Source organism: Furipterus horrens, unplaced genomic scaffold (assembly GCF_987537825.1).
Source record: "Furipterus horrens unplaced genomic scaffold, mFurHor1.1.pri manual_scaffold_5, whole genome shotgun sequence".
In the NCBI taxonomy this organism is placed as follows: domain Eukaryota; kingdom Metazoa; phylum Chordata; class Mammalia; order Chiroptera; family Furipteridae; genus Furipterus; species Furipterus horrens.
This window is the reverse complement of record NW_028327175.1, coordinates 159,689,527-159,833,705: the sequence shown is the minus strand read 5'-3', so window position 1 is coordinate 159,833,705 and position 144,179 is coordinate 159,689,527. Positions and strand designations below refer to the sequence as shown.

Here is a 144,179-nt window from a genome sequence, read left to right as displayed (position 1 = left end):
TCAACTGTAGTGCACACTAACCTAGAACTCTGCAGGGAAGGGAATTCCAGGAAACATAGTTCAGTTTAGCCAATTTAACCCAATACAAATCCACCACACTAGGACACTAATTTATTATTCTGAGAACCAGTAAATAAGAAATGAGTTAAGCATTTAGACTTCCTTTCCCATACAAGTTTTATTTCAGGGTAACCCACTAGTTGATGAGGGAAATTTTTCATTCTTTTGCTAACTCATATCTCCGGCAGTTTGCAGGCAGCCAGCCAGGAAGCTTTGGCTCTGCTGGACGTGAACTCTCCAGCAGGCTAGCTCAGGCCCATTCACTTCATGGCCTCAGGATTTGAAGTTCAGCAGAAAGAGAAAGTCTTAATAAATGCATGCTTTTCAAACTTCTGTTTGCAGTATGTTTGCTAGTGTCCTATTGGTCAATGCACACAAAAATGGACTCTTCATACCAGTTGCAAAGGACAGAAAAATAGACCCCCATCTCTCCATGGCAGAAGCAGCACTGTCTCCATGCAGAAGGGTGTTTATGGAACAAATCTAGTCATCTCACAAGCTTCCATAACTACCCTGCTATGACCTCAGTAAATTCAAGCAGATGTTGCTGTTTATTTTAATTAAACTTTGTATTTTAAGATAACTGTCAAGTCTCATAGTGTTGTAAAAAATAGTGTAAAGAGATCTCTTATACTCTTCATTCAGTTTCCTCCAATGGGAACACTTTGCAGAACTCTAGTACCATATGGTGTGATACCGGGATACTGACGCTGACACAGTCAAGACACCGAACATTTCCATCACCACAGGATTTCTTGTGTTGCCCTTTTATGCCTCCTCCTTAATGCTTGGCAACCACTAATCTGGTTTCCATTTTCATAATTGTGTCATTTCAAGAATGTTATATATGGAATCATACATTATGTAATCTTTTAGGGTTGGCTTTTTTCACTCCAGATAGCTATCTGGAGGTTCATCTAGGTTGTTGTATCTAACAATAGTTCGTTCCTTTTCGTAGCTGAGTAGTATTTCATGGTGTGGCTATATCACAGTTTCCATAATCATTCATCATTGAAGGACAATTGGGTTGTTTCCAGTTTTTCATTATGAGAAATAAAGCTACTTGTGATATTGTGATTTAAAATAATAAATCGGTATTTGGTCTTTATACTCTTTTCTCACACAGAGCGCCTAAAAGCCTTGGAATTTCCTAAGTGATAAAAGAGTTAAAGGTGTCTTTTGTTAATCATAACAAGCCCCTTTCAACCACACCTGAGTTTATGTTAAGGGGTGACTTTTGGATAGCCCCTGACAATGAGGGCTAGTTGCCAGGTGAACCAATTACATGATTAGGAGGCTGGAACTTTTCACATTGCTCTATTTAGCTGAATCCCACATATTTTAATATGTTATATTTTCATTTTCATCCAGTTCTACATATTTTATTTCCTTTGCTACTTCTTCTTTAACCCACAGGTTATTTATAAGTGTGTTGTTAAAAGTTTAGAGATTTTCTTACGGATCTGTGTTGCTCAGATCCTTGCTGATTTTCTGTCTAGTATTTCTAGCTGCTGCTGAGAGTGGAGTGTTGAAATCCCGACTCTAAACATGAATTTGTCATTTCTCCTCTCAGCTCTATCAATTCTTCATGATTTTTGAGGTTCTGCTGTTTGGTACATTCACATTTAGGATCATTATGTCTTTCTGGTAGATTGATGTTTTTATCATTAGGTGATACATATCTTTGTTGCAAGTAATTTTTATTACAATAAAGTCTACTTTATTTGATATATTAACTACTCATTCTTTTTAAAACTAATGTTTGCATGCCATATCTCTTCCCATCAGTTTACTTTTAACCTACTTATGTTGTTGAATAGTGAGTTTTTTTGTAAGCAGCATGTAGTTGGGTAGCATATTTATTGTCTACCCTCCCAGCATCTGCCTTTTAATGAGTATATTAGCTCCTTTACATTTAAGGTATTTGCTAGTAATTGTTAGGTTACTCTGCCATTTAAATTTTTGTTTGTTTCTTTGGTCTCTTGCTTCTCTCTTTTTAAAATGTTTGTTTTATTTATTTAACAGATATTTTTGAGCCTCAACTCTGTGCTAAGTAATTCGAGTTTTAAAAATACATGATGTAATACCAAACAGTTGCCTTGGAAGAAGTGTTCTCCTGTGGATCCGTACTGTTCAGATCCTTGCTGATTTTCTGTCTAGTACTCTAGCTGCTGCTGAGAGGGAAGCAGCTCTTCCATCAGGCAGGCAGCCAGAAATTTACAAAGACAGCTCTGTTTCTCTTTTCTTGCCTCCCTTGCATATTTTTAGGACTCCAACTTTACTTATTTATCATGTTTTTGAGTGTATCATTTTGTATATTTTTCTTAGTGGTTTCTCTAGAATTATAATATACAGAGTGGGTCAAAAGTGGGTTTACAGTTGCTCTTATGAAAAATAATATAATAAGTATTAAATAATAATATAATAATAAACTGTGTTTTGCATACTCATAACTGTAAACCTACTTTTGCCCCTCCCATATACATGTGACTTAACATAGTCCACTGGTATCGACACTCTCTCACTTCAAGTAAAGTATGGAAACCTTACTTCCATTTAGGTATCTTTACTTTCCCCATTTTTAAATACTACTGTCTTGAATATCAGATGGTGTTATGATTTTTGTTTCATCATTATAATATGAATTCATAAGGCTCATGGGAAGGATAGTCCATGTTTCTGCTCTTTCTCTTGTTTTCCTCTTTTTTCCAAATCCCCCAAGAGACTTTCTTTTATCATTTTCTTCGTGTTTAAAATCCTTTAGGCCTGCTAATGATAAATTATTCTAGAGAGTGTTATTTTTTTTTCTGTCCTTCATTTCTGAAGGATACTTTTGCCAGACATGTAAATTGTATTTAAGTTTTTCCTTTTAGCACTTGAAAAATGTGTGCCTCTTTTCTCTGGCCTTCATGTTTCAGATAGGAAATCTGGTTTCATTGGAACTGATATTCTTCTTCAGGTTAATGTGTTATTTCTCTCTGGCTGCTTTCAAGATTTTTTTTTTTTTTTTTTTTGCCTTTAGTTTTCAGAAGTTTAATTATGATGTATCTTGGCATAGATTTGTTTAGGTTTATCCTATTTGGGATCAGCCCAACTTCTTGGACCTATATGTTAATGTCTTTAACCAAATTTGAGGGGGTTTTCAGCCATTATTTCTTTGAATTCTGTTTCAACCCCACTCTCTTTCTCTTCTCCTCTGCAGTCATACAGATGTTAAATCTTTTGTTATTATCACACAGGTTCAGGTTGGGTAAATTCTATTGAATTGTCCTCAAGTTCACTGGTTCCATTCTCTATCCTCCCTGTCCACCAATAAACCTATCCAGTGATTTTTAAATATTTTTATTGCATTTTCTATAATTTCTATTTGTTTCTTCTTCTTTGGTGAGATCTTTCTAATTTGTTCCAAGAGAATTTATAATTCTTTGTTGAATCATTTTTATGATTGTTACTTTAAAAATCCTTGTCAGGTAATTCCAACATCTGCTTCATCTTGATGTTGTCATCAGTTGATTTTTTTTTTCTCATTCAAGTTATTATATTTTTTATTTTGGGTATGGTTTGTGATTGTCAATTTTATCCTGGATTCTTTTACTATTATTTTAGGGGAGATTTTGGGTCCTATTTATTTTAACTTGCAGTCACTCTGTTTAGATTTAGCATTCAGGTCATGGTCTACTTTTGGGGGTTGTGTTTCTAATAACAATCTGATTTTCAGAAAAACTTGGGTGAAGAGACATTCTACTAAATATCTGACCAGTACCCTTCAAAATTGTCAAAGTCATCAAAAACAAGGGAACTTTGAGAAGCTGTCCCAGACCAGAGGAGCATAAGGAAACATAATGATTAAATATAATATGATATCCTGAATGGTATACTGTGACAGAAAATAGGCATTAAGAAAAAAACTAATAAAATCTGAGTAAACTATGGAGTTTAGTTAATAATATATTAATACTAATTGTGACAAATATACCATAATAAAGTCCAGTGGGTACAGAGTATATAGGAACTCTTTGCACTGTCTTTGCAACTTTTCTCTAATTCTAAAACTATTGTAAAATTTAAAGGTTATTTTTTAAAATCAAATGGAAATCTTGGGACTAAAAAGTACAATAGCTGGAATGAAAATCTTACTAGATGGGCTTAATTCAGAAAAATTAGTCAATCTGAAGAACAGAGGGAGAAAATCATATTGAAGAAAATAAAACAAAACTTGCAAGACAATAAATAACAAGTTATCCGACATGCATATAATGAGAGCCCCAAGCAAATGAGAGTTAAATTGAGGCAGAAAAAAATTATTCAAAGAAATAACAACCTAAAATTTTTTCAGATTTGATGTACATTGACTCACAGATCCAAGAATCTCAGCCAACTCCAAGTAAAGTAAATATAAAGAAAAACATGCTGAGGTACATCAAACTGCTGAAAATAAAAAGAAAGTGAAAATGCTAAAAGCAACCAGAGAAGCATTATGTATAAAGAATCAGTTACATGAATGCCATGTGACTTTTCATCAGAAGAAAATGCATGCAAACAACAAACAGAATGACATTATTTAGGTACTTAAAAATAAAATGTCAATCAAAAATTCTGTATCCACCAAAAACATCCTTCAAATTGAGTGCAAAGTAAAGACCGTATAAGGTAAATAACATTTGAGATTATAATCGTAGGCCTGAGCTATAAGAAATGCTAAAGGAGGTTCTTCAAGCTGAAGGAAAATGATATCTAATGAGAACTCAGATCTATAGGAAGAAATAAAGAACCAAATGTGGTAAATAAGGGTAAAAATAAAAAGCTATGTAATTTTGTAATTTTCTCAAGAGAATAGACTGTTTAAAACAAAAATAATAACAAAGAAAGCAAAAATGATAATAATATAAGATAGGTTTATAACATGTGTGGAATTAAACATAGAAAAAAGGATGGAGGGGACAGGTAAACATCATCGTATCGGCAGAAGAAAATAAAAATAATAAAAGGTATAGAATTAAGAAGCCAATAGAGAAAATGAAATGAAATACTAAAAAATGTCAATGCAAAAGACAGCACAAAAGGAGCAATGGAAGAACAATAAATTGAAGATATAAATGAAAAACAAGTAGCAAAATGGTAAACTTACATCCAACCACATCAATAATTATATCAAAGGTAAATGTATTACACACTCCAGTTAAAAGGCAAAGATTGTTAGAAGAGACTGGATTAAAAAACAAAACCCAACTATATGTTGTCTACAAAAAAGATAGTTTAACTATAAAAACACAAATAGGTAGAAAGTAAATTGAAGTAAATTGATGGAAAAAAATATACAACGCAAACACCAAACATAGGGAACCTGGTATGACTATATTAAAGTCAGACGATGCAGATTTCAAGACAGAGCTTATTGCAAAAGATATAGACTGTTATTTCATAAAGTTAAAAAGGACAACTAATAAATAACAATTCTTAAAATGTATGAACTTGACAACAGAATTTCAGCATTTATGAAGCCAAACTGACAGAACAAAAGAAATAGACAAATCCACAATTATAGCTGGAGATTTTAACACTCCTCTCTCAGTAATTCATAAAGTCAATTTAGAAAAAGGTAAAAAGAGATCCCGGAAGTGACGCGCTTGTTGGGGGGAAAGGCAGGGATGAGGGGGGTGGTGTAAAAAAAAAAAAAAAAAAAGGTAAAGATATAGAAGAACTGAATAATATTATTAACCAATTTGATCTAACTGACATTTGCAGAATGCCGCACCCAACAATCACAAAATATAAATTAATTTCAAGTGCATATAGAACATTCAAGAAAGACCATATTTTAGACTATAAGTTTTAATATATTTCAAAAAGTGAAAAATTCATAGAATATTCTCCAATCACAAAGGAATTAAATTATAAACCAATACACAATAAGATACCTAGGGGAAAAACAAATAATTGGAAATTAAGTAACATACTTTTATATAACCCATGGGTCAAAGAAAAAATTACAAGAGAAACAGGAAAATATTTTGAACTGAGTGAAAATGAAAACCAAACATATCAAAATCTGTGGTATGCAAACAAATAAAGCAGTGTCTAGAGGAAAATGGATCACTTAAATGCCTGTGTCATAAAATAATACATTACATAGGTTTTTACCTTAAGAAACTGGAAAAAGAAGTAAATAGAAGAAATTCAACCTAAGTAAATAGGAAAATAATAATCAAGAGCAAGTTCAATGAAATAGAAAGAGAAAATGAATAAAGACAAAAGTTGATTCTTTAAAAAAATTAATAAAATTGATAAACCTCCCACTAGACTTATCAAGAAGAAAATACACATTATCAGGAGAGTACACAGTATCAGGAATGAAATGGATGGTATCCTAGAGCTCTTACAGACTTTAAAAGAATAATAAAGAAATACAATGAACAAATTTTAAGGTTAAAAGTATTTCAGTCTTAAACACTTTCAGAACATAGAATAGGATGGAGAACTTGTATATCATTCAGGGTCCAATCAGGAGACAGAAACCACACAGTATGTTAAACAGTAATTTGAAGTTTACTATAAAGAAGTATTATCAGGAGCTTGGAAAAGGAAAATTGTCTAGTTAGAATTAGAAAGAGCCCTAAAGAATATATAGGAGTAGCAAATGTAAGGAACAGTGACTATCCCTGATACTGAGATATCTATCAGATCACTGGGGAAGAGGTTGTCTGAGGCAATGGTGAACAACCTAGGATAGGACTGGCTAAGAAGTTGACTGCCTCCAGAGCACATGGAATTATGGGCAAGAAGATCTGAAATAAAAGAAGGGCTCTCGGACAGGTGGGCTTGGGTTCTCTCTGGTTCTCAGGCCTCGATAATTGTGCTGCAGCTGCCTGTGTTTCCCTATAGCTGGCATTTTGGATGGGAAGGAACTCCTGACACAGCCCAGGATTCAGCTGGCCTGGCAGAGGGTGGCAGGTTTATTCTTCTTTGGGTGTTCTAGAGGGGATGACCTCTGAGGCAGAAGCCTGCCATTCTTTCAAAATTGTGTAGCATTTGTATCTTATGTTTTTCTAGTTTATAAACAAACCCTATAGAAACAAGATAATTAAAACTAACAGGGGGAATGATAGGTGAACTCAGATGTTAAAGAATTTAGCCTTAATTGATAGGCTTAAGTGACTAATGCATATGGAAAGCTGTTATACCAAAATTGTGCAGCTTTTGAATAGAGACTTCTTTCCTTGATCACCAAAGCTTTGCCTCTGGAATTTGCCTTGAGGGTGGCAGAGGGCAGCAGGGCCCCAATTACTGTTTGGTAACATCCTTAGGGGACATATTAGAGGAACCATAAAGACCCCCTCCCTGGGCTGAGAACCAGACCTCATTGAAGGGAACATGGCATGGCTCACTGGATGACCGGGACGTCCTGAGTTGCTTGAGGTGCCATGCTGGTGTGCTTGATGGAAGCCCGCTCTCTGGGATGCAGAGGGAAGTCACCCACAGGGAGGTGCTGGGCCTCAGAACTTGCTGTGTGGGTTGTTGTGGTGGCCATTCATGGGAAGGGGCCTTGGCAGCAGCATTCCATTGCAAAGCCACCAAGGAGGTACCCAGGAAAGCTGCTGGCTGTCCTGTGCTGCAGAAACAGGACACTGGAGGAGCCACTTTGCTGAACCAGCTAAGCGCTGGAGAAAGCTCACTGCAGGAAGAGAAAGCCGGGTACTCCTCCAGTGTCCCTCCAGCACCCCCTGCTGACAAAGCTTAACACGGTGCCGGCTGGCAAAGGAGAAATACTTACATGGCCATCTCCTTTATCACGGAGCAGGCAAAGGAAGATGGATTTGGAGTTGAGAGGCAATAAATTTGATAACTGGCATAGTCTCCCAATTTATTTTTATGTGGCCAGAAAAACTCTGATAACAAATCCTGGCAAAGACTACACAAGAAAATGACAGACTAATATCCTTCATGAACTTAGACATAAAAGTCCTTAACAAAATGTTAGCAAATCAATTACAGCAATGTATAAAAAGAATAATGCTGCCATGTGCTACTTACCAACAGGGATAGATTCTGAAAAATGCATCATTAGGCTATTTTGTCCTCGTGTGCACATCATAGACTGCACTTAACAAACCTCTGATGGAATAGCCTCTATCACTCCGAGACTATATGATATGATTTATTGCTCTAGGCTGCAAACCTGTACTGCATGATACTGTACAAAACAATACAAGATTAAATCAAGCACAAGAGAAAATGAGAAGAGGTACACACGAAATGTAGGAAGCTGTGCAGATATAACACAACATACTGTTTACTGCAAACCTTTTTTATAAGTAGAAAGAGCACATTCTAAAATAATGATAAAAAGTATAGTATAGTAAATACATGAACCAGTAATATAGCCATTTATTATTATTACCAAGTATTCGTCGTCGGCAGCCGTCCGTCTCGAGAGACGATGGTGTAGCTTCTTCAGAGTCTATCTGCACCGCCAAGAATGGCTGTGCAGTCCGACTCGGGAGTGACATGGTATCTGTCTCCTCCCGTGTTGAATCGACATCTTGCGATGACGCTGAAGCTACAGAGCCTGGGCAGGGTAATATGGAGGGTCTGCTGTTGCCCATGCAGCAGACCCCCCCTCTCTTCGCAGCTGAAGGGTCCAAGGGAAAGACGGAGTCGATACAGCTTGGGTTCAGGTGCGCCGCAGGAGTTGCCGGTGTTGACTACAACGTCAAACCGCCTTAGGGACTCCGGCTCCGGATTTTCTGTCGGGGTTTACTCCCTTAGCCTTTCCCCTGAAGAGGTATGCCGCAAGGCAGCGGAGGTTTTTTGGAGTCAGAGTTTTCCTTCTCTGATGTACCCTGACTGGAAGATCGAACCAGCGACACTTAGCTCGCAGGCCGACGCTCAATCCACTGAGCTAAACCAGCCAGGGCAAATTACCAAGTATTATGTACTTGATAACTGTACGTGCTCTGCTTTGATACACCTGGCAGTGCAGCAGGTTGTCTACAGCAGCATCACCGCAAACATGAGTCATACATTGCTTTACGGCTTTATGACAGCTACAGTGCCACTAAGCAACAGGAATTCTTCAGCTCCATTGTAATCTTAGGGGACCATCTGCTATGTGGCCCATCACTGACCAAAATGTCTTATGCAGCATATGACTGTACATCATGACCAAGTGGAATTTATCCCAGCAACACAAACTTGGTTTAACATTTTGTTTTATTTTTTTAATCCTCACCCAAGGATATATTCATTGATTTGAGAGAGAGAGAGAGAGAGAGAGAGAGAGAGAGAAACATCAACGTGAAAGAGAAAGATCCATCACTTACCTCCCTCATGTACCCCCACTGGGGATTGAACCCACAACCTAGGTATGTGCCCCGACCAGGGATATCAAACCTGCAAACTTTCTGGTGTATAGGACAATTCTCCAACCAACTGAACCACCAGCCAGGGCAGGTTTAACATTTTAAAAAATGTATTCCACGTTTGAGAATAAAGGAGGAAAATTATGCAATCATCTCAATAGTGCATGAAAAGTATTTGATAAAATTCAATACCAGCTCATGATTAAAACTCTAAGTGAATTAGAAATAGAAGAAAATTTTTTCAATCTGATAAAGGACATTGATGAAAAACCTACCTGATAACATCATGCATAGTGGTGAAAGACTAGACCCATGGAAAATAAGTAAAAAAAATTAACTTGTAAACTTGCTGTTAGGGTTGCCACCTTAGATAGATAGGAAAGGTAAGAAATAGCCTGGTTTCTCCTCTTCCCATCCTTTAATCTCCCATCAATGTCCCCATTGGCTGATCCCAGGCAGAAGCCAGTTCTCCTGAGAGCCTAGGAAACACAGCCCATGGGGGCCATCTCCCTGCAACTCAGAGTTCAGCCAGAGAAAAGCGAGGAAGGGACCTGAGGGGAAACGGGGACTGTTTCGGGATGTTGCAGCCTACTGGGAAATCGCATGTCTCTTGGCAGAGGAGAAGGGATCTTGGCCCAGCACAGCCAGGGCCAACTCATGGTAGTCCAGCATATCTACCTCAACTCTGGAAGGCCTCCTGCTGCTAGTCTGGATCCTCTTCCTCATCCTATAATCCCTCTTCACACAGCCACCTGTTGAATCACCCAGTCTGACGTCTGGGTTCCAGGCCAGTGTTCCTTCTCCTGTACCATAATAAGGTCCCACCTTTCCACAAAGTTATTCTGAAGACTGGGATCCTGTCCTGACCCTCCAACCCAGGCTCCATTCCCAACTCCAGTCTCTGCCAGCCCTCCCCCCCACACACACACACTTGGTAACTTAGCCCCACCCCAACCTACCCTCCCCACTTCTTGCCTGACATTAAGATCACCCCATCGCCCACCCTACCACGTGAGTCTATCTGAACTCTGGGTCCCACCCGGCGCATCTGAACTTTCCAGTCAAGTCCTGTAATAACCCACATGTTGCCAATAGAACTTATGATCTGAGCTGTCTTTCCAGCCCGGAGACAAATAATCTCTGCCCACTCTGTTCTCACCACACCTCTATTCTGTTCACACCTCTATTGGGACAGTGACCGGTGCCGCTGATAAAGCACTTTGGTGGTGGTAATACTACACTGATTTGACTTTGGGGGAACTCCTCCTTCCCTATTCTGAGTCCATGTGGTTCAGGTGAAATAAACTCCTCATTTCCCCAACCCACCTTCATACACGGTGTTCCAAGGATGGAGCACATGGCCCATGATAAGCCAACCAGGGCATCTCATTCCCCTTGTCCTAGTGATTGGTTCAGAGATGGACACACAACCCAGTCAGATGAATCAGAGCTAATAAGACTCACTTTTAAAATGGATTTGACCTATGAAGGAACCAGATATTATATCTGGTAAGACCTATCCTGGAGCAGAAGAGAATGTTTCTTTACTGGGACACAGACCTGTCCCAACATGCCTCAAAGCACATGCAGGACAAGTCTATGTGGCATAGGCCTATTTCCCCTGGTACCCTACTCCTGCTTCTCCAGTGATGCCAGGCCTGGGGAGAGCTTGAGCACGTAGCTAAGTGGTGGCTCTCACATCATCCTTGCCTACGGGGCTGGTAATTGCATTTCCATTGCTCAGCCTCTTCTGTACCCTGCTGTGCTGGGACTAACTGCAAGTCACATACTGTTTTGCCTCCCGACTTCCTCTCAGGTTTTGATGACAGGAGACACTACAGAAAGACTGGGAGGCAGGAACAGGCGAGAAGGGACTTGCTCCTCCCTGTTTGCCAATGTTTCCTGTCAGCGTGATCCCAGCAATTGCCCCAACAGCAGGAACTGGCTCTAAGCAAGAAGCTGCCATCTTCCTTCAGTGATCTCAGCGCCAATCTCATCAACGCCCTCCGCCCCCCCACCACCACCACACACACACTTAGTGAGTGATATCAGCACCAGCCGATCCCCTTCCACAGACCACTGAGCTCTAGTTTCATGGAACCTTTGCTTCAGACTTGTAGGTTCTAATAACCAAACCCTTCTTTTTGTTCCTTGAGTCACAGAAGTAGTAGCTGCTTCCTGTAGTTAGTAGTCTGTGTCCTTTGGTATAACCTTTCTGCTTTTTTGCCTTCAGATATATATAAACAGAAGGTTTTTGTTTGTTTGTTTGTTTGTTTGTTTTTGCTTCCAATGCCTACTTGACATAAATTCCTTCAGTTGAAGTACCTAGAGTATTTTATTTTCTGACTGAACCTTGACTGATTCACTTGTTAGAGACTGGTCAGCAGACATTTTTGTAAAGGGCCAGTTAGAAAATATTTTAGGCGCTGTAGGCCATAAACTCTTTGGCACCTAAATGAATGAGCACAGTTGTGTTTGAATAAAGGCATAAACAGGTGGCAGGCTGTAGCTGGCTGGCCTCTGGGTTAAACCAAGACTTCAAAGGAGTCATAATAGGTCAAAGTAAGAAGACAAGCTTCAGACAACCTGGACCAAGAAGAAGGCTGGGCATTATTAGATCCAGCCTCCAACTTTGGGCTAGTCTAAGTCTTGTCTTGAACTTTGGGGGTCTTTGTTTCTAAAACAAAGTGGTTGAGTTATTACTAGATAATTCCTATGATCCCTTTCAGTTCTAAAAGTTTGATGGTGGTTCTGTTATTATCTCTAAAACACTAAATCTGCAAATCAATGTCTCAAGTCAGCTCCCCCAGGAGCTGAGATAAAGATTACTACGCAGGAAATTTATGAGGCAGTTCTCTTAAAACCAACACCTGTGGTTGGGAAAGAAAAGAGAGAAAGCAAGATTGGGAAGGTGAGGAAGTTAGGCTGAGCTGTGGTCTCAACAAAGGCCTCAGTCTACCAAGGGGAGCTATGGAGCTGGGATAGCCCTTGAGGTTATGCCAAGGTGAGGTGATAGGAATGCACTTCTATATTCCATGCTGACCAGTCATAAGAGGCAGACTGCTCCAAGAAGGGACCATGACCTTGGGTAAGGTAACTTTATTAAGCTGAGGCAATTTCTGAAAAGGGCTGACAGCTGAAGGTACACCTAGCATCTAGGACAGTAAGTCCTTCATTGCTGAAGAGTGAGCTGAATGAAGCATCACAGCACCCACCATTGTGCACCCCTTGTTCTGCTCTGACCTCAGCTTCACTTCCTTTTTAAATGCTATTTAACGTTTTTATTTATTTTTAATTAAATTTATTGGGCTGACATTGGTTAACAAGATTATATAGGTTTCAAGTGTACATTTCTATGATACTAGACTGGTATATTTCACTGTGTGCAGACCACCTACAGTCAAACCATCTTCCATCATCATATATCAGCCCCTCCTCTACTCCCCATCCCCTACCCCCTTCCCTCTGGCAATCACCACATTACTGTCCATCCATGAGTGTCAGTTTTCTATGCTACAAATGACTGATATAATATGGTCCTTAGCTTTTTCTGACTGACTTATTTCACGTAGCACAATATTCTCAAGATTTATCCATGTTGTCACAAATGGCAGTATTTTGTCTTTTCTTATGACTGACTAGTATTCCTTCATGTACATGTACCACATCTTCTTTATCCAGTCCTCTGTCAGACTCACTTCTCTGTATAAGCTCTAAGAGCAACTTCTCCAGAATTCTGGTGGTTTTAATTTTCTGGAGAAGAACTCAGAAAATGAAGGTATCAGTGAGAAGAAAATGGAGCCCACTAATGCAACTGATCTTGGGCCATAACTGATACACATAATCTCCCTCCTTTTAGGTAGAGCTCTTTCCCCCAGAGACAGCATCTCCACTGGTCCCAGAGGTTTACCTGATGGTACACCTGACTCTCGTCACTGAGAGGTTTGAGCCCCCACCATCATGCCATGTGCAGGCTGTGGCTGTTGTATTAACCCCTCTACCACCAAAATAGGTCAAGGGAGTTCCAAGATGCACCCAAGTGGACCACCCGAGTAGCACACCAATTGCTCCTTGCCTCCACTGTGCAATAACAACAGTCTTGCATCCCTTCTAAGGATTGAGATCAATTCCTCCTGCCAAGATGGTGACTCATCTTCCTGCTTCAAGGAGCTTGATATGTAGCCTTAACTTGTAATTCAGTTGCACTCTTGCTCATATTCTGACAGAGAATTCTCCCTTTGGGTTTGTCGGGTCCCTTTACCCAAAGTGGTGGGGACAGAAAGCTAAATTCCTCAAGAGGGTCATTGAGAGCAATAGAAAGTGGAGCTACTCCTATTTCCAGTCACTTGATTCCTGGAACATGTGTTCTAACCTACTAAGGATACAGCACCACGAAGAGGGTGGATTTAGGATGCATACTGTGTTCTAGAGGATGCTATCTCACTCTGCTAACTCAGCAGTGCCATTAACAGTACATTCCAAGCCTCTGCTAGGCCAGTAGTTTCTCAAAGATGCTACATATGAACTGACCAGTGGTTCCTGTGATCCTTAGTCCACTCCCTCACCTTCTTTGCTATGACATGAGCCCCTCAGTTGTTCACAACACATTGTGGGTACCCAAGACAGGAAATTCATGTTGGCGCTGGAATGCCAGAGAGGAATGGAAATGGAAACAGCTCCCCTCTCTCCCCAAAAAAATACAGCTTTAGAAAAAAATGCATATTTTAATATTTCAGGATCATCACTTCCTACTTTCTCCTAATCCTTTCCCCTGAATATCTGATCTTTTTTCTCTAGATTTTCTTTAATGTCCTTGCAGCATAGACGGGATATAAAATATGGACCAGCAAAAACTGGCAAAAAAAAAAATGATCAGGGCCCTGACTGGGTGGCTTAATTGTTTGGAGAATTATCTCATGCACCAAAAAAGGTTGCAGGTTCGGTTCCCTGTCAGGGCACATGCCTTGGTTGAGGGTTCAATCCCTGGTCAGGGCAGAAATGGGAGGCAACTAACCCATGTTTCTTTCCTATGTCAGTGTCTCTCTCTCTCTCTCTCTAAAATCAATAAACATATCCTCAGGTGAGGATTTAAAAAACAAACAAACAAACACGATCAGGGATGAATTCCATAGTGTCTCCCTGCCCTGCGCTCTAAGTTCTCACCACCAGCCTTAAGTGGGCAGTAATCTAAGTCATATGTTTGCAGAGCCCTCTGCTATTTGCAGAACACATTCACACACACTGCTTTCTTATACCTATATTAAATATTCAACTCTCACCCGGCTTGGTTCATACATGGTGTCTTACTCCAGGCAAAAGAGATCTTTCCCTCGACCTTCAGGATGGCACACCCTCCCAGTGGTCATCCCCACTCACTGGCCACTTACCCTCAATCTCCTTAGCTCCTCCTCCTCTCACCTGACCTTAAAACTTGGAGTGCCTCATTGCTTCTCATCCTTTAGGCTAAGATCAAGTGTCAAAGTTGGAGTTCCTGAGATTCATTCCTAGGACCTTCTCATTCCATGTTCTTTCCCTAAACTATATCATCTATACCCCAACACTGGTTACACTCACATGACCCACAAATGCACCTCTCCAGCACAGACTTGTACCAAGACCTGTGTGGCTGACAGTCCACTCAACATCTCTGTTCAGACATCTCCAAGGCACCAAACATGTCTGCCAGTGAACTCCATCTCACTGAAAGGCACCACCATCATTTCTATCACCCCGTCTCTAATGTCCCATACTCAAGTCTCTCGCCAGGCTCTGCCCACTCTGTCTCTCAGCTAAACCCACCCAGTTCTCGCCATGCCCTGTCCCCAGTCAAGCCCTATCTTCTCTCACCTGGACAAGGCCTGACTAGGCTTGACTTGGTTTCTCCTCTGTTTATGCCAATCTGCTTTTCACATGCACACTGATCTTTTCATAAATGTACATTATAAATAGGTGAGTTTCTAGTTCAAAACCATTCAGTAGCTTCCTATTGCTCTCAAGGTAAATACCCACAAAGCTCTACAGGGGCCCAGCCCTACCAAATGGAGCCCTGCCAGCCCTCCAGTTTCGTCTCAAACCTCTCTCCCTTGTTCTCAGAGCTTCCTCCCCAAGTGTCTGACTGCACCCAACGTGCTACACTCCTTCCTGCTTCAGGTTCTCTCTAGAACACCTTCCCTGACCCAGTCTTGTATTTCTCCCCAAAGCATGTCACTCATAGCTCTCGCCAGGGTTTTCCATCATTTATTTGTATGATTACCTTGTTATTATCTGCTTCCCCAAGTAGAATGGCAGTCGGCTCCTTAAGGGATCATGCTGTTTTGCTTCCCTGTACATCCCTATCACTAACCCAGGGGCCAGCACACAGTAACCCTTAATAAAGCACTGCCCTAGAGACCTATTAGCTCATTTAGTCCAAGAACAATCCTAGAAGTGAGTATTATTATTGCATCTATTTTATAGACAAAATAATCAAGACCAGGAACATTAAGTAAGTTTTACAACATCACAAAGAGAGTAAGATCCATGTACAGCTTAGATTCAAACCTACCTGGCTGACTCCAGAGTCTGTTCTTGATCGCTCCCTACACTGCCTCTTCATCGATGAGTAGGGATGATTCCCACCCAATGGAGGAGCGGTTTATAGGTCCACTGAGCTGGAGTTAGAAGCCAGAGCCCAGGACTCTGCCTGCCAACCTTGGTTCCTACATCTTTGCCTGCAGTGACCCCATCAATGTAAGCTTATCATCTGTGACCTGCCCCCAATTCTGGCTTCATATCAAAGGTGCTGAGGCACTTGCTAAATCTATAGACCCCTGGGCTACCAGGAGGTCTATTCTTGGATAGTAAGCACAAAGGGTTCTGTAATTCTTGGTTTAGATGCCTGTCTCACCACTAGACTCTGAGCTCTCGAGGCAAGGACTAGATTTATTCCCAGGGTTTGGCCCACTTCAGACCGCACTAAGTGTGGGCTAAATGACTGAGAGGGCTTCATTTTGTTTTGTCAAAACTTTTTTATTCACTCAAAGCCTTGGCACATCCCTTTAGAAGAGGAAAATTTTCTCAAAAAAATAAAACCAGAGAGATTACATGACTTATCCCAAATTGCTCAACAATCTTCATAAAGCTGATTCTTAATATTTGGGGGAGTCGTGGACCCTTTTAAATGATCTAATGAAACTCAAAATCTCCTCAGAAAGATGAATCTACACTTTCTGGGCTTCACAATCCTTGGGAGCCGTAGGCTGGGGTGAGGGTGGAGGGTGGACACTACATTGTGGATCACTGCTATAGTCCAAGGAAGAAAAGCTTTTATTTTCTAACGATTGAGTGTGGCAAAGATCATTGGTAATAGATTTCCAATTTATAGCTGGGCATATGGTCACCCAAACTTCAGGCTACATTTCTGCCTCACTTGCAGCTAAATGAAGCCGTGTGATCAAGTGCTAGCCAATGGAAACATGAGCAGAAATAATATATACAGCTTCCAGGTTGTGCCCTTAAAAGGAAGAATGTGCCTCCCCTTCTCCATTTCTGTTATCCCCACAGATGCGGCTCCTTAGCCTACATCAGAGTTTATAGCAGCCATATGGGTCTGATCAGCCTCTCATTAATTCCACGTCCTTCCAACCTCCTGCTGGCTTCCCAGATGCCTGAGTCTCATATAACCTTCACCTGCATGAGTCCATCAAGTCAATTGCTATTGGAGACCCACCGTTTACAATGTCCTTGCTAAATTCTCAATGTGATGCAGCACCTATTATCAAAAAGCTCACCCTCTATTGAGGGAGACACAGAACAAGGGACTTCCACATACCAGTCAGAGAATGATGACTAACAAGTGACAGCAACATAGAGCAAGGACCCATGATCATGGGATAGTGAAAAGCGACTTGAGTTCTGACTTAGCCACACTTACTGTGTGACCTTGCAAAGACATATGTCCATCCTGAGCCTCAGTTCCCAAACATTTGTCAATTTAGTGTTGGGAACCACATGCTAGCAAAGGTCTTCCTCAGCCCTAACCCTCTGGTTATTTGTATTTCTCACACATAGCACATCATGCATTTGTGCTGTTGGACTGTAATTCCTCAGAAGGGAACTGGTGTTAATTCCAATTCACTCAGGTTAAGACTTGTAGTAATAAATTCCACTCATAATCTTGAAGGGCTTCTGTGATAAATGACTTTCCAATTGTGTTCTGTACAACTTAATGTCATCCTAACTATTCATGGTGATGAAGTCATGGGAAGAGAGAGGTCTCCTGGGGTCAACCAGTCCATCTCTACCTCTAAGCAGGCTGAACAACTATACCAGGCCAAAGAGTGGGGAGTTTCTACTGAGATGACTCTATCTCATCTGAAGAGGATGCTCACCATGTTTATCTGTTAGGAAAGACAGGTTCACCAATAGCCTAAATCCCTGCTTTTCCAATTCAAGCCACTTACCCTGGGTCTAATCTCTGTGACTATGGAGAACAGCTGGCCACCACCCTCTCCTAATGACCCTTCATAAACATTTATGGAACAGAGCTAAGGTGTGCCCAAATGACCTGGACCATCTTGGTGTCTGGGCAATTGCATTGACAGAAATTTGATTTGTAGCTTCCTGTGCAGACTTGGCCCTCTGTAAAAGTGCTCTCTTCTCCACTTTCATCTATAAAATGTACCCCACCCACCAAGTAAGATCACATGCCAGGGAGCCTCCAAGCTTGCTATGGTTTCTGGTGGACAAGAGTGAATGAACCATAGGCACACACCACCATCTGGCCTCATTGATTAGTCCACACCCCTTTCTTTGGTAGTTGTTCAGCAAGATCCTGAGTTGTTTGTACAATAGCTCACAGGTGGGGCCCACAGTGTAACAGTGAGTCAGGATGGATGAGGGATAGATGGGGTCAGACCACCTAGATTCTTGTTCCCATTTGATGATACTGGTTGGGTGGCCCTGGGTGAGTTATATCACCTTTCTAAAGCCTTAGTTTCTCTATATGTAAAATGGGGTGCTGACCTCTGACCGTGCTGCCTCGTCAGTTTAATGAGAAATAATAATGGATGAGGAAGTGCTGGTCAAATATGAACCTGTGTCATAACTATTGATGATACTGTAATGGTGGCTGCTTCAGACAGCAGGTTCCAAAGCGGCTTGCCTGGAGGGGGAGTGCAAGAAGAATCACATAGTAGAACTTCTATTTATATTCATTATTATTTCCTGGGAGCAAATTTATTTGAAGGTATGTTTCATAATGTATGTATCAAGTAGTTCTCATAAATGATTGAGCATCCACTACATGCTGATCACTTTATAAGAATTAGATCATTTAAGACCCATGAGGTGGGTACTTTATTATTACCCCCATTTTATTGGTGAGAAAATGGAGATGCCTCAAAGAAGTTACAGAACTACTAGATACAGAAGTCCAAATTGGAACTCAGACTGTCTGACTCAAAATTCCATTCCCTTCTCTACTACTTATGTAGCCTGGTACAGAAAGACATCTATCTTATAATAAGTCACATTTTGCATGTGTTTATATTGTACATAATATATGAAGAATAATGCATAGCTAACGTATTTTGAAGGGTGTGCCTAACGTAGTTTTCTGGTAGTGCCACATAATCAAAACAATTGAGGCCACCTGTTTTAAGGTCTAAGAAAGGAAAATACAATGTTTAGTGCCCTCACAGCAGGGCTGGGGTTGGGCTGTAGTGAGGCAAGTGTGGGTGCCTTAGGCACAATATTCAAGGAGGCACTCACTTTCAAGGTCATGTGAGCCTGGACCTACCCCCACATTACTGACAGGGAGCTAGGGAAGGCTCACAGAAGCCATAGATCAAAAAAGACAAGAGAGAAGGAAAAGTCTCCATTATTTATTGCTCCCAAACATCGACTCCTGGACCCCCAAAGCCCTGGCTAAGACCTCCCACCTCTAAAGGGCCTCAGAGGGGACAGGATGGAGATCTGAAGTGTGGGAGGTGGGTATGGGGTGCAAGAGAGCGGCAAAATAAAGATTTCCTGCCGGCTAGCTGGAGCAGACACAAGGGTAGTGGAGTTTCAGTCTTGGCTCTGGGACCTTGAACCTCACACTGCTCATGTGTAAAATGGGAATAAGACAAATCACTTACTGGGTCCCCCAAAGGTTGTGTGAGGGGGTGATCTGCCTCCTTTAAGGTTCTATATAGATAGTAGTGTTATTAAACACTGTGTGGAATACTGCATAGCATTCTATTTCATTGCTTCTCCATAGAGTTCCTCTAGAATTAATTCTTGGCTCTCTTCAGCTTCCACCCAGCTCCCTTCCTGCCTTCCCAACTTGATAACTGGAGGGGGTGGTGGTGAACATATTACCAGCGGTGACTTAAGAAGTGAGGTGGCTAGATTTCCTCCTGCCCCTATCCCCAACTCATAGCAGTTTCAGACACCCTTTGGTTCTTACTGCTGCTGCCTAGACAGAATCCCCAATGGGCTGGGGGTTGGGGGTGGGGTGGGAAGAGGGCATCCGGACTGGAGAACAGAGAGACTACCAAGCTCCCCTGACAAAAATGCTCTAACTTATCCCAAAGGAGAGAGCCCCTGCCTGGTCCAGTGGATCACAGAAATATCAGGACCACATTCAGTCAAAAATGCACAGAAAATAAAGACAATTTAGTTTATGTAAGGTTGAAGGTGGATGCCCCTATCTTTTGGAATGAGCAGAGTTCATCCAAGCTCACAAGGAGGGTGAGAGAGGCATATTTTTCTCCAGAAACAAGCCCGGAGAGAGGAAGGGGCCCAAGAGCCAGGCACCCCCACCCAGCTTCCCAGCTCCAACCCAGCACTGGAGGAAATGAAGGTCTGAAAGCCTGGAACCATCAGGCATGCCTGGCCTGTCATGGATTGTCACAGTAGCCCAAAGGTTACCTGTGCACCAAGACTTAAAAGATGGAGGGGACAGAGATGGTTTCTTAAACCCCTCAGTGCCCATCTTTCCCCACTACCACTGCCTCCTGCCCCTTACCCCTCAACTGTTGGTGAAACTCAGATCTGGGAAACAGATGGAGGGGGGATGAGCGGCACTCTCTCTGTGTTTCCTTCACTTACAGCCTAAGGCCCACTGGTATCCAAGACTTCCAAATTTTGTAGAACTTGAGAAGAAAATTACAAAGTATTTCTTCTGCAGCTTTTCCCTTTAATATATGGGAAACAGAGAGAGGTGAGGTCCAGGTGAAATAATTTGCTCAAGGTGGCACAGTAATAGTGGCAGAGCCAGGCCCATTATCCTCCATCTATTGCTCTTTCCCATCACAGGATGTTAGCCAAGCCCAGATCCAGGAACTTGCATCTGACCCGCCAAGGAGATAAGTGGGCAGGTTCAGAAGTGTGCTAAATGGACTTCTCCAGGTATGGGTCTCAGGTTGATGCCCACTTCTGGGAATCCCAGAAAGACCCAGGCATCTTTGTTGCTGAGGGGTTTAGATGCCGAGCTCAAGCAAGAGCCAGATGTTAGGTAATGCCCAATCAGCTGGTCCAGAGCGTGTGGCCCTCTCTGCTCCTCCCTGAGGTCCCTTTCCCACCACCCTGGGATCCGAGCTCTGCGTCAGAAGCCGTGCGCTCTCCTGGCTCCCCACTAGGAGATGCGCGCCCAGCGCTGAAAGGCCAGCGCAAAGTTGGAGGCTCTGGAGGTGGCCTCCCTGCCCTTGTTTGTTTCTCCAGCTCTGAACGGGGGCAGAGTGGGGCATATGGACATGTTTCGCTCTGCATCTGTGTCATCAGTCACATTTTCTGTTGATGCCTGAGTGTGTGTGTGTGTGTGTGTGTGTGTGTGTGTGTGTGTGTGTGTGTGTGTTTGAGGCTGCTGGGCGCTGAGAACAAACGTGCATCTGTTAAATTTGACAATGAAGTCCTACTTTAAAGCTGCCAAGATTGCGCGGCGAGTGGGGGGTGGAAAGCAGAGAGGGTGGGAGGAAGTTGGAGTTTCAAAAGGCGACGCCAAAGCGCCTGGCCCAGGTATTATGTCCGGAGGAGGTGAGGAGAGCAGCTGCGCCTTCTCGCGGGGTGTGTATGGGAGCAAGGGTGCCTGCGTCCCTGTGAAGAGTACACACCGATCTGCTCAACATATGTCACCACAAATCACTGTATCTCTCCCTCCTCCCACCCCCCACTCCCCCCTGACCGAGGGCAGAGCAGAGAGAGGCGCTGAGAAGAGGCGCCGCTTCAACAGGTGTCTTGGTGCGCAATGCACCTTTTCACTCATTCACTGTCTCCGGCCGGTGGCAGGGACAATGTGGACACTTTGTTTCCAAGCACTGTGCTCCAGCTTCGGACGCCGGGGGAGGCGGCCCTGGGCAGGGAGGGGGATCTGGAAATAAAGACCTCAGGCGCTCCTGAGGTCCTGGGCCCTCTCCTCCCTTTGTTCGAGGACTCCCTGGGCTGTAGCTTCCTTGTGCGCCCTTGGGGGTGGCATATGGCACCCTCTCACCTACCCAAGAAAAAGAACCAGCCTCCCACTCAAGAGCGCACAAGGTCTCTGAGCCCCAGGAGGGGGATTCTCTGAGGAAAAGGCATCTTTCTCAAAGTGAATGAGGATCCAGCCTTATCTCTCCTCACCCCACCTCCTCAGTCCCCTCAGCTGGCGCAGGAGCAGCCGTTGGGTGGGGAGCGGTGCGCCAAGCAGCACCAACCTGCGGAAGCGCCCCTGCTCCCGGAAGATGAAATATGGAGCTGGTGAGCCCCTGGAGACCATATGTTTTCAATAAAAGAAGACAAATAGGACCGAGATAGGCCTTGCAGCCAACCTGTTATAAATGGGTGGCAATTGGGCCAATGTACACGGCCCCCGGGGGGGAGGCCTGCTCGGTGCCAAATCCATGTGTCAGCTTCTGGGACAGGTGTGCCCAGGGGCCAGGGGCCAGGTCTCCCAGCTCTGGGTTTATCACGGCAAAGGTAATATTGTGCTAACTATGAGTAAACAGTCATTGTGAAAACGAGGGAGAGTTTATCAGAGGCGAACTAGTTGGGGGGTGGCTTAACAATAAAGTTGCCCGCCTTGGGAGCAGGTGACGGCTGGCTGCGGGACTCCCGCAGTAGATGTTTTCCAAAGCACTCCACTTTACAATCTCTTGTAATTATTTATTAAACGAAATCTATTTATTATTATTTTAGCAAACACTGGAGACAGGTGGGGCTTTCTTTTCGTCGTCTCCTTTTGTTTGAAGGGCTGTTTGAAGTGGCCAGTCTCGGCTAGGGCAGCTCGCTCGCCAGATTTTTGTCTTCCTCTCTTTCAGTGCAGAGTCGTAGGCGAGAGAAAGACGCCCCCTCCTCTGGCAAGCCATTAGCTATTCAGCCTCCTATGGCCCCCTCCCTCCTTCTCCTTTCTCAAGGAGCCCCCAAGCACTGCTAAGATTCCCCCCACAGACAGGAAGGCAGAAGGGCAGACCGCAGCCTTGCTTCTTTTCCAACCAGCCGCAGTCTCCAGGAGTCAGGCTGTCTCCTCTCTTCTGGGCCCTCTCAGCCTCCAGGCAAACCAAGGCCTCAAAGAGTCGATAAGCACGCTGGTCCTGGAGGCATTAGAGGTGATGCCTGGCAGGGGTCTTCAGGAACAGGCTCTGCTCCCCCGATAGAAGAGCTGATGCACAAATACCGCCAGCGCGCACTGAGTTATCACAGCCTGCGCCTCAGCCAACAAAAGCACAGGAATTAACTTTGGAGAGGGGTCTATGCATCCCCAACAGCGGAAAGAGAGGACATAAATCCTGGTTGTCTAAACCCCTAGGACTCAACCTCCAGCCCCACCCTACTGGACAGAAGAAGGGACTCTGAGAGCTCTTGTGTGCGCAAGGTGACCGGGGCACTCCGCCGCTGCGCGCTCCTCGCCCTGCTTTTTGCGCAAAGCCAGAGTAGTGGTGTCGGCCTGCAAGCCTTGGAGAGCCCTGAGTCAAAGGCCACACCTGGGGAAGCTAGATAAGAATTCCAAGCCGGTCCTAGAATTCTCTCCCAAACAAGAAGGTTCTCAAGAATCTCCAGAATCTTCCCTGGTGCTGGAAGCTCACCCTATGGCTATCTCCAGTGCCCATGAGCCACTTGAAGCAAAGGCGAGTCCCATGTTCACTTTTCTTCTGAGAGCCACTGCTAGATGAGAGTTGTGGTTTGGGGCTGCATCTCAGGCCTCCGGAGACCCACAGAGGCTTTGATCCCTCCTGACCAGAGCTCCCTCCAGAGCCAGGCTGGGTGTTGGAGAGCTAAGGAAGCAAAGCTTCGGGTTTCCTCTCTCTGTTTCTAATTTGCAGGACAGAAATCAAGCAAGCTGGTCAGGAAAGTAAAGAGATGGAACACGAGGGGACACTGGCTCCCCTTGGCGCTGGGTGATGGGGTCACTACCTGCTTTCTACTCGGACTCTGTCATTCCTCACAGACCCAGGACTTCTACTTTCTATGTTTTGGAGTGTCTGGTTTTGCTTTGAAAGAATTTTTCCCCCAATCAAGGAGAGGCAGCAGGTGTAAAGGAGAATCCAGGACTAGGAGCCTTAGGACCTGAGTTCCATTTGGTTCTGATAGAACTTGCTCTGTGACTTTAATGAGTCACTTCTCCTTTCTGGGCCTTGATCTTTCCATCTGAAAAGGGGGGTCTCAGGTTCTCATTCTTATAACTAGTAGACAATTTGGAGCCAGTTCTGATCCGAAGGGAAACAGCAGAAAAATGTGGAACACATGAGTCTCCATTGGGTTCCTTTGTGGTCCTGAACCTGACCCTTAGCTTCGGTTCCCACACAGCAAAGGAAGGGGCCTGGGCTCACAGCGTGCCAGCTGTGGTCTGGAGGACAGCGCCCCCAGCCCCATAATGTCCTAACAGTCCCCTCACCCTGGCTCCCAAGCATACCCATCCTCTCCCTCTGCCTTGGAGGAAATTCCAAGAGGCCTGGGTTGGTGTCAGAGGCCGTCATTCGGGCAGATACACAAACTTACCTCTTTCCCTCCCCTCTCCCCTCAGTTTCCTAACCCGGTCCAGCGCCCCTCGCCAGCTTCCAAGAGGCTCGGGGTATCTGGAGATGCTAGAAAGTAAAGCCTTCGCGGCCAGCAGAGCCTTAACCCAGGACCCAGTCTTCCCAGCCTCCGCCTCCTCCTCCGGGCAGGTCACGGTCAGCAGAGAGGAACGGAAGCCGCGACCCCTCACCCTGAGTGACCGGAAGCAGAAGACCACGGGGTGTCCGAGGCGGGGACAAAAGGGAGGGGCAGGGAAGAAAGGAGGGGTGATGCGTTCAGACTCATTTTGGAAAGATTTCCAGACGGCGATTACACGGCCCTTGGAGAGTCCCGGCCCTGCGTACACCGCCTGATCGCTAATAGCGCGTCAGAAGGCTGGACCGGGTAGAGCTGGCAGCCCCCTGCCCGCCCGCGATTGCACAAGGGGACTAAGGGCAGACAGAGGTGATCTGCTTCTCTGCAACGCCAGCACACCACAGGCGTTTAAAAGACACAAAGGCTTGCAGTGAACTCCTGGCCCTCTCCTGACCCCTTCTCACCTGAACTCTTGCCCTGCAGACCCGGGACCCAGCGCTAGGGTACTGCCCATGATGGGTAGTTGTGGAATGGCCCCTGGGGAAGTTCCTCCGTAGCCACCCTTTGCCTCTGAGACACCACTGAAATGTCTTAGATTTCGGGTGGGGGGTCTCAGTAGTTTGGGCCGGCACCTCAGGGCATGGTAAGGGGAGCTCTCCATCCCCAGGCAAAGTTTTAAGTGCCAAGGACATCTGCCTCTGAAGTCGCCTTCTTCCTCCCACCCCGCAATGAAGAGGGTCAGTGAAACATTGTTCTGTGTGTGTTTCCTGACCTGACTCACAGTGCAGGAGAGCAGGGTGGCATCTGGAATTAGAGGACGCTTTTCCAAGCCGGTACTCAGGACACCCGGCTCCTTGTTCTATCTCTTGCTGTGTGTGATCTGAGGCAAGCCGCCTCCCTCTCTGAGCCTAAACTTCCCCCGTGTAACGCACGGAGATTGACCTACTCGAAAGGCTTCGAGGCCTTTCCAAGCCCCCTTTAGGGTACCAAGAGGGGCTCTGGACAGGTGCCAAGGAAGCGTAGGCGCTGGGAAAGCGGTCTGGAACCGCCAGACGCGAGCCAGACAAGGCTCTTCTCACTGGGCGAGGTTCTTTGAGGAACTGAGAGTTGCTGGGACAGAGCCCGCGGGGAGAAAGCAAACAGAGCAGCGCTCCCCTCCCCCTTAGTCCGGAATCCAGCTGTGCCCCGCGGGGGAGGAGCGGGCTCGCGTGGCGCGGCCCCCGGGTCGCGGCGCTGATAGGCCGGCGGCGCGGGCAGCAGCAGGACAGGCACGCTCCTGGCCCCGGCAGAGCAGATAAAGCGTGCCGAGGAGCACACGACTCGCAGCTCAGGAAACCCGCCTGGTCTTGCAGGCGCGCCAAGAGGGAGCAACAGAAGCCCAGGCACCCTTCGCGCTTCTCTTGTTAATGACTGTGGGAACTCCTAGGCGGCGGCGCGAGAAGCTCAGCTGAACTTGGCGTAATCGAAGGCCAGATCAGCTCACCGCAGTGCTCAAAGCCCACCGCTCTCCACTCTTTTGCGTTACAAGAACAAGGTAACACCTGGAAGCCGCAGAGCGGCATTCGAAGGGGAAAGGGGGTCCCTCTGATCAGTCGGGGGTGGCTCTTTTTCATTTTTATTTTTTTCCCACCTGGCTCCGTGATGGGGAACTGCGCCCGGGTTACCGACCCACGTTTACCCATACCTCTTACCCCTCCGCAGGATGGCACCTCATCCCTCGGGTACGCCCGCTGTGCAAGTGACCCACGAGCCGGAGCAGCCCTTCCCGGTCTCCTCCAACGAGGAACTGACCTGCATCGTGTCCGCTTCGCCGAACCCCACTCGCGTGCCAGGTGGCTGCGTCGAGGCGGAAGGAAGCGGCTGCCGAGGGGCCGCCAGGAAGCTCCGGGCGCGGCGTGGGGGACGAAGTCGGCCCAAGAGTGAATTGGCTCTGAGCAAACAGCGACGGAGCCGACGCAAGAAGGCCAACGACCGCGAGCGCAATCGGATGCACAACCTCAACTCCGCACTAGACGCGCTGCGCGGCGTCCTGCCCACCTTCCCAGATGACGCGAAGCTCACCAAGATCGAGACGTTGCGTTTCGCCCACAACTACATCTGGGCGCTGACTCAGACGCTGCGCATAGCAGACCACAGCCTCTACGGGCTGGAGCCGGCCTGCGAGGAGACGCGCAGCCTGAACGGCGGCTCCCCGAGAGACTGGGGTTCCCTCTCCTCCCCAGTCTCCCAGGCGGGCAGCCTGAGTCCTGCCGCCTCGCTGGAGGAGCGCCCCGGGCTGCAGGCTTCTGCCTCCCCTGCCTGCCTGCGCCCAGGCGCCCTGGTTTTTTCAGACTTTCTATGATGGTCCGTCGGCCGCTGGGCGGTGGGTCCTGGGAGAGAGGGAGGAGGCTGTCCAGGATGTGGCGGCGGTGGCCTTCACACGGACTTGCTCCTTCTGCCTCTCGTTCTCTGACCCATGGTGTGCCCAGGTGCCAGTGAGGGTGGCCGGTCAGTTCAGTCTCTCGTCCTCTGGGCAGCGCCAACTGCTATATTCTACCGCTGCCCGCCCAAGTGGGCATTGAAGGCTGCGCGCGTTTTAGGCCCCCTCCCGGCAGCCAGCCCAAAATCTCGTGCAAAAATGACGAGAACGGTAGCACTACACAGCGGAAGATGCTCCCCCACTGCCGCCACCCTACCCTCACTCAATTTGTCTATTAGCCTGACGATCATCTGCCTCTTAGCCCTCCTCCCACAATGTGATTTAATCCAACACTTGGTCTCTGAGCGTTTGCTCACCTCACCCAGCGTCTCTTCTCCACAGACGCTGCTGAACTCCAACTCGACTCCCTATCAAGTTCCGGGTTTGGGGCCGCTCCACTCTGCCTTAATCCACTAAGGGGATATTTTGCCTTCTCCTCTTGCACTTTTCTGAGCCATTGCCAGGCCGGAGACCCAACTGTGAACTGATCTCACAGCCCCCCTGGGAAGACACCCCCAACTTCCCCCCACCTCCACCTCCCTGTGACCTGGAGAGCCTGAGAACCCCTGTCTTTTTTTTTTAAATCAATTTGTAAATTATATGATATCTTTTGAAATGAATTTTGCTACGGTAAATTATATGGTCCCGCCCCCTGTTTTACACGTACTATTTATTGATGAGATTTCAAAGAGGGAATAGTCTATATTTTGTACATATGATTGTTTAAGGACTGGTGAATGAGCTTTTAAGCCAATAAAAAAGGAACCTCTAGAAGTCTGAGCAAGGTGTCTGGATTGTGCAGAGGGGAGAGCAGCAGCCTCTTCAGCAGGGGTTGGGGATGGGGTGTGCCTCTGTCCAAAGAGAGGAATGAGACTTTCTGGGGGTCTGGGGCCCTTCCTCTGGCCTGGGCTGAGGCTGTGTCACTGGGCTGGAACCTAGGCAGACTGAGTTTGGGAAGGCAAGCCAGGTATACATGCTTGGAAAGTAAGAGCTGGAAGGCTTTGGTCCAGAGCTCTAGTTTTATTTATGGGTCAGCAACTTGTCTTACTACAAACAGTGGTCTAGAAAAATGCCAAGCCTCCAACTAGGGCTATTCACTGGCACTGCTGGCCCTTTCCCCAATGCCACTAGTTTGAATTTAGTTGCCTTTGGGAAAAAAGAGGGACTAATAAATAACCTACCGCAGAATCAGAGCCCTCGGAAATGCCACCGGTGGACTGGGCATCCCAGGGATTTTTCCAAACTGCTTAAAGTCCTAGCGCATCTTCTCAGTGCATTGTACGCACCCAACACTGGAGAGGCAGCACAGCAACTCAGTGGACCTGAGAGGCGGGGATTAGAGAAGGTGAAGCATCTGGCTAGAATTTCTGGCACCCCCGCACATCTAGCAGCCTTGATTGCCAACTTATCAAGAGGTTATTCAAGGTTTCCAGCTACTGGTACTTGATTACCCCCAAGGCAGAATAGGATTGGTACCCGGTGGTGACTGAAATTTGTCTCCGGGGTGCTGGTGGAATGCAGCTACTTGGGTCTTGGCAATCCCAGGACCTCTGGAAAGTAGGCATGAGCTCAAAGAAGCCGCCGAGTCAGCTTGGCAAATGGCAACAAGAAAATGGAGGGCTTGCACTCTACCCTGTGAGTTGAACTCATGTCCTTCTTGGATTGGTCCTAAGTGCCTAGGGAAGAAAAGGGCCAGTGTCAGTAGGATGCAGCACGGTCAGAGGCCTCCAGACGGTAGGTTGCTTTCCTGAGCCTTAGAGTGCGCAAAGGTGGCGGCTTTGCAGGGGTTAATGGCTCTTGCATTCTCTCTCCCTCTCTCTCTCCCATCCTGCCTCTGTTTAAAACAACTTTCCCTCTCTCCTCTACTCCTAGGTCCCTAAAGGTAGCTCGCAGGAAATATGCCTCAGCTATCAAGGACTGGATTTAGGGCGCGAAGGGTGACACAGCAAACAAACTAATGGGAGGTGTTTTGTTTCACAGCTTTATCTGGGGAGAGAAGATTAATGGGTTATTGGTGACCTCTGCAGCAGCCAACTTTCCACCTGGGGCACCCTGATGTGGTGGTGGTGGGGAACAGGTGTCTGCAGCTCCAGCTGCACAGACCAGGCCAGTGCCTGCTGCTTGCTGGGATTTGGGGGAGGATTGTAGACAGACATAAAAAGCAGAAAGGTCCATCTCTGTCCTCCGGGGACAGTAGCAAGTATATTGACAAAATAATTCAAGGCCAAAAAGTATTGGTGCTGGTTGGAGGTATAAGCCACAGCCACAGTGGGACTGTGACCTGGGGCTTGATTGAAGGTTGGCCAGGGAAAGTGGTATTTGGGCCAGGACTATGGGTTTGGAGAGGAAGCCCTCAAGCAGGAAGATCACTTTTCCTGTGAAAGGCTGTGGGAAGTAGTGTTCAAATAGGCACACATGCCCTTGGTACATACTAAGCCCTGAAGCTGGAAGTGTCTATTGGCACTGTGTTCCAGCTGAAGACGCCCACTCCCCCCCTCCCTCCTATTTTTAAAGGTGCTCATTAAGGAGCTATTAGTCACCCAGTGCACACGGATTGGTCCTCCCACCAATGAATTAAAAAGAAAATAACAATTTAACCAACTCCAGTGCTGGTCTGCCACTTTGGGTTGGAGGCAGATTTGACCCCAGAGTTGCCAAGTCAGGAGGAGGCCCCGAAGTAAGGTTTAGGGATTGGTTGAATCACTGCAAAGTTTAGGGCTCCTATGCCCAAGAAGAGCTCCATCAATCGTTGATGTGAGAAACTTCCTCCAAAGGCCTCCTAAGAGCACTTCTGTGAGTTTCTCACAAAAATAACCCAGCATCACTACCACGCCCCACGCCCTGAGGGCATTTGTCGTTTAGCCGCTTTTAAAATCAGTCAGGCTGCTCCAGCACTTGTCTGCCCAGCCTCCTTCGATCTGAGGCCGTCGCCTGCGCCCCAGGTCCCTGAAACCCGGACAGGGTCCCAAGCGGGGGCAGGAAAGACGCTCGGGTGGAACAATTCTTCCCCCTCTTCTGCCTTTGTCTGAGCCCAAGCCTGGCTTTCCGAAAAACAGCACATGAATCTTGCGTCACCCCCCTCCCCGCCCCGCGTGCATCCCACCCAAAACCGCCCCGCCGTCCGCGCAAACAAGCAGGTAGATTTATGGTGCCCTTCCCCCATCCCATCCCGCCCCCAAGCCGGCCTCCGTTGGAGGACAAAGCCTCCCGGGGCCATTGGAATGCTAATGTCTGGGAGCCTAGGCGCTGGGCTGGAACAAAGGCAGGCGGGGTCCCGGGCGCACGCGACCCCACAGGCGCACTCTGCCCCTCCTCTCCCCTACAGGCCGCTCTGCCCGGCTTTGTGACCTTGGACAAGTCTCTGAACCTCATCTAATTCAGTTGAAAACTTCCGTACTGCCCTATCACTGGATTTCTGGGCACCTAAGAGAAGGTTGTGCTTGCGGTGTTCAGAGTTACAGCTCCCCACGACTCGAAGAGGTGAAAAGACCCTCTGGATCTGGCACTGGGGACAGCATGGGGAAGGTGGTCAGGGATATTTCGGCTGAGAATGTGACACAGAATAAGCACTAATTATATTATAATTACATTTTCACATTCATGTAATTAATATTCTCTGCTCTGTTTCTTCCCACCACCACCCCCTTTAAAAAATAGCTGCAGACAGTGCTCAAGAAAAGTGGTGGGGGAACAATCGCTAACCTTACCTGTCAGCTATGCCTCAAAGGAGCAAGAGAAACCTGTGGAAAACGTGAGGTTGGACGCTTCTTATTTCAGGTACCCTCTTACAGCAAGGAAAAGTGGTCACACCCATGGAAACAGAGGTTTAGAGCTCTCCTCTGTGCCGAGTCCGTCTGTAGTTGTTTGTGCTTTGTCTCGAGCCATGTCCTTAAGCTCTTGTAGAGCCAAGAGGCTCCTTTGCTCTTTGGCTGAGCCACCCACCTCCATCCCCGACCCCTGGTGAGGTTCCAGGCTCCTGTCTGTCCCCGCTGCTTCTGTGATGCGAGGGCCAAGGCAGACGGAGGGAGTGCTTGCCTGGCTAACCAGTCTGGCTGCACGGAGGTCCTGAAACAGTGCGGCGCGCCTCTGACCATGGTGCTGAAATAACTGTGTTGTCTCCGAGAGAGCCAGGAGCATAGAAATGTAACGTTCCCAATATGGAAAACCACCTATCAAGCCCCTGTAATCACACTTTTAGGCCAGAGTCCCTAGGGAGATCCCTGTGGACATGTAGACCAAGAAGACTGTCCAGTTTCCTTGGTGTGGTGGAGAAAGCATGCACTCTGTTACTACTGTGTGACCCCAGAAATGCCCCTTTCTCTCTGGTTTTTAATTGAACCCCTTTGCCTGTCTAATGCTGTTTTTATTACCTGTTAAGTTGATTAAGTGTGCTTGTTTTTAGTTCGGGTTAAGCTGCCTTAAATGGTAATTATTATCAGCATCTTCATTTGTCTCAAATTCTTCTCATTCTCCAAAATTTCTGTTAGGGGATGGGAGGAAGGGGTACTTTTGTAGGAATTTGAATCTCTCATGCACCCCTGTGCCATTCAACCTGGCACAAAGGCCAAAGGCCACCCACCCCTTCCTGGAGACCCTCCCTAGGGTTCCTGGGTTCCAGGATTATATGTCCAAATGTCCTTTAGGCACCCCAAATGAGACATGTCTAAAATGGAATTCCTTTTCCCTAACCCCAAACTAATGCTGCCTCCTGTTCCTGATCTCATTAAGCAGCATCACCTAGTCATCTGTATTAGAAATTTGAGGTTCTTCTTGACTTTCCTCTCTCACTACCCAAATCCAATGAACCCTTAAGCCTTGCTGATATGTCCTCCCTATTTCTGGAAGTTCACCTCCCCTTTACCTCCTTTCTACCACTATCCTAGTTCAGACTCTTATTGCTCTCATGGAGAGACCACCTAGATGATCTCCATACCTCTAATCTTGACACTGCTCCCTGTACTCTCCATGCTGAAGGCAGAGCACCCATCTAACATGCAAACATGCCATTGTTCCTCTACAGTTTAAAACCTTCAAGTGGTTTCCAATCATTGCCCATGTTCCAGTAGGGAAGGACGGTCTAATGTGAGCTGTCAAGTGATATGAATCTGGGTTCAATTCCTAGCTGATTCACTATTAAGTACAACCACGAACAAGTTTCTTAACCTCTCAGTTTCTTCATCTGTGAAGTGGAAATAATAATACTATTTCAAGTTTAGGTTAGAGTAAAGCCAGGCTGCTGTGACAGCCTCATCAATAATTCAATTTATGGTGAGCATCCCAGGTGGGTGGGTAGCTCTGTTCCATGACATCATTCAGGGTCCTTGTCATCCACAGGGTCAAGGCTGCAATGCCATGGGCCCTGACCAGTGGAAATGGGAAATGGAGGAGCCTCACCCTCAGTCTTAAAGCTTAGACCCAGAAGTAGCACATGTCACTTCTGCTCACATTCCACAGGAAGAGCATGATCACCTGGTCTCACCTAACAGGAAGAGGGGCTATGTGTCTAGAAAGAAGTAAAGAATGAGAAAGAAAAGGAGAGAGGCAGACATAGGAATGATGTGGCCACAATCCAAGAGACTACCTCCTGCATCCACCAGAAACTGGAATAAGCAAGGTAAGATTCTCCTCGAGAACCTTAAGAGCAAGTGTGGCCATGCTGACACCTTGATCTTGGAATTCTGGCCTCCAGAACTGTGAGAAAAATTTCTGTTGTTGTAAGCCAACAAGTTTGTGGTAAACCATTATGGCAGTCACAGGACACTCATACAATGCTTCATCACAGCATTTGGGTGCTGAAAACAAACCATATATATAGCAGAAATACAATAGATAAATGCTCTGCGGTAAAGTTATACAGTGAAACACCTACCAAAATATAAATGAATAAACTATATGTAATACAGCATGCATGAATTTTAAAGACATAATGTTGAATGAAAGAACCAAAATACAGAAGAATACATAAATTGTACTTTAATTTATATAAAGTTTAAAAACAGACTTCCAGCCAAGACGAAGGTGTAGGCAGACACACTTTGCCTCCTTCCACAACCATAAGAAGGATTACACCTACCTCAAAACAAAAAACAACCAGAACTACCAGAAAATAGAACTGCATGTAAGTCCAACAAACAAAGATATAAAGACGCAATACTTATACAGACAGGTAGGAGGGGTGGAACCAGGGCAGCTCTGACAGTGGCGGCGGTGGTGGCAGCAAGGCAGTGGCTGTGGTTGGCCATCAGAAAGAGTAGTCACACATTATAAAAGCCAAGAAAGACACCTGGGGAGTGATCCCAGGCCCAGGCCAGATCACACAGCTCACAGTTCCAGCACCAGGAAAAAAAAGCTGTGTGGCTTCTGGCTGTGAAAACCAGTGGTGGGTTGGGGTGACAGAAGAAACTGCCGGTCTCTCAAGAGAGTCTGTTTAGAGGCCGCCAGGTCCTAGAATGTCCGCAAACCCACCCACTCTGGGAACCATCACCAGGGCAACAGCTAGAAGAGTGCCAGTTGCATACAAGAAGTGGGTGAAGTGATAGGAAAAGGGATGAGTGCTGAGCAGCAGCATTGTTCACTGTCTGATCCATCCCCCATGCATAGTGCCACAAGGTGGTGAAATGGGTCACCCCACACTGATGAATACCTAAGGCTCCACTCTTTAAAACCTAACAGGTGTGACAGCTCTACTAAGACACAGAGGCAAACACAGGAGGCTGTCAAGTTGAAGACACAGAGAAGTATGGCCCAAAAGAAGGAATGAATCAAGGCACCAGTGGAAGAACTAAGCAACAAGGAGATAGTCAACCTAATATATGAAGAGTTCAAAACACTGTTGATAACAATGCTCACAGACTTGACAGACATGATCGAGTACAGTAAATGCATAAGAAGAAATGAAGGCTATACTAAGTGAAATAAAGAAAAATCCACATGAAACCAATGGTGAAGGGAAGGAAGCCATGGTTCACATCAGTGATTTGGAACATAAGAAATAAATAAACAGTTAACCAGTACAGAATGGGGAAACAAGAGTTGAAAAAAATGAAGAGAGACTTAGGAACCTCTGGGACAACTTTAAATGTACCAACATTCAAATCATAGGGGTGCCAGAAGGAGAGGAAGAAGAGCAAGAAATTGAAAATGTATTTGAAAAAAATAATGAAGGAAAAATTCCCTAATTTGGCAAAGGAAATAGACATACAAGTCCAGGAAGCACAGAGAGTCCCAAACAAGCTTGACCCAAAGAGGACCACACCAAGACACGTCATTAAAATGCTAAAGGTTAAAGATAAAGCTAGAATCTTAAAATCAGCAAGAGAAAAGAAGAGAGTTACCTACAAAGTAGTTTCCATAAGACTGTCAGCTGATTTCTCAAAAGAAGCTTTTCAGGCAAGAAAGGACCGGCAAGTAGTATTCAAAGTGATGAAAAGCAAGGGCCTACAACCAAGATTACTCTATGCATCAAAGCTATCATTTAGAATGGAAGGGAAGATAAAGTGCTTCCCAGACAAGGTAAAGCTAAAGGTGTTCATCATCACCAAGCCCTTATTATATGAAATGTTAAAGGGACACATTTAAGAAAAAGAAGAAGATCAAAACTATGAACAGCAAAATGAAAACAATCTCATAACTATGAACAAATGAATCTAAAAAACAAACTAAGCAAACAACTAGAACAGGAGCAGGATCATAGATATGGAGATCACATATAGGGTTGTCAGTGGGGAGGGGGAAGGGGGAGAATGGGAGAAAAGGTTCAGGAATCAAGAAGCATTAAGTGTTAGGTACAAAATAAACAGGAGGATGTTAAGAATAGTATAGGAAATGCAGAAGCCAAAGAACTTATATGCATGACCCATGGACATGAACTAAGGGAGGGGGAGGGAAGTGAGGTACTGAGCAGAGAGGGGCAAATGGGAAAAAATTAAGACAACTGTAATAGCATAATCAATAAAAAGTACTTTAAAATAAAATAAATAAAAACATAAAAAAAAAAGAAAGAAGTGAAGAATGGGTTCTGGTGGGTAATGAGCAGTCTCCACCAACAGATTGCTGTCAAGCTTAAATTGGATTATACATGAATCACTTATGTTTATGATGAGCATCATATTGTACAGTGCCTTGCTTGCCTTGACATGCACCCTGCAGAAATACTGATCTGAGCCCTGGCTGCTGTGGCTCAGTGGATTGAGTGTCAGCCTGCGAGCCAAGTGTCGATGGTTCGATTCCCAATCAGGGCACATGACTAGGTTGCACTTCAGGTCCCCAGTTGGGGGCACGAGTGAGAGGCAACCACACAGTGATGTTTCTCTCCCTCTCTTTCTCCTTTCCCCTCTCTCTAAAAATAAATAAATAAATAAATAAAACAAAATTAATTAATTTAAAAAAATTTTTTTAAAGAAATACTGATCTGCTTGAAGTTTTCCTCTTACACACAGTCAGGTACCCCTTTCAAGCTTTTTTTTTTTCTTTCTTTCTGAACTGTTCTCTCTGCCCAGATCCTCTTCCCCTCTTCTTTTCACCAAATATCCAGTACAACCTTGGCCAGGTGTTTCAGTTGGCTGGAGCATCGTCCCATGCATTGGAAGGTTGTGGGTTTGATTTCCAGTCAGGGAACATACCTGGATCACAGGTTCAATCCCCAGTTGAGGCACTTGGAGGGTGGTCGATCAATGTTTCTCTCTCACATTGATGTTTCTCTCTCTCTTTCTCCCTTCCTCTCTCTCTAAAACCAATTTTAAAATCTCCAATATAGACATCACCTCTTCCCAGAAGCTTCTTTGAACTATTCTTCCATCATCGCTTCTGCTCCCATAATATCCTGTCCATATGAATATCCTTGTACTTTCCAGGTAGTATTGTAAAGATCTCTTTGTTCCTCTGCACCTTCCACTCAAGGTCTGTAAGATCATCTCAAGGCAGGAACTGTGTCCATCTTCATGTCTTCCATGAGTTCCCATTCTCAACCATATGCCGCATGTTTTTAGAATGAGTTAATGAGTGAGTGAACTGACTAAATTAATGGACATTGCAATTATTTGTTTAGAAAATCCTATCCTTCCCCAGATTGGCTACCATATAAAGGCTAATGAATATTTGTTGAGTGAGTGAAGGAATGATAGAGAGGGAGACTCATTAATCTGCCTCATACCCTCCTCAGCACCCAAACAATCTGTTCTTCGTTCCTTGTGGGTCTATTTTAGAAGATGTTCCATCTGATTAGGGGAGGCTGGGTTATCACCACAGTCACCATTTCTGAGATGACTAGTAATGCCGATAGTCAGGTGTGAATGATCCTTCCCAAGATAGCATATTACCTTGGCATCTCCCTCAGCTCCAGCACTTCCTAATTCTATCATTTTGAGCAAGTTAGCCTCTCTGAGCCTCAGTTTCTCAATCTATAAAAATGGTGAAAATCACACCTACCTCCTAGTGTTTTATGAGGATTTAGATGAGGTGATAGATATGTTCATATATTTCATGTACCTGCCAGCAATTTGAAGCAGAATTCATTATGGTACCTACCCCATTTCCACTTTATTCCTACAGATGATGAGCAAACCAGGGAAGCATGATAGAATTTTCCCAAGGCCCACATCTATTAATTATGGAGACAAACTGAGGCTCCTGCTATTCTAAGATCATCACCAGCTACTAGTACCTCTGTTTTACTAGTTATCAACTGCTGCATAACAAATTACAAAACAACTTAACTACTCTAACAAGAAACATTCTCTGTGTGGGTTTTCTGTGGGTCTGGAATCCAGGTGTGGCTTAGCTGGGTGCCTCTGGCTATAAATGTCTCAGGCTGCAGTCAGGAGTCAGCCAGGATTGAGATTTCACCTGACAATTTGACTGCGCGTGGATCCTGCCAACCTCACTCAGGTGCCTGTTGGCAGGACTCACTTCCTGAGGGCCATTGGACTGAGGACCTCAGTTCCTCAGTGACTTGGAGCCAGAAGCCTTCCTCAGTTCCCTGTCATGTGGGCCTTTCCATAGGGAAGCTCATGACAGAGCAACTGGCTTGCTTCAGTGCAAACAAACAAAAGGTGGGAAGATACCCAAGACAGAAGCCAGTCTTTGTGTAATCTAATTTCAAGTGACATCCTATTACCTCGGCCACATTGTATTTACTAGAAAAAAAAAAAGACTAAATCTAACCCACAGCCAAGGGGAGGGGACTACACAAGGGCATGAATACCAGGAGGCAGCAGAGACCATGAAGGCCATCTGAGAAGCTGTCCATCATACCAGCAGCAGCAGAATCTTTGCTGCCTGCTCTCCACACACCAGAGACAAACAGACACACATGTGCACCCATGCACACACACACACCTCCCCAGGGTCAACTTTACCAGGGTTCAAAAGGAGAAAGCCCAAGTGCTCTGACTCCAGGGCTACAGCACATGCTTTTCTGTCCCCAGTGTTGGGTTGACTTCCAAGAAGGGGCCTGCTAAGTGAGCATTTGAGCCACCCCAGCTGATCTCTGACATCCATTTACTGCTTTCACAGGCTTCCCCACCCCCACACCCAGAGGCAGAGATTTAGGATGTCTGGGGTCTGTTCACCAGTACTCAGTGAAGGGAAATTTACTGCCTCTAGAGAACCAGGCCTGACTTGGGGTCTTGAATGCATCTTTTTCCCCTTTGCCTCTGCTTTATTAGGTTAATCATTGCTTGAATCGGTTGCCATGGTTTGGGCAAACCCATGGCGACTCTATAATGAAGCCTGAAAGACTAGGACCCCCATTTATCATCCCCAGTGTTTGGGAGGCCCAGAGCCTCATTTGCCTCCCCCAGAGTCTGGGCACCACCCTTCTGCCTGGGGCCCCTGGCTTCTTTTGAACAAGGAATTAACAGGTGGCGACTTGGAAGAGAAGAGGAGAAAGAGGAGACCCACACAGGTGGAATAAGCGGTGTACTGCGCACACACACAGGCAGACACACACACACGCGCGCGCGCGCACACACACACACACACACACACTCATATTTTCTACTCCAGGAGCCCAGACAAAGACCAAACACACAGGCATCTCTGCCAGGCTTTTTCTTGTGGGAGAGTGGAAGTAAGAGCATATCTTCAGTTAGAAGGGGTCTGTGGCTGTCTTAGAAATAGGGACACTTGGGTCTCAACAGGTCCAGGTATTACCACCACAGCATTTATTCCCTAGGCATATACTGAGCAGCACTGGGTTGGAAATAGATGAAGAAATGCTCAGTAGAAACACTGAGACATATAGAGGTTCAGCAACATGTTCAAGGTCACCCAGTGTGGGTACAGCTGTTTTACCCTGTAAAACCCAGGATCAGTAAAATTTTTATGGAAAATTTCAAAAATAGAAGAGCATAATGAGTTTTCATCTATCCATCACCCTGCTGTTTCAATGACCAACTCAGAGCTAATACTATTCCTTCCCCCAAAACACACACATCCCCCTGTGCCACCTCCATGGATTATTTTGAAGCAAATCCTAGATATCGCACAATTTCAACTATAAATCCTTCTTCAGTATCCTTTTTGCTCCCCATAAATTGCATAGCAGAATGTAGCAGCTGAACGCATTGACCCTCGGTCCAAATCCAAGCTCTGCCCCTTCCCGGCTGTGTGACCTAATGTCTCTGAACCTCAGTTTCCTCGACTATAAAAAGATGCAATGTCGTCTCTCTCTTGGGGTAGTTGTTAGGACTAAATGAAATAGCACAAGGCAGGTGATCAGCACCTGTGCCAGGCACAGAATACATGGAGGCTTTTTATTCTTTCCATTGTTGTTACCACTGAACCACCAGCAGCGACTGCAGCCTGGCATGAGGTCAGCTCTCGGCCTCCAGCATCCAGGTCTCTTGGTGCAGTCTCCTGGCATGGAGGCAAGTGACTTGTCTCTGCTCTCTACCTGGCACTGGACTGTGAGAACACAGATCTCAACAGTGAGCCAGGATCCCGGTGCTGACCACCCTCAGCCTCTGCTGCTCACAGCCCTGTTCAGCTCTGCACCATGAACTCCCTGACCAGCAAGACCACACCTTCCTTCTCTTCTTGCACCTTTAGGTCTTCTGACCTCTCTGCTGTGTGTCCCATTTGTGAGTAGGTGCTAATATATCTGCCTGATGTTTGCACATGTGTGTCCCTGTTTGTGCATGTGCTTCTGTGTGTATATGTGTGTTCGAGTGTGTGTGCTGTCCCTCCATGTGAACCACCATATTCTTGTGCCTCTGTGCTCTCAGTCTGTGAGGGAGACCCCAGAAGGAGATTAAGACCTGCCCTCTTGCAGTTCATGGTTGACTGACAGAGACCAGACAAAAACTGGTCAAACAAAGGCATGGGGGTACAAGCATAGTACTGAGACCTCCTGGAGGAGGTGGGGAGAAAACTAAGCCCCACCAAACACATATGATTAAGAACAGAAGAGAGAGAGGTAGGCACGGTGCTCCTTGGAGGCTGAGGGCGTGAAAGGGAAGCAGCCCATCTTGGTTCATCTTAATAGCCAAACAATCCAGGAAAGGTTTATTTCAGGAAATTTCCTATACCCCCAGTCTCAAAGCTCTGAGAGGTTTTCCTGAGCTAACAGGCCATATTCCCCTCCCCACAAATATCCCCTTTTCTAACAAGGAATTTTTATTGAGTATTTATTGTGTCTAAGAACAGTCCTAGAATTTTCTGTTAATTAGTCTATGAGATCAGAATAATTACTCCCATTTACAAACAATCGAAATGAGGGTGAGTGCAAGTAAGTAACATGTTACAATTTACCCAGTTGCAGGTGAAGTTGGACTGAACCCAGGCATCTTGACCTAGTACAGGTCCTCCTAACAACTGCCACATGGTACCACGCACATACTTTCTTCTTCCTTTTCTTCGGTTTTGGTTTTGGACATTTTCAAACATGGACAGAGTAGAGAGAATAGAGTAATGCCTCCCTGTGCACCACCACTCAGCTTCCACAGCCATCAGTTCATAGCCAGCCTTGTTTCGTCTGTTCTCCCCACCCCTGCCCACCTCAGTCCTGCACACACACTTCTGTCTTTTTGTGTGGAATATTTTAAAAGATGTCCCAGATATCTATCATCACATTTGTAAATAGTCAGTGTCTACTTCTAAATGTTTGTACATTTTAAAAAACAGAACCACCAAGCCATTTTTGTACCTAATAACATTAACATTTCTGTAATATGATCTAATATTTATTCATATTCGAATGCTCCCAGTCATCTTTTACAAAAATGTACAAACAAACAAGCAAAGAACCTCCCACTGGAGATTCTCTTCTCTCCCAGCCTGGCAAGTGAACTGGGCAGCTGGCTGGAGGCCAGGACCAAGGCCAAGACCAAGTAGGCTAGCTCTGAATCCATAGCTAGGTGGGACCGGCCATAAGCAAGTCAGTTTCCTCCCCTCGCTTCCCCACCAGTTTCATCCTAAAGTCTGGTGTGTAACCATTCTGGTTTGTCCAGGACTTTCCCAGTTATAGCACTGCAAGTCCCCAGATGGTTGGTTACCCTACAAGGAGCCAGAAACTTGGTGGTGCCCACCCCAGCCCTCCCTCTGTCTCCTAGCTGCAGCATGGTATCACCCACCCAGATCAGGGGGTGCCCACAATTGAATTTCAAAAGCCCTCAAAATAACAAGTAATTTACTGAAACTTTTGAGGGGCCCAGGCATGCCTGGCTCCAGCAAGGAGACTGTTTGAAGCCCCCCCAGCCCCCAGCAGCGAATCAGGATCTTTTCACACCCAGGGGGCCAAATTCAGCAGTCTCCTCCCTCCTTCTTTTTCCCCTCTCCAGATCTAATGACAATCCAAAGAGTTCCTGATAGGGTTTTAAAAGATGCTCTTCATTCACCATCCATGAAGCATGAAAATCCAGCTCATTTGTCTCCATTCTTTGCCCTAAAGGCCTGGCCAGCCTCAGGCCTGAAGCCTCAAACTTGTCACTCACTTTTCACTTCCTTTTGTTGGATTTGCCTTTATTTCATTCTTCTGTCTCCTCCGGGCACCCTCCTCTCCCCCTTCTCACTCCATCCTTGTTCCTCCCCTGTGCCCTCCCCCAGCAGCCCCGAGTTCCTCTGTCCACACAAAAAAAGCAACAGACCAGTCTGGGAATTTCTTTACAGTCCTGTGCACCCCGCCCCATGCCACCCACCCCTTCTTCTCACTCACTGCTTTTAAAAAGTGGGAGCAAAAAGCCAGCAGCAGCTAAAAAGGACTTGGGATCCAGGAACAGAATTGCTCATGCCCTGGCTGGAAGTGGCTTCAGGGAGCCCTGAATCCTGACCTTTGGCTTTATAGTTGTAGAAACTGAAGCCCAGAGAGAGGAAGAGACTGGCTCAAGGTCACACAGAGCTAGTAGCATAGCAGGGTCCAGAGGCAAGTGTCCCAGCTTCTCAGCCTAGAGATCTCCCCACACAGAATTGATAGCTGCTCCTCCACCCCCACAGCACTGAATTTATTGCCCTTTTATGACTCTTAGCTGTCTGGGCCAAGGGTCAGAGCTTGAAGGTGAGGGCTGTGTCCAGGTCACTGCCACGTCCCTTGACACATGGTAGGCATTTGGTGGTGGTGGTGGTGGTGGTGTTTTTCATGAAATTGAAATGAAGGAACACAGGGGCCAGACTGCTCCTTACCCTTTGGACCTATTATCAGTCACCTTCAGGGCTGTGGCTTTGCTGCCAGGCCCTGGGTATTCCCCACGCCCAGGGGAGAGGAAAGGGTGGGTAAGAAAGGAGTGTGTTTAGCAGTCAGACCCCTACCAGCCATTCCTCCTTCTAAGAAGAACTAACACTGGGAGGAAAGGAGAGAGGTATTCCCACCCTTTAGTAAGGGGCAGTGGGCATCTTCTCTGGGGCAAACAGGAGGGAGTAAGAGAAGCAGGGAAGTTTATGTGGGGACCTGGTCCCCACCCCCATCCTCAGTGTGTGTCACCAGCATGTCACTCCCTGTGTGAGTGATGGGAAAAGAGAGGCAGTTACTGACTGTGGATCTACATGGGTCTCAGAAGGAGGGGAGCACACCCCCAATGGAGCATGGCCTCTCCTCTGTGACCTGCTCCACACTTCCTCCTTGAGGCCCCACTTCTGGAAATGACACCACTAGCCACCCAGCTGCCCAAGCTGAAAACCTGGGTGCCATCCTGGCCTTGGCCTGTGGAGTCTTCCTCCACAATGTCTGTGGAACCCACCTCGGCCGCTCCCTCCCTGCTCTCTCTATTGGCCTTGGACTACACGGTCGCCCCAGACACACAGAGGTCCCTGCCTGGAACCTTCCTGTCACCTCTTCCTCCAGCCCAGCCCACACACTACAGCCTAATCTTCTCACTGCACTTCATGTCTCTCCTCTACACAGAGCTTTTCATGAAGGTGAGAGAGCCACTCACCTCTTTAGTAGGTTGTGGTGGTCAAGAGTACAGCTTAGGGGTCAGTCTCCCTGGGTTAGATTACAGATCTGCCACCTTCCAGCTTCATGACTTTAAGCAACCTCTTTAAGCCTCATTGTCATTTGTGAAATAGGAATAATTATAGTTTCTGCCTCATAGTATAGTTACCACAATTAAATATAGCATCTACGACATAACACAATATACACTACGTATACACTATATACAATGTAATAATTTATAAAAGTAGGACAGTGCATGAGACCATCAGTGAATGTTAGCTCTTGCTATTTTCATGATTATTGTGTCTTTTTGCACTTTTAAATTTTTTATCATGTTCATATATTACTTTTATTATTCTTCTAAGCCTTTTTTCTTTTTGATTATTTTAACTCTTTTAAAAATTGACCCATCTTAGAAACCATCAACAAAACAAAAAGGCAACCAACCAAATGGAAGAAGATATTTGCAAATGATACCTCCAATAAGTGGCTAATATCCAAAATATATAAAAAACTTACACAACTCAACAGCAAAAACAAACGACCCAATTAAAAAATAGTCAGAGTACCTGAATAGGTACCTTTCCAAGGAAGACATATGAAAAGATAGTCAACATCTCTAGTTACTAGGGAAATGCAAGTCAAAACTATAATGAGGCACCACCTCACACGCGTTAGAATGGTTATTACCAAAAAGATAAGGAGTAACAAGTGTTAAAGAGAATGTGGGGATACAAAGTACTGCATTCACTATGGAAAACAGTATGGAGGGCCCTCAAAAAATTAAGAATACTGTAGAACTCCCATATGATCTAACAATCTGGGTAGTTACCCAAAAAACATGAAAACACCTATTCATAAATATATGTGCACCTCTATGTTCACTGCAGCATTATTTACAATAGTCAAAACATGGAAATAACCTAACTGTCCATTGACAGCTGATTGAAATAAGAAAATGTGATGAAATACTACTCAGCCATAAAAAAGATGAACTATTGCCATTTGCAACAACATCGATGGATAGTGGGAATATCATGCTAAGTGAAATAAGTCAGACAGACAAGGACAAGAACTGTATGATTTCATTTATACAAGGGACATAAAACAAAAAAGCAACAAACAAAATTAAACATACAAGATCATTGATACAGACAACAACAGAATGATCACCAGAGGGGAACGAGTGGGGGAAGGATGGAGTGGGTAAAGAGGGTCAAATACATGGTAACAGAAGGAAACTGGACTTCAGTTGGGAAGCACACAACAGTACACAGATGCTGAATTATAATCTTCTACACTAAAAATGATATAATATTACCCCGATACATTTTTTAATTGATCCATTTTTTTGTCCCCAGTATTATCAAATGCCTTAAACTTCTAGGCCCAGAAATTTCTCTCAGAGAAATCAACAGAAATTGCATAAAAATGTGGAACAAAGGTATTCATAACACCATGTTTTATAAATAGGTAAAAAAATTAGATACAAAGCAAATGCTCAACCATTGATAGCATATTAAATTATATATATAAGATATATTACTATTAGATTATTATAAATCTCTAAAATATTAGAACAAAGGAAATGTTCAACTATAGAAAACATATTAGATTATTACACATATTAAGGGGGGGTTATATATATAAATAATATGGATGAAACTTAAACTCTACTTTTGTCATACTATGCTTATTTCATTTAATATATTACAATTATCTTTCAGTCTCAATAAAATGTAGATCTACCTTGTCATTTGTACTGCTATGTTAATTGCTTCCATTTTTCTCATTTTTAAAAAAGCTCGATCTGCCCTGGCCAGTGTGGCTTGGTTGGTTGGAGCATCATCCATTCCATAAATCAAAAGATTCTGGGTTCAATTCCCAGTCGGGGCACATGCCTAGGTTTTGGGTTTGGTCTTCTGTCGGGGCATGTACAAGTGGCAACCAATCGATGTTTCTCTCCCTCTCCCTCCTTCCTCTCTAAAAGCAATTTAAAAAAAAGTCTTTGGGGAAGGATTAAAAAAATAAAAATAAAAAAGTTAACTCTGACTTGCTATGTTCTTGGGCTTAGGGGAAGTTTAAATCAGAGAGCTTGTGGTACTGCAGATGTGAGTTGGGGTAGGTGCTGGTGTGTAGTTCCTGGACATTTGCAGATTGGACTTTATTAGCTGTCTTGCCTAGGGGACTAATGCATCAAGGTACAGCATGGGCCGGGGGAGGTGGAGTGATGGTGGCAGAACAGTGCGGCCTTCCTGCAGCTCCTCATCCATCAGCGCTGACAAACCTGGCCCCCTGCGAGGGCTCCAGCCCCAGCTGCTGAGCAACGGCAGGTATGGAGCAGGAGCCCCTCCCTGGGCCCTTGGCACCCTCCTCTTAGGTCAACAGCAGACAGAGTGGGCTCTGTTGGCCAGGTCAGGACAGCGAAGATTAATGGAGCAGGTGCAGGCTAGGTGGGAATATCACCTGGCCTGACAAGGTCTCTCCTGGAAACTGAGTGCCCAACCCAGGCCAAGAACCAAACCTGATGCCATTCCTCCTGGCTTGGACTTCACTGGAAGTGAGCTGGAGCCAGCTATACTGCCCCTGCTGCCCACACCTTCCCTCGCGTCCCCTGGCCTCCCCTGGCCTCCCTTGGCCTCATTCGGTCTCCAGTGGGGGTTGGGGGCCCCTGGAGTCCAATCTGTGGTACTCAACTTTAAAATAAATGGTTTCCTTGTTTCTTCGGTATCCTAAGTAACTCATGACAGAAAAGTGTAGATTAGCAAACTATCATAAATCATCCATTAATCTCACTACCCAGAGATAACACTGTTAACATTTGGTAGATATTATATCTCTATGTATCTATCTATATCTATCTACACACACAGCCTCACACACAAACACCCACATATATATATATGAAGAGAGAGAAAGAAATCACTCTATAAAATTTGTTTTATAATCTTATTTTTACATTTAATATATTATAAACATCTTTTGGTGCCAATGAAATATAGTAGATCTACTTCATCACTTTAATTTCTATGTATATTCTGAGCATTCGGGTATAGTATCATATATATTTAACCAAAAATTCTCTGTTGGGTATCTGAGTTATGTAAAATTTTTGCCCTTTTAAGTAACACTAAGATGAACATTTTTATACATACTTTTATTATGTTTTCAGGGAAATGTCCTAGAAGTGTTTTGTTTCTTTTAATCCTCACCCAAGGATATGTTTTATTGATTTTAGAGAGAGGAAAGGGGAGAGAGAGAAAGATCAATGTGAGAGAGAAGATTAATCGGTTGTCTCTCCCACGTGCCCTGACTGGGGATCAAACCTGCAACCCAGGCATACGCCCTGATCAGGAATCAAACCCAAAAACCTCATGGTGAATGTGACGATGCTCCAACCAACTGAGCCACCCTAGAAGTGTTAGGTCAGAGGGTATGTGCTTTTTTTTTTTAGAGTATATGCCTTCTTAAAAATATATTTTATTTATTTTTAGGGAGGGGGTAAGGAAGGGCAGAAAGAGAGGGAAAGAAACATTGATGTGCGAGAGAAATATAAGTCAGTTGTCTCTTGTACTCCCCGAGCTGGGGACCTGGCCCGGAACCTAGGCATGTGCCCTGACTGGGAATCAAACTGTCAACCCTCTGGTTCGTAGGCTGGTACTCAATCTACTGAGCCACACCAGCCAGGGCAGGGTGTGTGGTTTTTAAGGCTTTGGTACGTATTTCTAAAGGGTTATATTTGTGTTTACTGGAGCCTGTGGACTGTCCATCCTGCTTTGGCCAGGGGGAGGGGGAAAGGAAGGAGAAGGGCGCCATGGGGACAGAGGTTGGGATTGAGGCCAATCTAACATGGATCCCACCCACTAAGGGTTTGTTATCCAGCCTTCCACTCAGAGACAGAAGTTGCTGAACAGGCAGGTGAGGGACACCATGGGCATGGGAGGTGAGCACCTGGGATCAGCATGGAAGTCAGGGAGGAGGAGGAAAGAAATAATCAGGGGTGAAGTCAAAGACGACTTCCCAGAGTAGCTGGTATTCCTGTTGACCTTAAAAGGTAAAGAAGATGGACCTATTCAGCATGAGTACTTCAGGTGGGACAAGTGATCAGGAAAGAATTTTCCCACATTTTGGGGGTGGGGGGTAGAATGGGAGATGGAGGCAGCCAGAGCCTCCCCTAGCTGAGTTTTCAAGAAGACCAATCCTTGCCCCATGACCAGACCTAAACTGACAATAGAGACTGCCCCTACATGTCACGTTGTGACCTTGAGCACTTCACTGAGCCACTCCGCCTCTCAGTTTTCCCATCTCTAAATGGGGATGATAATTACACCGCCACGACTGTGGGCACTTAGGGAGACGAATGGAGTGGGCTTTTGTAAATTGTAGGTAGTCTAAGGCATTAATCATCACAAAATAGAAGCTACGTTATGGTTTTCTGTCCTAAAAGCTAAAATAGATTATGTTTCCATGCTCTCATTTCTAGGACGTTTTGTCTGCCTCTAGGACACTGAGATCCAGCAGCTGGGTGGAAAACTCCCAGGACCAGCTCCCTGGGGCCCAAGGGGAGGGAAAGAAAATGGACAGTTACTGAGAGCCTGCCAAGTGCGGCCACTCCACACTCCTTCTGTCACTGCAACCTCACCTGGAGAGGTAGCAGTTATTGTTGGCTCCACTGGAGATGAACAAACTGAGGTTCAGAGTGTTCAGTAATTGACCTTTGTGGACACAGCTGGTGAGTGGGGAGCCAGGACTCAACCCTGGGGCAGTCTGACCTCACAGTCCTTGAGCCTTCCCTGAACTGAGTGGCCACCCAGGTTACTCCTCGTCATCACTTGGGATAGAAGAAGCCCTTTGGAGTACAACTGGGGTCTCCAGGGCTGGGAGTGTGGGGTTGAGGGCTATGGAGATAGAAGGCAGGGACAGACTCCCAGAGACTCCCACCCCCTAACACCACCTCTGGCCTCCTCTGCATGGGGCGGCCATGTGCTGGCCCGACCTTGTGCTTCTGGCAATGATTTAATGGCATTAGCAGGAAGTTTGGTGGGGGGGTGGAGGGGGTCGGGAGGAGGAGATATCCGTAAAGCTGCCAGTGAGGGAGGGGCTTTAATGCCAGTCTCTTGGATCAGCCACTAGTTGGGGACAGGAGGAAGAAAACTCAAGGAGAAACCAGGGGACTTTCTGATTCTGCTTGCGTCTCCAGTATTGGGGTCCACTGTGGAACACCAGGAACCCACTGAGCCCATGAACTTCTGCATGTCTTAACTAACCCCCCCTACACCCCTACACCCCTGCAAAGTCCAGCTTCCCTTAGTGTAACCTCAGGCAGCTCTGAAATACTGTCACTCCTCTCTCCTGTCCCATCTGGGCAGAGCCCGACTGGTCACAGAATATAGCAAAAATCACACTGGCCTGGGAATCCAGAGACCTGGGTTCCCCTCCCAGCTTCCCCACTCTGTGCTGAGGCCCCAGAGCAAGCGCTGCAGGGGTAGGCAGGCAACGTGCGTGAATGGTGCTGGCCAACTGGGCACTGTGGCCACCTGGAGAGGCCACACACCCCTAAGGGAGTCAGTTGCTGCTTAATTCCAGCTTCCTATTTCTATGCAACAATGAAGACTTAAAAGTTTTTCAAGGGAAGCTGGAAATTCAGATTTATATGTGAAAACTTCCCAGTGTTAGCAACTGAAAAAAAAAAAAAAATCAAACAGTGTAGGCCAGATAAAATAAGTCTAAATGTAGCCTGAGACTGGAATCTCTGGTCTAAACACAGAAACCACATAAAGGCCAGAGAAACCACTATTAGATATTGTCTATAATAACCCTTTTGTTTTAAGTGAGGAAACCGAGGCCAGATTGGGGCAGAGAGGTCACATAGTGAGTTAGTGGCACAGCTGGAGAAGAAATCCAGGTCTTCTGCCCCACCCTGCCTTTGCCATAACTTGCCTGGCTGAGGGGGTTATGGGGAGACATTGGAGATCTGAGGAGGGCATGAGGGGAGGAAAGCTAAGGGCCTCCCTCCCTTCCAGGCTCAGCTGAAGCCCCCTCAGTCCTCTGTGAGCCCAGGGTTCCAGCACCCACGTACTCCCTTCACCTTTTCCACCATTGCTCTCTCCCTGTTCCTGGACTCCAGGCTGAAGCCCCCTGTGGTCAACTGCACAAGACAGATGGGGGAGGGGACCTAGTACCCTTGCTCTGTCAGCTGACTATGGTGTATGACAAGGGGGGGGGTGTATCTCAATAAATACTGATGTCTAAGAAATTAGATAAAGAAGCAAGTTAAGAGACCAAATATCACATTACTATGGATGAAATGGCCTTTGAAGAACATAGCTCATGGCTCTGGGTAAGTGGGCTTCCTAATGTAGAAACCTAGAATTAAACTTCAGCGACAGGATCACAGGCAACCCTGCACCATTACTAGCCTCCCCTGCTCACAAGGGCACAGCTGAAATGTGTGCTGCCTGCAGGGAGCTTGCACCCAGAGAAAAGGGTTGGGCCACCTGAGCCTGACTCACCAATCAGGTAAGCTACTCAATATTTCCTGGCGCACACTGTTGGGGCGAGAGCAGAGAGGCCAGGTGCATTCTGCTAACGCAGCTCCCTACCCACAGAAGGAAGCAGCCAGGTTCCACTTTAACTGTGCTGTTGGCTTAGAAGCTATACTTGTTATTCTCTTAGTGATTGCCCTGGAACTTACAAGATGCTTGTTTCATATCACATGTAACACAGTCTGCTGTCAAATAATATTGTGCCATTCCACACGTAATGTAAGAACATCACAACAAGGATACTTCCTTCTCCCTTTCCGTCCATTGTGCAATTGCTCTCATGCACTTTCTACATGTATTATAAACCCCAAAATACATCATTATTTTCTTGCTTTATACAGTTATATTTTTAAAATATTTTCTATATACACATATATTTATCATTTCTTGCTCTCTTCATTCCTTTGTGTAGATCCATGGTGGTGGGAAGAAAATATAAGATCTCCTATCTATGAATAGGCATTTTCCAGATGGGAAGTGTATGTCTGCGTGGCAGAAGAGCATGGGCAACAGCATGAAGACTAGACTCCTTTGTGAATACACAGCCAGGATTTCTCTCAGGTTTATCTCCCACAGCTCTGGGCACAGGGCCTCACTCATAGCTGACATCACATAAATATTTTCTGGCCTTTCTGTGCTATGCTACCTAGAGAGGGGCCCATATAACATTGTTCTGGGTTCCCACCATTACCCGGAGAGAAACTTTCATGATGTCTGGAGCCCTTGATGTCCTCTCAATGAAATAGGATGGTCTTCTCAAATTTATTGCTGCAGAAACCCTGTTAGGTGGCACCAACCTTGACTTCCAAATGGAACAATACATCTACAAAAGGAAAAGTGATCAACATCGTAAAGCTTAAAAGAACCTGGGAGAAGCTTCTGCTGGCAGCTCATGCCATGGTTGCCCTTGAAAACCTACGTGATGTCAATGTTGTATCTATAGGAACACTGAGAGTGGGCTGTGCTGAAGTTTCCTGCTGCCACTGGAGACAGTCCTATCCCTAGCCCCTTCACACCTGGAACCTTCACTAACCAAATCCAGACAGCCTTCCCCGAGCCGGGGCTTCTGGTGGTTGCTAATCCCAGGGCTGCCCACCAGCCTCCCACAGAGGCATCCTCTGTTAACCTGCCTACAATTCCTCTGTGTAACACAGACCCTCCTCTGTGCCATGTGGACACTGACATTCTATGCGACATCAAGGGAACTCATGCAGCAGGTCTGATGTGAGGGAATGGGGGCCCAGGAAGTTCTACACATGCGCAGCACCATCTCCCTGAGAGGTCACGCCTCATCTCTATTTCTACAGAAATCTTGAAGAGATTTGGGTAAAAAGAAGAGGCCGCTACGGAAAAGGCTATGACCAAGGAGGAATTTCAAGGTGAGTAGACTGCTTCACCTCCTGAACGTACTGCTACTCAGCTTGGGGTAGCAGACAGGTCTGAGTCTAGGTGGTTCCCAACGGAAGACCCACGCCCTCTGCCTGCCGCTGAAGACCCGTTCGCCGCTCCCAGGGCTCAGGCCACTGAATGGGTAGAAACAGACACCAAGTGTTCTTAAGATGTTCTTCCAATAGCCTCTTAAACAGAAAATAGAAATAAACAGTTTCTAAAATAAGTAAATATTTCTTGGACAAGTGAATGAATAAATATGAAAAGACAAGGAGTGTTTAGATAGTGCTTCTAGTGGGACATAGCATATGTAGGCAAGTGGATGCAGGGGATGAAGAGCACGTAGTGTGAATTTTGGTGAGAGAGGGACACAGATTCTTCAAGCAGGGAGAGTTCTATGCTAAGACTTGAGTTCAGAGGGCTGTCTGACTGCAGGAGAAAAACCAGGCAGTGACATGTGTTCAGAGTTTACTTAGATAGTCTAGTATGAGGGGATGGAGACCTAGGGAATGAGGGAGAGTGCTGGTGCAAGAGAGATTTAAGAGGCAGAACTACCTTGGGGGCTAGATGTTGGGGCAACATGACAGTGAGGTGTGGGGGAGGCTTTGGTCGGAAAAAGGATGAGAGGATCAGGACAGAGGTAAATCAATGAGGACTCAGGAATCTCCACTTTGGGAGCCTGGGACAGAAAATTTCATGGTGAAAAGAAACTATGGAGAAAACACAGTCCAGTTGCTGGTCTTTTGTGTGTTTCAGTTGAGATATCAACTAGGTGTGTCTTATAGGCCATTGTATTTGTCAGGGATGCAAATAAACTTGGGAGCCATCAAGGAAGAGAAGGCTAAAGCATGAACCCTAGGCACCTTCAAGGGACAGGACCACGCTGACAAATCACACTGCTCCAGAGGCACCTGTAGTCTAGAGGCTATAAATGTATATTAAACACACACACACACACACACACACAACCGTGACAGCAGAGGCCTAGATGGGACCCATAGGAAGACACCCATAGAATGCTCAAAGAAGTAGGAAGAGGCCAAGGAAAGAGTAGTGTCCCGGAAGCCAAGAAAGCCTTCATATAAAATAAATAAATAAAGCTTTCAACAGGGTCAGATGTCACATGTAGATGAAGAATTGGGACTGGATATGGGTAGATGGCAAGAAAATACAGGGTGAGCTTTGCAAAGGACTAGCTGGTGTTCTTAAGCCAGTCACCCAGCCTCAACTACCTCCGAGAGTAGTTGACAAGGTTAAAGGAGTGGATCTCGCTGATGTGCCTGGCACTGTGAAGAGCAATGCTTAGGGAATGCTGGGTCCTGCTTTAATGGCTGATAATTATTCCCTTTTTGCCTTCTCTAAGCTTTCTTGACTGTGTCAGCCTGTGCAGACTTGGACTTTCCCTTCCGTCTCATTCCCTAAGCATCTGACTAGAGACCCTCCTGAAGGCTCAGGGGTGCTCCTAGGTCTCCAGATCAAACTTGCATCTTCCTAGTCTCCTCTCCCCCACCATTCTGAGAGCAGAGATGGCCTGGGGAGGCAGAGGGGAGCAGGAAGTCCTCCAAGCCCACAGTGGTCGCTGATTGCCCAGTGATGAGTAGGTGGAGCTTAAGTGACCACACCCCCCAGCCAGCACTGCCTTGCCCTCAGCTTTCCCAATTTGCCTAAATTTCCCAGGGGTGTGGGTGCAGGTCAGTGTTGCCCTATCCTTGGGCCTAAATGCTCTTGGTGCCAAAGCTCCTCAAAAAGCTTCCATGGGAGAAAAGGTGCAAGGAATGACCCTAGTTTGGAGAGGGCACTGACAGAATGTCTCTAAAATTCTGAACCCCTCCAATGCCCCCCAGGTCCCTGTGCCTCAGAAGTCTCCCATTCTTGTGTTCTGGGCTAGAGAACTCAATTAGCTGGGGATGGGGGAAGAGAGGGGATGAGGAGTGAGGCACAAAGGGGAACCTGTGTGGCCTTCAGGCAGGCGGGCTTTTGAAGGCTGATTCGCTCTGGCTGGGCTGCAGGAAGGAAATGCTAATTTCCTACAGAAGTTAGGTCTGCTTTCCCTTCCTCCCTAGTCTGAAGGGGAGAAAGAGTGGAAGAGCACATTTTCTGGTTGCCCTGAGACCATCATCACCCTCCATCTCCCCTTGGCTCTTCACAATTTCTGGGGCCCCCGTGACCACCACAAAAAGCACAGAAAGCCAGGTCTGACCAATAATGCAGTAGATCAACACTTTGCCCCTATTTTCCCCACTAAGTAATTGGGCAACAAAGGGTAAGTGCAGCCAGGCCGAAGCTGCCATGCCCACCGTCCCAGGCTGGGAGGGCCTAGAGGTACAAACAGGAATAGCTGAACTACTGCTGGTGGAGAGAGGTGTTCCTTTTAATCCTCTTAATCCTCCTGAATTAAGCCCAAGAGAAGTCTGGGTTTGTTGCAAATACTTGCTAACAACCCCCCTCCCCTACCTTACCACCCCCCACCCCCACCCCACCCCCCGCAGAGAGCCTCAAAGCCCCAAAGAGCCTTGGCTGACCCAACATTTAGCTAAGGTTTAACAACATTGGGTTATTTGAATTAAATTTCTTTTCAGAATTAGCTTCTACTTTTTCTATATGCAGTTAAGATATAAACTTTTCTTTTTAAGTACTGTTTAAATAATATACTTTAAATTTAAAGAAGAAGGATTGTTTTCGTGGGTGTGGTGAAGCAAGAAGTGTGCAGTGGGTGCCTGATGTTTCAATCTGGGAAACCCTGGCCTGATTGCCGAGAGTGGGGTTCAGAGAGGTGGAGGCTTGGCTGAGGGGAGCTGGGGCCTCTCCTGCACCACCCACAGGCCTGGCACAGGGACCTGGAGCTTCCCAGGTGAATTCTCTGGCAAAGAGGAATGAGTTAAAAGCCCACAGTTCCATCTCTCCTGCCTCTGAGCCTATCCTCCATGGCTCCTAGGGCTGGGGGGCTGGGGGCTTTACACACACACACCCCTCTCCCCTCCCTTTCCACTTCTCCTCCCTTTCTCTCCCTAGACTGTGAGGCCCCTTTGGCAGCCCCTTTGTAAGGTAATTGGATTTCTCCCCTTGTTAGTTTGCAATGAAAATGTCATCTATTCCAGGCCACTGCCAGGGAGGGGTCAAGCGCCCATTCAGGGAGCCAGCCCAGAGCTGTGCAGCTATTCAGGCGCCCAGCCTCCGGTCGGGCAGCTGCGGAGGCTTCCCTGACAATGCTCCCCTTTGCCTCCGCCCCTACCAGTGTGCCTAGCCCAAGAGTGGCCACGACTGGGCTGGGACTGGGGTGCTGTATTCTGAGGCTACGAGGTCACCAGCACCCAGCCCCAGCAAGTAGGCGCTAGAGGAATTTGACTTTAAGAACCTTCTCTGCCCTCAAGTGTGGGCACTTGGGAGGGGGTAGGCTTCCCGGGGGGCAGGGGGAGTTCCATAAATTCTAAGACTTTAAGGCACTTGTAAAGCAGACTGAGAGAGATTGCAAAGGGCAGGCGCTGGGACAGAAGGATGGATACCTTGACCTCCTCCCTTAGGAGGTTGCTAGGAGTTATGAAGCCACCCAACCTCAGCCTGAATGGTGGACAAGTGTATGTTCCTCATCCCCAGAGTTACTAGTTGGAAGGATGGGGGACAAAATGGCTCACAATGTGTTCCGACGTCTGCCGGAGTCCTTCCCCAAGACCTTGTGGGCAAAGTGAAAAATGGGGGAAATGAGATGGAGAGGCAGTTGTATGAATCTGTAACCTTGAAAGGCACCCCCCAAAGAGAGAGAGATAAATCCCCCATCCTTACCCTCACCATTCAAGTGTGGAAACTGCAGTCCAGACTGTGTGAGTTCTTGTTAAAATTGTACAGCTGACAAGTGGCCGGGAAGAGATTCAAACCCTGGTCTTTCTCATCCCAAAGCCTGTGTTTCCTAATTTTGATGCTTAAAAGCAAAGGCAATTTATGATGGCAGGATAGTTCCACACCTGGTGCTCTGCTCACAGCCCAGCTGAAGGGCAAGGACACAGACACATGTGCCTACAGAGCGGAGGGCTCTAGAGACCTCCCTCTCCATCTGGGGATAGTTAGGTGCCACGTCCAGCAGCTATAGTCCATTCCCCCAGGGCCTCAAGGAATAGAACAGAAAGTTACCAGGAGATGGCTGAGGACTCAGCACAAGAAAAAACTTTCTGAGAAAAGATGGAATGGATTGTTTTAAGGGAAAAGAGGGGCTGTGAGTGGAGGCTGGGCTACTACGAGCTGGAATTCAAAACCCCTCTACTCCAAAGTGCCATCTGGAACTCTGGAGCCAGCTAACCCCACCTCCTGGTCCTCTTACCACTAGCTGGCAACTGCAAGCTTCTCCATCCACTTGGCCTCTCCCTTGATCTCCACCCACAATTTATCCTCCTACCCCCGCAGCCTTCCTTGATATCCTCTTCAGCATGAATTGCCCCCAGTGAGGAGCCTGCTGGGGACAAGGGGGGAGCATTGGCTCCTCTGACACCTCAGGAGCTTCCCAACCACTGTTGCCTTTCCACCTTTGTTATGACATCTTATCTTTCTTTGAGGCATGCAGTCATCACCCATGGTGATCATGCAACATTCTGGCGACTCCATGTTTACGAGGACATTGACACCTGGATCACATTGCCTCCTCACCATCAAGGTCTGCCATTATTCAGGGGAACTTCAGCACCCCTTGGGAAACTCATCTGGCACCCCTGTTCTGTGGCCCCAAGATGGTCACCTTCCATTCACTTTGGCCGCCCACACCCTGGAGCTTGGCATCACCCTAAAGTTGTAAACTCCGGCATCCTCCTTGCCAGTGTGAGCTCCTGGCCTTCCAGTGCTTCCCGTGAACTCTAGGCACAACCCAGTTGACCTCCTCTCACCTTCTCCAAGAGCCCCCTCTCTCCTGGTCACACTGCTTTCCCACAAAGCCCAGACCCCAAGGTCCATCACCGTATTTATCTCTGCCTGCATGCTTAGATTCCTAGGCCCCTTGCCCCCAGCCCACCTTGGAGAGCCTCTACCTGGAGCCAGTCATGCCCTCTGGCATGCTATGTTATGGGTTGAATTGTGACCCTCCACCCAACTTCATATGTTGAAGTCCTAACCCCTCAGTATGTCGTTGCCAATGTAATTAGTTAAGATGAGGTCGTACTGCAGCAGGTGGTTCCCTAATCCAATATGAGAGCTGTCTTTATAAAAAGGGCAAATGGACAGGGAGAACACCATGAGAAAATTAGAGTCATGCTAGCACACACCAGAAACTTCCAGAAGATAGGAAAGAGGACTGGAACAAATCCTTCCATAACACTTTAGAGGGAGCATGGCTTGGACCTCAGACTTCTAGCCTCCAGAACTGTGAAACAATAAACTTGTTTTAAGCCACCCAGGTTTGTTACCTTGTTACAGCAGTCCTGGCAAACAAATATTCTTCCTTACCGATCCTCCTGCCTCCTGTCCCATCACCCACAAGTCCACATTCTGAAGCACGTTTTAGCCCTGCTTACTGCTCCAGCCCCACCCACGAATGGCCCCTTCCTTATATCCTGTGTTTCAGCCACCAGCAAAGCTCTGCATGTGCTATGGTGTGTCATGTCTGTAGTGCTGTGTGCTTCTCCCCTGTTGTCACCCCACCTGTTCTGAAAGATGCCTGCTTGTTGGTCTAGTGTCCTTCCTTAGTGAAACTTCCCAAGACTCTCCTCTCTGGACCCTGCTATAGTACATCTGTGCCTTTACTCAACTGATTTTACATTTCTCTGTCTCAGTTTCCTCATCTGTAAAGTGGGGCTAATAATAGGAATTACCTCCAGAGCATTGTTGGAGGATCCAATAGGTTGGTGGTAGCTGGCCTCCAAAGATAGCCAGCAACGACCCCCAGTTCCAGACTGTCCCCCCCAACACTTACCCTGGGCTGGCCTGAGACCAATAGAATGTGGAAGGAGTGTTCCGGTGCCAATTCTGGGCCTACTCTTCAAGAGGATTAGCAGCTTCTGCTTTGCCATCTTGAAAGGCATGTCTCTGAGCTTCCACGAAAGTCTACCTGTCCTCCTAGATGAGGGCACCTGACTATGTCACTTGAAAAGACATCCTGAGACTACATGGGGAAGGAGCAAGGACCAGCCATCCCAACAGCTGAGTATCCCGGCTCAGCCTCCAAATGACCCCAGGTCCACCTGTTATTTGACTGCAACGCATGAGACACTCCAAGGAAGACCAGCAGAAGAACTGCCCAGCTGAACCCAGTCATCCCATGAAACAGTAAGGGATTATTAAGCCACTGAGTTGTGAGATAATTCTTACACAGCAAAGGATAACTAAAGCATAGTTAAACAAGTAATATGATTACAACTGTTTCTGGCTCATAGCAAACAGTGAATGTGTTGGCTCATTGTCACTAGTCCTAGAATCCTTCTGGCTGTCGTGTGCACCCAGCTTCATGGGGTAGAGAAAGAAAGCCAGAAGAGGAGAAATGTGGAATCAGAAAGGTTCCCTGGTGGAGGCAGCTCTGGAAATGGGCTTGACTGATGCCTTGGTACTACATGCCATGTATCCAAGGTTTACGCTCTTCTTAAGTGGAGTGAAGGTTGGTTTCAAGGTCCATTAGTGATCCCAGCCCACCATTCCCACCAAGTTACACAGTCTCCCCTGGGAACCTGTGCGTCCTGTGGGGCATGGGCCAGCCTCCCTCAGATGCTCGGGTGTCTTGGACCCAGGGCTGCTTTCTGACGGAGGCATTTTAGACAACGAGCAGACTTATGGGCAAAATGGTTGAGGAAGTGGGTGGAAACCCTAAAACTATACTAGATATTCCATTTCCATGTATTAGCTTCAATAATTTTGTAAAGCAATAGTTCCTCTTGTTTATTATTTGGTTATTCTGGGTACTAATCATATGTAGAAATGCAGAAAAAATTGATTACTTCCCTTTATCTATCAGGGTTTAAGACAACTAAGTGCTCCTCATTCACCCTCCAAAAGACAAATTAGTTTGTGGTTTTTGGAGTGTTTTTTTTTTTTCATTATTATGAACTCATAGGTTAAACTTTGACAGACTTCAATCCATTATATTATTATCCTCATTGAAGCTCAAACTGTCCCGTTTTGACCAATTAGAGCCTCTTCAAGTTGGCTCCTGGGTCCGTTTGACACAACCTTAGTAGCTTGGTAACTTCTCTATCGAGTTTGACACAATGCTCCAGACTCACATGTTTCCTGCCCAGGCCAGGAATCTTCTATTTTCCCAAACCCTGTTTCTTTCCATGGGAATTGGTATTCCATAACCACACCTGGGTCCTAGGAATATTTACTGCTGCTGGGCTGGTCATTATAATCAGGCCTTTTCAGTGATCAGAATTAGAACATGGAAATAAAATATAAATATTTTATGATGAAATACCTCAACAATTTATACTGGGTTTTCCAGTTCAAATCCAATATTACAGAGTTTTTATTTAACTCTATTATATTACATCTGTATCTCCTTTCTTTTATATTAAGATTCCCGGTCACCAATACATAGGCATTGAAAGGATTATAATATCCCATAAACATGCATTTGCTTTACCTCACTCTGCACATAAACAGCATCAAAATAGTAATACTAACAATACTACCACCAATATGATCATTGAAAATGGTTTATTTTTCATATGCTCTCCCATTCTCCTCCTTTCCCTATTATTTGTGTACTATAATTAGAGTCAGATTACACAGTCATTGCATTCTATAAATAACTATATATTTAATATTCACCATCAGTCTTTATGTTGAAGTCTCTCTGGTCATCCTCCTTGTCTGAAGCTCATCTTCTTGTAGATTCAAAATTCTGAGTAGATGAGGGGATTAAGAAGTACAAACAGGTAGTTACAGCATAGCCACAGGGATGTAAAGTACAGGATAGGAAATGGAGCAGCCAAACAACTTATACACATGACCCATGGGCATGAACAATCATGGGGGGATTGCCTGAGATGAGGGTGGGGGTGCTGGATGAAGGGGGGCAAAGAGGGAAAAATAAGGACAACTGTAATAGCATGCTCAATAAAATATAATTTTTTAAAAACGTTATTGTCTAAAAAGTCTGGTGATAATCTAATTTCCTTTTCTTTCTAAATCATATGATATTTACTTATTTATTTATTTCCTAGAGGACCAGAGAATTTCCTAGAGTATGTTTTTGGTGTTGTTTATGCTATGTTAACATTTCCAGATGTGTGGTGGGCTCTTTCCAAAACATCGCTTCTAAGACAATTTTCTTGAACAATAGTTTTGTACCTGTATTTTGGTTTTTTTTCTTCAGGAATATGTTGGATCTTCTTTGCCCATCTTCAATATTTGTCACCTGCTTTTTTTATCTGTTGTGGCTATTCAGTGTTCAGTTCCTTCTGTTTTAGCCTTAATTTATGAAGTGATGTTTTTCATTTCTAATTCCTTTCTGGAGTTTCGTCACTATATTTCAGATTTTTCTTATTCTAATTTAAGTTACTCTTTCATGTGTTTTATATCAATTTCTAGTGCATGTTTTACCACTTTGAGATAATAAGTTATAATTTTATTATTTTTGGTATAGGTTAGTCTTTCTGGTATGCTTTTGCTGTCTGTAGCAATATTATTTGTTCCTTATTCTCTTTTTTCTTATAATAAATTCAAGTAAGATTTGGCCTCAATATTTTTTCTTCTTAACCTTTAAAAAATATTTATTGATTTTAGAGAAAGAGAGAGATACCCACCTTCCACTCCACCTACCCATGCATTCATTGGTCAACTTGTGTATGTGCCCTGCCCAGAAATTGAACCTGCAAGCTTGGTTCACCAACCAGGATGATGGGCCAACCAACTTAGCCACCTGGCCAGGGCTCAATAGTTCTTGATTGCTTAGCTTTACGTGAAACAAGTTTTCCTAAATTTTTAGAAGGAGGCATACATCGTTCAAAATATATATTTTTTTTAATTGTATAACTCTCTCCTTTTACTGTGCTTAAAAATCGAGTGGCTTGCTTGCTCAGATTTCCTAGCTGTTTCCCTTGCCTCATTTTTAACTGGATCAGCTCTTTACTTCATCTCTATTATTCTTGTCCTGAACAATTTTTATTCCACTCCAAGCCTTTATTATGTCTAATAATAGTCTTTGCATTTCTTCCTTTTTAAAAATTTTAAAAATTTATTGATTTGAGAGAATGTGGGAGAGAGAGAAACCGATTTGTTGTTCCACTTATTCATGCATTCATCAGTTGATTCCTGTACATGCCCTGACCAGAGATCGAACCCACAACCTTGGCATATTGGGATGACACTCCAAGCAACTGAATTACTCAGCCAGGGCAGTCTTTGCATTTCTTATGTTAGGGTTGTAGTTAGGGATCACTGTGGAATTTATCGGTAATATTTTTAGCAATTATAGATAGAAGTATGTGATATTTGTCTTTTAAATTACTCTTAACTTATGTTGATAGATTTCATAATTTTTAACTTTGTGTCCTCAGAATTTTGCATCTGTATCTTCTTTTATTTTCATCTATATTCTTAGGTGAAATTGGTCTACAGCTTTTTGGTACCACATTCATTAAATTTTGTTATTAAGGTCATGCTTGCTTACAAAGTGGATTAGATGGGGCTTTCCATCTTTTTCAATAATCTGGAATAGTCTGAATAAGAGGAAGGTTCAGTTCTTCAAAATTTGGTTAGAACTCAACATTTCTCTTCCACACTAGACTACATTTCTCAACTCCCCTTGGTAACTGAGTTCTGGCTAATGGAATGGGGCAAAACCCTTCTAGTCCTGGGCCATGAAAACTTCCACTTTTCCATCCTCCTTGAACTTCCTTCTTTTGCAGTGACCTCAGATGCTACCTGTCAAAAATACAGACACAGGACAGAGGAACATGGATTCTAACATTACTGTTGAGAGACAGCGACCCACCAATGAGGGACACTTGTTTTGGCCTCTGTGTGTATAAAAGATAAATCTCTATCGTGCTAAGCCCCTGCAATTTCAGGAGGGAAGGTAGAGCAACTGGTACTTCCTTATTAATACTATAATCAACTATAAAGTTATCTAGACATATTTCATTTGTAAGTCATAAATTTTTTAACAGCTTTATTGAGATATAATTCACATATCATACAAGTCACTCATTGAAAGTGCACGATTTAATGGTTTTTACTCTGGTCACAGATAGGTACAACCATCATCACAATCAATTAAAAATATTTTTATCACCTCAAATAGAAACCCTGTACTGTTTAGCTATCACCCCCTAATTCCTGTACCCCCACTCCTAATCCCAAGCAGCCACTAATCTACTTGAGGCTTCTGTGGCCATCGTCCTTGTATGTTTTCAATAATGCTCTGTCCTTGTCTGTTTCCTTTGTATCTTGGGAATGTTTCTCCATCTGGTCCTTTGTACTGTTCATCTGAGTTTTACACATTCAGGTTTACTATTCATTGCATCCAATGCAAATTGTAATTTAGCTACTGTATGTTTTTATTTGTTTGTTTACCACTGTCTCTTGCCCTTATTTAATAGAAGACATATTCTCTTGTATCTTAAATAGAGCTTGAAGCACAAATATTCTAATTTCATCAGTAAAATCTATTGCTGAGGAAGGTTATACTCTGAGTTATATACTCAATAAGTATTTACTGAGCACCTACTATGTGTCTTATGAGGAGCTAGAGCTACCGTGACATAAGATATAGCCTTTGCCCTCTTGTCCTCCCTTCCCTTTGCTGCAGCTATTTCCATAGGCCCATTTTATCCTCCTGGTGACACCGCTCTAATGAAGAGTTGTTTCCATTGGGCCTTTGTTGGATGTGTGTGTTGCCCTGGCTCCATTGGACTCTGAGACTCTGGGGCAATCTTCCTCAGATCTCTAAGGTGGGAAATATGGGGTGCGTGGTACCCAGCCAGCCTTGGCCAGTACTCTCCACATGCTGGTTCCCCTTCCCAGTGGGGGACCCTGTTCTAGTCCAGGTGACACAAGCCAGAAAGAAGCCTTGGAGTGGCTCTTCTCACTGGGGTTGGTTTCAGAGACCCACTTCTGCAGGGTCCAAACGATTCTGAGGGGAACCCCGCTGCCCTGCTGCAGAAGCTTTGGCATCACCCAAGTTGGCATCAGGAGGACAGCTAAGGCCGGTGATGAAACCCCACCAGGAGATTGAACCCCCACCCGCCCCTTGCTAATGGTGTGTTATTCTGGGCCCTTCCTAGAAGCTGCTATAAGATCTGCCTCCAACACAGGCTTCGTTTCTTAAGATGATGCAGATATTTCTCTATTTGCAGTGGTTTCACTGGGTATTTCATTGGCTGTTTGGCAGATGGAGGAAAGGATACGAGAGCAGGAAGAAGAAGGGGCAAGCACAGCCACAGGCAGGGTGACAGGTGGCAGCAGAAGTCATTTTTACATCTGGCATGGCCGGTCCCAGAGCCATGACACCTAGAAACCCTTAGATGCTTCCTCTGGAGAAAAAAGAAGTTCAGAAAGGGACAAAGATTTGACCGGGCTGACAGTCTGTCAGGCAGCGCGACACACCAAGCCTGGCCCTCCAAAGTCCACATGTGAGATAAAAGGGGCCCACTGAGTCCCAGGGGCCCGACACAGGTGCCACAAGCTCCAGGCCACTTTGTCCCCTCAGTCTGCACTTGCTTATTGAGCACCCGTCATGCACCAGACACAGTGATCTGGGCACTGAGGGAGACAGCAAGCAGCACAGGAAGCAGAGCAAAATCCTGCTTGTTAGTGGGGGAGACTAATCGTAGACAAAGCAAATCGGTAGGAGAGGTCATGTATTTGACGAGCACTGTTGCTCACTGCGATGGCCAGGGCTTGGGTGCTGAGCCCTCATGGGGCAGCAACTTGATGTGCATGGTTTCAGTCACCCATATGGCCCACCAGGCCAAGTGTGGGTAGTCATCCTCCTTTCACAAAGGGAGAGATTGCCCTCTGGAGCCCAGGAGCCCACACTGCTCACTCTGGCCTTTAAGTACCTGCCACCCTCCCAGCCTCATTCTAGCTCCTTCTATGACTGTCTAAAGACCTAGGCTGCCTTCAGGTAGTCACATGATGCCCAGGGCTGAGGCTGTGCAGGCTGTGCAGGGCTGAGAGGCTTCACCTGGGGTTCTGTTTGGGGTGGGCCATGGAGAGATCCTGATCAGATACAGGCAGAAGACTTCAAATCCTGGTCCTTCCCTTCATCCCACTAGCTGGCCTCTCTAAACCCCTGTGTTCTCATTTCAAAACAGGAATATTAAAGCACCTGCCTCATCGCTGTGACTAAATAGGATGAAGAAGTGGAGCTCAGTAGCACCCAGCACATGGGGACCTACCCATAGTTGATAATAGTAACCTATTACTGTTGTATCTGGCCTCGGTTTCCTAGGCTATAAAATGAGGATGGAAAAGTCTCATTTATGCCAACTTCTTTGAATAGTCATTCATTTTACGATTATTTATTGAGCGCCTACTATTTTCAGGTACTTATAGTATCTTAGACTTCCTTACCTTGTGGCTCACTCTTTTGGAGTAGGTGTGTCTGTGGGGGGCGGGGGTTGAGGGAAGGACGTTCAAGCTGCAGCCTCAGCGAGGGCCCAGGCTCTGGGGGAAGGAGAGGGTGGAACTTTAGTGCTGGGCTCCAAGCAGCAGGCCAGCAGCGCCACCTAGTGGCTACATGCAGCCAAGCCAGAAGACTTCTGCCTTACTGGGCTGTCGGGACTGAAAATCGGTCTCCCTTGCAGCCTCACAGACTGTGGGGAGCCAGGACCCTGTGCGAGACAGAGAACTCCATAATATTTCTGGGCACTTCCCAGGCCCCAAGAGAGTGGCATTCAGGGCAGAGGCTTGGAAGGAGCCAGGTTCTGGGGTTGCTGGCAGAGCCTCTTGGCATACAATGTATTAAACAAGTCTGACTTCAATTTCCCTCATCTACAAAATGGGTGATAATAAAAGTCCCTCCACACAGGAAATGGGGAGGGGGGAAGGTGAAAGTAGAAAGATGGGTCCTTCTGGTGAGATGATGGGTAGAACTATGTGAGCTAATAACGAACTGGGTGAGTCCAAGGGCCTGATGACTGCTACGAGGGTCCAAGGATGAGGCTGGAGTGGTAGATAGGACCCCAGATGCCAGGCCAGCACAACATAGGGGAGCGCGGGTCTTGGAGTCAGACAGGTATTCAAATCCCAACTGTATCCCTTCCCAGATGGGCCCCAGAGCACATTTCTTAACCCTTCTAATGCCAGTTCCCTTTTCTAAAGCACAGGTATTCTGAACCATTGTGGGTGAAAGAGATGAGCACAGGGCCAGTGCATGCCATGCATGGAAAGGGAGCCGCTGTAACTTGGTTGACCTTGTGGGGAAGTGGAGAAAAGTCACCAAAAAGGTAGTCCTCTCAGATATCAGGAGGCCAAAGTTCATGTCCATCCCAGGGTCCCAGCATGGCTCCTAGTGTCCAAGCTGTGAGTATTGGCTCCATCCAATCCCTTGGGTTGTCTGGGAGAAAGGCTAGGACCTCGCCTGGCTGTCAGGGCTGAATGGGCTTTATTTCCCCAGGGGACAGAGTCTCCTTAGCTTGTTCTCATTCATTCTTTTCCCTTATTCAACAACTCTGATCTGTTACTATGTGTCAAGCACCGAGCTGAGGATTCCATCAGGATCAGACATGTCTACGCTCAGTTCCAAATCCTCTTGGCTTCCTACTTTATTCCATCCAGAGCTGGAGGTTCCAGTTCTTTGAGCAGGTGCAACAAGGCAGTGCCTTACTTCCAACCTGCTCTGGGGCTCCTCTGAGGCCAGGATTTGAAAGACCTGTTTCCTACTCATGCATGTGCAACATAAAGTGAAGGGGAGTTAATGCCCAGGGGTACACTCTTGACTAATGGGAGCTGATGGAGAAATGTTTCCCCCCTTTCATCCTCTGCGTGGAAAGTTCATTTACAAGCTTTTTTGTGGGGTCCCAGGGGAGTTAGCAACCCCATTGTGATGGTCAATGCAATAATGCATCCACATAGTCTTTTTCTCTCCTTTCTTGTTTCTCTCCCCCTTGTTCCTCACTCCTACTCCCTGAGATCACTTCCCAGATAAGTCACCTGCATGAAGCATTTGTCTGTAGGTCAGCTTTCAGGAGAACCAAGCTAAGACAAGTGATGAACAAAATACACAAATATTCCCACCTTCATGGAGCTTTCACTCCAACAGAAAAGACAGAAAATAAATAAGTAAAGTATATAGTAGTTACACAGTGATAAGTGCTAAGAGAAAAACAAATCTGGAAAGGAGGACAGGGAATTAACGACAGAGGAAGACTGCAGTTTTATCAAGGGTGGCCCAGGATGCCATCACCAAGAACAGGAGAGCGGACCAGAGGAAAGCGAGAGCCAGCCATGCTGACATCTGAGAGCAGAGTGCCTCACGCAGAGGACACAGCAAACACAAAGGCCTGGTGCACTCAAGGAACAGCCAAGTCTGGCTCCAAGGTCTGGGCCTCAGCAACTGCCAGGCTGGCAGTGGCTGTTCCCTGAGCTATGGAGGACAGCTGCGGGGCAGGTCTGGGGGAACATCAGGAGTCAGGTGTGGGATGTCTATTGCTATTAGACATCCAGGTGGATATGTTGGGTGGTCAGCGGATACATGAGGCCAAGGGAGAAAGGTCATTTAGGGAGTTTTTAAAGCCATGAGGCTGGAGGAGCTTGCCAAGGGAATGAGTGCAGACAGAAAAGACAAATGAGATCCTCAGATGCTAAGAGACTGGGGAAGAGGAACCAACACCAGAGACTGAGAAGGGGTGGCCACAGAAGTAAGAGAAAAACCAGGCAAGGTCGCATCTTCAAAGACAAACAAGCATTTCAAGGAGGAGAAGGTGCTCAGCTGGCCAAGGGCTACTGACCAGTCACAGAGATAAGGAGAGGACATTGGAGTTGGGCGTGAGGAGGTCACTGGGTGGCAGGGTGGGGACAAGGGTGGAAGGGAGGTTTGAGAGTGGCTGAGAGGAGAGCAGCCAGAGACAGTACAGACACTCTGTCGAAGTGGTAACTGTGAAGGGAGGGACAGAGAGAGACGGTGGTGGCCACAGGGGTAGTAAGATCAAGAAAGGTTTGCTGGTTGTTTGTTGGTTGGTTGGTTGGTTTTCCGATAGCAAGAGGAATGGCATATTTATATTCTCATGAGAATGACCCAGCTGGTTCCTTGAGAAGATCAGTAAAATTGATAAGCCCCTGGCCAAACTAATTAGGGAAAAGAAAAAAGTCAAATTACCAATATCAGGAATAAAAAGATGTAATCACTACAGGTTCTACAGATATTGAAAGGATAATAAGGAAATGTTATGAATGACTTTGTGCCAATAAATGTGACATCTTCGGTGAAACGAACAAATTCACTGAAGGACTCAACTACCAAAGCTCTCAAGAAGAAATAAATAACCAAAATAGCCTTATAGCCATTGAAGAAATTGGATTTACAGTTTAAAATATTTTCCTACAAAGAAACCTCCAGGCCCAGGCAGCTTCACTGGTGAATCCTTTCAAACTGTTAAAGAAATAATCCCAACTCTACACAAACATTTTCAGAAAACTAAAAAGTAGGGAATACTTCCCAACTAATTCTACGAAGACAGAATTCCTCTTATACCAAAACCAGACAAACACATTACAGAAAAACTACAGTCCAATGTCTCTCCTGAACACAGGTGCAAAACTTAAAACAAAACCTAAAATAAAACTTTAGCAAATCAAACTCAACGATATGTTAAAAGGCAATACTTCATGACTCAGTGGGGCTTATTCCAGCTGATTTAACATCTGAAAACCAATCAATGTAATTCACCATATTAACACATTTTAAAAGATGCAGAAAAAGACTTTGACAAAATCCAACATCCATTCTTGATAAAAGCTCTCAGTAAACTAGAAATATAAGAGAAATCCTCAACCTGATAAAGGACATAATGAAATACCCACATCTAACATACTTAATAATTAAAGACTGAATGCTTCCCCGCTAAAATCAGGAATAAGACAAGGCTGTCTACGCTCACACTTTCTATTCAGTATTATATGAAACAGAATATGTTTTTAATTTTTTACTGAATTTATTGGAGTGACATTGGGTAATAAAATTATATAGGTTTCAGGTGCACAATTCTGAAACACATCATCTGTATATTGTATTGTGTGCTCCTCACCCCAAGTCAATCTCCTTCTGTCACCATTTATCCCCCCTTTACCCCTTTACACCTCCCCTCACCCCCATTCCCTCTGGTAATCACCAAACTGTTGTCTGTGTCTATGAGGTTTTTTTCTTCAATCCCTTCACTTTTTTCACCCAGCCCCCACCCCCTTCCCCTCTGACCACTGACAATTTGTTCTCTGTATCTATGAGTCTGTTTCTGTTTTGTTTGTTAGTTTATTCTGTGCATTAGATTCCACATGTGTGAAATCATATGGTATAAAGAAATAAACCCACACATTTAAAGACAGTTGACTTTCAGCAAATCAGTACTATTTAACAAATGGTACTGGAACAATTGGATATTCATATACAAAATAAATGTATTTCAATTCACACCTTGCACCACATACAAAAATTAACTCAAAATGGACCATTGACCTAAATGTCACAGTTTTACTTAACTATAAAACTTCTAAAAATATATATATAGGAGAGAACCTTTGTGACCTTGGGTTAGGCAAAGAGTTCTTAGATATGATACCAAAGGCACAATGCACAAAAGAAAAACACTGGACTTCATCAAGCTAAAATTTCTGCTTTTTAAAAACATTATTAAACATTATTAAGAAAATGAAAAGACAAGCCACAGATGGGAGAGAATATTTGCAAATCGTATATTTGATAAAGGACTTGTATATAGATTATGCAAAGAATTCTCAGAACTCAATAATAAGAAAATAAACATTACTTTTAAAAAAAGATTTGAACATACACTTCACCAGAGAAATTATGAGGATGGTGAATACGCCCATGAAAAGATGCTTAACATGACTGATTACGGTCAAACCTCGGTTCTCGACTGTCTGCCATTTTGAACAATTCAGTTCTTGACCAAGTTGTTCATGGGGAAAAAATGTCTCCTTTGTCAAACAAAACTTTGGTTCGCAACCAGACAGCCCTTTCACGCTGATATCTGTATGGTCAGTCATGCATCTCTCAGGCAACAAACAAAGGAGAGAATGCATGAGTATGGGTATGAGTTGGTTTTCAAATAAATCGCTTCTTGAACAGCCTTCCAGAATGAATTAAGTTTGAGAACCGAGGTTTCACTGTATTAAGAAAACACAAAGTAAAACCACAATGAAATATCACTGCTCAAAATGTAAAAGACTGACCATACCAAATACTGGCAAGAATGTAGATGAAAGTCATGGAACCAATTTGGAATGTGCTCTGGTGATGGATGTGTCATTATGTTGATTGTGGCGATGGTTTCACTCATGATATACTTAATATTTGTCACTTTAAATATGTGCAGCTTATGTTATGTATACCTCAATAAACTGTTAAAAAATAAGTTTGGGGAATATTGCATTTAGAATTTTTATACAAAGCCAGTCTTCCTTAATGCATTTTATTGTTCTGTTTTTCTTGTAATTATGTAACAGACATGTCCAAAATCAAAGCCCACAAACCTCATCTAGTTTCACAAATATTGTTGGCAGCACTAACATTGTGGGAGAAGACCTAATTTTGAGGGTCATTCTTCCCTCCCTGTGAAACAGCGGATCAGGACAATGTCGTTGGCTTTTAGGCACAAAAGGGTGCAATAGGAGAAGTGTTGCAACCACAGGACTGAAAAAGTTCTTTCTAGGCTCTGTTTGCTTTCTGGAGAAGTGAGTGGCTGAGATTTGAACAAAAATAAAAATGTCCACTGGAGCTCAGCCATTTGAGGGCACCAACCCATGACCCCTGGTCCACATAAGCAGTTGTGTGAGGTTAGGGGTGTCTGTGCATGGCAGTGGAAGGACGGAGGACAAGGTACCGGGAGGTTTCCAGGCTCCAAGGAGAAGTGACTTTGGATAAGGAGCCTCAGTGCAGTCCCAAACCCCCTCAGTGCTCTGCATCTGGCTGCCCCAAAGGCAGCTGCCTACCCGTCTAAGCACAGAGCCAGAGCCTGGGAGCCATGACACAGAGTTTGACCTGACCTCATTTCCAGAGGTCAAAGTGGGGACCAGGCAGAGGCTCCAGCACTGTCGGCAGCTGTCCCTCGTTTTGCCCAGCTTGTACCATGTGTCCACATCAGGTAACGGAGGCAGCAGAGCAGAGGGGCTGAGTGTCCGTGAGATTCACTGGCTCATGTCATGGTTTGTCAGTTACCAGCCATGTGCCTTGGGCAAGTTACCTAACTGCTCTGTAGCTCAGTTTCTCCATCAGTAAAATGAAGGTACAGTAACAACAAATGCCATGCACAGTTGTGAAAATTAAAGGAATTAGTATCTGTAAGGGTTTTAGACAAGTACAAGACTAGACACAAGGCATGCTCGCTGGTGTCTGTCTTGTTGCATTCTACCCTTTGAAAATCTCTCTCCGGCCCTCTCCTACACATCAGACACTCAGGCTTGTACACATGGAAGACCAAGCATCCAACCTCTTCACTCCTGGGTGTGAAGGACATTTCCCTTAACACCCTTAGATTAAGTTCATCAGGCTTGGGGCTGTTGCTATTTTATTTCTACTGTCCTGGCTACTAAGAACCTCTTAGAAAATCTAGAATTCAAGTCTTAGGGCAGGAAGGTCTGGAGCGCCTGATCCATGTAGGTTCTGCTGCCTCCAGCAGGGGGCGATCAGCACCTAGCTTTGCTTGGCATTAGGTAGCTTCCGCCCCACCCTAATCCTTGGGAACAATAAACTGCTTACCGAAGAAGGGATTGTGACTCTGGTTCTAAAGCCACCGGTGGGTCTGTGCGCACTGCTCCTTCCGGACCCCTGACTTTCCTAGTTCCCATCTGCCCCACTTTCCAGAGGAGGAGCCTTACGCATAGGTGACTTGGCCTCAGTTTCCCAGTCTGTAAAGTATGTAGTCATCTCTGCCTCCTCCCCTGAGGTTTCCCACAAGTGCATTCCTAGCAGAAAGTGCAGGCTCCAGGCCCAGCCCACAAGCACAGCTGGGAAAAGCCATTTCCTTAAGTGGCAACAGCAAAGAATGGGAGAGGCCATTCCAGACCAGGAGCAGGCAGTGACGGCCAGCTGCGGATCCTCCCAGGCCTCAGTGACCCAAACTGTCCCAAATCTTGGCTTAATCCCGTCCCAACAAGGGGCTGCCAAGTCCACATTCAGGCCTTCCACATCCCCTCCCCACCCAAACAGCACAAATGAAAGACAAAAAAAAAAAAAATCAAGTCTTTATTGTTTGATTAATGAACTGTCTTGGAGAGGCAAGATTGGAGTGCATGGGAAAACCCAGCTTTGATTAGTCAGAAACTCCTGTTAACTGTGTACAAAATGAATGTTACAAAATCATGTAAAAAAACAGGGTCAGCAAAGCAGCAGCCTTTGCAGAGGGTTCAAGGCACCTGGAGGCTAAGAAATGGGCCCACCCCAGCCCCCGGGGCATGGCTGAGGGACTAGGGACCTGAGGTCTGCACCCTCCCCTCCTTCACCACAGGGCACACCTGCTCTCCTCTCTCCCCACTTACAGATCACTAAAAAAGTCCCACCAGAGGGGCATAAACATCAGAGGCCAAGGCACTGCCAGAAATGAACCAGCCCTGAGCTGAGCGCTGAGCTCCCTGTTCCCCAGTGGCCCAGGCCTGGGGAAGGGCCACTGTGTTCCCTGTGCCCAGCAGTGTGAGCGGACACAGAACCCGGAGCTGGGGAGGGCCTCAGGCTCTGTCCCCCAAGGAGGCAGCGGCCATGGCAGGCCTGAGCCGGCCACCAGAGCAAGCACAGTCTGGGCTTTAGTCAGTGCCAACTGTGGGGAGAAGGACCTCTGTCCCATCCAGCTCCCACGACGTGGTGCTATCCTGGCACGCTCCTGCTGAAGCCGCTGCCCTGGGCAGGCACTAAACGGGGTAGCACATGCAGCATCCCGTGCCCGCTGCCTCTGTGCTGGACTTGGCACTAGGTCCCAGGAGCCCATCGGTGACGGCGACTGGATACTCCGCGATGATGTCTTCCACCCGGGTGATGTACAGGAACGTCAGCAGCAGCCCCAGGAACTGAGAAGAAGGAGCAGGGTGGATGAGAGCCTGCTGGGGATCTGGGTGGCCCTCTTCCTTGACAGCCAGTCATGAGCACTCAAGGCACCAGTGACCTGGGAAACCCCCAGGGCACAGCCTTCTCCCCAGCACCCCCACTGCCTAAGTAGCCCCACCCAGGGCCCTCCGCTGCCCTCCTAGGTAACCCCAGAGACCTTCCCTGTTCCTCTCAGCAGAGGCTGCTCCATTCTGGGATTCCTGTCTCCACCCCAGCTATGACACTCACCATCTGGAGGACCTTGGGCAGGTCACTTAACCTTGCTGAGCCTCAGTTCCCTTCTCCGTAAAATGGGCATGACCATAGTACCTACCTTGTAGAACTGAAGGAGGCAGTGCCTGTGAAGCACTCAGAAGAGCTTTATTATCTCTCTTTTTTCAGCCCTCCTGGCATGAGCCAGATTGCTGGTGCCAGAGCCTTCTTCACCCGCCCCTCTGGACCTCCTCTGCACTCAGTCATCACCAGCCACCCTGTATCTGATCTCACAGCCCGCCCACACCCCTGAGTGGAGTGGGGACCAGCCCACCTGGGGGAGCAGGATGCCCAGCAGGAGGCCCGCCATGATGGTGTAGTTGTCCATGAACCAGATGAGCACGGCGTGGGTGCAGCCCCGCACGTAGATGACGTTCTGCACGCTGAGGCGCTGCACAGGGAGACCTGGCTGAGTGCCTCGCCTGGCAGAGCCCAATCCCAGCTCTGCCACTCCTTCCAGGTCTGGGCAAGTCCCTCCACCTCCCTGAACCTCAGCTTCTCAGATGCAATGTGAGAAGGTGGTTCTGGACCGTCGGGTCTCAACGGGCAGTAGTGTTTACTGTAACACTGGGAACATTGTGGTGGCACTTCCGGTTGTCACAGCAAATGGGGTTGGGGATCGAAGGACTTTAGAGCTAAGGGTAATCCTACTTCACTAACAACTTTTCTGCCCGCCTGCCTGCCTCTCAGATGTTCCCCAGGCATTCATGTGGGTGAAAACCCATTCATAATTACCTGAGCCAAAATCCTAACTCCAGGTACATATAAAAACCAGTGTTTTCCATGTGGTTTTACTACACACTGAATTGTGCAGATATATTGCTATGTATAAATTAAGGAACGATTATACTTTATTTTGTTCAGAACTTTATCGAGAATTATTCACCATTTTTAAAAATCCATGTCAACTGCAAAAATAATGTCCATGGTATGCAGGTTGCTGACATAACACCCCCGCCCTCCAGGGCGCAGCTGCCCTGTGGTGCAAGCGCCTGACTTCATCGGGCCTTCTGCTGCATCTGTCTCGTGCCTGAGCCCTCACATGTTGAAATGTTATAGGGTTATAAATCGTTTTATTTTATTTCATTTCTCCTTCCATCTCAGTTAGATCATTGTTACTTATTTTGAAACTGGGTATGTGGATAGGTTCTATTACCTGTGAATTTCACTTCAGGATCATCACCAAGAGTTTATTACAATAACTGGCCATTGGGTCTGAAGGCTTGAGAGCCATGGCTGGTCTATGGCTCTCCAACCTAAATGAGTATCAAAATCACCTTCTGGGGCCCAAGAATGTGCATTTCTAACAAGTTCCCAGAGGGGTGCTATTGCTGCTAGTATAGGACCTCACTTTGAGAACCACAGCTCAGAGGCATCTCAAATCATCATGTTTAGCTCCCTTCTCAACACTAAGCCAGCTTTTCTCCTAGTTCAGAGGAGTCACTCCGGAAGCTGACCCAGGAGAGGTCCCCCGAGGGCTCTCTGTCCTCCAGGGACTCCTGGGTCCCAGGCTGAGAGAGCCGGTGTGAGCCATCTGCAAACTGATGGCTCCCAGGGCAGAGGCAGGCTGGTGCTGAGCACGCTGGGCACCTGAGCGGGCCATACAGACAAGCCCACAGCAGGCCGCCTCTCCCTGCCTAGGGGGTTCTTGGCTCCAGAGCCCCTCTGTGTCTGGGTAAGAGTGGAAACTCCAGCCATCCCTGGCTCCTGTTCAAAGCTAGAAATGGAAAATCTCAGCAGCCAGAAAGAAACCCCACCCCTAAAAACCCCTCTAGTCACTCTGGGGATGGGACAGGAAGAGCAACCTTTCTGGAGAAGATTTCAAAGACATTACCTCCTTGTCAATAGTTCCGTAGCCACACATGGTGTTGACAACGTTTGTCTGAAACAGAAAGGCATATTAGCTGACACTTACATGGTGCTTACCATCAAAGATACTATTAATATTATTCATCCCCTTTTATGGATGAAAGAACGGAGGCACAGGGGGGAACTGTCCCATATGGTAGGAGCTGAGACTCCCGCCCAGGCAGTCTGGCCCAAGTCTGCATCTTAACATACCACCTCCAAGAAATGCCCCGGAAGAAAAGGTGGGGAGGCTAGTTCTGTGGCACTTGGGTGGGAACCACGCCTCAACCAGAGACCCACGGCAGACTAGAGACACAGAGGAAAGCATGCCATCCCAGGCTCCCCCACCGCGGCCTAGCCAGAGGCACAGCTCTGCTGGCCGGTGACGCACTGCCTCAGAGGCCAGGCTGGGCTTTCCTGTTCTGCGGGCTCTCTGGACGAAAAACCTCAGACTGCAGCCAGCACCTGGCCAGTGGTGGTTTATCTGAGGGCAAGGCTGGGACCTGTGACCACACTTCCCTGCCCCTGCAGACTGCCACCGTGCCAGGGAAAAGAAGTGCCGTCCAAGTTCCTTTCTGGGAAGTTCCCAAAAACTTCCAGATGCTGATCGACCTAGGTCAGCCCTAGACCCCATCAAATCCCTTCCCAGAAGGTACAAGTCATGGGGCTGTGGCAGGTGCACCTCCCATCATGCCTGGGGCCCTGCGGGAGGTGAGAGAGAGAACGCTAGGTGCCCTGGCCCCACCCTCCATGTCTAAGTGAAAGGGTGCCAGCAGTGATGCAGGAGAGCAGCAGAGTGGCAGTGTGGCCTCTGGTGTCATGTTGCCTGGTCCAAGTCCTACCCTGTCACTTATGAGCTCTGTAACCAGCCTTAGGTGTGCTACTGAGGGGCTGGCACATGGAGGCACTCAATAAGTATTTGTTGAATGAATGAATGAATGAATGGGCTCTTTGGTCTCTTCCATAAGCAATGGTGATCAGTGAACCCACCTCATGGGGCTGTTTTGAACATAAGGTGAGATATATACAGAAAATGCATATCCCAGGGCTGCACACAGAAGAGCACGGGAATGCTGGCTGGAGTGACCTTATTTATAATCCCGGCTTCTGGAAAGGCAAGGAAGGATATCTACACTCCTTCCAAAAAAGCAGGTTGGATCTCAGACATCATCCAGATCAGACTAAATATCAGGTCCCGGTGTGTGAGCAAAATATCTTCCCTCAGCCTCCACTGCCCCCACCTGCCCTCAGACCCAGCTATACCCAGCATCCACTTAGCATTTCTGGACCCTCCAGGCCATGAACATGACCCCTGTGGAGAGGGTCAGGCCAAGAGAGGGACTGGAGGGCATGATGGGAGCGGGTGCTTTCTGCCTTGTTTGTTCGTTCCCTCGGGCATTCAGGAACAAATGTTGACTGAACACCTGTGTGTGCCAATAACTGTTCTAGGTATTTGGGGTATAGAAGTACAAAACAAAGTCCTGGCCTTCCTGAACTTCTAAAGGGAGACAAATAATGAACATGATGAATAAGCAAACGACACAGCATGGGATAGGGTGACAGGAGTAACTTCCCACCTCACTGAGGTTCCAGCCCTGGCGGAGAGACCGCAGCCCCTGCCCTCAGAGAGCAGAAAAGCAGCTGGCAGAGGCCTGCTTACACGTAGAGCCAGACCCCTGCCAGGCCCCGGGGGACTCACCGCCCCTTCCGGGGCTGTCCCCTCCCAGGAGGGGTACAAGTTGCCTCCGTGATCTTTCCAAATGTAACACCTGCCTGGCTTTGGCCACAGCACCAGTATCCTGCAGGAGCTCTGCTGAAGGCTCAGGGCCCCGAGACAAGCCATGCGGAGGGCCCTTCCACCTGGCACCGCACCACAAGTAGATGTCAGGATGGGGACTCCCAAGCAGCCCAAAGATCAATACAGCAAAGTCCACATGTGCGTCCTCTCAGCCCGACCCAGGACTAATGAGCTGGCTTATCTGGGGTCTGGGCAGCTAGGAAAAGGGGAGAGGGAGCGTCAGGGACAGACCCCAAAAGGGTAGCCAACAAAAAGGGAGTGAATGCCTATAAACGTTGCACATAGAGGCACAGTGGCCTCAGGCCATTTAACATAGGAGCAAGCTGCTCTGTATACCCACCGGTCTCGGGGGGCACCCTTAGTGTAAACGAATTTTATAAGGACTTGGAGCTCTGTTGCTCCAAATTCTCTATAGAGAGCCTAGAGAGCTGATGGTGTAGTTCCTGTCCAAAGGCTGGCAGGCTCGAAACCCAGGAGGAGCCAATGTTTCAGTTCAAGTGTCAGGCAGGAAGAATTCTCTTTTTCCCAGGGGAGGGACAAGTCCTACCCAAACCCTCTACAGGAAGCCCAGTACAAGACACTTCTTTTAAAGCCAAGACCTAGGGGAAAAGGCGACTTTCCCTGAAGAAATGGTACGTTTTCTTGCGTTAAATGTTGGCAATGTAACAGACCTTATCTCCCCTTTTCCCTTTGGCTGCCAGGAAGCTCTAAGCCACCAAACACAAGGCTCCTTTCCAGTGATTCCGTAAGCCCTTTAGGACTATGTATCAGTAGTTTATATTGTCTCCATCATCTGGCCCTCCTATTTTAGAATATATTTTCCATGATTCTGATTTTTTTTAAGTTTAGTTTTTTATTCTCTATATTTCCTTGGTTGAATGAGATAGTATAAAATAAGTAGATTCACACACAAATGGAACTGATGTATAGAGGAAGGAAACACCCTCTTTTACATTTAGCAAAAACCATCCAAGTGTGGGAGACACAGGGAGAACAACAGTTTTGTCACACAGAACCAGAGATAACGCAGGCAGATGCCAACTGCCTCCACACCTGGGATTCCCATTTAGAGGCCGGCTTTAGATTCCCTTTCTCTGCAGATGACATCCATGTTTACACTCTTGGCCTGAACCTCTGCCCCGAACTCCAGACTCATCGCTAACTACCTCTGTGACTACCCTGCCAGCATGTCAAACAGGCTCGCAAATCCCACATGTCCATCCTGAGCTCCTGATGCCTCCGGCTGTGGTCCATGCAGTCCCTCCCCCTCAAGCCATGGTGGCCCTGCCTTTCTTGTAGGTCAGGCCAAACTCTGGGTGTTCTCAGTTTCCTCTTTCACCTACCTCCCACCCCTGATCTGTCAGCAAGTCTTGTTGGCTTACTTGCAAAATACAGCCAGAATCTGACCATGTTTCGCCACCACCATGACGGCCACCTGGCTCTGAACCTTTGCCTTCTCCTGCCGGGTGTGGGGGGTGCTGTGAGGAGCTGCCCAGAACCCCTGAAGCTGCTGTGGCAGCAGCCCTTAGCTGTCAGCCCTCTGCGGTCATTGTCACATGTGGTGAATTCTGTGTGTCAACTTGACTAAGCTTTTGGGTACCCAGATACTTAGCCAAACATTCTGGGTGTGAAATCAGTAGACTGAAGAAAGCAGATTGCAGGCCTCATCCAATCAATTCAAGGCCCGAAAAGAACAAAAAGGCTGCCCTTCCTCCAAGTAACAGAGAATTCTTCCTGGCAGACTATCTTCAGATCTGAACTGAAATGCCTGCTCTCCCTGGGTCTCCAGCCAGCCAGCCCTCAAGAGGCACCAAACCATCAGCTCTCCTGGATCTCAGGCCTTCGGACCCAGGCTGGAACCAAAGCACTGGCTCTCCTGAGTCTCCAGCTTGCTGATTCACTCTGCAGTCCTTGGGACTTGTCTCCCTCCACAATACTGTGAGCCAATTCCTTACGATAATCTCTTTACACACACACACACACACAAGCATACACCCTATTGGTTCTGTTTCTCTGCTGAACAGAGCCAGCAATCCCCATCCAGGTGGGACAGTGTACTCACTCAATGCCTGGCCAATGTGGGTGTGCAGGCTTGGCCTCTTTGTCCCAGTAGGGGACAGCTCTGGGGGATCATCCACATCGACACAGCTGAGGTTCCCACTGAGACTGCATCATTGCTCAGCTCCTCCCTCCACCGAACTCTGCTTCTGTCACGCCCATTACAGGTGTTGATCCCAGGAGCACCTCCTGCTAAGCCTCCTGCTCACTAACCTGAATCTCAGAGCCTGCTTCCCAGACAGCCTGGCCTGTGACACCTGGGCAGCTGCACTAGCGCTTCACTGGATACCCTGCGCCCACCTCTGCCTCTATAGTCAAACTGTCTCTGCGCTGCTTCTCAAACACACAAGGGCAATTCCCTCCCCAGGGCCTTTGCATTTGCCAGTCTCAGTGCCAAGAAGGCCCTTCCCTCAGATATGCAGGGCTTACCCCCTTCACTTCCTTTGGAGTTTTTTTGAGAACCCACCTTCTCAATACCCACAGCTGCAATCATCCAGGTCCCTGCTCTATTTTTATCCTTAGCATTTTCCACCTTCTAACATCCTCCTTTGCTTATTTAGTCAGTTTTCCCCATGAGGACATCAGCTCCATGTGGGCAGAGAGTTCTCCGTGTGCTTGCTGCACCCCAGGACCTAGAATCAAGTCTAGCAAACAGTAGGTTCTCAATACATGCTTGTTGAATGAATGAATGAATGAATGAATAGAGGTTGGGCTACCACATCCCGGCTTGGACATTCAGGTGCCACTGCCCTGGGTGATGAAGTCCAGGAGCACCTCCTCCCACAGGCCTCTCTGAAAACCCTGGGCTCCTTCTCAGCGCTGCCCCTGCCCAGGGGCTACCCTAAAATGGCAGCTAAAATTTCCAGACAAGCCTCCCCTCCCGGGCTGCCCTTTTTTAGGGCTCCTGCACGTGCCACTGGCTCCCTGACTCACAGGCTAGGCCCCCACCCCCACCAGCAGATGCTGAGTTTACAGGATCCGGCAGTGGGCACAGAAGGATGGAGACGTCAGAAGGGAAATTTTCCATGACTATCTGGAGCATGAGTAACTGCAAAACTCTCTGCCTTATTCCAGTCCAGACCAGAAACCAGGCAGTTTTTTAACACATTAGTCAAACACAGAGGATTGATGAAGCCTCTCTCATTCGTGAGTGGTGACTGCACAGGGCAGCCTCCCAAGTAGCTGAGGGGGTGAGAGGGTTGACAGGACCCTGCTGACATTTACATCATTGGATCCCCTTCCAAGTGCCTTGCTGCTGATGATCACCAGGCCCTCAAGCCCAAAGTCCCTGGAGATGCCCAAAGTGCAGGCCCTGCTCAGGTCCTCCAGCCAAGGCTGCAGAGCCAGCTGCCCCTGCTGAGCCAGCCGCCGCTGCTAAGCTGCCCTGGCCTGGAACCCTCTCCTGCTCCTCATCTGGCACATCCAGGAGTCAGAGCACAGCTCCAGCGATGGCTGCCTACATTTCACCCCAGCCCTATCAACCTTGGGCAAGGCACCTAACCTTTTGGTTCCTCAGTTTCCTCATCTGTACAGTGGGTAAATAACAGGACCTACCCCGCAGGGCAGCTGAAAGGACTAGATGAGTTAGTACAGCTAAAGCACCCAGAAGGGCCTGCGCATGGTGAGTGCCCAATAGAGGTGATGTACCACTTCTAATGAGGGAAAGCCCCCACCCCCAGGGGTACCCCTTTCAGTAGCCCTGAGGCCCAGGAAGCCTGAACAATGACCACCACCTACTGCCTACCCCACCCAGCTACCCAACCCCCATCCCAAAAAACCAGCTGGGTGGCCCCAGGAACAGAGAGTACCGTGTTTCTGATGCAGCAGGTATAGGGCACCCCACAGGCCATGGATCCTGGCGCGTTGCAGTCGTGATACTGGTTTTTGCTCCAGTCTTGGTAGTCTTCCCCACCGCAGCACTTAAACTGGGAGAAGAAGCAAGCAGAGCAGGGAGCTGCAGTCACAGACAGCAGGAGGGGGGCCCAGCAAGAGACGATGCGATTTATGACGCGGCCCACCCTGGTACGGGGAGCCACAGGGAGAACCTGAGGCCGGATGTTGTCAGGTCAAAGCACACCACAGGCAACATGGCTGCCCGGGAGGTAGTGAGCACCCCATCACTGGAAAGGCACACAAGCCGAGGCTGAGAAGCTTCTTTGTGGGATACCAGGGTGATAACTAAACACTGGATGGCAAATGGATTCCACCTTCATATCGCAGTGCAGGTATCAGACCAGAAACATTGGCCTTTAAGGTCTCAGAAACTAGGATTCTATGCCAGCCACAACACACCAGTGGCCCCTGCGCTACACAGACCTGCTCCTCACTGGCCCCAGCGCTGTCTGTCCTGCCTTGGCAGAGGGCACACACCCCTCCCACCCTGCCCTGGGCTCAGGGCTGAGCGATGACAAGACTGGTGTCATTTCCCCCTTAAATCAGCTCCTCCCTGCATCTCCCCCTGTAGTGGTGCCAACACCCGGGGAGAATCATTATTCTACTGGGGTGCAGTGTGTCCAGGCACCATTCTGGGCACTGGAGAGACAGGTGGAGCAAAGCAACGCAGCCCCTGCCCACATGGGACACACCCAGTGGTGGGAGACCGAGCGTAAGCATGACATGAAAAGGTAGCGCTGTGTACCAGGAATGTGAAAACACAGGGAAAAGACGGGGAGGGGGACAGGGACGGGCAGCTTTGGGTTAGGAGGGCTGGAACTGGAAAGGCTTCTGAGGAGATGGCATTTAATCTGACACATGAACAACAGAAAAAAGTCCACATGTGTGAAGATCCAACACAGAAATGAGCAACCTATGTTCCAGCTGCAGGCACAGATGCAGCATGTGCAGAGCACAGCAAGGGGGTGGAAGGGATGAGGTTGAGGGGCGGCACGGGCCAGGCTGACAGAGCCTTGTGAGCCAGAATAGTAGGGAGCTGGGATCGTATTCTGAGTCACTGGGGGGTTTAACCAGGGGAGTGATGTGGTTGGAGGTCCTGGTAGAAACATAACCAGACACCTTTTCACTGTCCCCACAGGGCCCTTTGGATTTTAGGTTTTAGGAACTGAAAGTGCCTTATCTGTGGCACAATGCAAAGGGCATTTGCTTTACAATCAGACAGATCAGAGTTCAAATCTTCACACCATCACTCCTAGCTGTGTGACTTCAGGCAAGTTGATCAGTCTCTCTGAGCCTCAGATCCTCCTCTGTAAAGCAGGACGAGGAATCCCAGCTGTGCACAGCTGAGCTGAGGATTACCAAAAGAGGCCATGCATGACACATGAGCACAAGGCCTGGCACCAAGCAGTGCCCAAAGAGCATGAGTCACCCCCTCCAACCCACCCTGGAAGAAATAAAATCCCCACACCAGCTGAGGGCTGGTTCCAATAAAAACTTCTTGCTCCCCCCAACAGCCAGAGCTGGCAGGCACATCCCTGGCCGAGAAGGGCCTCCCAGAGGCTGCACCTGTTGTGACTACAGCAAAGCCCTGAACCAAGAGAGTGGCCACTGTGGGTAGCCTGTGAGATGTCGGTCCCCACTGATGGCTATCACGAGGGATCAGGCCATCATGGGGGACGAAGTCCCCAAGACCATGTCCCAGGAAGTGCTGCCAGAGCTGAGCAGGCTCACAGCCCTCAAGCTCTCTTGTCCTCACCTAGGAGAACATGAGGATGATGATCACCGCAGCTGACACATACTAACATCTTACCACATGCCTAGCGCTGCTCTAAGCACTTCCGAATTAAGTCAAGGCAATGTCACAATGATGCCAAGAGGAAGGGACCATTAGTATCCCCCTGACACAGATGAGGAGCCTGAGGATCTGGACTGAATGGGACTGGGATGTATAAGCCAAGCAGGACAGAGGCTGGCCCCGCAACTGCTCTTATGCACTAACAGACTTGGGTGAGCCTCGGGGGAAAGGGACAGCATTTCAAAATGATGCCGTTGCATTCAAAGAGGGGTCATGGTGGGAAGGGCGAAGGGCTGTCCTGGACTTGGCAGGGAGTGAGTTCCCACCACTGAGAGGACTTGACAAAAGGGACTTTTGAACTGGGTGGCTTAGCGGTCACTCCCATCTCAAGGAAATAGGATCTTTGCCCATTGGAGAGAGGCACCCTGGGACCCTGTGGGATGGCTTTTAGCTACACCTAACCTTGTTCTTTTTGTTTTACAGGAAGGGTCCATATAACTGGAAAGGGACAGGTAGGGCAAGGACACTCTGGACCAAGCACAAGGACAGGACTGGTTGAGAAGGTCAAGCCCCATTCCTGGTGGCCATCCATGGCCCACCCTTGCCTCACAACTTGGTCTTGCTTTGGGAATGTAACCCCTCACCCTACCCTCTGGAGCAGGGTCCCAAGTGGGGAGCAAAGGGCATGGGAGGTGCATCTCTGACCCTAAAAGCCTGGCTCACCTTCTTCTGAACAAAGTCCATGATGTTTTTGAAGTCCAGGTCATCGTAGTAGTTCTTGATTCCTCGTCGAATGTTTTCATTCAGAAAGTTGATGGTCTGTTTAGACAGAAATTACAAAAGAAGAGGGCCACACACACCCCAGCGTTCAACGCAAGATTTCCCAGAAGTTCCGATTGGAACGGAGTGCCTGATTGCCCAGGTAAGCCCCCTGCCTGCCTACATGAAGCACCCCCTCCATTCCCACCCTGACCACCACCACCTGCCTACCCACACACCCTCTCCATTGCCCCATGCCCGTCTGATGCCTGCGTCCCTCTGCCATGTCTGAGCAGGAGTGATTCACCCCCTTCTCCTTTACGGATTAAACAACCCAGGCCCTGAGAGGGTGGGGCTCTGCCTGGGGGTGCACAGCTACAAAGCAGCCACCAACCAGCACTCGGCTGCCCCAGCCCCCAGCCTGTGTTCCTTCTACTGCCTGAAGACAGGCCTGAGCTGAATGCTTCCTTCGCCCTCTAGACCTCCTCTCGGCTCTTCCCTACTATCCAACCTCCTGTGTTACAGGTAAGGAAACTGAGGCCAGAGAGGGGGCCTGACTCTCCCAAGTTCAGAGTTGGCTGATTAGGGGCCCAGCTGCAGCTGGAAATCAGGACCACATGGACCTGTTCTCCTCGCTGCTGCACTCTGGCTCCGAGGAAAGGCTCACCTCCCCGCTGGGACTGGGACAATCCCCACCAGGATGAGTTCAGGCACGTTGCCCTCCCTGTCACGCTGGCCTTCTGGATCAACAGTCAGGCCGTTGTGCTGAGATCCCGGAGCACAAAAGGCTTCACAAAAGGCCCCACAGTGGGACGGGAATGTGGGCAGCCCAGCTCCACGCTCAAAGTGACAATTGGGGCTTTCAGAGCTGGGAGGCCCTCCTATCATCAGAGACGGTGCGAGCACAAAGCAGGCATTCTTGGTCCTGGAGCCAGACGATGGCCGGGGGAGGCGCCTGCGGGTACATTGGGACAACAAGGCCCTGGACCCCAGGGCCTGTCCTGTCACTCTAGGCTCTGTCCCAGCTCTTCCGCTCTCTGGGCCTCAGTTTCCCATTTGTGAACACCTTCCAGTTCTGAGGATCAAAGATTAGGCTAAGAGAGGCTGTCAAGCTTTATGACCAAGAATAGTCCATGCAGCCACCCAGGCCTCAGGCACTTCATATAACATTTCAACCTCCATTTCCTTCCCTAAAAATTGGGGAGGGTGATCCTCAGCCTCATAGGGCTTTGAGATTTAAATAAACTAAAGCTACAAAGTCCTTATCAAGATGCCAGGTGCTTAGTAGGTCCTGGTCTTATTATTATAGATCTTTCTTCTTCCAGGAGACACATACCCTCTGGCACCACTTCACACCCTCCATGTCATCAGTGGAAAAAGGTTAATTCCCAAGGGAAACCAAAGCCCCAGGTCCTGTCTAAAAGGCAGTGCAACGGAGGCAGCCTCGGGGCAAGAGCCAGCCCCTGGCTGGGACCCCTACAGCCCAGAGAAGTAATGTGACTTATCCAAGATCACCCTGCTGGTCGCTGGCAGATTGATGCTGGAATCAAGGTATAAAACTCTCAGCCTGATAGACTTTAAGAAGCCAAGATAAGAAACCAAGGCTCGGCTTGGGTCCATCTCTCCAGCCCATCTCCAATATCAGGAAGAGAAGCACAAAGCATGTGTTGGGCAGTCCTTCTGCACACATGCACAAAGCCAAGGTAACAAAGGAGACTGGCTCAGGGAAGCCTCTCTGTGGCCAGAAGGAAAACCCTCTGCTAAACACACAGCAGACCTGGGAGCAAGGGTAGACTGGACAGCAGTCCCGGGAGGCCACGGCCCCGGCCTCTGCATGCGAAAGTCTCTGCACTCAGAAGCCCACAGCCCTGCACTGCCTGGCCTGGATCCTGGTGCAGGGGCTGGCTGGAACAGTTGCCTGCTGGCCACACAGCCTGGGCAGAGCAGGGATCACCTGGCCTTTCCAACAGTGGGTGCCTGGACCTCTGGGTGATGGAGGAACAGGTCAGCCAGCTGGGATATGGTTGGGTGTCTAGAAACAGGACACCAGGGTGGGGCCAGTCTGCCACCCATAGTTGGGCAGGAAATGAGCTCATTGCATTAAGTGGCTTCTGCAGGGGGCCCTTGGCTGAGCTGAGGTACAAGGGGCAATGTCAGTCGGGACATGTCTAAGGCTACGTGCATCAGGGTGTGTCAACTGTTTCCTTCTACTCTCGAGGCACTGCAGACACAGTCCTGGTCCACCGTGTCCTTCTGCACCCATCCCAGCCCACTGGCCATCTCCCAGGCCCTGCTCTGGGTCATGTGCTGGGGGTGGAAGGAGGGGGATGAGGGCAGGAGGACTGGGCAGGGGCAGCCGAGGGGATGCCCACAGGCCAGAAGGAAAAAGGCTCTCCCTCCCTCTTCGGTGAGCAGCCCTTACCTCTCTCCCCAAACCAAGTGCCTTTGAGCACTTTCCAAAGCTGCTGACTCAAAAAGAGGCCTCTTTGTGAAAATCAGCCCTTCCATCTGGTACAGTGAGCTGGGACCCTGCAGGGAAGAAAGGCCCACTGGAGACCTCTCGAAATGGGCAGGAAAAACAGATGGACCCAGGCTCCATGGGCAGCAGCTGCCCCAGTTCTGATCAGGGACCTTCTGTGTCATACTGGCTCATGCATGTGCGCACTGCCTTGGGAACCATGTGTGCATGTGCATGCACGCACCAAGACAAACGTAGGACAGTTGGGTGGTCTCTGTGCTGCAAAGCGGTTGGGGGATGGGTGAGAGAGTATGGCGAGGCAGGTGAGTTGTACAGTCAGTAGTAACTGTAAAGTGCTCTGCTCTGCTCAGCTTTATTCTGAGGGGTTGGGGAGCCACTCAGAGGATACGCCTCGCAGAGCACAGCAGAGAAGAGAGAATTCTGACTTCCTCTGCTGAGTCCAGAGGACAAATGCACCAGTGCCACCCCTACCCTGCTCTAAACCAGGTCACACCAGCAGGGGCAGCTCCAGCAAGGACTAGAAAACCACCTCTCACCAATGGCTGGCATGGCCTCAAGGCCATGTGGCCCAGGCTAAATTAAGCAAAGAGTAAGCAAACATCAAAGGGCATGGGAATTTCAGAGCATATTGTTTAAGCCAAGGGATTCAAGCTGCGTAGTTCTTTCTTTTCAATCTAGTTTTAAAGATATCCGAAGCCTCCACAACACCTCTCTCAGCAGAGGTGGTTGGATGTGTTTTTAAATAAATGAGGAATTGAAAGGGGTGGGGGCACATGGCAGCAGCTCCCCCAGGATGGGAAGCTAGAGGAGCAGGAAGAGGTGGGAGGAATGGAAGGGGCAGCAGCTGGAGCCTTCCACCAGGCCTCTGGGGACAGAGGTGTCCTAGTTTCCTGGCTTCCTGGAGGTGGCTCAGTTCCATATCAGCTTCTAAGATCAAAAGCTGGGGAGGCCCGGCTGCTGGCAGCCCCATTGGAACCAATGCCAGCCTGGTTCTCATGACATGAAGTCAGCATTTCATAACATTCAGTCAGCATCTCTGGGCTTCCCTCAGCCCCTCCTAGAAGATGGGGACTGTCCTCTTGCCCCCAGGCCCCAGCCTCTGCTCCAACTCTGAGACAGGCCCAATTTGACAACCAACGACCAAAGAGAACCCAAGAAGCAGGGAGAAAAGGAGAGGAAAGCTGCAAGGTTCTTTGGAATATTTGCCATTTCTGTCCTTATATCTGGCCGAGGTCATAGGTTTAATCCCTGTGCTGGGGGGAGGTCATGCTTCAGGTTCCCAGGTATTTGGTGCTCTGGCTCTCACTCCCAAACAGCTGTCCACAGTGGGGTGCACTAGCTGTGGGAGTCTGATCAGATCGGTGCAGAACTTTCTCTACTTGGTGCTGGGTAGAAGGACATACACGTTCAGGTGTTCAGCCAAGTGAGCCATGGTGCTGTCTCCTTTCTCCCTGCCCTTGACCTCAAGGTCAGGCCCAGAGCCAGCCAGTGCCAGTGCCATGCTAGAAAGAAAGAAAGAAAGAAAGAAAGAAAGAAAGAAAGAAAGAAAGGAGGGAAGGAAGGAGGGAAGGAAGGAAGGAAGGAAGGAAGGAAGGAAGGAAGGAAGGTAGGAAGAAGGAAAGGAAGAAAGAAGGGAAGAAAGAAAACAGGTTGCATGCTACCCACCATTTCCCTGGCCTAGTGTTGGATGTGACAACACCCTTTGATCAAGGCCAGGAAAGAGGCCTCTCCTCCACCTGCCCTGGTGGTAGGGGGAAGGAGGCCTGGGATTGGGACACAGATATACCAGCTACAGCCCAGCACCCTGTGGGTGTCCCTGCTCAGCTCTGCCTGACTGGGAACACACATGTAGGAGCTGCCCTCCTCCAACATCCCTGATGCCCTCAAGAGAGGCCCTAGAATAAGCTGGCATGATGGTAGGTCAAGAGGGGTGAGACACAGACTAATCGCGGAGACCATTCGGGTTTTGCTCCCACTGGCTGAGGTCAAGATGCTGCACTTCTGCTTCTGAAGCCCAGGCCCTCAGGGCCTTCTGCTCCCCAGCACGTGGCCATAGACCCTGTATAAGCAGAGAAGCCACTTCAGTTTAACCGTCAAGTTGTAACTGACAGCAGAAACCTCGTCCAGGGTCAAAGGTTGATAGAGTTTCTGCCTTACACCTGGGAGTCTGTTTGTCTTTTGCAGCCTGGCTGTGGCCATGGTCTATGTATCTTCCTGAGAACTTAATGTGAAGTCATTAGCTTGATGATTTGTCGTCATTTGTCACCACAAGTGTGCCTGGATTTGTTATAGTGTGGCTCTGAGATATCTGTCTTCTCATCTTGGTAAGAAAAAAATAAAATTGGGAACTCACCTCCTTCTGGCAGCTCACCTTGATTGCTCCTCACCAGTTTCTCCACCTTACACTGCCCCTTTCCACCACCATTAACAAACTGGACTGCTCCTTCCCTGTCCTCACCATTGGCTCATCTCTTGTTTTATAAAATCACATTGCATTTGAGTTGAAAGGAACATTATTTTTCTTTATGTGATATTTTCCCCTCAATTATTACAAAAGAAAAAGACACTTTGGAAACTAAGGCAAAAATATGAATGAGAAAATAAAAACCACCTTAGTCCCATCTCTTAGAGGAAATATGAGTTGTATGCTCATATTTCTATTTCCTTTCAGAGTTTTCTAGGACTACTTTTCTTATTATCAAAATCTTACTGTGCTTACTGTTTTGTATCTCATTTTTCAATTATTTTGAAATATGTATTATAGGCTTATGAGAGCATAGCCCACCAGGAGCCCCAAATGGCTGAGACCCATGACGGTGAGGGTCTTTCCTGGGCTACATACTGAGATCCTCCCCTGGCAGGGCCCAGTGAGGGGATACCCGTCCAAGGGGAAGGTGCACACCTCACCCTGTGGTTCCCTCAGGGTCTGGGGTAACTGCTAACTTACACCCCTGACCTCAGTTCCACAGTCTCCCTATCTTTGAGGACCAGAGGCGGATTAAGGTCGGTTGAGGCCCCGGGAGCAGAAGGAAATATTGGGCCCCTTAAAATAAAGAGAGAGACAAGAAAAATAAAAATACATGTTAACCATATCTTATGCAACATAGTAATGAAACTAAACTTGGTGTCATTAGAAAAAAGTACAAAGTTGGGGTTTTGCGGGGCCCTTCAGAAGTCGGGGCACAGGGCGTGTGCCCAGTGCACCCGCCATTAAATCCGCCTCTGGTGAGGACTAAACTGCCCCTGCAGGGTTCATCATGGCTCAGCTCCCTTACTGAAAAGGAGTAGTCTCACAGCCCCTGTGACCTATAAGGCACCAGAAAATGACAAATAAAACTGCCTTTGTAATGGCATGCTGGAAACCAGACTCCTGTTCATTTAGGGGACTGTTTATTGAAACCACTGATGCTGCTGACCATGGCCTGGACCTGGGCTGCAGCCAGGAAAGCACTAACCCATAATCTCTGGAAAGCCGTAGGCCGGCTGGGAGCCCTGCAGGCTGCACAGAAAAGCATCCCAGTGGGCAAATGGGATAAACAACTCTTCCCTCCGTACTGCCGAAAAAAATAAACCCATGCCCTGGCTCTGCCAGCTCAGAGCAGATGGTCTGAAAAGTAGAAAAGAGGAAAAGAGAGGAGCACGTAGCAAGACTAGATTAAGAAGACAACCAACGGGGCAAATAAGAAATCAAAAGGGACCACTTTTTGCGGTGCTGAACCTCCTAGCATGTTAACACATACATATATCTTTACTTCAAACACTGGTGACTTCTAGCCGACCTCTCCCAGGAATTCAGATCTATGTGAGGGTCAAGGTTTTGTTGAAGAGAAGCTAATGTGGGTTTGGGAGACTGACTTTTGGAGAGACACTTTCAGAAATTAAGAGAGACAAATTTGTTTTTAAATAATTTTCAAAAATTATTTTTAAAGTTAAAAATTGTTTCCTGCACCCCTCAGAAAAAAGGCAAAAGGGAAATAAGAAAACATCTTGAGACAAATGAAAATGGAAACACAATATACCAAAACTTAAACAGTTCTAAGAAGGAAGTGTATAGTGATAATGTTTACAGTGATTCTACATTTTTAAAAAATCTGAAATTAACTTTACACCCCAAAGAACTAGAAAAACAAACTAAGTCAAAGCTAGTAAAAGGAAGAAAATAACAAATATCCGAGTGGAAATAAATAAAACAGAGACTAGAAAGACAATAAAAAAGATCAATAAAACTAGGAGATGGGTTTTTGAAAGAGATAAACAAAATTGACAAACCTTTAGCAATATTATGAAAAAAGAGAAGATTCAATAAGTAAAATCAGAAATGAAAGTGATGTTACCAAAAAAGAAAGGGGATGGAGGAGAGAGAGAAGACATTATAGCTGATACCACAGAAATAAAAAGGATCATAAGAGACTATTTTGAACACTTATATACCAAGAAACTGGACAAATCAGAAGAAATGAATAAATTCCTAGAAACATATGAGAAACCAAGACTGAATCATGAAGAAACAGGAAATCCCAACAGACCAATAATGAGTAAAGAACTTGAATTGGTAATTAAAAGTCTCCCAGTATAGAAAAGTCCAGCTTTACTAGTAAATTGTATCAAGCATTAAAAGAAAAATTAATACCAACCCTTCTCAAATTGCTTCCAAATATTGAAGAGAAGGGACCACTTCCAAACTCATTTATGAGGTCAGCATTACATTGATATCAAAACCACTAAGGACCCCACAAGAAAAAAAAAATGACAGGCTAATATTTCTGAAGAACATAGATGCAAAAATCCTCAACAAAAGATTAGCAAACCAAAATCAACAACATTAAAAAATCATACATTATGATTAAGTGCGATTTATCCCTGGGACACAAGGATGCTGTAACATCTGCCAATCAATCAATGTGATATACCACATTAACAGAAGGAAAGATAAAAATCACATGATCATTAATAGATGCAGAAAAAGCATTTGACAAAATCCAACATCCTTTACAGATAAAAACTGTCAACAAATTAGGTATGGAAAGAAAGTACCTCAACATAAGAAGGACCACATATGACAAGTCCACGTTAACATCATACTCAAAAATGAAAAGGTGAAAGCTTTTCCTCTAAGATCAGGAAGAGGCACAGTGCCCACTCTCACCACTTCTATTCAGCATAGTACTGGAAGTCCTAGCCAAAGCAAGAAAATTAGGCAAGAAGGGAAACAAAAGCATCCAAATTAGAAAGAAAGAAGTAAAATTGTCTTTTTGCAGATGACATGATGTCACATATGGAAAATCTTCAAGACTCCAGAAAAAAATACCAACCTGTTAGAACTGATAAACAAATTCAGTAAAGTTGCAGGATACAAAAAATAACATATAAAAATCAATTGCATTTCTATACACTGACAATAAACTATCCAAAAACAGAAATTCAGAAAACAATAACATTTACAATAGCATCAAAAACAATAAAATACTTAGGAATAAATTTAAACAAGGATGTGAAAGACTTGTACACCGAAAACTGTAAAACATTGGAAGAAACTGAAGACAACACAAATAAATGGAAAGATATCCCTTGTTCATGGATTTAAAGAAATAATATTTTTTAAATGTCCATACTACCCAAAGTGATCTACAGATTCATATAATACCTATAAAATTCCAGAAATAGAAAAAAATTCCAGAAATAGAAAAAATAAATCCTAAAATTTGTATAGAACTTCAACAGACCCCAAATAGCTCCAACAATGTTGAGTAAGAAAAGTGAAGCTGGAGGCATCACACTTTCTAATTTCGAACTATATTACAAAGCTATAGTTATCAAAACAGTATGGTATTGTTATAAAGCCAGACACAAATCAGTGGAACAGGATAGAGAGCCTAGAAACAAACCCACACATATATAGTCAACTATTTCCAACAAAGACACCAAGAACACACAATGGGGAAAAGTCTTTTCAATAAATGATATTGAGAAAACTGTATCCACATACAAAAGAATGAAATTGTGCCCTTATCTTACACCATACACAAAAATCAACTCAAAACGAATAAAAGGCTTAAACTTAAGACCTGATATTGTAAAAGTTCTACAAGAAAACATAGGGAGTAAGCTTCTTGACATTGGTCTTGGTAATGATTTTTTTAATCTAACACCAAAAGCAGAGGCAACAAAAGTAAAAATAAACAAGTGGGACTGCATCAAAATAAAAAGTTTTTTCACAGCAAAGGAAACGATTTAAGAAATGAAAAGGCAAGCTACAGAATAGAAAAAAATATTCACAAGTCACATATCTGATAAGGGGTTAATATCCAACATATTTTTTTTTTAAAGCCTTACAACTCAATAGCAAGGAAAAAAATAGTCTGATTCAACAATTGGCAGGAGACTTGAATAGATATTTTTCCAAAGAAGACACAAATGGCCAACAGATATATGAAAAGATACTCAACATCACTAATCACCAGGAAAATGCAGATCAAAACCACAATGAGCTATCATCTCACATGAATGTCTATTAAGAAAGACATGAGATAACAAATGTTGGTGAGGAAATAAGGGAACCCTTGCACACTGTTGGTGGGCATGTAAACTGGTACAAGCATTATGGAAAACAGCACAAAGTCTCCTCAAAAACTATCCACTTCTGGGTACACAGCCAAAGGAAATGATATCACTGTCTAAAAGAGCTATATGCCATTAAGAGAACTCCCATGTTCACTGCAGCATTGTTCACAAGAGCCAAGACATAGAAACAGCCTCAGTGTCTGTCAACAGATGAATGTGATAAAGAGAAATACAATGTTTATATTGTATTGTGTGTGTATGTGTGTGTGTGTGTGTGTGTATGGCATGATATAGACATTCAGTCATAAAAAAAGAGGAAATCCTGCCATATGTGACAACATAGATGAATCTGGAGGACATTATACTGATTGAAATAAGCCAGACAAAGACAAATAGTATGGTATCACTTATATGTGGTATCTAAAAAAAGAAAGAAGGAGGAGGAGGAGGGAGAAGTGGGGAGGGAGGGAAGAGGAGGAGGAGGACAAGGAGGAGGAGGAGAAAGTAGAACCCATAGAAGCAGATAACAGAAAAGTGGTTGCCAGGAGCTGGGGGTTTTGGGAAATGGGCAGATGTTGGACAAAAGGTATAAACTTCCAGTTATAAGATGAACAAGCTCTGAGGATCTAATATACAGCATGGTGACTAGAGCTAATAATACTACATTATATACTTAAAGATTAATAAGACAGTAGATCTTAAGTATTCTCACAAAAAAATAAAAATAAAGTTAACTACATGAGGTGATGGATGTGTTAATTAACTATGGTGATCACTTCACAATGTATACATATACCAAATCATTGCACTGTAGAGATTAAATAAATTATAATTCTATTTGTCAATTATACCTCAATAAAGCTGAGGGGCTGGGGAGAATTGAAAAAAAGACTAAGCTGCCTCTCTCTCGCTATGTGACCTCGGAAGGGCTTCCTAACCTCTCTGTGACTCACTGACTTCATTGATATAATGGAAATCTCTCCTCCCCTCTCCTGGGGCTCAAAACACAGGAAGAGCCCTGGATTCCAGGGGTGCAGACAGGCCTATGGTTGAGGCCCACACATAAGAGACCCAGACAGGACAGGTTGTTTGCTACTCCCATCTGGGCCAGAATCCCAGCTACACCCATGAAGAGTTTGGCAAGAGTCGGTCACTGGGTCATTTGAGGGATCTGCACAACCTGATGTCTGAGAACCTGGTGTCTGGGACCTGGTGTCCAGGAACCTGGTGTCTGGGAACGTGACTGCTGTCTTGGGCTCAACTTCTGACAAGACACAGAGTTTGGCCACAGCCCTGATGCACCCACCCCGCAGGGATGGCCAGGAGTGCCAGGAACTGAGCAGTCTGGGGGTTGAAAGGTGGAGGCAGGGGAATGGACAGAGTGAACTGAGCTTCCGTAAACAAGCCATGCTCCTCAAGCCCTGCCACCAATGTCAATGGGAGGAAGACAAAGGAATTTGTGGGAGAAATGACGAATCTCTGAGTTGGCAGCCAGCCCTGCACAGTCACTAGCTTCCTGTGGGATCTTGGGCAAGTCCCTTCTCTTCTTCAGGCTTTGGGACAAAGGAGTTAACATGTAATGAAGGTCCAGTTGGGGCCAGGACCCTGCCAGGTTCTGCACATGCATGTTCTCACCAAATATTCACCCCAAACTCCATGAGCTAGGCCCTAGGGCCTTCCAAGAGGTTAAGCATTTGCCTGAGGTCGCACAGCTAGTGTGAGGCCACATGGCCTGCAATGGAAGGTCTGAGAGACCAGGAGTCCTGAGAACCCTTCTAGCTCAAAGGGGCCCTGATTCTGCAAACCTTTCCAGCAGGCCTGATGCCACATGGCCCTCTCAGCCTTTCTCTTGCCCTCACCCTTTTATCCCAGCACGTGAAGTCCTACTGACACTGCCTCCAAAGCATACTCCAAATCACTGGTCTCCCCGCATCCTCCCTTTCAGGAAGTAAAATGTAAGTCAGATCACATCACTTTCCCCATAAAACTATGCAAAGGCTTCCCACTGCCATTAGAGAAAAGTCCGAGCTCCTAAACCATGGGCCCCAAGAACCCACATGACCTGCACTTGCCAGCCCTCCAACTCCACCTTCCATCCCTCTCCATCACATACATCCTTCAGCCACGTGGCATCCACACTGGTCCACACACCTGCCAAGCTCCTTTCTGCCTCTGTAGTTCCCTCTTCCTGGACCTCTGCTCCCTCTGAGCCTTACCCAATAGGCTCCTTTTCATTACTTCATTACTGTCCTCCACATCTGAACCCCATGCACTCACCCGTTACCCTGTCTTGTTTACTGGTTCTCTGGTTTCCTTTGTCAGTGCCCATCTCCCCAGCAAAATAAGTGCTCCATGAGGAATTGTACATCCTGCTCTCTGCACATGCCCAGTTTTATAGCCCAGGGAACACACGCAGTGGGTGCTCAGCATATTCAGGGGTTGATAAATACGTCACAGGCCCACCTGGTTCCGGAAGATCAAGGCCACTATGCCACCAATGAGCTCGATTACGAGGCAAATCCCAAGGATGTACATAAACTGAAAAACAAAATTCAGAGATTCATCTAGAGGGGCAGAGGAAGTGCCATCTGCTCTAAGGTCAAGTGCAATAGGAGAATCATCTCTGTCAGAGCTCTTACTGCTCCTGGGCCTCTCACCGCCTTCTCCTGTGAGGACACAGAATGTGAACAGGCATTCTGAGGGAAACCCTTCTTTGGAGCCAATGGTCAGGAAGGGTGTCCAAGCCAGACTGTGAATGAGGTTTGTCCCAAGGCTCCTCAGCAGGAGCCAGGTGGAAAAACACACCCCACTCCCCCAGCCCCCACAAGGAGAGTTGGTCCCAGAGGGGACAGGCCTGGCTTAATGGGCATGGTAGGGCAGCATTTCCAGCTGTGCCGGCAGAGCCCCTCGGAAGTGGCTTCCCAGACCCCCAGAGTGGGTGAGGGGATGCCTGAGGCTTAGAAAACATGAACCCCACTCCTGCCCTTTATTGAAGAATAGGCATTGTCCAAACTGATGCCAGCCAGTTTCAGCCTCAGGCAGCTCTGAGGCCCTGCTTATAGGGGATTTTAGGGGCTTCCCATGTGAGGAAGACAATGAGGTCAATCACACATGTGGGTACAGAGCAAATGCATCTGCCTACCTGATACCTCCAGCTTTGGGGAGCCACTCTTCACCCCATAGTACGGGAGGCAGGTGGGGCTGACCCCACCCCCTGACCCCAGGACAGGCCCTTCAGAGTCCTGGGACTTTGGCCAGAGTTACCAAGAAAGATTTCCTGGGACCAAGAGCCATAGGACGCCTTTGGTGTAAGGCTGCTGGTGACCACTGCACAGGAAAAGCGAGGACAATGCCAGGCATCCGGTTGGGAGCAGGAGAGAGAGTCCAAGGCTCTGTCTACACCCAGTATGGGTTTCCTGGTTTTATGAGCTAAGAACTCACTACCAACTTTCTTTGGTTTTGCTTGCTCTTATTTGAGTGTGGCTTCTCCCACTTCCAACTGAGACTTTAGACCAACACAGGTTTTAAGTAAGTAGGAAGAATGGTATTCAAATCAGCCTTTCCATGAAGAAGCAGAGGCAGCCTGGGCACTCTTGGGCCACCATGGACAGATAGGCTCATCCTGGAAGCCCTCTGGAAGAGATGGCTTGAGGCAAGGACTGAATAAACAGAACTGCCTGAAGGAGCCCCCAACACCAGCTGGGGGGGTGCATGGGACCAACTCACCACTTGAAGAAGGCACAGGTTGTCACGAAGGGAGGCCAGCACACCAATGAAGGAGACGATGAACATGATGATTCCGAGGAGGATGAGGATAATGGCCGGGGCCAGAAAGGCAATTTCAAGGGTTTTGTATTTCTGCCGCTCAACCTCTGCATAGATCCCCACTGACAGGACCAGGGTCCCAATCAGCTGCAGAGAGAAAGCAGGGGGTGAGAGATGGAAAGGACTGGAAGTCACTTGATTTTCCGCCATAGAGTTTATTTGAGGGCTCTGGTGCCTGCCACTGGGGATCTGCCCCAGATGACCGTACATGGAGGGAACCTGTTAGGGGCTGAATTATATTATCCTAAAATTCTTATACTGAAGTCCTAACCCCTGGTACCTCAGTACGTGACTGTATTAGGAGACAGGGCTTTTAAAGAGGTGATTAGGTTAAAATGAGGTCATGTGGGTGGGCCTTAACCCAATATGACTGTTGTCCTTACAAGAAGAGAAGATTAAGACACAGACACACACAATGGGAAGACCATGTGGAGACACAGGGGGAAGGCAGCCACCTACAAACCAAAGACAGAGGCCTCAGAAGAAATTGACTCTGCCAACGTCTTGATACTAGGCTTCTAGCCTTCAGAACTGTGACAATAAATTTCTGTTGTTTAATCCACCCAGTCTGTGGTCCCTATTTGGAAATTTAGAGAAAAGTACTGGAGAGTCAGGGGGAATGCCCTTTAGAGGGTCAGAGAACCTGGGCCTTTGCACAGGCTGTTCCTATTGCCTGGAATGCTCTTCCTCCTGAAATCCACGTGGGTCACTCCCTCACCTCCCTCCTGCCCTTGCTCAATTATGACCAGTGAGGCCTTTCGGGGCCATCTTATTTTAAAAAGAATCCTGCCTTCTAACACTCCTGATCCCATTTCCCTGTTTTGTTGTTCTCCTTTGCACTTACCAGCATTTAACATACGATTTTTTCCTTTTATTTTTCAATTGTTTTCTTCGCCACAAGAATACAAGCTCCATACCAGGAGGGATTTTTTTCAACTGTCTCAGACACCTCCAGCACCCAGGGCAGTACTGACATTTAGGAAGCACAACCAGCATTCACAATTAACATCTGTTGAATGGATGCAAGCTGGGCTTCCTAACAAGACCCTCTTGGGTTTCAGGTGATGCTGTTCACCCAGTCTCCTGCCTCTCTGAGAATTCTGACTTCCCAGGCCACACATTCCTGAGGGCAGGGACAAATCATTAGACACTGAACTTCTCCACTGAGCGGAAGGCAATGTGGGAGCGAAAGCCATGGTGCAATTGTTACAGAGTGGGGGTCTCCAAAAATCCCCAGAGCCTGTGGTTGGGGGATGGGGAAGGGAAACAGCTTTCAGGATGCCTTCACATGCCTGTGGCTAGTGGATTTGGTTCTTCAAAGGCCCCAAGAAGATGGGAGGGGTTTTGGACCATGGAATGGTACGGAAAGAGCACACAGAGCCTGTGCAAGGATCTGTGAATGGTCAGAACTGGTTACCATGCCCACTGAGTCAGAGGACACAGGGATTTAAAAATAAGTGGCAGACATTTTAGGGGAGAACACCATGTGGCTTTGAGAATGGAGAGAACACCATGCGGCTTTGAAAGAAAAGGGAGAACTCCATGCAGTTTAGAAGGAGGCTGGGAATTCCACGTGGTTCTGCACTAAGAGCTGGAGAGCACCAGCAGCACAGGCAAACCTCCCCAATCAGGATCGAATAATTGGGAGCTGCCAGTAAAGCTAAACTGTGTTTGGGAAGTAGGAAGACTGTATCTGACTTTTCTAAAACTAGCCTGGTTTGGTAGGGGGAGGCAGAACTATGTGTTTGTGGGTGTTTTAAAGAAAATAAGACTTAACGGCAAAAATCTGCAAATAATCTAAATCTATATAACCATTAAATAAACAATTCTTTTTCTTTTCACCAAACTCTGGTATTGAGAGTTATGCTTCTGGCAGCAGGCAATTGGGCCCCTAATAACTGAACAGCCCGTGAGTTCTATTTCAATCCGGACAGCCTGTGGGTTCTGTTACACTATCAGCTATGGTCCCAGTGAAGGATGTGAGAGATAATACAGATAAGATGCTGGCAAGATATGCCTTCAACATAGATACCCTTGAGTCAATATCCGGAACATCGAGGAGGCTGCCCCTCTGGTTACTGGTCTCCTGTGGCCCTAACCGGCTATAGTGTGTCCTCCGGGCAGATCCCCTTGACTTCCTGCTAAAGAGTGCCCAGACTGTCCTGGGTAATGGGAAGTGCCTGCTTCCCTTAAGCTTTGACAAATGGCAAGGATGGCAAAAGTCAGACAGACCAAGCATAATTAGAAACACCGGATAACAGGATTACCAGGAAGCCATTGCTGTCAGGCCCAGCAGTTTGCTGTAATTCACCGCTAAACACCATTCCCTTAATTTGTAAAAATAATCTGAGATTACAGGGATCCACTCCCCCCAGGCTAAAAGGAAAGTCTTTCCGGTACACACAGACCAGGAGGTGCTGAAGGCATTGACACACTTGGAGGTGAGCCACTTATTAACAAGCCCATATCAAGGAAACTGTGAGAAAAGTGATGTCATCAAATTTACCCTCTTGGGTAAATTTTAAAATTTATAAGGTAGGACACACACACAGAGCCCTACACAGGAAAATGGTGATCACAAGAAATAAAATCTACTTTTGATAGAGAAAGAATAACCAGAGGCTATCTGGTCAGGTCATGCTCCAAAACCCAGAACATGGTGAAATCATTGGTCAAGGTCCACTTAAGCCCTGTGAGTCCTCTGAGAACATGGCAAGCAGCTTTAAAAACCCAAATCCCCCTCTTCCGAATTACAGCACTTAAAAGGAGTCACTCACTCAACCCTAACCTTGAACCGGACACAGAGCCTAAACATCCCCCCACCTCAAAGCTAAGGATTATGGGTGAAGAATAGCCCCACGGAGAAGTGAAGTCTTCAGAGCCCAGGCAGGGAGTGAATTAAATGTGCAAGGATGAGGTGAACTGAGGGCTACAGAAGTGGGGTTTCATTTTCCATCTTGATGCAAAGTAATTCTGATGCTCTTACTGAACCAATAGCAGAACATCCTAATATTTTCAGAATCGATTCATATACTTTTGAGCTTTCTATGTTTCCTGTTGTAAAAAAAAAAAAAAGAAAAGAAAAGAAAAAATTCTTCTCAGGCAGGATGGCCGTGGCCCTAGCCTGGCTCCCTCCTCTCGCCCCGCCCGCCCCAACCCCACCGCCATGCTTTTGAGATAAGGTATCCTGCTTTGGAAACCAAGTCCAAAACCCCAGAGCTGTTTCTAGCCCCAGTTCTGAGCAGAACTGACCCCAGCCCTCTCCATAAATGCAGTCAGTGGCTTCTCCTGTTTTTACAAGCTCTCCAGAGCCCCAGGGCCCACTCCAGAACAGCCTTGCCTGCAGGAAACAAAGCTTCCGCTGATCCCCATCCTGTTGCAAAGCATCGCATTTTCCTCACTAGTCAGCCTTGCAGCATTTGCAGCCAGAGGAAAAGCTATCGTGGTAAATGCAAACCCAAGCCTCCTGACTTCCCCCCACTGTGTACCCAGCCATCACAGGCCCGTTTCTCCTGGTCCAACCAGAGGTTCTGCCATCCCAGCCCTCCCTGAGGCCTGGCAGGCAACCCCCAAAACAGCTCCCCACACAGCACAGGCTGACTTGGGCTCTTTATTCAAATGTTTGAGGGGCAGTGGGCATGGGGAGAGGCCAGCATAACCCGTCCCAGAAACTTCAAGATTTCCAAATGATATTTACATCTCTGATGACACCAGTTTATGTTTCCATCTGAATATAAAATTAACTGTCAATGCCAGTGTGCAATCATATCCACGCTTCTCTGCTAATTATAGCCTTTCACCAGGCGGCCAACCACTCCCGCTCTAGCGCAGGAAGTAAATGGACTATTTGTTAAGCAGGACAGCTTCAGCTAAACAGGGCAGGGGGCAGGCGGCACAAAGCCATGCCCATGTGGGGCCATAGTCGGAAAGAACATGCTCCTAGCAACCTACAGGCCAGGCCCAAAGCCCCAGGCTTCACAAGCCACATGGTGTCCTAAATAGGCTGCATAGGAGCCCTGCAGCCCTGTGTGACAGGGGCCTGGAAGTTCCCTCTGAGCCCTGCAGCCTGGGACCCACCTTCCTCCTCTTTAGGGAGAAGCCCAGCTCCATGCAGCTGCTAGGAAGCAGGAGGCCCTGTGAGGCATTCCAGCACCTGTGTCTCCTCCTTCAGGAAGCATCTGGTCATTGGTCCCCTCCACAGACTGGCTCACCCCCAGCTGGAGCAAGTCTGCACTTAGAGGGGACTTGGATGGCCCATTTTCACTCCAAAAGGCACAAACCAGGCACCTACTGTGTTCCAGGCCCTGATAAGGGGTCACAGGACTAGGCATGGGGTAAGACTGGGGGAATGGAAATTGAGAGAGGCTAGAAATGACCTCTGCAGTCCTACAGATGAGTTCAGGGAGTCTTTCAACTGGGGTGGAAAAAAGGTCATGCCTTTACTTCTGTTAACCTCTAAGTGAAATGTGCTGGCACAAAGAAGGTGAAGAAACCCCGTGGTCTATGGGAAGCAAGCTGGAGAGGTACAGAGGACTCTAGGGATTTGACCAAAAGCGAGGGGAAGAAAGGAATTGTCAGAGATCAGGATGGGCTTCCTGGAGGAACCAGTGTTTCCTGGAAGGTCCCAAGAACTGCTTCATTCATTCTAAAACTATCTCATGGGGCACTCGAAGCTCCAGGGCTTTGTTGGGCCCAAACAAAGTCCCTTTCTGAGTTTCTCGCTTGAAGAGATGTGGGGAGTGGCTAAATTCCAAAGCCTGAGAGAGATTTTAAATAAGATAGAGCTAGCAGGGTTCTTGCGCCCAGCCAAAAAACCCTGGCTTCACACCCATCAGCCCTTCTGTCCCAGGCCAATCCTGCCTGGCCCTGGGCCAAGCAAGCCCACCCTGCAGACTGCCTCCTACTCAGCCCACTCTGTACTAGCTTCTCCTCTGTCCAGAAAGGGGCTGGAAGGAGCAGTAGAGGCAAGACAAGAGATGGGAGTTGGCAATTATAAGCCTCCATTTATTAGTTCAGTGACCTTGGTCACGTCACTTCCCCTTTTCGAGCCTAATTTTGTACCTGTAGTACAGTAAAGCCCGCTGCCATTGATGGAACGATTATGCTGTGCCAACCTCCCGCGAAGGGCTCGGCTTACATCACCTCCCTTAACCTTCATACTCCCTCACACATCCCAGAAATGACGAGTCTCACTTTATAGGCCGGGCTCGATGAGTGACATGGCTCGTAGGAGAGGCAGAGTCATCAGGATTCACAACAAAACTTGTCCGTCTACCCTGCCACAAAGGCTTCCAGACCAGCCTTTTGCAAAGACCTGGGAGAGAACTGCTCTGAAATGTCTTTGCAAAATACAAAGGTGCCAAAAGAATGCTCTGTGATGTTGGTAACATTCAATATGGTAGCCACCAGCCACATGTGACTACCAAGCTCTGGAAGTGTGGCTTTTGTGTCAAAGGAACTACATTTTTTAACTTTATTTCACTTTAATTAATTTAAATTTGACCACACACAGCTAGAGGCCATCGTATTGGGCAGCACAGGTCTAAGGTGTCTCACATTGGGTGCTGTCCCTTCCCACTCTCACATTGTTACTTTCTGAAAGTAGAGACCACCCTTCATAAAAAATCCTGTGCCCTAACCATCCTGCCACTAACTAGAGATAGTTCAATTAATATTCACTGACTTCATTTGGGAGAAAACAATCTCTTCTCCCACTTCCCCCAGAAAGCTCAGTGCCTGTCGTCCCACCACTCCTGCCCCTAAAGCAGGACAGACCAGAGCCAGGAGGCGCCAACAGTGCCCCCAACCCAAACTGATAGAGGTGCCATTTTTTCTCCCCCGGAGAGTGCCAGACCCAGCTCCAGGATTACAGGGCAGTATTCTAAGCTTTGGGGGCCCTGAACTCTGGTGCCATTGACCTGGCCCCGGTCCTAACTCCAGGCAGCCTGTGCTTGCGGAATGGGGCTCCCTTCAATCCCAAATAAAGCCAGCCCTTAGGAAAGCAGCAGAGGCTGCCTCCTACTGCCAACAAAGAAGCCAGTTCCTGGTCTTTGTCACTGGTACTTTGCTGTCAACTCTGGTTGACCCTGGACTTCTTTTTGAAAACTGATGATCAAGTGTAGAGAACTCGGTTAGTTGCAGTCCTTGATCCATGACCTTCTCTGAGACAGCCTGCTTCAGTTTGTAGTGTAACAAGCACCATTTATTAACCAGCCCTCCTGTCCCGCGGACCTGCCATGACCCCACTGCCACACAGTAATGTCTTCTTCATTACGGTTTCTCTAATAAAATTGCTCTCTCTCTGCTTCCCTCAAGCTTTTCCGTGGCTGCGTAGGCAGAGCCAGGGGGAGACTTGGGGAAGTATTTCCCAGGCCTGCCTGAGCAGGCCCTCCAGCCAGGTCCAGAGGTGGGAAACGTGGCCTTTAGAAAACAAATCTCTCTAAGAAGCAAAGTGGACACACAAGTCTGTTTTGCTACCCTCCTATCACCAAGGGTGACAGAAACTTGATTAAAAAGACTCCCACATATTGTCTGTTCTTTACACTGTAAAGCTTCTAGAAATCTATCTTGTCACTTTCTCTCTCACCCTAGGTGATCTTCAACATTCCTATGGCAAAATAAAAATTAAAGACTCCCACACACACAGAGCACATTCTAGGCTGAGAAAGACGTAAGCTGGGAGCTTTGCAAGCCCCAGCTATTTAACCCAGCCAGGGAAAAGTGGGCTTTCTCATTGAGAATGACCACAAACATATGAAGCCCTGGAAGAGAGCGCTGCCCAAGCCTGGACTCTCCCTGGGAAGTTTGGGGGCAGGCAGACGGGAAGTAGTGTAACAGATAACATAAGGACATTCTGAAAAGAGGCAGAGCAGTCACGTCCTCCTGGGAAATCAGAGAAGGCTCACGGGAGCCCTGAAGGGTGCACAGAGTTAGGCTTCACCCCATTAGACCCTCCACTCGCACAGGGACTGACCCAATATATCTGTTGGGGGAATGAATCTGAGAAACTATATTGCTTCACATGCATGTCAGGCCAAAGAAGGGACTCCAGTGATCCCATTCCACAACAGAGCCTTCCAAGGTTTAAGGATAAGAGTGACTCACGCTTACTCTGAAAACCAAGGAAAGTAACCTAGAGAAAAAGAGGAGTCAAGAGCAAATCACCTCCACCCAACATACTCCTCTCCCTGGTTTTCCTTCCTCTCCCTCTCTGGGCCTTTCTCCCTTTGAACCAAGAGTCAGAACCTGCCTCCCAGGGCTGTGTCCTCATGGCATCAGGGTGATTATCTTTCCAGATCTCAGCCCTAGGTGGGACCCAGACCCATCCTCAAGCCAGGCTGACTCATTAGCCAGAGGCCAGTCAGAACAGAAGCCAGTGCTCCCCAGAATGCACCCAGGACATGGGGCTCTGGCAGTGGAGACTTCCTGCTCAGGCGACCGCAGACAGCACCCCAGGCCTAGGGTTGCAGCTGTAGCTGAGAGGCCAGGAATGATGAATGCAGACTGGGATCCTGGGATATGGGCTTGGGGACTCTAGAGATGAAGAGCTATGTAGGGTTGGGGTGCAGCTGCTTCCTGCTGGGGTATACTCAGGAGTACACCCTGTGCCAAAGCACTATCTAAAAAGAGCTCCACTGCTCATGGCTGCAAACTGTTGGCAAGAGTGGCTAATACGGCCAGCCCAGGTATCCCATTTTTTCAGAGCCTTCAGAACGAGGCACAGGCTCACAGAGGTGACATGGAGCTTTGTCCTAGACAATGGCTTCTAGTTCTGGTCCTAGCAGCCTTTCAGGGCCCACAGCTGTCCACCAGGAATTGAGCCAGGCATCTCCCAGTCATTCCCTGGCCTGGGGTCTTTCCCAGAGATAGTGTGGGAGTGACCCCACGGGACCCAAAGTGAGGGCAAGAGGAATTTCAGGGAAGGGAGGAGGAATGGGGGTTCCCCATGATCTTACCTCTCCCTCACTCTGTGCTGCTGAGAGGAGAAGCCATAATAAAGGAGGGAGCCACCAAAAGGGAGCAGGCAGTGGAGGACCAGGCACTGGGGAAGGGAAGGAAGAGCTGAAATTCCAGCAGGAGGTGCAGAAGGCAGTGAGGCCTCACAGCCAAGGCTGCCACCTCCCAGGGACCACCTGCCTCAGTAGGGCACATATAAATTAAGGGCAGTCTCTATATAATTTTGGCAATAATAGGGCTTACTGTCTCATGCCACTTGTTCTTTAATGTTAGATCTAGTTTTACATCTAAGCCCTTTAGATGTAAGCTTATTTACATCTAAAGCCCTAAAGGGCTTTACTAAGCCCTTTCTTTGCTCCTAAACTAGGGTTGGAAGGCAGAGGAGGCAATCAGATCACACATGTCAGCGCCTGGCATGAACAAGGCCTTAAAGAATGTAAACTGACGCACTCCAATGGCTCATGACTCCAAAGAGGTCAAAGGGCAAAGAAGAAAGGAGGCAGCATCACACATTGAGTGGGGGCGGGGTGGGGGGGCATGGCAGCCCTGGACTTTAATCCCACCTCTGTCACTAGCTCCCACTCAACCTGGGCAAGTCATTTTCCCTCTCTGGGCCTCAGTTTCTCTGCTCCAAAAAGGAGGGAGGTAGCTGGGACAATGACTCCCGTCATTGTTTCAGGAGTCCAGAAACTCATGTCTACACAGCTCCTCCTAGATCCCCAGCCATCAGCAGGGTGTGGGTGGCCCAGTGTTTTCTTCTCTCCTGAGTTCTCCAGGCTTTCCTACCTAGTCCAGAGATGTCATACTTCTGCATGTGAACAGTCCTACAGGGGACAGAGAAGTCCTTCCCAGCCAGCCTCAATGGAGGTACACACCTTCAGCACTGCCTCCCCTGGCAGCCATGGAAAGGAGACCCATAGTTTTTGGAAACAATAAAGCCAAAAAGGGGCTAATAACCCTCCAACACTTAGCTCAAAGCCCTCCTCCTCCAGGAAGTCTTCCTGGATCACCCCAGCTACAGGGATCTCTATTTCTGATCACCTATGAAATCATTCATAGTGATATTTATAGTATTAACTATACCCATTGAACAGATACTTCCAGGTATTCGTTACCTACTGCATGCAGGGCATGGTGGCAGAACCCAGCAACACACCTACCATCTTTGACCTACACAATTTCACAGGCTGCACACACTATGCAAATGCATTAGTCCCAGAAATTCACAGAAGTGCAGTGACTCTACTTCCCAACCATACTCTCCTGACAGAAGCCTTATGGAAAGTGGGCGGGGCCTATGCCAGTTTACAGTGGCCTAATGAACCACAATGTCCCTGAAACAAGATGCCAAGCAAAGTTCCTGGCACTGAGCAGGTGCTCATTAAATGTTACTTCTTCCCCATTAAAGATATAGCACTGATGTAACACTGACATTTCAAGACTCAAATCAGATGCCTCAAACAATTTCCCCTTTAGAGGCACTTTGGTCCAAGGATAATTGAGGGAAAAGAGTCCCTATTCTGAATTCCAAGGCAGCACTCACTGATTCAACACACATTTATTAAGTGCCTGTCATGTACTAGGCACTGGGAGTAAAAATATAAGACCTAGTTCCAGCCCTCGAGGAGCTCAGTCTACTAAGAACACCTACATACCAACAAGTGCACCAGAAATGGGAAACACTGGGGTAGAGGAAATTGAGTGTGCAGACAGGAGGAGATGCTAAACCACGGGCAAGACCAGTGAGATCAAGGAGGCTTCCTGGAGGAGGTGATGTTTGAACTGATTCCATTTAATGCATGTAATGAAGAAGCAAAATTTCTGACATGGACAAGGATTTTGGGTGCCCATGAAGGTGCTTCAGGGACAGTAGGTCAGCACAGCTGGAGTCAAGGACTAGGAGACGGGGTAGGGGTGGAGACCAGGGCAGCTCACAGAATCCAGACCACCAAGGCCTGGTCTCTCAGGTTAAACGAAAAAGTTTATTCAGTCATTTAACGTCCCTTTACAGAGAGGTTAAGTCAGTTGTACTCAAAAGTTTTTGGTCTTAGGACTCCTTTTGATTCTTTGTTTTTATTTTTTTAAGATATTATTTATTTATTTTTAGAAAAAGGGGAAGTGAGGGAGAAAGAGAGGGAAAGAAACACTGATGTGTGAGAAAAACAACGATCGGTTGTCCCCAACTGGGGATAGGGACCTGGCCCACAACCCAGGCACAGGACCTGACCCCTGACCAGGAATGAAACCAGCAACATTTCAATTTGCATGACGATGCCCAACCCACTGAACCACATCAGGCAGGGCTTCTTTTGACTCTTAAAAATTTTTGAGGACTTTAGAACTTTTGTATTTATGTCTTATATCTGTCAACTACTGTATTTATTATATAAGAAGTTAAAACAGACATTTTAAATATTTAACTCATTTAGAAATAACAACAGATTTACATGTTAACATAAATAGCATATTTTTTATTTTAAAAAATCCAAATAAAAACTAAGATTAGCATGGGCTTTACAGTTTTTCAAAGGTCGATGTGTGGCTAATGAAAAGACAGCTGGATCCTCAAAGCCACTCCTCAATCAACCTGTTGCCACTTTACCATCAAGTGCCCCTGAAATACTACACTGTACACTCCTGAGAGAATGAGAGTGGAAAAGGCAGAGAGCATCTTAGTATTATTATGAAAATTGTTTTGACTTCACAGATCCCCACACCACCACCCAAGTGTTCCTGGAGCACATTTGCGAGCAGCAGTTTTAGGAGGGGGCTGGGGAGCAGCTATAGCGGCGAACCAAGCACAAGAGTCCCAGCTTTGGTGGAACTCACATTCTAGCTGGGGAGACAAACAAGAAAAATACACGGTATGTCATGGTTATAAGTGTTATATAGAAGAAGAAAAAAAACCAGGAAAGTAAGCCAGGGAGGCTGGGGAAGAGGCTGCCATTTTTAATCACAAAGACCTTGGAACACATCCATGAGTTCAAGGAATAGCTACTACAGCAGGACAGAGGGGGAGAGGGTAGAGGGGGTGAGAGGGCAGGGGCAGGACAGGGCGGATCAGATGGAGCCTTTGAAGCCATTGAAAGGACCCTGACTTTTGCTCTGAGCGGGTGGAGGCACTGCTACTGTGCAGAGCGGTGATCTGATCTGACTTTGATTTTTAAATGAGCTACTTTGACTGCTATACTGAGAACAGACTGGGGGATGAAGGCCAGAAGGAGAGCAATCTGGAATCTACTGCAGTAACCTAGATTCGAGGTGACATTGGCCTGGACGAGGGCAGGCACATGGAGGTGGCGAGAAGTGGGCAGACTCACTATATTTTGAACCTGAAATAGGGAAATCACTGCAATAACAAACAGGGGAGTCACATGCTCAGATTTGCTTTCAAACGTTCTTTCACTCAACTGAGTATTCACTCAGCCTCAATGTCACCCCACAGCTTACTCACTTGTTATCAGGGGGAAATGCATACTTACAATGCAGAGGGCTGGCGGCCAGGCTTGGCGTGGCCGGCAGTGAGGTGGCCGGACATCACGCGTCTCCTAACGTGGTATTCTGCACCTCCTACTGCATCCCAAGGAAAGTGGGAAGCAAATCCACAATGCTAAACATGTTCTGCAGATCAGCACAGCTGGAGGTGACAAGGGAACCAGAAGCAGCGAGGGCAATCTAGACTGGGGGAGATTAAGGAGCCTCGTCTTGGCCAAAACAATGTGTGAAGCTTGAGTACATTCTGGAGCGGGTTAAAATATCCCACAAAAGACCCTTGGAAAACAACTGAGGAAATTTGGATATGAGCTGCACAGATGATGCTTTATTGAATGGTGACCATTTTTCAGGACAATGGCATGAGGGAGAGTGCCCTTTTTGAAAAGCTGAATGCTAGGGTATCTAAGTGTGAGATCACAATGGCTGTAGCTTCCTTTCAGCTGGGCTGGCAAGAGAAACGCATTATTGAGCAAGAGAGAGATTCAGACAAGATGTTAACAAGTTGGCGACTCAAAGACACACAGGTGTTCTTTGAACTCTTCTTTCAGCTTTTCTGTGGGTTTAATTTTTTTTTTTTTAAGAAGTGTAACTTCCACCATCCCAGCTTCACAAGGCTGGTTTAGTGCCCTCCATCTGGCAGAAGAGAAGGGCCCTCTCTCAGCTCCATCCCAACCATACCCTAAGCATGGGAACCAAGGGACAAAGAGGCTCTGCCCCCACATCCCTGGGCACACTGACTTCCCAAAAGCCTCCTACACACTGGCTGCTTGCAAACACAGCATCTATGACCAGGCAACACCAGGGCATGTTGGGTCTCATCAGCAGACTGTGGGTAGCCGGCAGCCCACCCTGGGTCTCCCAGCTTGTTAGAGCACTTATCCTAGCACCTGGCCCAGGGCCCAGGGTGTGCAGCTGGTGATGAGGGTGGGCACTCAGGGAGTCCCAGGTCTGGCATCCAGCCACCCAGTGGCTCCCCTTCCCGCGGGAGGAGGACTTGCACAGGGGGACCCACAGCTCCACGGTGCTGTCCAGGCCCAGCAAGTCTTTCCCTACTCACTTTCTGGATTCCCCTAAGCAAGGAGAGGGCAAGGCACCAGTAGGTCTTGGTGGATCAGACAAATGCAGACAAGGAACATATGGCCGTCTTCCCCAGGATTCCAGGACACTCAGGGCCTCAGAAATCACCTCTCACATTTTTTGTTAAAATGAGATCCAGTGCAATACATGAGCTGTGATGCTGGATCCTGATTTTTTTTTTTTTTTTTTTTTTTTTAATGTATTGTGGGAAACATTAGGGACAATTGAAGAAGTTTTAATATGGTCTTGGTATTTTCTTAGGCATGATAATGGTGTTGTGGTTATATCTAAGAACTTTTTTCTGGAGATGCATTCTGCGATGTTTGGGGTGAACTGTCGTGATGCCTGCAACTTACTCTGACAGGCCAAATGTTAAAGCTATTGATTCTCGTTGCTGGGCATATGGGTGTTCACTGTATCTTTCTTTCAACTTTTCTATATTTAAAAATGTTTTACAATAAAAAAGTTGAGAAAACAAGCAAGATCCAAGTTCCATCTCTTCCACAAGGTGGTCTGTTTACAGATCAGAGTCTCCCTTTGGCGTGGGAAGTCTCAGTGGCCATAGCCAGGGGCAGGCTCCCCATAGCCCTGGGGGCAGGAAGCCTCCTCTGGCCTGGAATTAATGCCCTCACCAGATGTTTCACTGCTAACTGGGGCTAAATACAGCCTGTGGCAGGAACCTACCTATTACCATCCCAGACAGCCTCCTAGAAAACAGGACCTGAGGACTTGAGGACATGCTCCTCCCTGTTTGGGGGAGGCTTGGAGGAAGGGACAGAGAGGGTCACTTGTCGCCTTCAATCCCCTCCTCCACTACACGGCAATTAGGACAAGAGAAGACAAACACAACAAATCATCGTCATGATGAAACCCTAGTGCTGAAAGGGAGAGGAGGTCAGGTCTGCCATGACCCCTCCCCAGGCTGGGCTGGTGTGACCAGCAAGAGCAAGGCCAGCTGAGGCACTCCTTCACTTCGGAGCCCTGTGACCTAGGACAGACCTTTTCCCTCCTGAGTGTCCCCTGAGTCTGCTGTTAAGCAGGAATGATAATGCCTGCCCCGTGGTCATTCAGAGGAGGCAGAAAGATGGAGAAACTGCTTTGTAAACTGAAAGGTGCTATAACACAGGGAATCCCCAGTTTTTCTTTAAAATCCGCAAATACAAAGACTGTTAATTGCCTATACCTGACCAGGAGGTACAACTATTTTTCTTTTAAGTAATCGACTGACTTTTTTACTAAAATATGTTCTTGACCTAACGTAATCACAACTTATGAAATCACTGATTTAAGGTACTAATTATTTTAATATACATTATATTTAATGCATACATATTAAATTTTTAAATGCTCTCCCAGGGACCCCCTAAAATCACCTTGTGGATGTTGTTCTGGCCTAACCCCTTATTGTGCGGATGGCAATCTGAGGCCAAGCTACAGGCTGTCACTCCTGCTAGGGTGGTCAGGGATGTGGCTGTGAAAAAATTCACAAAAAGAAGAAAGTGTGGAGCATAAAGTTTTTATTCACTCTCCAAGAAAGGAGAGGGGCCTGGTGTTGAAAGACACACCAGCAGAGAAATACAAAGAGATGGATGTGCTCACCCTGTGCCTGAGGGTCACCTTACCAATGACAAGAGCACCAGCCAATGCCCAGGGGATGGGTTTACCCCACTCAGACAGGGGACTCGACTCCACGCCTTCCTGTGGCTGTGTTTATCCTGTGCCCTAAAGGTGGCCTGACAATGACCAGGGCACCAAACAAAGGGGAAGGGATGGGTCTCTTCAACTGCCAGGGGTGATCAGTTCCTGACTCATTGGACCCTGTGACCCACATGTCACCTGGGGACGGTCGTGTAGGGTGACTCTGTGTCCAGAAGGCAGCTTTACCTTCTATCTCAGTATTGACAAAATGCGTTTTGATGAAGGATTTATTCCACAGCTGACAGGTAGGTTGCCCCACACCAATGAGGGCAAGAGAAAGTGTAAGGGAAACAACTCCAGGTACCGCCAGAGCCAAAGAATGTCACGAGAGAGAAATTAGGTGGAGGAAGGGTCTGGGAGCCTGAGCTTTCTCTCTTCACAAATTTAAAATTTTCCCAACCTTCACAAACCTTTCTGCAACTTTCACAACTTTCTTATCCCTTTAGAAATAACAATCTTTAGAATAAATCACTTTCAATACCTATCCTTCAAATCGCACCTCCATGCCTTATGCCTTCTATTATTAAAACCATACAATTTCTTTCCAACTTAACTTGAACATAACTTTTAGAAACCTCAGTTTCCAATAATGACCAAAAAGTAAGCAACTGGCAGTCCCTAGATTGACTTATAAACTCATCTCATGACCGTTAGAAACATAGGTTCCTCTACTGGCAAACACACTCTCACTTCCAAAAAACATACCTACAGTAAAGCACAGACATTTATTTATCTACAGCACTAAATCCACTCCACAGCCTCTGTGTAATAAAAAGACAAAAGCAGGTCTAGCAATCTATGCTTCGGTATTTCATGTGACTTCAAAATTACTAGACATTTCTATAACTTGTATCAGAATTTACTAATTTAGAAAGGAATAGCTGAAATAAATTAATTTCCCCCTTTTAATAAGAATTATCTCCCCAAAATTTATATTTTAAAAGATGGCCTAGACAGGAGTTCTTGAAGAAGACCAGGTATTTGCATTTCAAAAATGTAGGTAAAGAAAAGCAAGCTTCTCTTAGGACTTTGGTTTCTTCAGGCAAAGGGATGGAAAAGCAACCTGAGTTTAAAATACCACTTTTTTTCTCTGCATTGAGGGGCAGGCCCAATTCTTCCCAGGATTTAGCAGTTCCCAGGTCTCTAGGAGGAGAATATAAAGTGTTTCACAGTCTGGGAAGGGGGTGAGATTTTCTCCCTCTTTGTACCCTTGTTTTTACTTAATGTGGGCACAGTGGAGCCAAGCCTGAATCCAAATAGGAGTGGAATGCAGGTCTTGGGTTACGCAGGAAAGGAAAAGTATCACCCCTGCTAGGTAATAGTGATGAAAAGAGCAGGGCCTTAAGGGATTAGTGCCGCTCAGCTGGAAAATAAGGACTGGGGTGGGGGTGCTGTTGTGAGGCCCCCGGGCCGCTGGGGGCGCTGTAACTCGAGGCTGCAGTTGTTCCCATGTTATCTTCTGCCTGTGGCTGTAGGGAGAGGTTAGCTCTGTTCTTGCTTTCCAGTCATTTCCAGTCCTGGAGACAGGCTTAGTAGAGTAAAATGGCAGTCATGTTTAACAAGGTCATAGGCCTGCTCAGCAAAAGGCGCCACAGAGCAAATGGCACTGGCTTCGTCCTTCCAACTCCCACAAAGCCACACAGCCACCCGTCAGCAGCTGTGACCCAAGTGGCCAGACTCCCGGGGCAGTGCTCTGTCCACTGCACGCCGCGCTCTCACATCAGGCACAGGAGCTCTCACGGCCTGGCACACCGCTCCAAAAAGAAAAAGCTGCTCTGAAGGCTCCGTTTCCGCCTTCCTGCAGCTCCAGAGGATCCGACAGGGACCTGGCCCAGGTGCCTTGTGGCACTTTAGGTCTGCTCCCCCAACCCCATACAGAGTGACAGTCAGCCCACATCCCGGGCTGAGACAAGGCCCGTGTCCGGGAAGCTGGTCCTCACTCCAGGCCTTCACCCCTCTAGCAGAGCCTCGGGGAGAACTGGGGGACCCCCCCCCCCATATGCTTAGGGAATGTTAGATGGGTGACTAAGTGATGAAGCTGATGAACAAACAACCCACCCTCAAATGGCCCACCCCTCTTAAAGACGTCCTTCTTGCCCAGGATGACCACCCCGGGACAGGAAGGTACTGAGAAGTCTGGCAGAGAGAAAGAGTGAGGCTTCACATCTACCTGCAAATTCCCTCAGCTCCCTGAGCCTCGCTTTACCTCAGTGCAGAACGGGCCATAACCGTGCGGCCTCTCGGGGTCGCCAGAGGATTAAATGAGAGACTGTCCAGAAAACAGCCTAAGCCCTGGGCCCAGCACCCTGGGAGGGCTCATTAACTGTTAGCTGTACGGAGACAAAAGAGGAGGGAGTGGAAGGTACCACCGGACTAGACAGAGGGCGGCAAGGGGGCTTTCCAACTGTAATGGGGAATCTTTAAATTTAAGTGAGACTGCACCAGAGGAGAGATGCAGTGGAGAAGGAAGACAAAAACAAATAGGCCCCATTCCGGACTCAGGGACTGTGGTCCCTGAACAACTCTTGTCCTCACCTCACTTCTGCTGACCATGAATGAGTCTATCACACTTGAGGATGGGAAGAGTCAAGTGGCTGTGGCCACCCCCGTGGGAGCCCAGAGCCCAACTGTCTACTGCTGACTAAGTGTCCCCGCCAGAGCCTCCTGGGAGCTGCTGGCTGGCTCCACCCTGATCACAGAACGCCTGCAGTTGTCCTAAGCGTGCCCGCTAAGACTCAGGAAGTGCCAGCTTCTCAAAGGGCAGGGACCTGGCTGGCTCATCTGTCCCCTTGGCCCATGTGGGGCCTGGAAAGCAGATGTCCCAGATCAGAAGCTCAGCAGAACCAGACCAGAGGCATGAACCAGGTCCCCACTGCTTGAGGTTTTTCTGGTCCTTCAGAGGCCAGTCTGTCATAAACCACATGTCAGGCCTTTGTCCCCAGGCCTAGCAGCAGGTCCCTCTAGAATGGAGACTCCCACATCCCAGCGGGAAAGAATGATACCAGGGCGCAATCACTGGACAGTGACACTGTCCCTTCTGAACAATGGAAGTTGCCCTACCGGCCAGGGTTTAGAACCAGAGGCATTTGCTGTGTGGTCTGGTCTCAGCTTCCTCCTCTCTGAAAGGAAGGGACTGCAACAGATGGCCTCCAGGGTTCTTCGAAGTTCTACCCAACTGGAATTCCAAGCCACATCTTAACTGCCCCAAATGATGGGTGACACGCCTGTTCTAAAAGGTTGTAAGGGAATCCCCGCTGTTTTGCAGCCCCACTTGGCAAGCAGTTTTGATGTAACTACTTTCAGAGCCAGGAAGTCCTTCCTGACAGCTAACTTGCATTCCCTTCCCCTGTTTTAACCTCTTTCCATGAGGTTTTCCTTGCAGAGGGGAACCCCCTAAGAAACAAGTAATGGAGCACAACCTTTGACCTGTGTGGGCCTGTACAGCCAAAAGGGGTGGGGCCTCCGTGGGGCGGGGCCATTGGCCTCATTCCCGGTGACCTGTCCTCTCCCTCAAGCCACCCCCTCTCCTTCAGCACAGCCCACTGAAGGAAGGGGGTTTTCAGGGCCCTGCTGAATTGGGGCCCTCCCTAGTGAGGCAAATAGAGCTTGTATTAGTTTCCTGGGGCTGCCATAACAAATTACCACAAACCAGGTGCCTTAAAACAACAGAAATGTAATCTCTAACAGTTCTGGAGGCCAGGGTGTCACAGGGCCATGCTTTCTCCAGAGGCTCTAGTGAAAGAGCCTCCATGGCCTCTTCCAGCTTTAAAGTGTTCCTTGTCGTGGCTGCCTCTGCGTTCACATAGCCTTGTCTTCTCTGTGCCTTCTCCTGTCGCAAAGCTCTCGCAGCCCTTCTCTTATAAGGACACTTGTCATTGGATTTAAGGCACACTCAGGTGATCCAGGATGATTTCATCTCAAGATCCTGAGCCTAATTATATCTGCAAAGACTGTTTTTCCAAATAAGGTCACATTCACAGATTCTGGAGCATAAACATATCTGGGGGGCGGGGGGGTCACTATTTAACCCACTACAGAGCTCACTCGTCAGGGTCAGAAGTCCCCATTCTTCCACTAACTGGTCACGAGCTCATCACCATGACCCCAAGCAAGCTCATCCCACCTATCTGAAACTGTGTCCCCACCACCTGCTGCACCTCCCCTATGGGAGCCAGAACTGCAGGTCCCGAGAGATAACAGCCAGCTTCCCAACACATGCCTACGCATCAGCAATTCTCAAACTGGAGACATAATTAAAGGGAGGAAACATCACAGCTCACCTTCCAAGTGAATGAATCCCTGACTCAAGAAACTCAAATCCGCTGCTATAGAGACTTCTTAGAGTTCCAAAGTTAACTACAGACCAGATAAAAGGATGTTGTAAAGGTAACCAAAAGGAAAACAAAATTCTAAAACCACGAACCACCCCACACACACCCTTTGAGATACATCCCGGTCCCCTGAAGAAGCACAGCCTCCCACATTCCAAGGCTGGTGGTCCCACACACCTTCATCAGCCCTTCCTCGCCCAGGCTGGGCCCCACCAACTCCCTACCCCTGTACCCTCTCTTCTTCCTCCGGCTAGCATGCTCTCTCCCTTCTGGGTCCACTCCCTCGGTGGTGAGCCTCTTCCAGACATGTACAGAAATTTCCCTGGCACTCTGAGACTGTCCAGATTGTTGGCGAGACTGGGAACAGGATTCAGCTGGATAGAAAGGCATCTTGGAAACCAGGCCAGTCCCATCAGAATTCCCTCACAGATACCTCCATGAGCTGCATATTAGAATCACCAGGGAAAATTTAAAAATTATAGGCGCCTAGCCCCACCTCCCCCCAGATCCATGGAATCTGAGGATGGGGTCTGGACACATGTACACTCCTCGGGGGTGGGCGGCTTCGAGTCACTATCAGTGCCCACTGGGCTACAAGGTGCTGTCTTTTGACATCAGGGAGTGACCCAGTCTCAGAATTTGATGCCAGCCTTGAAAGCCCCACCCTACGCCACTTCAGCCAGGAGACTTCACCCCAACTTGTGACAGAGTGGGCCAGGGACTAGCCTCCACCACACTGCCAGGCCACCTCAGGGTCCACACCACCCGGCACACAATGGGTGTACGGGAACTGACCTCCTCACCTCAAGCACCTGCACAGTCCCCACACTGCACCCAGCCCTGCCCAGCGCCTAGGACCGGAAACAGCTAGGGGAGGCTGTGCGACTGGACCGAGGCCACATGTGCTGTATCCTGGGGGGTCGGGGGGGGGGGGGGCTCTCCTGCAGGAAGGAGGAAGACTCTGAGCCCTGACTGGGCCAAGACTGTTCTTTCTACCCTGTGGGCAAATATTTACTTCCAGGCAGGCCAAGATGCAAACGCCTTCTTCGGTAGGAAAGTCCCCTTTGGAGAAATTAAATAAAACACAGCATGCACCGTTTCCACAGTAAACAACTCATCTCAGGGATGGATGCAGATGGTTGGTTGTGCCACCCTTCTTAAGGCACTTAAGTCACCTCCCTTCTTAAGAGCCCCTATCTACACAGCTCGCGGGGTTGTTCTGAGGATCCAATGCGGTAAAGCAAAGGATGGCCAGGCAAGCACAGGATGGTGGCTCCTCCTGCGCTCCCCTGCCGACCCGCTCACCGCAGCCCGCGAGCTCTGGGCTCCTGCCTAGTGACGCAGCTCCTCCCAGCACCTGCACTGATGTTTACCACACCAGACACTCCGCTAAGAGAGACCTGAAGGCATCTCCCCACCCAAACCTGGCCCCTGTGGGATGCGCAACAGTTACCCTCTTCCCACAGACAAGGAAATTGAGGCACCGGGAGTTGTCCGTGACTTGTCCCTGGTCATGCAACCAGTCAGACCTGCTGCTCCCTCTGTCTGAGACGCTCTCCTGTGGCTGGCTCCTTCTCGCTCTCTGAGCCTCGGCTGCAATGCCATCTCCTTCTAAAGGCCTACCTTGACCACCCATCTGAAGCAGGAGCTCCCATCTCATCCTACTTGCTCCCTAATTTCCTCTTTTGCACCTATTATAAGCTATGCCTATTTACTGGTTTGCCTGTCTTCCAAGGCGTAAATAAAGCCTTTCTTGTTCATAGTTGTTTCCCATGGCTATCACAGTGCCCGGCATACGCAGTAGGCATCAAGTATTTGTTAACCAAATGAGCAAACAAGTTGTGCCCCCACCCTGGAAAGAATGGCAGGCAGGTCGAGAGTGCACTCCCCTGCCCTTACGGGTGTGGCTCGCTTTGTTGGGCATCATCCTACAAACCGAAAGGTCGGCAGATAAGATTCCTAGTCAGGGCACGTGCCTGGGTCGCAGGTTCAGTTCATGGTCAGGGCACATGCCAGAGGCAACCAATTGATGTTTCTCTCTCACATACATGTTTCTTACCCTCTCTTTCTCCCTTCTTCCCCTCTCTCTAAAAATAAATCAATAAAATCTTAAAAAGGAAAAAGAAAGACTGGACTCTCCTGCCTTCCACTTAGATGTCAATTCAAACCCACCCAGATCCAAAGGTTCTTTCTGGGAAAGGTCTCTCTTTCCAATCCCCTGTGTCCTGGCTTACCCAGAAGACATCATTCCCTGCATGTGGAACCAGCTGGTACAGAAATTTCATTATCAGTTCCTTATCGGGTTTACTGAGCCCCACCCCAGGTTGGCATTGTGAGTCACCCAGGGAGAAGAGGCACCAGGCAGGCAGTGGGAAGAAGGAGGCAGGTCATTCATTACTCCTGCTTCTCCGGAACAAACAACAAAGGCAGCAAAATCTCAATCCAGCCTTCCAACTTAAAACAACCCCTTCCTTCTGTGAGGGATCATGCACAGAAGCCTAGCCGAAGAGCAAAGAAACTTTCTCGGGGCTCAGTTTGCTCATGTGGAAGATGAGTGCATTGGAACTTGCTCCAAACCTCTTCCAGAGCTGCCCTCCTGATTCTCTAGACTTTAAAGACCTCATAGCCTGGCTGAGGGTGGGGATGACCTCTCTGCCCGAGGCCCAAGCCCAGGCCCTTTGCTTCCAGATTTTCTCTGACAGCTCATTAGGCATGGTGACCACTTCTCCAGTATAAAGGCTGCCTCACTTCCTGCTTCTTTCACTATTTTCTCTTTGAAATGCTTGCCTAGAACAAGAGGAAAATAGACCTGCCTAATGAATCAAGTACATTTTTTAAATTTAAGGAAATAAAATATGTACATATACATACAAGGGAGATGTATGGGTGTTTGCCAACATGTAACAGTGGTTCTCTCGGTAGAATTGAAAGTGTTTGTTATTGTCTTCTCTGTACTTACCTGAATTGCTTGAAATTTCTTAAAACTATGTACACATATTATTTTCACAAAAACAATGAAGCTCTTTTCAGAAGTTAGAAATTCCTTCTAGAAATTGGACCTACTTTCTTTCCTGCCTGGCTTCATCTAGTGCTTAAGTGGCAGGCCAGGTACCTAGCTCCTTCCAGAAATCCTGTCCTCTACCCCAATCCTGAGCCCTGACACCAGGGAGGCACCACTTCTTTCAGGAGAAGGGGCATGGCTGGTAAGGTCATGGTGACCCAAAGAAGGAACTGAAGTCAGGTGACCTAGGTCCTGGTCTGGGTCTGTCACTAACTTGCTGTGGGGTCTCAGCTGACTCGATTCCTCTCTCCAGGCCTCTGTTTAATCCTTAATAAAATGAAAAAGTGACACTTAGGGGTGCCTTTAAGGGCCCTTTTCATTCTCAGCCTATGGCTCTTGAGCACCTAGAATAAAAAAGAAGGTAGGGAAAGAATGGCTAACCTTTAAGTAGCTGATATAGTATTTCTTATGTACCAGGCATTGCTCTAAGCATTTCCTGTATATTAATTAATGCAATGATCTCAGCAACTCTCAGGCAGATTTTAGTACTACTCCTTTTACGAACAGGGCAATTGAGGTACATGGAAGCTAATGCTTAAGTCACTCAACCTATAAGTGCCAGAACTGGGATTTTAATCCAGGCAGCCTAGTCCAGAGTCCACACACTTACCGTTAATCGGGATGTATAAAGAATCACAGGCCAAGCTATGATAACAGGATCCATGCTTGGATAAGGTAACGAAAAGTCAATATTGCCTCCGACACTTACTACCTTCACTACTTAGCCACATCCACTTCCTTCCCACTCATTCCCCTAAGTTCTTTTCTTCCTAATATTACTCCTAATATTCCCAAAACATACTACTACTAATAATAATGATTAGTCAACTTCTCAATTGTCAAAGCAACAGGCTTGGTGCTTTCTAGAGAGCTAGTGTCTCCATGATCAGCCCCGCCCACTTGGCAAATTCAAGACCTCAGGAAAATCTAACACCGCTGGCCACTCACCCTGCTCAGCCTCTAATCCAGGTACTGTCATCTCAAATCCTTGCTTAAAAGACACAGATTGAGACTACACCACCCCAATACAATAGGCCTTCCATGAGCACCTACTGTGTGCCCAGCCCTGAAACCAGCATTTGAAAGAAGATATGAATGAGCTACGCCACTGACCTCCAGAAGCCCACAGTCCAGCAAGGAAAAACAGTCATGTAAACGGATCTCTAGAATATCCTGTGGTCAGTGCTAAAAATAGAGGTGTGTCCCCAGTGAGCTGAGGGCACATGTGTCAGAATGATTCACACTGCATGATGGGAAGATTGGTTCCAAGGACCTCTGGGTGAGTTCATTGCTTTGGAGACATCCTCAACAACCTCCCAGAAAGAGCAATCAACTGGGGGTAAGGACACCTGTAGGTTCATGCCAGCTTTGCTGAGTGACCCTCAAATACGTCCTCTCTGGACCCTGAGGTCTCCCTCTGAAAGCAAGACGGCCCCCAAGCGTGGGAAAGGAGCTCACTGTAAGTGGTTCAAAGTCATACTCACATTGACTCATGGACTGAGAAAAGTTTTCATTGTTCAATTCCCTTTTGATTCTCTCCATCACACAAAGAGGCAAATCTCAGTTTTGGTGCCAGTTTGTCTTTAAGCCTCTCAAATATTTGCCAACCTGCTTTTTGAAGAAAGAGGGCAGGCCTTGTGGCACCCACAAAACTTTGTTTTGTTTTCCTTGCACTGTACTTATTGTAATCGTTACCTGCTCTTTTTGATGAGGGAATATTGTTTTCCCATTGGTAGTAGTGATATAATTCCTTCTTTTAAAAACAAATTTAAGTTTAAAAAGTGAGTTTAAAGAAATACAGCTAATAATGTTACGATTGGTAAAACCTCTATGTGGAGGCAACTTAACATTTATCAACATTGTAAGCACACATACAAAACCAGACAAAGCTGGCCTATGTAGTGATTACCAGTAGAGGGAAGGGGTAGGGACTGGGAGTAGGAACAAGGGGGGGTTCTGGCTTCTGCTGTCCATTCTGTTGGTTTTCCCAGGGGTTCTTAATACAGGTTTGTTCACTTTATAAAAATGTATCATGTTGTATACACTTATGATTGGTGCATTTCTGCATATATATTATACATTCACATATCCCTTAACCCAGCAATTCCACTTCTGGAAATTACCCTGCAGACATGCACACATATGTGCAAAGCAACCCATTCAAAGATGCTCACTGCAGCACTGTTTACAGTAACTAGAAATTGGAAACAACCTGAGTTCCCCAGCTGGGGACTGATTAAATAAATTTTGGCATAACCTACAGTGAATTCTATATAGCCATCAAACAGAAAGAGGCAACCCCTAACAGAGCTCCAAAATTTACATGGATTTAAATCTAAACGAAGAGGTAAGGGCAGAACTGTGTATAATGTGTTATTTTATGTGTGTGGGGGGGAGAATATAATACATACACATGTATGAGAAGGAACCCCCCACACACAAAAAAAAAAAAATTTATAAAAAATTGTGTATTTATTCTTACATGTTTAAACTTCAGTTGCTTTCAAAGTATTCTTTAATGCAATACACTTATCAAGATGTTTTTTCTGCTGCTCAAAACAATTTTTGAACTTGTTGATTTTGATGCCTTTTGGTGCTTCTGCTGTTTTTTGTTTAACCTCTTCCACATCACCAAAACGTTTCCCTTTGAGGACTTCTTTTCATCCAGGGAAACAAAAAAAAGTCACTCAGGGTGAGAGTGGGTGAATAGAGAGGGTGGGGCATGGATGTCATGCCATTTTTGGTCAAAAACTGCTGAACACTCAGCACAGAGTGGGCAGGTACACTTGTAAATCACCCATCAAGATATGGGCACACACGTTGAAAGTCTTAAAAAAAAATTTACTGAAGCCGAACACAGCCTCTCACAACAACGCCAGCTGGTACACTGATACAGATGGGACCCTAGAATACTCACCTAGCGGGGGAAGCATGTACTACAGGGGGCCTGCCCTCCAGAAGATAATTTGGATTTTTTGGTGGGGAGGTCCCCCCTCATATGTATCTAGGGCATCCTATGGTTAGGACATTAGCTCAGAAAAGATTCACAAGAAACTTATAATAGATGTCCCCTCTGAACAGTGCAAACCAGGGAGAAGTGGAGAAGGGAGGCTTGTCACTAAAGAATACCCTTTTATACTTTTAAATTTTGTACAGAATCTTGAGACTCCTGGTCAAGGTTGAGGCATAAGTAGACATATCTCATCTCCTTGCTCAACCACATCAAAATTACAACTAAATCACAGAACAATCATCACGCAGAACTGTCAGAAATTGAATTGAATGGAAGTCTGAAAACTACAGAATTAAAGAAACCACCTCCATCCAGACTGGTAGGAGGGGTGGAGACATGGAAGGGACTGATCCTATATCCACATATGGTGGATAAAAATTTGGGAGGACTATCTTGGGAGTAAGGAGTCCCAGCCCCCCACCAGGCCCCCCCAGCCCAGGGTTCCAGTGCCAGGAAGATAAGTCCCCATAACTTCTAGCTACAAAACCAGCAAGAACTCAGTCAGTAGAAGAAACTCCTGGAGTTCCAGGCAGTTCCCCTTAGAGAACCCACACATAGACTTACTCAGACTCACTCCCTCTGAGTCCAGCAGTAGGGTAGCAGCTTGAAAGTTACCAGTGGCATACAGGGAGGAACTGAATTGTCTGGCATCAAGGCAAGAGCTGGGGAACAGCTTTCTTTCACACAGAAAGGCAGGCAGAAGTCCATAGAGTCACATATCCAGCAGGCAGGTGCCATTTCTGGGACTCCATCAACTTGGCTAACATTGTTTGCCTTGCCTTGGAGATCCCCTGAGACTCTGTCCCACCCAATTTATGGGCCCACCCAAACTATTAGCCATGATTTTTCCATAATGATGACTGGTCTTGGCTCATGCTTCACAACTTCCTAAATTCTACCAAACTAGCAACAGTAGGCCTCAGTGAATGCCCAGCCCTCTGTGAATCTTACTAAGTGGCCCCAGGCCCAGCACCAGCAGCAACCAGCCTAGATTCACAGCTTGGCTTCACCTGGGAGACTCCAAGCCCAGCACAGGTAGCAGCCATCTCAGATTGTTGTATAGCTCAGGCAGGGTGTCCCAGGCAAAACACAGGTGGGGGCCGACCTTGGGCTGCACCACCCGGGAAACCCCAGAACAGTACACCCAGTGGACAGCCACAGACCCATCAGAGCACCACCACCCTGCCCCTGCACAGCTGATCCTCCATGGAGAGCAGAGGTTGGTGGTCAGTGGTCACAGCCAGTCCTTGCAGCTGACTGGCCTGGGTAAATCCTTCCCATTGATCTACCAACAGCAATCAAGGCTCAGCTACAAGAGGAGTGTATACTCAGTCCACATGAAAGGTGCACCTTGAGTACTCAGTTTAGGTGATAGAGGAGGATGTCCCACTGGACCCTGCAGGACACCTACTACATTAGGCCATGCTACCAAGACAGGGAGTCATAGCAGCTCTACCTAACACATAGAAACAAACACAGGGAGGCTGCCAAAATGAAGCGACAAAGAAACATGGCCCAAATGAAAGAACAGATCAAAGCTCCAGAAAAAGAGCTAAACAAAATGAAGATAAGCAATCTACCAGAGGCAGAGTTCAAAACACTGGTTATTAGGATGCTCAAGGAACTTAATGAGGACCTCAGGAGCATAAAAAGATCTAGTCAGAAACGAAGGATTCACTAATTGAAATAAAGAACAATTTACAGGGAAACAACAGTAGAGTGGATGAAGCCAAAAATCAAATCAATGATATGGAGCATAAGGAAGCAAAAAACAAGCAATCAGAACAAGAAGAAAAAGAATTTTTTAAAGATGAGGATAGTATAAGCAGCCCCTGGGACACCTTCAAGCATTCCAACATTCACATCACAGGGGTGCCAGAAGGAGAAGAGAAAGAGCAAAAAATTGGAAATCTGTTTGAAAAATTAATAAAAGAAAACTTCCCTAATTTGGTGAAGAAAACAGACATGAAGCACAGAGAGTCCCAAACAAGATGGAAGCAAAGAGGCTCACTCCAAGACACATCATAATTAAAAGGCTAAAGTTTAAAGATAAAGAGAGAATTGTAAAAGTAGCAACAGAAAAGAAGAGAGTTATCTACAGGGGAGTTCCCATAATACTGTCAGCTGATTTCTCAAAAGAAACTTTGCAGGCTAGAAGGGACTGGCAAGAAATATTCAAAGTCATGAAAAGTGGGCACCTACAGCCAAGGTTGCTCTACCCAGCAAAGCTATCATTTAGAATCAAAGGGCAGATAAGAGCTTCAAAACAAGAAAAAACTAAAGGACTTCATCATCACCAAACCATTATTATATGAAATGTTAAAGGAACTTATTTAAGAAAAAGAAGATCAAAGCTATAATCAATAAAGTGACAATAAATAAATATCAACAACTGAATCTAAAAAAAAAAACTAAGCAAACAAGAACAGAGAGAATTGTGGATACAGAGAGCATTTTGATGATTGCCAGATGAGAGGGGTTGAGGAGATTAAGAAGTACAAATAGGTAGCTACAGAATAGCCATGGGAAAATAAAGTACAATATAGGAAATGGAGCAGCCACAGAACTTACATGTATGACTATGGATGCAAACAATAGTGTGGGGATTGCCTGAGGGAGTGGGGGGTGCTGGGTGGAGGGGCTAAAGGGGGAAAAATTGAGACAACTTTAATCACATAATCAATAAAATATAATTTAATAAATGAAAAAAATCTGTACAGTATCTTTATTGGATGATAAGTTTTAAGCAAAAAGTCTCACAGAAGGTATGTGACTATGATAAAAATTTACACCCCTTCCAGACCTATAGACTAAAATGAAAGTGTTAGTATTCTGGGCTTATAAAATAAGTAACCTTTGGCACCACTCCTCCTCCTGAGGGATGGCACCGGAGATGATGGGATTTCCTATAATAATTTCCAATTAACAGCAAACCCAGTCTTGGACAAATTATTTACACTGGACCTCCACCCTGTAGTCAGACTCTGGCACCTGGAGTGGCAGGTGACTGAGTACCTGGCATAGGTGGGAAGATTTTTAAGCAGAAATACTTCTAGCAATGGGAAGTTAAGGATTTGGTAAGCCAAGCTCAGTTGGCTAGAGTGGAAGGATTCCAAGTTCTGAGTCCCACCCTGCCCTGAGAAAAAAAGCAAAGCGAGGGCCATATGGTGGTCTTCTCTCTGGGCTGCAGGGGGCAATGACAGAACAAGGCCTTGAAAGTTCAAGTTTAAGTTTAATGGCATAACTTTCTTTTGTATAGCACTTGGTTTGCCCACATGTCACTCTCTCCCCACATCACTTAACCTAAAAACAGTCCAATGAGGTATGGAGCACAACAGCAGTTACCCATTCTGCAGATAGGAAAATAGAGGTACAAGAAGGTTAAAAGACTGTTCAGTGATTACATATGGAGAGAAGGGGTGAGGCCAGAAACATAACCCCCACTTTCTGACTCCTGGTCTTCCCTTATTTTCCCTCCTCCCCACCCATCAATTTTAGCCTTCCCTCTTTCAACTCTGACCTATTGAGAGGCCAGACAAGCAAGGGGCAGGCAAAGAATCCCAGAATCAGAACTGGGGGACCTATGAAACCAGCTAGCCCAACAGTTTTCAACCCTGACTACACACTAGAATTACCTGGAGAGCTTAAATAAGTTAAATAAATACCTATGCCCAGGTACCTGCAGTGTTTTTAAAACTCTCTAGTGGACTCTGGATGCAACAATGGGAGACAGCTGCCAAATGAGAGCTTAAATCACCCCCCACCTCAACCCCACATTCACCCTGCTGCCTCCCTGGAGTTTCCACCAACAGGTCTGTGCTCCATCCTCTGGCCCCCAAACATATGGCTCATCTCTCTTCTATGTTATGTGGTGTCAAAGACCTGGACTGGGAGCTGGGCTCACCTAGCCTTCTAGATGGGTGAGTCATTTAACAGCTCTGAGGCCCTCAACAGGCAAATGACTTGCCTAAGATCTCCTACAACAAGACTGGAATCGGGAGGGCAGTCACATTGGCAGAGGGGTCACATGGAAAGCCGGGCCTGATGGCAGATCTAGCATTTCCTGCTAGTAGAATAGACTCAACAAGGGGCTGAGGAGGAGATCAGGAGTGTGTGTGTGTTGCCACTCCTTCTCCCCTTCCTGGGGAAGTCTGCCTTGTGGCATACTGGGGGCAGGGGCCTATAATACAGTGGCAGGACTAAAATTGAACTGTAGAAAGATGTCCTCTTTTCTAGGAGGGCTCAGCCTAGTCCGAAATATCCATGAAGAAATCCAGTCTCTTGGGACACTTTATCAGGAGGACCCAGTTTCCCTGCCCACAATAATTTTAAAAAGGCTCACACTTGCTGAGTCTTCACTGGTCCCTGTGCTAAGCACTGTACTTGGCCTACTTTATTTAATCTCCACAACCACCCTAAAAGTTTAATATAATTACTGTCTCCGTTTGCAGATGAGGTAACTATGGCCTAGAGAGTTGAAATAACTTCCCCAAGATCACTCAGCTAGAATGTGGAATTGGCAGAATTTTAAGGCTGGTGCATGTCCAACTACCGCCATAGTGCCCAGCAACAAGTGGGCGCGGAAAACGTTACTAAGTACCTAGGAGCGGCCGGCGGGAGACCTCCCCATATGTCTGTCATCTGGTGGAAGCTTCCCAACAACTCCGCCGACAAAGCACGCACATCCTCCCGGTACATCCTCCTTCCACTCAAGAGGAAACCAAGAGCAATTGGGAAACATCTTGTTCGGGAGCTTCAGCAAGTTAATGGTGGGACGGGTCCGAGAGCGCAGGTCCGCAAAACCTGACCACGTCTCCTCCACAGACTAATGGGGAGGTGAACTCAGTAATACCCAGCAGTCGGGGTGGGCGCGGCCGACGCGGGAACCGAGGCCTGCCGGCAGCAGTCAACTGCTGGTCAAGTGCACGCAGGTGAGCTAGGTGGTGCTCCTTCTTCGTAGCCAATTAACTCTAAGGCTCCCGATCAGGCTGCAGGAATTCAGGCTGAGCTCGGTTTCCAGATTGTCCTGGTTCCGAGGGAGAGCGTAACGAGGAGCCAGGCGTGCACTCCCGTGCCCTCCCAGGAGCAGCCAAGTCTGTATCTAACCCTGGACTCGGCGTGGGGAGGTCGGGGGAGTGCCCCCATCTCCATCCCCGGAACCTACTGGGGTCACTCACCCAGAACACTGTAGAGTAAATGACGAGCGAAAACTTGAGCCAGAGGTAAGAGAGGCGCGCGCAGTAGCGCACCTGCTCCGAGTCCCCGCGGGGCATCCTGGGCACACCGGGCGCGGGGATCCGGGGCTCCCTGACAGCTCCCTGGCAGCGAGCAGCCCCACCTGTGGCTGCCTACCGGGCTGCCGGCCCCGCCGCCGCCGTCGCCGCTCGCTCCGGGACTGACACCGGCAAACCGCAATAACAGCCAGGGCCAGGGACTAGCCAGCCCCAGCGGCCAATGGGCGCGAGGCACCCGCCCAGCCTCTGGGAGGGGGCGGGAGGGGGGCGGGGCTAAGGCCCAAGACCCAGAGGAGGAGTAGGGAGGGGAGGGGTCGAGGTTTTTGCAAAGGAGGTCTCTTGCCACTCTGGAAGCGCCCATACTAATGGGCCGTGACAGAGTATCTGCAGAGGGGCTGTAGGGAGAGATCCAGCGTGCCTAATCCGGGGCGCATAGAAATGCACATTTTCCACTGTCGTCTAGAGGACAGACCATGGGAAAAGGACAGAACCTAACCGCTAAGGTGCTAAAACGTGCAAGATATGGACTGGAATAAGGAAGCGGAGTTGTTCAGCCTAAGGAAGACGGAGTGCCCCCCATCTAGGAAGGTGTAGTGCAGCAGACCAAGGTGGGGCTAAGGGGCCCCCACAGAGCTGGGGTCCTGAGTTTCCTTTTGTAATAGACCCCCTTTACCCAACCAGCCTCCGGGTATCCTTTCCTCAGTGGCCAGGTGAAATCCCAACCCTGCTTTCAGGGACCCTTTTCTCTGGGAAACCCTCCTCCACGCCCACCCTCAGGCCAGATTATGGTCCCCTTCCTTGCACACACTCAGCCCAGGTCTGGCCCAGCCTCTTCCCACCAGGCCTTTCCTCTCCCTGGTGCTACAAGTGGCTATGACTTGTCTCCCAGAGCTAGATGTCCCTGGCTTGACAACTTTCCTTGCTCCCTAGGCCTAGCTCAGCCTGCAGATTGGAAGTCAATCTTTGTGGCTTTGATAATGAAATGTATTGCCCAGAGGTCATGAGCTCAAGGCAGTACTGGGTGGGGTCCCTGGTGGTGACTCCAGGAATGGCACTCTTGTCCAGGTCCCTTGTCCTGGACTCCCAAGTTTCCTGCATGCATAGACTCCCAGGGAGATACACACTTCTGCAGCCCAGCCCCCAGGGATCTGCTCTAGAAGGGAGAAAGTAAGATCTGGGGTGGGTGGGAGCAATGTTTTTCCCTGAAGGGTTAAAGGGAAGTCACATTTCTAGGTACAAAAGGAGCAGGCCCTGCAAGGGTGTTATTTTGGGTAGAGACAGGGAACCAGGGACTGCTGCAGAATACCTTCAGAGGAATAACTGAGGTCCAAGAACACAGCGTTCATAGTTGTCCTTTCTGTCCTTTGAGGAGGAGGAAACTAATTCCTTATCCCTCTTTGGGGGACTAGCTTCCCTCCCCCAGCCCCTCAGGGCTAGTCTGCACCCAGTCTTTGAGGCACTGGTCTCCACCCCCTGGAGGGCTAGTTCAGCACCTTGTCCTCTGAGGGAGTAATCTGTCTCCCTCTCCCTGGGGCTTAGCCTCCTAGTCTACACACACCACACAACACACACCCATCTGAGCCCTGGGAAATGACACTGAGACACCCCTGCAGAGGGAACCCAGAGTTCTTTGGGGTTGGCACAGCCTTCCCTGGGCTCCTGAGCTCCTACATGGTTCCTCCCCACCCCCAATACGAATCCCAAGTGCTGAGGGCTGTCCCTCAGCCACACTTGCAAACACTTGAGACTTCAGAAGTGGCAACCTATTTTCAACTTTTCCTTCCTTTTGCCAGGAGCATTGGGATAGGGATCAGCAGATCTGGTGCCAATCCTGGTTTTGCCATTAACTTTTTGTGAGACTGTTAAAATATGTGGTATAGATAGTGTGTCATACAGGTGTGAGTGTGACACTGGCTGCAGATTAGAAACACCTGGTGAGCTTTAAAGGAGTCCTGAGATCCAAGCCCCACCCCAATCAAGTCAGAATCTCTACCTATGGGAACCTGGAAATTGGTAACCCTGTAAAGGTCGGGTACTTTCTAAAGTGCAGCCAGGACTGAGCATCACTAGTGTAGAGGTAGTCATGAGGGTGAGGTGGTCAGCCAGCATTTTGTCAGAAAGGCCACACTCCAGAGGTCACTCAGCCTATCTAGTTATATGCTGATAAATGTTTAATAACTGTCTTTCCATGGGGGAGGACCCTGTCACCAATTTCTTTAGTGTAAATACCTCCACCATATCTGATTCCAAGTTACCAACTCGAAGTCAATGAACCTGGGAGTTAGAGAAACAAACACAATCACCACAGCAGCCTCGGAAGCTCTCCATGTCTCAGTCCACACCCCACCCCCAAGCTTTACTGATTAGCATAAAGAATGCCATAATATGGGGGACTCAAATGTTAGAAAATTTTAGTTTAGCTTAGTAATCAATGTATGTAAAAAGTTATTGTTTCAGGAACTGGAGGTATGACCCGCTTTGACTCCATGAAACCATAAGCTGTTCCACCTTTGTGCCTCAGGACGACTGCAAGCTATCAAGGCCATATATGAGCCATTGCACTCCAGGGTGAGGTGACCACGACCCAGGACACAAGGACCACTGCCCAGGGCCCAGACGAAAGAATGCTGCAGCTTTTATTCAATTAACCTTTTCCCTGAATTCCAAACTCCTTACCTACACTTCTCTTCTCCTTATAAAAAGGTTCCACTTATAATAGAATTTAAGACAGTCTGTGATGGTACAAACCCTCCATCTTCTCAGGTCGCTGACCCTCTGAATAAAGCACCCATAAAGATTCAGTCCCTGTCTCTGCTCACTGGGTCTGCTAGTGACAGGCAGCACGGACACTGGCTTTTCCGGTTTCAATAATGAATGTATCAGTGAAATTCATGGCTTATTCATTAGCATGTCAGGAATTAGAAATGGCCTCTCCTCTGGTGAAATTAGTAGTATTCAAGATATGTAGATGGGCTAAAATGGTTTGGGGTCACTACCCATTCCTTGTTCAGAGTAAAAGAATCTCCTTTAGGGATGATGCACTGGCTGAATCCTTGAGGGGTCCCATGTTCAAGGTATTCTGGTTGCCTGATGTGACCATCAGTCTAACTCAATCCTGCCTCATATGTTGTCTTCCTTGAGTGCACCTTTCATGCATGGTGGTCAAGCACCTAAAAGGACAGGGAGCTGGGCCTTCACTGACTTTACAGAAAAGATTATATGAACCGGTTTTGCGGCTACTTTCTAATAAATGTTTGTTTTATAAATATTTGTATGGGTGACAGAATTTGTTCTGAGATCTGTTTTCTTGATAACTTGGCAGAGAGCTCGTAGGTGGAAATAACCCTCACTTTTAGAGGCTGCTACTGTTTACGGAAAAGAATCTCAGGATGGTGCCCGGCCAACTTGGCTTGCATAAGTCTGCCTTCATACCACTGGACAAGTGATGGTACCTGTGCCTCTGTTTCCCCATGTGTGAAACCATGAGGTTGGATTGTTTCCCTTCTAGCTCTAGCAGCCTTAGCTGTAGTCCTCAGTCAAGTCATACAGAGCTTTGCCTGTGTCGGGTAGACAAGAGCATCTACCTGTTCAGAAGTGTGGGGCTGTGGGGACATGCAACATGTATAAAACATACATGAAAAGGGTGATTTCAGATACTGAGATGTGCTGAAGATCTGGGAGAAGAGCTTCTAAGTGGAATAAACAGCAGTGGAAAGAGCATGAGATAGGAAAAGTCTTGGAGAGGTCCCTGGGGCTTACGCAAGGGATCCAGGGAGAGTAGAAGGGGCCAAGGTCAGAGACATAGGCAGAAGCCTCGTAGATTTGATAAATGGTGTAGATTTACGTATGTGCCGTTTCGGTGACAGAGTCACTGGTAGGTCTGACGCAGGGGTGTGATGCAGATCTGATTTATGCTTCAGCAGGCTGCTGCATTGAGGATGAACAAGAGGGGGCCAGGGCTGGGATGGGAGAAAAGCTGGTTAGGAAAACATTGCAGCAGTCCCAGGGCAAGAAGTCTGTGGCTTGGGCTAGGGACACAGCACTGGACGGTGACAAGAGGTTACATTGGGGAAATATCTTAGAGATAGAGCCAAGAGGGCTCACTGATAGATTGGGTATGGAATGTGAGGAAGAGAGAAATCAAGGATGATCCTACAGGCTTTTACCTTGAGCAACTAAGTAGATGTTTCTGTCATTTACAAAGTGAGGAAGGTTAGGAAGAGAAGGGGTTAGAGGAGGTTGGGTCAAAAAATTACTTTGGCCATTCCCTTTTTTGAGATCATCCAAGTGGATTTGACCAGGGAACTCAGAAGTGAGTTTACAGTGGATGATATAAATTTGAGAGTCATCAGATCAATTTAAACCATGGATCTACATGAGATCATCTAGGGAGAAAATGTAGCAAGAGAAGAGAAGACAAAGGCAGACTCTTGGGTCCTCCAACATTGACAGAATGAAAGACTGGCAAAGAAAACAGGTGAGGTACAGCTGATGAGGTAGAAGGATGATGAGGCTGGTGAAGTGACAGGAATGTCTGGAGAAGAAAGGGCTTCAAGAAGTTAAAAGAGATCATGACTGGTATGGCTCAGTGGGTTGGGTGTCATCCTAAAAACCAAAAAGTCGCCGGTTCAATTCCCAGTCAGGGCACATACTTGGGTTGCAGGCCAGGTCCCGGGTTCCCAGATTGATGGCGTTCAAGAGGCAACTGATTGATGTCTCTCTCCCTCTCTTTCTCCTTTCATCTCCCTCTCTCTAAAAATAAATAAATACAATCTTTAAAACAAAAAAAAGTTAAAAGAGATGTACAATAGAACTTAGTGTCCTGAGAACTCCTCTTAATACACGGAGGCTTTAATGGTGTCCTGTGAGGTCAAGTGGGAGGAGAGCAGAGAACTGACCATCAGCTTTAAAGATGTGGGTCATTGATGACTTTGATAAGAGTCTTTCAATAATGCAATGGAGGCTAAAGCCAATTGAAGAGGATGGAGGAGAGAAAGGAAGGGGAAGAAATGGAGGAGGAAAGTACAGATAACACAGGAAATGCACACTCCCAGGCAAAGGAAACTATTCACATGGGAGGGAGTGCCTAGGGGAAATTCTTCCCAACCCACCAAACATCCTTTAAGGCCAAATACGCAAGAGTTGGCCTCTAGTTTGGAGAATTTAAATAGCCAGAAATTCTTAGCAGTTTCTCCGTTGTTAAAGAACAGAATTCAACCAATTAAATTTGAAGATCTATTTGCTTTATTAAGCGATTCATGAACTAGAAGAGTGCTCAGAGGAGTTGTGCAAAATGGAAATTGTTCAAAAAGAGGCTGGGACTTAGAAGTTAAAAGAGTGAATTAGTTTGGGCAAGGACTGCTTCTCTTAGGGGAAGGCAGGGGGTCTTATCAATCAGATTACCTCACTAGTGTGGATCAGGAAATTTCAGACCGATTGATTTAAAATTCCTGTCCTGGGAGAGGCTAAAGTCCAATTAGGTTAGTTACTAAGTCTTGTCTTGGTGATGTGGCTTAGCAAAAGTGCCTCCATTTTGGCCTGTGGTTTCTTTTTTTCATAACAAGAGTCGGAATCTATTTCTTCACCTCTTGAATCTAGGTCAGCCCTTTTAATTGCTTTCACCAACAGAATGTGACCAAAGTGAGTTTGTTTCAGAGTTCTAAGCCTAGGAATCAAGAGGACTTACAGCTCCTTCTTCGTGCCTTCTCAAAATGCTGCTGCCTTGAGAACAAATCTGAGCTAGTCTGCTGGAGAGACGACAGTGACGGACCCAAGGTTCCCGGCTGACAGCCACCGACTACCAGACATTTGGATGAAACCACCTTAGATCCCCCCAGCCCATCACCCCCACAGCTGACTGCATCTACGTGAGTGACTCCAGGCATGACTAGCTGAGCCCAGCCCAAATGTGCCCACCTAGAAAATCATGAATTAATATGTCATTGTTGATTCAAGGCATGAAATTCTGGAGTGGTTTAGTCTTAGAGCAGAAAAACAAATAAAACCCATGAACTCAAATACTATTCCCTTCTTTTCGCATCTTCCTCCAGTTCTTCCCCCAAAGTACTGCACTTGCGAGTCTATACATTTATTCTTAAGAAGAGAGTTCAGCTGTGCTTCAGGTTTTCCATGACTGTTCAGTGCCATCCCTGGCTGATTTTAGGCCACATCTCCTTCCCAGCCCATTTTAACTCTCAGTGATCTCCATTTATTCTCTACCAATTATTCATTTGACATCAAGTACTGAGCTGTGGGCTTTCACATAATTACTTCTTTTTTTTTTTTTTTAATTTATTTTTAGAGAGTGGGGAAGGGAGGGAGAAAGGGAGAGAAACATTGATGTGCAAGAAATACATCCATCAGTTGTCTCTTGCATGCCCCCAACTGGGGGTGGGGGGTGGGGCTGGCCCGCAACCCAGGCATGTGCCCTGACTGGGAATCTAACTGGCAACCTTTTGGTTTGCAGGCCAGTGCTCAATCTACTGAGCCATACTAACCAGGGCCACATAATTACTTTTTAATATCTCACAAGCCATGGAATTTGACATGCGAATCCCACTATACAAATGAGAAAACTGAAGTTCAGAGGAGTAACTGACTTCTCCACCAGGAAGTTCAAGTGCTTTGTGACCCAGCAAACAATACGCCTTCTATTTTCATGCGGTTGTGGCTCCAGCTACACTAGAATGAAACAACTTAACTATGGACTTTGGAAAGTAACTAGGAACAATACATGCAGCTCAAATACTGGTTAGAGCTGAAACTTTACATGAGTTGTTGTAGATTACTGCAAGATGGTAGTTCCATGAGATTTTAAGGTTTTGTTTTTTTAAAAAGGGATCTATCAAGTCTGGAAATGCTGCTGGACTTCTTTATAGCCTTTAATGTGAGAATGGAAATTATGTATCTTGAGGAGGAGAGGATACTCAGCCTTTCTCAACTATATTTAACCATACAGCTCTGTTTTCCCAGACACCAGCTACCAACATCTCAAAGAACTAGTAGCCTTCAGAATGTCCTTTGGGAAATGCTGTCTCATGGGACTGGTTCCTAATTCTTCTGGAGTTGAAAGTGAGCTCCTCATAGTTATATGCTGTATACTTAAGAGGAAAGTAAAAAGCAACAGATACTGTTTCTGTTTTGTGTTTGACTTTGCAAAATACAGAACTTTCTCTGCTATGATTATCAGAAACCAGATCCGTCTGTGACCACACCTTGTAGGGCCCTTCAGGGGTGAGGAACATACACTGGTGACTTTGGGGCCCAAGAAGATTCCGGACAAGAGCCCCCAAGGAAAGCCAAAGGCTCAGTACTCAGAGTAGCCTGGGTCACTTCAGTGGTTTTTCATCCCTAAAGAGCTGCTTCTAAAAGGCTTGCTCCTTCTGGCCCCTCTCCCTACTCCCCTTCCCTGCCCCCAGGGAAGGCTGACTGCCCCAGCCCCCTCTCTCTTTGCATCCCATAGTCTTTCTCTTACCCCTGGCTGCTGGACACCCCTCTTTCCAGTGCCCAACCCCAGTACTATTTCTGGGGCCTTCAAAACCTCAGGGGACTTCCTGCCTCCTTCCAGGCAAATGAGACCAAATCACCTGTCCTGGAGGCCCACTGTGGTCCTAGGAGCCCCATTGTGCTCTGCCCCATCCTCTTCTTCTTGAGACACAATCCTGCACCAGCTGTGTAAATGTGTCCTCCCACGGAGGTCAGCCCAGGCCCTCCCTTCCCATTGTCCCGTGGGGCGAGGCTGCTCCTGACCAGCTGTCTAGAGCAGATGCCCTTAGCAGCAGCTGTGGGTATGTGTGGTAGGGGGCTGGGGAAGAGACATGTTAATAACCTGCCAGACTGGTCACAAGAACTATCACCAAATAATGGAACGGCCATGCCATGGAGCCCAGCACAGCCACTGAGAGTGATGTGGAAAGGCACTGAGGATCACAGGAACTGATCTTCCCACACGGAGGTTCTGTCTGTTTGGGGAAGGGGTGGGGCCTAAATCAGGTTCTAGTTCTGAGACTTCGGCGAGGCTTTCTGGGCCTCTGTTCCCAGTGATGGGTTGGGGGACCAAGGAGTGGTGTCACAGGAGAGTAAAAGCTATGGAGAAACTGTTGTTGTCCTTCAGAAGGAGACACCTTCTGAGTCCTAGGGAAAGTGCCCTAACCAGAGCCCAGAGGACCAACCTGGAGGGTCATGCAGATAAGAGTCAGTCCAGGCTGGGGTTCCAGGGCTGGGAATGAAGTCAGGAGCTAACAGAGCCCAGGACAGTGCTGTTTACTGTGCCCCGTGAGCCTCTTTGGAAGGGGACAGGCTCTGAACACACACTACTTCCAAGTGATGGATGAATACATGAGTTAGGGCCAGCCCAGGGAGTCTTCTGTATTGAGGTGCTGGGATCCAGGTGAAGAGGAAACCAGAAGTCTTATTTCATGATATGATTGGGGAGGGGAGGAGGAACGGAGCAGGATATCCAATGGTAAGTTCAGTATAATCATAGATTTTTTCCTAAAACGCACTGCCCCTCCATGTGTAAGGTGTGAGGTCTCACCTGTATAAAAGAGGGGCTCTGTTTTGAGAAGAAGTTGGGATGAAATTAGAAATGAGCAGATGTCCAGTCCTTTCCTGTACAACTTGGTTTCCCAGCCTTGGAGTCTCCACAGTCTTTGGGACCTTTTCATTCCTTATCAAGTGACAGGGTCCTGTGGCTACATGTTCCTGAAAGTTATATGGGGCTTGGCCCATTTGGCACATCAGCTGCAGCTCTCCCAGAAACCTTCAGTGACCACACATGTGAGTCTCGGCTCCAGACATGCAGACACCAGCCATGCCCTTGCCTCTCACTTGGCTCCCCGGGGTAACTGGGAGAGAATTCTCACCATGGTCCCATGCTGGGACACTGCCAGCATATGGGTTTCCTCCTTCCCAATCTCTCACCCTCTGCATCCCTTGGGAGGAGAAGAGGTACCCTGGCAAGATGTTTCCTTTCTCCTATCCCTTCTTTCTAGGGTGATCAACCATCCCAGTTTGCCCACAGCAGAGGGTGGTTTGTGGCACATTATAGGTCCAGTTTTACTTTAATCCTCACCTGGGGATATGTTTACTGATTTTTAGAGAGAGGAAGGGGCATGGGGAGGGAGAGAGAGGCATCGATCGGTTGCCTTGCCTCCTGTACGCACCAGACCAGGGATTGAACCCAAAACCTAGTCTTGTGCCCTGACCAGGAATCAACCTCATGACCTTTCAGTTTACAGGACAATGCTCCAACCAACTGAGCCACACCAACCAGAAAGGTATGTCCAGTTTTTAAATTGAAACAATTCGTAGAAACCATAACAGTTTGCCTGGAACATTTGATGCTGAAACCAGAAGGTCCTGTACAAAACCAGGACAAGGGGAGCGGCCAGTGGTGAGAGAGCCTCACGCCGTGGCCTCCAAAGAGAAGTGAGAGGAGTGGGAGGGGAAAACTCAGGGGGTAGGACCAGTATCCTCAGCTCTCTGAAGGCTGCTGTTGGGGAGAAGGAGAAACTCATTCCAGGGGGATCCCTTGGGATAGACATGGGACCAATGGGACATGTTGAAGGAGAGCTGAGTTCCCTGAAGCAGCACTGGGTTGTGAAAAACATTTGATTCAGTCAGAATCGGGGGGCCGGGGTCACATGTCTGCCCTACCACATGGAAGCCAACTCTGAATGAGGACACTGGGAACACTAGCTACCCTCTGGGGACCCCAGTGTCATCTGTGAAATGGGACCCTTCAAGGTAACCAGATGAAATTATCAAGCACTGTACCTCCAACAAAGCAGGTGCTAGATAACTGTGAGTCAAATCTGCCACTTCTGTCCAGTCCAACAGGGAATGAACCAGAACCCCCGGCCATGGAGCGGGGCCACAGTTGGAGACCACAGAACCGCTTCCCTCTCCTCATAGCCCAGGTGCCGGCTCTGTGCCTGCCATCCACCCTCCTAAGACACTTGTTCTCCAGTTGACTTTCTCCATCAAAACTTTTTACAGCCATGTATCCATGCCAGTTAAAGAGGTGTTTGCATGCCCCGTTAATGAATGAGAAAAGAGAGAGACAGGATAATTTCCCCTGGCCACAGAGGACATTAGCAGTAAACCAAGGCTGACAGAGGTGGCTCAAGGACTGTGAGGGCTGGGAGGACCTTTAGACATCACCATGTCCAAGCCTTGTGTACAGACACATTGCTCATGGCGTATATTTACATTTCATGTCTTTTTCTACATGTGTACTACACAGCACAGTAGGAAGTTTTATAAAAGAGCTCTGTCTGGTGTGTCTCAGTGGATTGAGTGCCAGCCTACAAACTAAAAGGTCACCAGTTTGCTCCCAGTCGGGGCACATGCCTGGGTTGGGGGTTAGGTCCCCGGTTGGGGGCGTGCGAGAGGCAACTGATCAACGTTCCTCCACACATCAGTCTTTCTCTCCTTCTTTCTCCATCCCGTCCCCTCTCACTACAGATAAATAAATAAATAAATATTTTAAAAAGTTTTATAAAAGAAACATGCTCTCTTATTTTAATTTGCATTTCCCTGAAGACTAGCGAGGTCAAGTATATTTTTACATATTGATTAGCCACTTGTAGTTCTACAAGTTTCCTGTTTTCATCCCTTCCACATTTTCCAATAAGTCACAGATTAAATAGGTGATGCCAAGGCTGACGGGCTGAGAAAACGCCATTCCCACCTCTTCTCCCCACCACCCCTGTCCCCGGGGAGAGGCCCTTCCAGCTGAGGAGATTCCAGGCTGGTCTCACTCAGAGCAGTGACGGAGGAAAGGGGCTTGGAGCCAGCCGCCAGCCGGGATTGTCCTTGCTGGGGCTCAGCCGGACATCCTGGAAAAGCACCCGGGAGCACTGGCTGAGGGGGCGTTGGGCCAGGCCTGTGTGACTGACTGGCAGTGGCAAGGTACCCAGGCATCACCTGCAGCTGCAACTTCACCTGTCACTCAGGAGGAAAGGGCAGCTGCTTCCAGAAGGCTGGGTGCTGCTGGGGGAGGAGGGAATCCTCAGGCTCCGGGGGCCAACCAAGGGTGCCAAGAATGGTGGTTGGGGAACACAGAAGTGGATTCTACAGCTATGGAGGAAAGAATGGAAGGCTTTTAACACCCAGAAAACAACTGTGGCTCTGCTGGTCTATGCCAGGAAAGGTTTGCAAGCCGCAGAGTCCGGCCGTGTGCTGGTGGCTGTGGGATGCGTAGCAGCACTTAAGGGTGAACTTTACAGTTTCCAGTTTACGACGCACTTACAACCACATATTAAAGCATGTAGCCCTCCTAGATTTACTTGGATATGGGCCCCCTTCTCCACTGGATCTTCAGTACCGTGAGGCAAAGACATCTTACCACCATGGTAGGTGGGTGCTGGGCGGGGTGCTGGGCACACATAGCTGCTTCTCAGACAGGGAAGCCACAGCCAGCTGTCCCTTTGGCCATGAGGGCTGACTCTGTCTGCAGCCCATTTCAGCCTGTGGACTTCTGTCCTCGTCTAGGCTTCCACCAGGAGTCCAGTGACCCGGACATTTGGAGAAAAACTTGTAGGGTCACCAGGAGGATCAGTTCTCTTCTCTCTAACTTTCTGGCTCCTTCCACTTCCTGTATTTTCCCTCAGGCACCTCAACTTCCTCTTTCCTTTTGCTGAGCAACCCAGCTCAGCTTCAGCACCTACTTTCTGTCTTGCATACCCAAACCCCTCTCTGCCCTGCTCAGGAAAAAACAAAAGGCCTTTCATTAGCAAAATGTCAGTTTCTGTTACTAACATGTATTGCCTGAACTATTTTTTCTCTCCCGTGGGTTATCAGAACAGCTTTGTGAGGGAATTAAGACAGGGAGGCTTCTTCTTGTTTATTCATAAGGTGACTTAGTCTCAGAGTGTGCGCCCAGAGTCACACAGCCCTTTAGGATCTGTGCAGGGACTAGAACCCGGGTCTAGTTTCCACCTCCTGCTCTGCCTCCTCAAGCCTCTCTCTCCAGATGCTAGAGCAGTGTTTTCTCATCGTCCCAGGAAAAGTCCTGAGCATTGCATAATGGCTGCAGAGAACTCGGGCCAGCATGGACTTCTGAGGGTCAAGGAGTGGGTCTGGGGAAAGACCGCTGTGAGTTGAGGCTACTTTTAGGTACCTGGTAATCAAAGTCAGCTGGGGGTGGAGGGAGCTACGGCAGGTATACTTTCAGTAAATTAATTAATTAAAAAATCTAATCCTACTCTAATTTTACTCTCTTCTGAAGCTAGATCAGCTGCCCCCAAAACATTCTTTAATTCAACATTGCTCATACATTTTTTAATATTACCCAGAAATGTATTTTACATTATAGCCCAATACACACACAAAGAACACGGCTGAGCAAAAACTGCATGAAGTAAACCCCCCCTTACTACGTGATGCATGTTTATATTTTCTATACTATCTCTTTTGTTTTATCACTAGTCACAACTCAGTGTTTGACATCACTGACATAATTCAAATTACTGATAGAATGCCTCCAGCGAAGCCCTACTAGACCTGTTTTATCAAGCAGGAAAGTCCTACCTGGATTTGCAACATTTGTTTGTATAATACCCAAGATATTAAACTAAAGCAGAACCTTTACAAACTTGACTCAAGTGAATCTGTAATGGGAAGTAAAAACTTTGTACTACTCTGATTTACCACGAAATAGGATTAAAATAAAATATACTAATAAACTCATGAAAGATTCATGTATTAAAAGTTTCCTTTAAGCCCTGGCTGGTGTGGCTCAGTGGACTCAGCACCGGTCTGCAAACCAAAAGGTTACAGGTTCAATTCCCAGTCAGGGCACATGCCTGGGTTGCAGGCCAGGTCCCCAGTTGAGGGCGTGTGAGAGGCAACCAATTGTTTCTCTCACACATCCACCAATGTTTCTCTCCCTCTCTCCTCTCCCCTCTCTCTAAAAATAAATAAATAAAATCTTAAAAAAAAAAACGCTTCCTTTAAGTATTTTGTAGACATCAGCAGCTGCAACTCCTGCAACTCCTGCTTAATCAAGGAATGACCCTGACCATAAGAAATCAGGTAAGTGACTCAGGTCAGAACGAGCAGAAATGCTGCCTGCACACCTTGTCCCTAGATATCAGCAGTAAAACTGCAGATGGAGCGATGGAACTATATGATGACTTCGCAGGAGGTAACGCTGAGACACCCAAGAGAAGAGCTGAGAAACTGCACATCGCCAGGAATTCCTCAGTTCCCCTCCTCCCGCGGTTCCCCTATATAACTTAGTCCCCCATCTTTCAGGTTGCTGGCACCTGAATAAAACCACTTTTCTTTACATCAACACCTGCCTCTGAAGTGGTGGGCAGCCATACCCGTGTTTGCTTGCAAACCCTAAACTTGCCTTGACTGAGTGTTGCACCTCTCCTACCCGCTCCTGCTGCCAGCTCGCTCACTCGCTGTGTAACACAACCAGGAAGCCCAGAGAGAGCAACGGAGGCCACATAAAGCCTTATGTCTCCAGGGCAAGGACAGGTTTGGGGCCTACTCCAGTAATAGGAGAGAAGGCACATCTTTTTGGGGATCGGACAGAAGGAAATTGCTTGTTCCCAGAAGTGACCCCATCAGTGGAACCCTAAATCTTCTTAAGGATGAGTTCCTTCTGCCTACAGATTGTGTGGTCCTTGGAGAACCTGCCTCACCTAGCTGACCACCACGGGCCTACACCAGTGGACGGATGGATCCCAGCTGGCCAGTGAGCATCTGGGGACACCTAGGACAGAGAAGAGAAGGAGTGCCTGTTACCAGAGCTTCCTTTGCCAAAGGATCAGGAGAGCAGAAATTGCTATGTCTTCCACCACTTGCTGCTTTGGCCTTGCTCTAGAAATATCAACAGCTTGAGGATCAAGAGGGAAAAAATCACAAGCAGGTAAAGAATCATCACACCTCAGCATCATAAGAGAGGAAGCCCTACTTGAACACACCAAGTAGAACTAGCAGGAGAGATAGAAGGAGATTTTAAATAAAGAGGAAAATGTTATGGGAGCCGTGAAGAAGGTATAATTGGAGAAATGCAGAAGATCCTTGCAAACTAAAAAGTATGTCTTTTAAACATAACAGTTCAATAGAGGACAATGCTGAGAATTGAATCTGTGGTCTGGAAGAAAAAGTGAGAGAAATATTTCACAATACAGAGCAGGAAAACAAAGAGGTGGAAATCAGAAGAGAAAGATGAGGTGTGGAGGCCAGACCCAAGATGAAGAAATGTGGCAAATGCTGTTGGCTGACTAACTCAGCCCCATTCCCAACCTCCTCCTTCCTTCCCAGACTCCACAATGGAGGCTGGACATGTGAGATACACTTATTACCAGTATCCTTTGCTGTATGACATGGTTTTGGCCTGTGACATAAGTGTCCAAAAAGATTTTTTTTTCTAATATGGAATGCATTTGCAATTAGTACAGTGCCTTTTCCTGCATTTTCCCTACCTGGAATGCAAACATGGTACCTGGAGCTACAGCAGCCATCCTGTGATTACAAGAGAGAGGGCCAAGAAAACTAAAGAGATGTCAACACAGATCCTAGCATTATTGAACAACTAAACCACAACCAGCAATGCTGCCTACCCATGGCCTTCTTGTTAAACAAGAAAAATAAGCAGCTACTTATTCAATTCATTCTTTTTCAATGCTTCTGCTACTTACACCTGAAAACATTCCTAAGTAGTATGAGAAGAAATAAAGAAATTATGAAAGAAAAGTTCCCCATGAAGGAAAAACTTGTTTCCAAACTGGAAGGACTCACTGAGTACCATATTTAAAATTCATACTCCTTTATACATATGTTATAAATTGGTAAATTCCCAAATTTCACCAAGAAAAGAGAAAAAGCTGCAATCTTCTGGTAGAAAGAGCAGGTTCCTTAAAAGATTATCAGGGCCTAGCTGGTGTGGCTCAGTGGATTGAGCATCGGCCTGCAAACCAAGTGTCGCTGGTTTGATTCCCACACCAGGTCCCAATTTGTGTGCACAAGTGAGAGGCAACCACACAGTGATGTTTCTCTCCCTCTCTTTAAAAAAAAAAAAAATGTGCAAAGGGGTATATAATGTTTAAAAATACATTAAAAAATAAAAAATAAAAAGAGTATCAGACAGCCCTGGCTGGTGTGGCTCACTGAAAAGAGCACTGACCTGTGAACAAAAAGGTCACTGGTTTGATTCTCAGTCAGGGCACATGCCTGGGTTGTGTCTCACCCCCTATCAGTTTCTCTCACACATTGATGTTTCCATCCTTCCCTTTCTCCCTCTCTTCCCCTCCCTCTGAAAGTAAATAAATAAATACATAAATTTTTAAAGAGTATCAGACAAACATTAGATTTTTCATTTTTTGGTTCCTAAATGTGGAAGACAGGGAAACAACATCAATAGATTATTAAGAGGAAATAGCCATAATCTAAGAATCTATATCCTGCTAAGATTATCACTCACTTGAAAGACAAAAGTAAAACATTTTTGGTCATGCAAATTCTCAGAGAAAATACACATACCTAGCCATGTGCCTATCCTACATAAATAGAATCCTCCAGGAAGTACAGTAACAAAATGGCAATTTGAATCGAAACAGAGATCTCAAGATGGAGGGAAGACAGAACATAATGATGAGCGATACATGTAGTTAAATCTAAATGGTAATGGGGTGGGGATTGACTGTGGGAGAAGGGGTAGGTGGGGTGGGGGTGTTAGGAATAAAGAAGCAAGCCAGTGACTCTCAAACCAGTAGGAGATAATTAACAGATGAATCATGGAAAAGGGGCGAGGAAATGACATTCCGCAGCTCTTCACACATATCTCTGGGATCAAAAGGAGGAAGATTGTTGTCACCAAACACAGAGAAATGGGAAGATGTAGCTAGGTAACTTTGCAAAGAAGTTGGAGATAGACCTATAACTAGATTACCCTTAGTTAATCACACCCTGAGTTAAGTAGTTAATCGCGTTAGATTGTGAACCCGGATTAACCAGTAATGGAGAAATGGGGAAGGAGGAGAGGGGAGGGGGAGCCAATCGCGTTAGGGAGGGGGAGCTAATCGCATTACTCGTCGTCGTCGGCAGCCGTCCGACTCGAGAGACGATGGTGTAGCTTCTTAAGAGTCTATCTGCACCGCCGAGAATGGCTGTGCAGTCCAACTCGGGAGTGACACGGTATCTGTCTCCTCCCATGTTGAATCGACATCTTGCGATGACGCTGGAGTGTCCTCTCCAGTGAAGCTGAAGCTACAGAGCCTGGGCAGGGTGATATGGAGGGTCTGCTGTTGCCCATGCAGCAGACCCCCCCTCTCTTCGCAGCTGAAGGGTCCAAGGGAAAGACGGAGTCAATACAGCTTGGCTTCAGGTGCGCCGCAGGAGTTGCCGGTGTTGACTACAACGTCAAACCGCCTTAGGGACTCCGGCTCCGGATTTTCTGTCGGGGTTTACTCCCTTAGCCTTTCCCCTGAAGAGGTATGCCGCAAGGCAGCGGAGGTTTTTTGGAATCAGAGTTTTCCTTCTCTGATGTGCCCTGACTGGAAGATCGAACCAGCGACACTTAGCTCGCAGGCCGACGCTCAATCCACTGAGCCAAACCAGCCAGGGCCAATCGCATTACTATAAAACCAGTTTTCTTTGTCTACTTAGCGCACACATTCTCCTGGCTGGTGTTGTGTCCGACTCTGCAGACTTGTGAATAAACGCCTCGCTTTGTTGCTCAAGTCCTGTGTCCTGGTTTTTACTGTGAGTGTTTCTCACAGGGGGGAGCAATAGGGAGAAAAGTGGTACAACTGTAATAGAAAAAAACAATAAAGTAATTTTTAAAAATCTAAATGGATCATGATAACATGACTGGGTATGTTTTCTTAAATAAAATTTTAAGTGAGGACTTTTGGAATAGAAGACCTACACTTAAAAATACCTCAAGGCTAAAAAAAGTTAAATGATCTCCACAAAATCCAGGAATCTGAGTGGAGAGAAGAGAATGGGGAAGACAAAGCTTTCTAGAAGTTTTATTTATCCTATAAAATAGAGGGTAGGTAAAATGTCTTATTAAAGGAAATGTAGTTATTTAATTTCTATATATTAATAGAGAACTAAATATTTAATTATGACTATTAGAGCTTCCATAACAGGTATTCTAGAATTTGACCAATAAGCAAAAAGAAAAAGAGAGAGAGAGAAAAAGAACCACACTGCACAAAATAAAGTGTAAGTGTAAAATACAATGGAAGGAATGAAGTAGTTCACTTACAACATCAAATGTGAATGGGTTCACACCCTTATCAAAAAACAGAGATCATTAGGTGCATTAAAAAAATCTAGCAATATGTTGTTAATATGAAACATACCAAAAGAAGTGAAAAGAAAACATTTTAAATAAAGGAATGAGCTAGGAGATACCAGTCACCAGCAAACAAAAAGAAATCAAGAATCACAGCATTGATATCAATATTGATGGGGAACTCAAACACTGGAAAATTTTAGTTTCAGGTAACAGCTAATAAGCTTAGTAATCAATGTATGTAAGAAGCTATTGTTTCAGGGACTGGAGGTATGACCCACCTTGATTCCATGAAACCACAAGCAGTTCCACCTGTGTGCCTCGGGAGGACTGCAAGCTATCAAGACGGTATCTGAGCCGTTGTGCTCCAGGGTGAGGTGACCACTGCCCAGGACACAAGGACCACCGCCCAGGGCACAGATGAAAGAATGCTGCAGCTTTTATCCAATTGTCCCATTAACATTTTCCCTGAATTCCAAACCCCTTACCTACTCTTCTCTTTATAAAAAGGGCTCATTTATACTGGAATTTAAGACGGTCTGTTAGGGTACAAACTCGCCATCTTCTCAGCTCGCGGACCACCTGAACAAAGCGCCCATAAAGATTCAGTCCCTGTCTCTGCTCATTGGGTCTGGTAGTGACAGGCAGCACGGACACCGGGTTTTCTGGTTTCATTACTTTGAAAAAATTAAATTTAAAAAATTTTAAGGAGTGAAAGGAAAGTGGATCTGGGCACTTGGAGCCATCCTGATACAGTGAAAAGGGCTGAATTTGAATTTTGCCTCTATTGCTTATTCATAAGATCTTTGATAGTGAATTTAGCCTTTAAGTCTGAGTTTCAGCCTTTGTAAAATGAGGCACTGACTTGTACAGCCACTGTAGGAGGGACAAGGATGTGCTCCGGCTTCTTGTGACACTGGGTGTCCACTCCCACCACCTTTCCCTGCACAGGCAGGACCCCCAGTCACAGACACACAAAGATTATCTTCCCATCTGCTCCCTGGTTTCACTTCCTGCTTAAAATTGTTTGGGTTTTGTTTTTCCATAAACCATAAGAATTTTATGTATTTTTCCATAGTCTCGAGGTCCCTGGGCAGATATTAGCCACAGTTCGGGAATTTCAAACAGAAAACAGGTTTTAAAAAAATGACTTTGAAGGTATTAAGGACAGACATCTCCACCTACAACACATTTAAAGAGAAAATATTTATTTATACTTCAACCACTAGAAACAGGAAAACTGCAAAAATATAAACCTGGGGAAAAATTCAAAAATCACAAGAATGAGTAGCTTCTTTGTTGAGAACATTATCCCCTATGCCAGGAATGCAGGTTCAATCCCCAGTCAGGGCACATATAAGAATCAACTTTGTCCCCTTTCCTCTTTCTCTCTAAAATCAATCAATAAAAATAATAAAGGTAAACATTTTAAAAAGAATAATAAAATGCACCTCTCATGTTGTAAAAATTAGTCCCATTCATGTTTCCACACAACATGGAGCACAGTCTCTTCTCAGTGGGAAAGGGGTGGTGTAAGTGGGGAAGGCAGACATTTGAGAAAGCAAGAATAACACATTGCGGTGGGTGTGGAGATGGGGAGGAGCATTTGCTTGGATCTGTGTATTCCAGGCAAGCTCCCAGGAGGCAGGCAGCGATGTTAAAGAGAGACCTGTCAGATGAACTGGAAGTTGCCAGGGTGAGAGGATGTGGAAGAGGGTCCTAGAACAAGGGAAAAGTAGTTCCCATACTTGGCGGCAAGTTGGAACCACCTGGGACCTTTAAAAAGCACTGAGGCCTGCCTCCCACCCCCATACATCCTGACTTAATTGGTCTGGGACGTGATGTGGCATCGGTTTTCAAAGCTCCCCTGGTGATTCTGATGGGCAGCAAAGTTTGGGAACCACTTTGCTGGCCACCTACACCAGGGCTCCAGGCAAGAATTGGAGGGAATGAAGAGAAATGGAAAGGTTAAGATTTAAGCTATAGAATGGACAGGAGTGGGGAGTGAGTGAGGATAAAAGAAGCTGGCGGTGATTTGATGCCCAGGTTTCAAGCTTGGTTAATTGCGTGGAAGCAGTCCATTTCCTGAGGTACAGAACACAGCAGGAAAAGGGGTGTGCGTGGGAAGACCTGCTGATTAGAGATCATGCATGCTTATTACAGGAGGTTTTGTTCAATAAATATTGTAGTAGCCCTGGTTGTGGTCATGGTCATCTTGGTCATCGTGGTCGATGTCATCATCGTCATCATCATCATCATCATCGCCATCATTATCATCTGATTGAGAGGCTGCTTAAAGCCCTTGTGGTCATAAGGATTAAAGTAGTGAGGTCGCCCTCTAGTGTTGTCATCTGTATAGTACAGGCACTCGGGCAGCGGTAAGCACACGTGCAGCAGGTGAACTGAGTCCAGATAGGAGCAGGGGGTGGAAGTCGGAGATTAGAAATGAGTAAGACATGGTCTTCCTCTTTTTTGTTTTATTTTGAGGGTTGCGGAGACATGAGGGCCGCCAGGAATGTGGATGTGCAGGGATGTGCGGGGACAGGGGAGTACGTGGGGGACATGGGGGACATGGGGGGGCAGCAGGCTGGGGGTGTGAGGGGCGCCACAAACGGGAGGTTTCAGGGTGGGGGGGCATGAGGGACGTATGATCTCCCTCTTAATGCTCAGGCCAGGATCTCCCCTGATCAACCCAACTGTAAGGGTCTCCTTTAAATGAGCTCCTGTCTCTGCAAAGTGCTCACACCATGGAGGAAACCTGAGCACTGAGCAGGGAAAAGGGCACTGGATGGGGAGTCTGAAGGCCTGAACTCCAGGCACAGCTCTGCTGTACTGGCTGGGTGGCCCCCAGTACGTGCCTTGTCTGGGCATCAGTGTCCTCACCAGGACTAGGCATCTCTGGAGGGCTGACTATATCTGTTAATGACAACAGAGGGCAAGGCTGACATTCTCTGCCCTCCAGAGAAGAGACAAGGGACAGCCCTTGTGTTCTCCAGAGGGGCCTGCCAAGTGCCGGTGAAGAACAGAGAGCAATGCCCTGAGAGGCTTCTGGGAGGAGGCAGCATTCCACCTAGGCTCTAAAAGGATGAGTAGACTGTGTCTGTGGCAAAACACCTCACTCTTCAGACATTCTGGAAAACCTTGTCATCAGAGAAACTACTCTTTGTGCTAAGATAAAAAAGGATGTGGGCTGTGGAGTCAAACTAGGTTTTGACTATTGGCTCCTCCAACTGTGTGACCTTCGATAAGTTTTTTAACCTTTCCGAGCTTATATTCCCATCTGAGAAATTGGAATATAATAAATTAACAACAGCAAACACGTATTTAGCCCTACATGCCAGGTACTATTCTAAGCAAATTTGCATGTATAGCTAACTGACCCTTCACAACAAG

The 144,179-nt window shown here is 47.0% G+C and overlaps 2 protein-coding genes across 4 annotated transcripts; one reads left to right on the top strand and one right to left on the bottom strand.

Annotated features, from left to right (window-relative positions):
• The first annotated feature begins 25,787 nt into the window (after positions 1-25,787).
• NEUROG3 (neurogenin 3) lies at positions 25,788-27,118 on the top strand. The gene is made up of 2 exons (XM_090279455.1): positions 25,788-25,980; positions 26,148-27,118. The coding sequence occupies exon 2, from the start codon at positions 26,149-26,151 to the stop codon at positions 26,785-26,787; it is 639 nt and encodes a 212-aa protein (XP_090135581.1). The 5' UTR covers positions 25,788-25,980; position 26,148; the 3' UTR covers positions 26,788-27,118.
• A 42,402-nt stretch (positions 27,119-69,520) lies between these two features.
• On the bottom strand, positions 69,521-123,702 carry TSPAN15 (tetraspanin 15). Of its 3 annotated transcripts, none has more exons than XM_090278127.1 (8): positions 123,467-123,702; positions 93,560-93,745; positions 92,297-92,371; positions 80,758-80,853; positions 78,155-78,271; positions 72,477-72,524; positions 70,917-71,033; positions 69,521-70,353 (listed from the first exon to the last, which is right to left on the bottom strand). In XM_090278127.1, the coding sequence occupies exons 1-8, from the start codon at positions 123,560-123,562 to the stop codon at positions 70,198-70,200; spliced, it is 891 nt and encodes a 296-aa protein (XP_090134253.1). In that variant the 5' UTR covers positions 123,563-123,702; the 3' UTR covers positions 69,521-70,197. The 3 variants fall into 3 exon arrangements, with proteins under 3 accessions (XP_090134253.1, XP_090134254.1, XP_090134255.1); XM_090278128.1 differs by having other exon boundaries at positions 123,539-123,702; XM_090278129.1 differs by lacking the exon at positions 78,155-78,271.
• Between the last annotated feature and the right edge of the window lie 20,477 nt (positions 123,703-144,179).

Coding starts and splice junctions, on each gene's coding strand:
- TSPAN15 (XM_090278127.1), bottom strand. CDS start 123,562: ATGCCCCGCGGGGACTCGGAGCAGGTGCGCTACTGCGCGCGCCTCTCT. Junction 93,746..123,466: donor TTTACTCTACAGTGTTCTGG/GTGAGTGACCCC, acceptor TTCTCTCTGCAG/CTGATTGGGACCCTGGTCCT. Junction 92,372..93,559: donor ACCTGTGCCTTCTTCAAGTG/GTGAGTTGGTCC, acceptor TTTGTTTTTCAG/TTTATGTACATCCTTGGGAT.
- NEUROG3 (XM_090279455.1), top strand. CDS start 26,149: ATGGCACCTCATCCCTCGGGTACGCCCGCTGTGCAAGTGACCCACGAG.